The 110,244-nt window shown below is 43.7% G+C and overlaps 1 protein-coding gene across 1 annotated transcript; it reads right to left on the reverse strand.

Annotated features, from left to right (window-relative positions):
* Window positions 1-7,999: 7,999 nt before the first annotated feature.
* On the reverse strand, window positions 8,000-68,913 carry CMTM8 (CKLF like MARVEL transmembrane domain containing 8). Its single transcript, XM_036758701.1, has 4 exons — window positions 68,590-68,913; window positions 18,213-18,386; window positions 10,719-10,835; window positions 8,000-8,407 (listed from the first exon to the last, which is right to left on the reverse strand). Exons 1-4 carry the CDS (start codon window positions 68,734-68,736, stop codon window positions 8,324-8,326), a joined length of 522 nt encoding a protein of 173 aa, XP_036614596.1. The 5' UTR covers window positions 68,737-68,913; the 3' UTR covers window positions 8,000-8,323.
* Window positions 68,914-110,244: the final 41,331 nt, after the last annotated feature.

The raw sequence follows: 110,244 nt of genomic DNA on the forward strand, positions 1-110,244 counted from the left end.
TTCTGACATCAGTGTTCCACTGGGGGATGTTGGGTGACTGTGAGTCATGGGACGACTCAATCTCTAAAACATAAAAATTGAAGACAGGACTTGTCTTAAAGACCTTCCTAATCCACAGTACCTGCCATAATATGGTGTTCTCTTGCACATCTGACAACCTGTGAGTCCAGCAGTGCGTATGAGAACTGTCCTTGGTCAACTCTTGCTTATTTTAAGCTGCTGCAGACAAGCCTTGGGGTATGGAGCATGCTTTCTGTTTCACTTGAATTCTTGCTACCCACCCACCCACCCCCACAGCTAGCCAATACCATTCTCAGTACAGAATCAGCACTTGGTACTTTCTGGCTTCCTCATTTTGATATTTTTATTGAGCTGGCATTTGTGGTCTAACTCCCTACTAAAGTCCCGCTCCCATGCCTCATCACAGTGTGAAGGTGACCATGGTTCTCTGAGGGAATTACTAATGGAAAGCAAGCCCCAGCAGGTTCTATACAGCTGAGCAGGCTTCAGACTTGGGCCCTGGGATGGGTAACATGTCTCTTGTCTGAGGACTAGCCTAGCTTAATACAGGCTCATCACTAAAAAGGTTGGCCTGTAGGTGATGAATTTCTTTTCAGCTAGAGCAAACGGGGAAACAGATGAACTATCCAAGCTAGCCCTCTATCCTGCACAGTCCCCTATACTTCTGTGAATATGGCCATAGTCAACATGGTAATAAGCAGCAGTGGTCTAATTTGAACCCATGTATTTTGGTTTGAAATCAGAGGCAGGATTAAAATCTATGTCGGTGTTCATGACCCTGCCTCAGTTCTCCCAGATTTCTTTGTACCTTTGCTTAGAGGCGACCTTTCCTTAGAGGTGTGATCGAAAACTTGAATGAATGCTGAAATAAATAAAATCCCTTGAGCATATCTACTCTTTCCTCTTATGCTTTATTGTCAAGTGTTCATTGGCCGAATCATTCTTTTGCAGGGTGCAAACCAGAAATGCTCAATGCTGAGTAATTAATTGCCTAAAGGACTTTATTGATTTGCAATGAAAGGGTAAGCGTATCAAATTAAAACTACCCAGCTCCACCAACAAAAATAGAAAAGTTTGGGAAGGACCATGAGGTGGATACAGATGGCGGGTACAGATGGCAAACAGTTAAAGCATACAGTGCGTTATTAATAGAATCTGAGAATTGATTTTTTTTAAAGCAGGAAGGGATGGGAGCAATTATTTAGTCCAATATCTTCAATTCACAGATGAGGAAACTGAGACCCCCAGAGAGGAAGTCACTTGCCCAAGTTCATGGAGATGTTTAGTGGCATACTGATTCTGACTACTCAAGAAAACATTTTTTGCAAAAGTCTTCCAACTTCCCACTGCCTGCATAATCCCTGAGTCAGGAGTCTTCACATCTTAAATTGATTCTGCTGTGGGATAGTTTGGGGTTTTGTTCTGGGGGGTTTGTTGGTGTTGTTGCAAAGACAAAGTTTCCTTCCTCCCAAACTCAAACCAGAAGTAATTCACAGCCCACTTTGAATAATGGAAAAAGTTATTGGAGAATCATAAGACAAATGCTTTAGTCACCTAAACGCCCACACTGTTGAAAAGTATTCATGAACCATGCTTCTTAACACTCAAAAGAGGAAATTCTGATTTCCTTTCAGTTAAAAATAAGTACCTATTTTCCCCTGTGGCCTTTTGTGTAGTGCACAAAGCCAGAACACACAGAGACCCAAGACATTGCAAGGCATTAAAATCTGCCATCATTTTTCATCGGGGCAAAACCAAGCCTGTGGTCTTCTGGGGTATGGGTCGTAAAGAGTTGCCATTTCCAGAGAGATCTAGAAGCCTTAGGCTGTGGGGAGGACAGCCTGAGGGTTGGTGCAGGACACTTTCTCCCCTAGGGTTGTTACTCTGTTACTGGTCAATGTTTCAGCAACTGTCTTTCCAAGCATATGCATGTGAGAGACATCTACCCAGACATACCTGGACACATGCACACCCCAAACCAGAAAAGTGAAACCCAGCTTCTGTGTGCAGCACCACAAAAGCCCACAGGTCCAAGCCCAGGGTTTGGTTTGTGCACTAAATTTTGGTGCCCTTGGCCTTGCTGTCCCCAGATTCTTCTTGCCAACTCAACAAGTAAAAGGAGATCTTCCTGGAGCAGGGAGGAGGGAAAGAAACAGCTTTAGCAGTTACTGCTATCATAGAATCTTAGAGCCAGAAAGGCCCTTAGAGGAGACTCCATGAAAAGGGCAGTAATTTGGGGTCAGACATCTCCAGGATTTGCAACCAGATTTGTGTTTCTGTTTACTTTACCTCTCTATGCCTCAGTTTCCCTGTCTATAAAATATGGGGGTGGGACTAGATCTCCCCTGAGATCCCTTCCTACTCTAAAGCCATTATCCTCTGATCCAATAGGCCAATCCCCTGGTCATTTTATGCCCCAGGAAGCTGAGAAGGAAAGCATTTTGTCCAACATTGTGTAGATGGTCAGTGGCAGAGCCAGGCTGGATGCAGCTCTCCTGACTCCCAGGCCACTGTACCATTCCTATTCCAACACAGCTGTGCCCTAAGGTGCCCTTCAGTCAGTCATGCTGAACCCAGGCATTCAAAGGAGTGGGTGATCAGCATTTAGCAACCTTGTTTCTCAATATCCCTGGCTCCTATTCCTTCTTTGACTTGGCCCACAGGAAACTAACACTTTCTCATGGAGACCTGCAGGAGAACCCAGGAGTACATGTGCCAACTGGGTACAATTTGCCTCACAGAAGGAATAAATGGAACATGGGTAGGGTCTTGTAGAAACACATTAATTAGCAGAAAGGATCAACTTCGCTCAGAACCCTGATTTAAATTTTGTTGTTCTGTCAGAGAGAAGGATCTTCCTGTATTCTTAAAGAAATGGAAAAAATGAACACGTCAAGGCGGAGGGGCACGCCCCCAAGATACATTCGCCCCGAGGACAACCTGACTACCCAAAATCACTTCCCCCAAGTCAGTATGGGCAGTGGGGTTTTTTGCCTCCCTTCTCTTGACTTTATTAATAACAGTATCAAATCATAGGGCATTTAAGGCCCTCCATGACCTGGCTCCCACCTTCCTTCACAGGTTTAGTTTATATTCCTCTGTAGTATTCAGGTCACACTGACTTGCTAGCCATCTGCCATATAGGACATCCCATCTCCAGCAAATTTCTGCCCGCCCATGTCTGGAATGGGTTTTGTCTCCTTGTCACCACCTGAGAAAACTTCACCCTTTCTTCTACACACAGCTTAGCTGCTGTCTGCTCTATGAAGCCCTTGCTAATGAAGCCCATTATTAATGTTTTCTTCCTTTAGAAATGATGTTCTTTTATACTTTGTATTTACTTTGTCCCCACTGTCCCTCCAGCAGAATGTAAACTCAAGGTGTATTAGGAGGGCAGAGTTTATAATTTCAAAGAGGATCATATATATGTCTGAAAGGTTCGGAACTGCGAGATATAAGGAATCTTCAAAGTAGGAGGCAGAAGAATCAAAGCATATATTTAGGCTCCACAGTAACCAACCCACAAACCAGCATCCCCATTTTGATATTTTGATCAAAAGCTTCCAGGCCCAATAAGTCTGCCTCACTAGAGTAACCAGGAGGCCACAGAGAAGCATGATGATATAAAGCAAAATCATATACATGCTTCCCCTCTATGGTAAAAAGATTACCCACTGGCCTCAAGTCCTTGTTCAGCAATCCTCACGTAGGTCAGCTCTGCTACGGACAGCTCCTGCTTCAGCTTTGGCTGTGGCTGTAGCTATATAGCAGCCTCTGGCTCCAACGGAAGCTGTTTTTAACCATTTGGCTTCTGCGGGGGTGTAAGGTATGCCGGGGAAAGCATAGGTTCTTTCGATCTGCTTAATCAAGGGAAGCAAGGTGAAGGGGCCGACAAGCTTACTCCAATCCAACATACAAACAGCATTCAGTTCAGGGGAAAAAGCCAAACTAGTCAAGGGCACTTGTTGACTAAGTGCTAAGGAGCCCATTTTTGGTTACCAACACACAAGGGCAAAGAGTGCTTAGTGGAAGCAGCTGGGTGGTGCAGTGGACAGGGAGATGCACAAGGAGTCAGGAAGACCCAAGTTCAAATCCAGCCTCAGCCACTTATTAGCAGTGTGACCCTGGGCAAGTCACTTAAGCTCTGTTTGCTTTGGTTTCCACCACTGTAAAATGGTGATAATAAAATGCCTATCTTGCAGGGTGGTTGTAAGAATCAAATGAGATAACATCTGTAAAAAGCACTTAGTAGGAACTATATAAATGTTTATTCCCCTCACTCCTACTTTTTTCATCCTTGTATCCCTAGTGCCTTGCACATAGTAGGTGCTGAGTAAGTGTTGAATTGACATGAACTTCAGAGTGGTAAGGCACCTTGAGATTATCTAGGCAAGGGGCTGTGAACTTTTTCAATGTCTTGGGCCCCTTGGACCTTGGGCCTTGGACTGGTGAAGGCTCTGGACTCCTTCTTCAGGTGTTTGTAACTAAATGCTAAGGTTCAGTCGGAGGTTAGTAAAAATACCCAATTTTGTTCCCATCCAAGTTCACAGACTCCTATCTGCCCATGGTTAAATAGGTTAAAACACCGGATCTCAGATAATTCTCTCATTTTTTCAAGATGAGGGAACCGAGGCCCAGAAAAGCAGTGACTTGACAAGGTCAATGACTAGATTTATCCAGGTTCCTGGAAATACACCGCCTTTGCCCCCCAACTCCCTGGCCTCAGACACAGAGCATGATGACTCTTTACAGAAGGCTGAGCAGCCCAGGCCCTGGAGACAAAGTTCTCACCCCTCTTGGCTACTCATTCACTCTGGTTTGGTGGTTGTTACACTTGAAAAGACAGTCTCAGTTTGTGTGTGTGAATGTGTGTGGGTTTGGAGGGGTCAGTGGAGGCAGGTGGTGGTTTTTTTTACCCAAACCAAGAAGGGTCTTCGAGGAGAAGCCTTCACAAACAAGAGGACCATAGGCATGCCCAGCATATTTCATCAGGAGGAATACCCAAGGAATTTTTTAATTTTCGCATTCAATATTTATTGACTACTCAATCATGCAAGATATTATTTTATTCATTACTAAATAAAAATAACCTTAAACATAATACAACAAACCATACCTTAAAACTAAAAGGGGATAACATGCAATTAAGTTAAAAGACAAAGCTGTTTATTTTTGTTTGTTGGTTGGTTCTTAAAGACATTGGGGTAGGCCCGGCCCACTCCTGGTCTACCTGTCCCAACCTGTGTGTTCTTCTAGGAAGGGGACACAAATCCCTGCTTTCCCCAGTTTTTGTCTCCCTTTCTACTGATATAAAGTACTTTTAAAAAAGATTGCCTTTATTTGATCTTCACAACAACCCATAAGAGGTAGCCTGGGGCAGTGGTTAGAACACTGGACTTGATTTAGGAAGTTCAGATCCTCTCAGATACTTATTAGCTATGTGACAACCTTCAGGGCCTGTGTCCTCAACAGTAAAATAGGGATGATAAGAGCATTTACCTCCCAGGATGAAATGAGACTTTTGTAAGGTGCTTTGCAAATGTTAGCATTGGGTTGATGTAAGTTACATAATTAGGTAGTACCAGGATTATTATGTCCATTTTATGGATGAAGAAGTTGGGTTTAGAAAGACTAACCCAAGGTCACACCATAAGGGACCTGGTCAGGACTTGAACCCAAGTCTGATCTCCAAGGCCAGATCCAATGGGGATGCAGTAGAAGGGCTTCTTGGTCAGGCGTGGCTTGGATCACCTCAGCAGGCCCTCCTAACTCAGACTTCCTGTCACTGACCAGCGCCAATCACCCACTACTTACATAGACTGAGTTTTCCTCACTGTAGGTTTCCCTTGCTCTAGGTGCCTTTTTAAAAATCCCCATTGGTATACAGAAGGTGCTTAAAAAGTGCTGGCTGATGGACTGATTGAATCCTCACTTCAGATGGAAAGCTCTGAGGGCAGAGACTATTTCCTTTAAAACCTCCAGGACCATTGAGTCATGTTTTAAAGTGGGCTTTAAAAAATATGTTGTCAACAAGACTGATTAGATCTTGGGAACCTGTCCATAAGAATCTAGCTTTCCTTTGGACGATGAAAATCTTTCACTCCACAACCTGCCCACTTTATATATAGATTGAGTGAAAAGAAGTCCATCAGCACCTCACAGCTCTTATCAATTTATATAGGACAAGAGTGGAATGTAACTCAGCCAGTCCTGCTGAGCCAGTGAGCAGCAGGGGTCCTTACACAGGAGGGAAAGCAAGCTGGGGAAACGGGTTCTAGGATTGTTGTTTGTCCTTCATTCTCAAAGAGTACCAACGACATCACGAGGGTGATGTTTTGACTTTTGGGGAAACATATCACCACATGACCCTTTTTTCTATCCTTTTCTTCGATCTTTTGGCTTATCTTCTGATGCAATTTAGCAAAACAAAGGAAGCTAGGTGGCGTGACAGGTAGAGTGTTAGACCTGAGTTCAAATCCGGCCTTGGTTTCTTGCTAGCTGTGATTCTGGGAGTTACTTAACCTTTCAGGTTCAGTTTCCTCAAGTGTAAAATCAAGATAATATTAGCACCTACCTCCCAGGGTGGTTGTGAGCTTTAGATAACATGTAAAGTGCTTTGTAAACTTTAAAGTGCTACATCAACTAGCTATTATTAAGTCCTTTTTCCCCAGGCAGTGGCAGGAAGACCCAGACAGAAAGAAATATAGTGACCGATGGGGACACTGATACAGCCCTAAACACCAAAGGAATTTTACCAAGTTCATCCTCATCTAACTTATTCAGGTTTGGTCTATTCAGAGGGACCCCAAGTCTGCTTGTCCTAAATCAGCAGGTTTTGTAAGGGGCTAGTTACAAATTTGTAATTTACAAATTGTAATTTGTGATTGGAGATGGAGACCCTGGTGGCAACTAAGCAGATGAGCACAATTCCATTTGTATCGTGTGTGTGTGCGCACGCGCGCGCGTGTGTGCACGTGTGCACTTGCACCATGCTTTCTAGTCTGTTATAAACCTGATAACTCAAAGGGTTATGGCTTTTGAAAGCTTAGGTTGAGCTAGTGACTCTCCCTTCTGTGTGTTTGCTGTGAAACATTCAGTGACTGCTATCACCAATGGCAAAGAATGAGGGTGGAGTTTTTTTGGGGGGAAGGTCCCTTCTGTGTCTAAAGCAGAGTTATAATTAGTCGGTTTTGTGATGTGAGCAAGGGAGTGGAAGAGACAGCTCATCTGGCATTCTGCTGGGGAGAAGGACCCCTATCCTGGGACATATTCAGGTTCCTATAGCACTGAAGGTCTGACTCTTGCTAAGGAGGGAGGGCAGGTTGGGGGTGAGGCACTGATGCCAAGGAGAGGATGTATGCCGTGGGGCAGGCTATTCCTGCTACTGGGTGTGGAGCCTGTTAGTATTGGGTTCAGCTGTGGCACAGGAGGGAGAAGATAAATATCCCACCTTGGGGCCAAGCCTGGGTCCCCCAACTGTTGTTATGGTCCTGGTTCAAGGATGGTCCAAAAGCCATCTCTGGGGACCCTCTATTTTACTGTCACTTGGCTTGGTTACACCATTTAAAATTGTGTTCCATTCAATGAATTCACTTTAAAGACTTTCAGGGCAGTGATACTAAACTTAAATCATACGTAAACATCTCTGTGGAGCACACAGTGACTTAGAAAACCACATATTAACATTATCTATGTTTTATTGTATTTAGTATTTTATGAAGTATTTCTCAATTAACATTTTAACCTGGTTTGGCCAGTCCTCTCACACTTCTGCTGTAGAGCACAGTATCCCAGAGGCATTGACTTTACGTATGCAGGTGATGAGTTAATCTTCTGGTCTCCCTCTCATGATCTAGGTAGGTTTCTTCTAAATAATCTTGCATGTGCTCAGTGTCTCATGGAGCCATGCATTTTGGTTGTAGTGAAAGGCCTCATTTTCCTCAAATGCCCCCAAAACTCAGACACTTAAGTTCATGGGTGATTTTCAAACATTTAATCAAAAAAAGTCTGACATTTTAAAGATTAGATTTACAAACTGGATACATTAGCAACTCTGTTACTTATTATCTAGGAAAAATAGGATTTCTGAAGTTTGTAGCAATGTATTGAAAAGGTCTTGTCCTAAGGATTTACAGTGTTTTGTAAACAAGTATCCATTTTACTTGCAACTGAATATAGTGACCACAATGGAACTAAGTGTACAAAAACACGCCAAAAACACAGTTCTCTGGAAATGTACATCCTACCCACGGCGGCTTTTACAGCAACGTTCTTTCCACTAATATCATTGTCGAAATGGCGATCACTGTACAGTCCGGGATCTCCATGATAGAAAGCTGAAATACGTGTTCCCAGCGTAGCAGATTGTGACCACAAAGGCAAAGAACTGTGGGAAAGGAAGCAGGTCAGAGCGGAGTGTTATAGAACAGCCTAATTGATGAATTTAAGGATCTGTCCTCCCTTGACTCACACATTAGCACAACGATCTAGCCAGAAATGACTTTATTGATTCAAGTCTCTTATTTCACTGCCTGTTTTTGGCTGTTCCAATTTTGCTTTAGAAGAAGTTGAGACCATGTGTAGTTAATGCGTCAAATGGTCATAGAAGGTGGAGGCCATCTCTGGTCATCCTGATCTATATCTGGCCACTGGACAGGAGAGAGTAAGGCTGGTGACTTTGCACAGCCCTCCCTCGCTTAAGTCCGATTCACTTGTAAGTCATGACATCTCCTTCCTGATGTCATGGTCCTCTTCCAGAAGGAAGGATAAACACAACAACAACATAGAAGGCATAGAATAGGTGTAGAATATAAATAATATTTACATTCTTAAGGGTTCATAGAACTGGAAAGGACTTCAGACATCATCTTGTCTAACCCTAGTATTTTACAAATGAAGAAACTGAGACCCAGGGAAGTTAAATAATCTCTCCAATTATTATCCAGGTAGTAAGTGCCTGAGTCAGGATTTGAACTTGGGTTCTCCAGCTCCCCACTATCCTATACTGCCTCTTGACATTTTCACTTAGTCTTTATAATCCCAGGACAGTGCCTTGGGTGTTTTGGGGAGGAGAGAAGGGTGAATCAGAAGTTTAACTGTATAGGGAACTGTTGGGGTGGGGGGTGGGAATTCCCTTTATTACTCCAGCTCAATACCTTCTCTGTAGCTCACAGACTTACTGCTCCCTGGGGGTGCTGAGGACTGGCTCCGGATCCCACAGCCAGGAGGTCAGAGGTGTTCCTGACTCTGAGGCTAGCTCTCTATCTACTCTACCTCACTATCTCTCTCCTTATACACAGTAGTCATTTAATAAATGCTCATTGAATCGAATGCAGGGCCGATAATAATGAATAATGCTAAAATTCATGTGATGTTTTATAGTTCTTCAAACAGCAAGCACTTAGTTTTTCAATTAAAAAGAAATCTCCCTCCTACCTCCCCCTGCCCTTGAAAGAAAAAAGAAAAATAAAATCCTCCCAACAAATATGCCTCATCAAGCAAAACAAATTTTCCAATTGGCCACATCCAAAAATATATGCATCATTTTATAGTGCTTCACAGTTTACAAATAGTTCTAACATGTTATCTCAGATTCCTCACCTGTAAAATGGGGATGATAATAGCCCTTGCATCATAGAGTTGTCATGAGGTTTATAAAGCCTTTGCAAAGGCAAGATCGAGTATTCTGGGTATTTTTATCCTCATTTTCCAGGTGAGGAAACAGGGTTAAATGACTCATAGGCACTTAAGAAATGTTGATTGACTGACTGATTATCCAAGGTCACACAGTAAGGCGCTGAACCAGGATTTGAATCCAGGTCTTCTGTCTCTAAAGCCCACAGTGTTCTTTCCACTTCACTCCAGCTGCCTATAAAACATTTGTAATCCAACTGAGTTCTACACAATGTGACTCCTGTGGGGATCACAGATTTCCTGGAGAGGTCTTCCTCCAAGTGAGACAGAAAGTGCAATGAGAAGAAAGTCCCCACTTCTAGCCTTGCACTCAGTCTTCTCATATACTTCAGGAAGTCCTCTCTATGGACAGACTGTGTTCTTCTCTGTCTCTAATCTGTTGGCTGATTCTGGAAAATGTGCCTCCCATACACCTGCTGAGGATTCCCAGCCCATCCGTCTTTCGCAGAAGTCTGCTGGCAATGACCACAGCCATGGCTTAGACATAGAGAAGTCTGGAACAATCTCCCTCCTCATCTTGGCCTCCTGCCTTCTCTGGCTTCTTTCAAGTCCCAGCTAAAATCCCATCTTTTACAGGAAGCCTTTCCCAACCCCTCTTAATTCTAACACCTTCCTTCTCTTATGTCCTCTTTATCCTGCATATAATGTGTTTGTACATATTTGTTTGCATGCTGTCTCCCCATTACATTGTAAGCTCCTTGAGGGGAGGGCCTGTCATGTGCCTCTTTGTATCCCAAGTGTTTAGCACAGTGTCTGGCACAGTATTGTTCATTTGTTTAGTCGGACCTGACTGTGACCCCATGGACCATATCACACCAGGCCCTTTTATCCTGCACTGTCTCCCGAAGTCTGTCCAGGAACATAGTAGGTGCTTAGTAAATGTTTTTTCATTAATTGACAGCCGTCCTCACAAGCAAGACTTCAGGGAGTGAGGTGGGGAGGTGGACGGAGGCTCTGTGAATACTTATTGTGTTGAGTGTCAGAGTTGGAGAAAGCTTACTTACAGATGAGGCAGCCCAGCTGTTGTAATTGTGGCTGTCCCTCTCTTTGGTGACGGAGGAGGCGTCTACAATGGCGGCAATGAGGTATAAAACGAAGGCACTTCCATTAAAGCAGAGGCCCTGTGTGGAGGACAAAGGAGAGAAGCTCAGTATCTGTGTGCACCGAGAGTGTGGCCTTCAGGTAAACATGAGCAACATTTAATAAGTGCCAATAGAATGTAATCCCCCAGAGGGCAGGACCTGGCCCAACAACTTTATTTCATAGATGAATAGTGGAGACCCAGGGAATGGAAGTGAGCAGTGCCCACAGTCAAGAGCAAAGCTGGAATAGGAACCTAGTCCTTCTGGCTCTAGAGTCAATGTTCTTTTTTATTTTCATTTTTGCACTTAATAGTATTTTATTTTTTTTCCAATTACATGTAAAGCTAGTTTTCAATATTCATTTTTTGTAAGATTTTGAACTCTAAATTTTTCTCCCTTCCTCCCTTGCCTCACCCCTCCCCAAGATAGCATGCAATCTGATATAGGCTATATATGTACAATCATGTTAAACACATTTCCACATTAGTCATGTTGTGAAAGAAGAATCACAACAAAAGGGTAAAACCATGAGAGAGAAAAAACAGAAATAAGTGAAAATAGCATGCTTTGATCTGTATTCAGACTCCATAGTTCTTTCTCTGGATGTGGATAGTATTTTCCATCATGACTGTTTTGGAATTGTCTTAGATCATTGTATTGCTCAGAAGAGCTAAGACTATCATAGTTAATCATCACATAATGTTGCTGTTACTATGTATACTTTTCTCCTGGTTCTGCTCATTTTACTCTGCATCAGTTCATGTAAGTCTTCCCAGGTTTTTCTGAATAGATTCAATGTTCTTCCCCCTACACCACACTGCTTACCTTTCTTTATTCCTTCATCTATTATATTATATCTATAATTTCATCTATTAGGTCTTTCTTGAGAGCAGCAGTCAGAGCTGTAGAATCAGAACCTGAACCTGGGTCTTCTATCTCCAAGACTAGTGTGCTTACCACCTCAGCTCCTAGCATCTCTTTCTGTAAGCCTCTCTCAGTAATTAGCAGTGAAGACTTCCATTTCATCAAGGGCACCCAATTTTAAAAGGGTCCCTCAAAAAAAAAATCAGATGGGAAGACTGGTATGGGCTGATTGAGCAGGATAGGAGAAATAGGAGAGTGGTAGAGACAGTGCTAGGACACTGCCAAACTCACACAACTGGCAGTGACCAAACTTGGTCCCAGAGAGAAGAGGACCTATGTCTATTTCTCCTCAGCAGAGAAGTGAGGAATTATGGGTGGGAAATGCTGCATAGACTGTCAGACAGTTCTTTACTCACATTTTTGTTCTGAGGGATTATTAAAATTTTTTGGGGGGTTGGGGGAGTGGTAGGTTGGGAAATGAGTCTTTTGGAAAAAAGGCAAACCAGACAGCTGAGAACAAAGCCTATTAACTACCTCCTGACAGTGAAATCACAGACTAATATGCCAAATGAGACACACTTCTAGGACTTAGCCAATGTGGGACTTTGTTTTGCTTGACTTTGCTTATGTGTTACAAGGATTCTTCCTTCCTTCCCTTCTTTTCCTTCCTTCTTTTCTTCCTTTCTCCCTCCCTCCCTTTCTTCCTGTGGGAAGGAAGGAGAGGAGATGAGAGGGAGAAAAAACAAATGCCCAATAAATTAAAAAAAATTTACAAATGGCATAAGAAGTATTGATTAGAAAAAAAATAAGCAGAATCCTTTGCCATAATAGGAGTGTGGCAGAAACGTTAATAAGGGATGTGAAATAAAGGGGGAAAGTCAAAGCAATCACCAGCTTCCTGAGGTCTCACTGCTAATGTATCACACCAGACAGATGACTCCTGTTAAGTTGCCATCTGTTTCTGAAATCATGTTTTCTGCACTTACGAGCTTCAATCGGCTTTAGAGCTGAAAGGAAACTCTGGCTGAAGACAATCCACTTTGGAGTCACTCTTGGTCCCACAATTTTCTGGGCTGGGTTTTTGGAGAGCTTAGAAAAGAGCTGCCCACTTCACAGATAAGCAATGGATTGTGAACAAAAAAGAGAAAAGGCGGGGGCAGAGGGGGCAGAGGACCAGGTATCTTGGAAATGTAGCTAGCTTCCAGCTCCGTGCAGGAAGAAGCCGAGTCCCCAGAAGGGAAGCAATGGCTATAGAATGGTGCAGACAGAATTCACACGTGGGTTGCTTTTGCTGAACTAATCCCCCCTCTATTTCTTTATGGATATTTGTTTCAGGGGGAGGCTTACTCAGGAAGGAAAACAGAGGGATCTATGTGGAAATGAAGACAATATAAAAATTAAAAGCATCGGTAAAAAAGAAGATGAAAAGAAATGATGATTCCCCAGTCAACAGCCTATAGACTCTCCAGGTTTGGTTACAGGATTGTTGTTGTTAACATGCTGCTCTGCTGTGAGGGAGTTCTCCCTGCTTTAGGGAAGACTGTAGTCCAGAGCAGGAGAATTCACACTGGCTTTTCAATTCATCACCTATGAAATACTTCCTGCATACCAGGCACTGTCCTAGGTGCTGAGGACATAAGGACAAAAACGATTATATTTTGAGGGTCAAAGGGTAGAGGGGGGAGAGATATATAAGTACATAAGTAAAATTAGCATAAAGTAATTTTAAGGGTGGCTGGACCTTGAAGGAAATGGATTCCAAGAAGTAAAAGGATGGGGAGGGCATTCCTGCCCCTGCAAAAGCATTGAGACTGAGTTGGAATGTCATGTCTAGAAAGCAAAGCCAAGTCACTCAAATGGATTTATTTAATAGAATAGAATCGAGAATCCAATAATAGAATAGAATAGAATCACAACAGAAGGCTAGCTCCCCTGTTGTTGGTCAGCATACCTGGCACATGCTCCAGAATCAGTACTATGTTGTGGGAAGGCAGAGTTGATAGCCCTGGCCCACTCAGGCTGGCAGCTGGGATGGCAGACTCAGCAGGGTTTTATTCCAGGCAGCACCTGGATTCACAAGAGGCCAGGGCTGCTGACAACAAATGAGACTGGGGAAAAAGTCACAAGGACATTGGATTTGCCAAGCCAAGGGAGCTCATCAAGATGGTGGGTCTGCCAACAGAGCATGGGAAGAGCCTTGTTCAGTGGCCAGGAGGGTTGTCATCTCTTTGTCTACACAAGAGTGGCTAGAGAAAGTCTGTGTGGAAGTAGCTCATTTACCACAGAGCTGTTGGGAGTCATCATGAGAGCACGTGATGAGCATGTGCCACAGATGAAGTGTGGTAGAGGTGAGAAATGGCCAAGTTTCCTTTGCAAAGGGCAGCATGAGGGATGTCAGTTTCAGGGGGTCTTGTCCAGCATTCACGAAGTGTAGTCTGAGGTCCACCACTGACTCTGTAACCTTGGGCTGAGAACTGAGCTTTTGGGGCCTCACTTTCCTCATCTTTAAAATGGGATTACTGACTTATGTCATGGGGTTAGCATACCACTAATGGACAAGACTGACTCACGGACATGTGGGAAAACAGAAAGAGCTTTGGACTTGGGAGTCAGAGGACCCGGATTCCAATCCCAGCTCCAGCATTCACTACCCGTGTAATCATGGAAAAGTGACAACCTCTGAGACTCAGCTTCCTCATCTGTTAAATGGGGATAGCTCTACTTTTACCACCTGCCTTGAAGGTGGGATTATGAAGGCAGAGATTTCTAAAGCTCAAAGTGCTGTAGAAATGCATTATTATTGTCATTATTATCCTCCAGACCCATCAAAGAAGCTGTGAACTCACTCATGTGGGCATTCCCTCCAACAGGGCAGACTGCAACCCATCTGTGCCTGCCCACCTGTAAGACATTTGTCCGTAGCCTTCCGTCCAAGGCTGGGGGCATTCTTTGATTTTTCCTGACACCGTGAGGATCATAGATCTAGAGATGGAAAGACTTTTAGAAGTCCATCTGGTCCGGTCCCCTGATTTTAACAGATGAGGTCCAGAGAAATGAAATGTCTTGTCCAAGGTCACCCAGGTAGCGAGCAGCAGAGCTGGGGTTTGTATCCAGGTTCTCTAATCCCAAGTCTAGTCCATTTTCCTCCACACCACTCTGAATGCCAGAGGCACACATGGGCACATTTCCCTTTTCATTCATACATTTCACAGATGACCTCCTTGCTCCAGTTTGAAACATTTCTTGATCATAGTGGCCTCTGTGGCACACTGGGTGATCTTCAACTTCTGGAAGTCCTGGAGAGTTCTAGGACTTACTGCTGTACATGAACACTGGCGTGGAAAAGATGGGACTTTGTTTTAGCTACAAGATGGGGGTCAATAAAGGCAATCTAGTCACCCAGTTTAGTTCTGTAGTGTCAGCCTATTCATCTGTCATCTCTCTCCCTATCCATCCATCTAACTTTCCATCCATCTTCCTACTCACCTGTCTATTCATCCAGCTTTCTGTCTGTCTATCCTCTGTCTACCTAACTGGCCAGCTTTCTTTCTATCCATCTGTCTGTCCATCCAGCCTTCTATCCATCCATCCATCTAACTTTCTACTTAGCTTTCTATCCACCTATCTATCTAGTTTCTTTCTTTCTAGCCATCTATCTATCCATCCAGCTTTCTATCCCATTTATCATCTATCCATTTTTCTATCCATCCATCTTTCATCCTTTGAGCTTTTTTGTTTCTTTCTTTCCTTCTTTCTTTTCTCCTCCTTCCCATCTATCTTTTCTATCTGTCTATCTATCTATCTGTCTATCTATCCATCATCTACCTATCTATCATCTGTCTATCTGTCTATCTATCATCTATTTATCTATCTATCCATCATCTATCATCTGTCTATCTGTCTATCTATCATCTATTTATCTATCTATCCATCATCTATCTATCTATCACCTGTCTATCTATCCACCCACCCACCCATCTATCTATCTATCTATCTATCTATCTATCTATCTATCTGTCTGTCTGTCTATCTATCTATCTATCTATCTATCTATCTATCTATCTATCTATCTGTCTCTCTGTCTATCCATCCATCCAATGATGGACGAGTTCTATGGATTATCCAGCAAACTACATATCAAATTTGGAACAGCGGGCTTTCTTCATCCACTTGGGTTTTTCTAGAATTGCTTTTCTACAGTTGAGAAAGTAACAGTCCAATACAAACATGGGCCCTTTTAAAAGTTCAGCCATGACTTCATAACAAAAATCAAGGCATCGAGCAGCTTTGTTCAAAAAACAACGCCAACACCACCACCAACTACCAGTCCTCGAATGGTGTACAAGGGCCATCCCTCCGGAGGCTCAAAGGTGAAGGGGAAGTTGCCAAAAACCTGCTGCCTGTGACCTTGACCCTCTATCTCTTGTGTGAGTGCACTAAGGGAATAACTGAGAGTCATTTCGAATTAGCTCCCATGTTATGCGTGTGTTTCTTAACCTCCCCTTCAGACAGTGTTTTGTGTGTTGAGATTGCTACATATTTGAAGACAATGGGATGGCTGATTTTCCCAGCAGGCCATCTATGAGGTATACTCTCAGTTCAGTTCTTAGGGGACCAAACAGCTAACTCCAGGAGGTGCCTGGTGCTACCTCTGGGCTCTCAAATAAGTCCCTTATGATGACAGGGTCAAGTCTTAGGATCAGCATTGTACTAGGAGTGCAGCTGGCCTATTTCTGAATGCCCTTTTCATCATGGAGACTCAGACTTCTCAGAACACTTACTCCTCCTTTCCCTTCCCTCCCCAATGATGCCTGTGTCACAGGATCCCAGCCACCTGAAGGACAACCATGAAGACCCCCACACCCCCATCTTGGCCTCTTCTTTGATAGTTAGCACACACACTAAGGATGACAGCTTCCCCAGTAGGGGTATGGTTTGGGGAAACCAGACCAGTGGTGCCCTTCCCAAGCCACCTGGATTTGCCTGCAATGAACCCCTGATCTCCAAGAGACAAAAGTTGTCTGGCCAGTTCTCTTACCAGCAACCAGGTAACAGACCTCTCTCTCTCTCTCTTTCGGAAGCCCCCAGCGACTCAGGCTGCCACAGAGGCAAGATGATGCAGGCCCCACCTGGGCTGGTTCCGCTTCTTTCTTTGGCCTCAGCACTGATAATATCAGATGCTTACCGAGTCTTCTAATAATAATGTTATGTTGTCAAACCTGGTCAAAGTGATGACTGGTTTCATTTAACTACTTTGTCACGAGGGAGGGTTCTCTGGTGCTGAGGCCACTGAGAAGTTACAGCAACATCTCTAAAAAGCAACTATCTATCTATCTATCTTCTCTTTATCCAGACACCCATACGTGTGTGTGTGTGTGTGTGTGTGTGTGTGTGTGCGTGTGTGTGTGTTTAAGGTTCCAATTTAGGATGCCAGCATTATGGGCTACCTGGGGTAGGGCCAAGACTTTGCTGCGGAGGGAAGACTCTCAAATGTACTTGCAGTCTGCAGGAGGGCAGAGTCTTTGCTGGAAGTCTTTCCACACCAAGAAAATCCTTTTAGAACAGGGATTTCTGATTGTTTTATGTTACAGACTTCTTGGCAGTCTGGTGAAACTTTTCAGAATAATGTTTTTAAATGCACAAAATAGAATAAATAAGATTGCAAAGGAAACCAATTATGAAGAAATAAAGATAGCTTTTTTCCCTCCAAATTCACATACCCTCTGAAATCTCTCTCTTTGGTGTCTGTGGTGGTTCATGGATCTCAGAATAAAAACCTGATCGAGGGAAAAAGTGGCATGGAAGATGAAGGGAATCCAGTGAGTGGTCCAGGGGCAGGGCCTTCCAGTAAGAGTTAGCCAGTTGGGAAGTGCTGCCTGGTCATTGGACCCAGGCAGTCAGACACCGGGGCTTCACCCTCATGGTTGATTGGCAGGATTCATGTGCTTGGTATCTTATGACCTCCAGTTGTTCTCATGGACAGGTGCCACTCCCACCTGTTAATCCCCCACAGCTGTGATAGTGGTGAGGTCTAGAGGAGACATTTAGAAACACACACTCCTCTCCATACAGCCCTGGTGGTGGAACCTAATGATCTCTTTATGTCTTCAAATAAGGGGATTCCTGCAAAGACAGAGGCTTTAACGGCAGCAGGAACTGGCAGTGGGGAAGCATTTGGAGTATCTTAGAATGGGACACACACACACACACACACACACACACACACACTCCTTTTTGCTAGCCTAGTGTCAGAGAATCATGGAGGCAGACTTGGGATGGGAATTCGGGTCCTCATTCAGTAAGTCAACCAGCATTTACTGGCCATCTCCCATGTGCCAGGCACTGCACTAAGTGCTGAGGATACAAAGAAGGGCAAGAGACAGTTTCTGCCCTCAAAGAGCTCACAGTCTAAAGGGGTAGACAACATGTAAACAACTCTGAACAAACAAGATAAAGATGGAATAAATTGGAGATAGTTTCAGAGTGAAGGCATTAGCATTAAGAGGGATATGGGTGAGAACATAAAGCAAGACAAGGAACATGCTTTCTTACCACTGTGGTCCATGGCACCTGGGGAATCCTGGTGTAGGTCATTGTCATGTAGATGATTAAGAAGAAGACTGTGAGGACCCAGTAAAATACTGCAACGAACATCACCCAACCGAAGGCAGGGACCCGGAAATACTCTGTCCCAGCGATCAGTGTCCACACGAGCAGACCAAAAACCTGCAGATATTGGAGGAATGGAAAGGGGGATGGGCAAGAAAAAAAGGAGGAGAAGCAGGGAGGGCAGGAGATGGAGGGAAGGGAATGCAAGAAGGAGGGAAAGGGGGAAGGGAGTAAGGGAAAGAGATGGAGAGAGAGAGAAGTAGGTGGAGGGAAGAGGGAAGCAGATGGAGGAAGAAGGGAAAGAGGTTGGGGAAAGAGAGGAGAGAAAAGGAAAGAAAAGGAGAGAAAGGGAAGGAAAGAGAAAATAATTACTCTAAAGAGTTCCAAATGAGAAGTGAAAAAGCTCTTAAACTATAAATGAGCGTAGGAACAATAACATTAACCATAATGATGACGATGATGATGATGAAACGCCTCCCTAATGTCAGTGACATTAATTTGTGGTTGGTGTTAAATTGAGAGTAAATACTGACAGAAGAGCATGAACACCGATAATGATGATGAATTAGGGCAGCTATGGAAGCTTTGTTCCTCCCTGTTCTTGGCTACACCTGAGTGTCACAAATGCCACGTTATGGGGGCACACAGGAGGAACGATGAAGATGGGCGTTTCCTTTAGAAAGCACTAAGAGTGGATGGCAGATTCAGAGAGTCTAGTCCAATGCTTTTGGGCTAACTATCACAGCAAACTTAATCCCATCAAGCCAACATCCAGGCAATGCAGCTGTTGTAAAAACTGCTGCTGGGACTTGATATCTACATGTTCTTCTTTCTCGACCAACCTCATCCACGAGCCAGACAAGGTTATTGTCAACACTGGCCAGAGGAAGTCATCCCAAGCTGTCCTGTACCCAGGGCATCCAGAAATGAACAAAAATCAAGAGCAGAGAGGGCTCAAACATGAAAATGGCCAATGACCTTTCCCCTGCCACACGGGACAAGAGGAGGGCCTGAACCACCAGACTGGAGACAAAGGAAAGCTAAGATATTGCTAGTTCTCAGTCTACTTTGGACTTAATATCTGACTTGGTGAGTGATGAGGACTTCTATTCTACTGCTTTAATCTTCTTTGCTGTGGCAAAAAACCAAAGGGAAAACCAAACCTTGCCCCCCTCCCTTCTTCTCATGATGGTGATGCATGCCAGGAGAGCTGTATAAAAACAACCATTTTCTTTGACTCTGGACTAGGAATATACCCTAGGAAATTTACCAGAAAGAAAAAACAGAGCTGCCTCCCCCAACCTAAAAGGCTAATAGAACACTGTTTGAGACTGGAAAAGCCAGAAACAGCCAGAATATTCAGGAGTGGGGGAATGGCTGAAGAAAGGGAACACCATTACACAATCTAAGGGGAGAGGAAGGGGAAGGGGAAGGGAAGAAGCAGTTAATTAGTACCTACTGTGTACCAGGTGCCATGCTAAGTGCTTTATGAATATTATCTCACATGATCCTCACAACAACCTTGGGAAATGGATGTTGTGATTATCTCTATCTTACTGCTGAAGAAACTAAGGCAGACAGAGGTTAAATGACTTGCCCAGGGTCACACAGGTCATAAATGTCTGAGGTTGGGTTTGAACTCAGGACTTCCTTATTCCAGACCCAGTGCTCTATCCAATGCACCACCTAGCTGTCTAACTACAGTCACTAGTAGGAGGAACACCAAAAAATCCGGAAAGATTGATATGAAATCAAGTGACATAAAGAAAGCAGAAGCAGAAATCACATATACTCACAACACAATGATATAAAAGAGCAATTTTATTTGTCCAGACCTAGGATTTCATCAGTCAAGGGAACTTCCAGTGTGGAAATTCCCTCCACCAATGCAGATGAGCAAATCAACTGTAATTTATAGTTTTAAAGAGTTCCCTGGTGACCACTAAAAGGTTAAGTGACTTGTCCACAGTGATATATACAATGTATATCAGTGGCAAATCTTGAACCCAGGTCTTCCTACTTTTAAGACCACCCTCTATGCCACCTTGACCCTCATAAAATACACAATATAATATGCAAAATGCAGGAATGAATGGACAAAAATAAGAAGAGGCTCTAAAGGGAGGGATTAACTGATAAGATATCTGTTTATTGAAGGTCTTGAGTTTTGTCATTCAGTCTGACTCTCCCTGACCCCATTTGGGGTTTTCTTCGCAAAAATACTGGAGTAATTCGCCATTTCCTTCTCCAGCTTATTTTACAGATAAGAAAACTGAGGCAAACAGAGTTAAGTGACTTGCCTAGGATCACACAACTATTAAGTGTCTGAAGCTGGATTTGAACTCAGGAAGATGAGTCTTCCTGACTTCAGGCCCAGTACTTGGTTCCTTGAGTTAAACATATTTAATAATGGAAGAGGCTTTCTTGCTCCATAGTCTGTCTCTGTATCACATGAGAGCCCTTAACCGGTTTAGCCAGACACCAGTTCAGGAGGTAAACGCTGCTCCTTCCTGCAGTGTTGGTGGACAATGTAAACCCACCTTCTGGGCTGATCCACTAACAAGCTGTCCATTATGATTCCCTATGCAAGTCATTAAGTGAGAGTGCAGCTGACCTTTTCAAGTCTCACCAAGAAATCGGTGCCATTTTTTCACAGCGTGCCGTGCCCAATCCCATCAAGACCCAATCTCTCTGATCAAACTGAATGTCGAATGCACTTTTATAGATTGCCTGTCAGTTATGATGAATATGAGCAGAAAAAAAATCCCATTAGTGTAAATCTCGGAGTTTTCAGGAATTACATCGGGCTTGTGCATCTTAACACCAGATAAATTGCTTTGCCACTGCTGGAAACCAAGAAAATATATCTTCATTAAGCATCCCTTCTTTGGCGTTCTCACATACAGTGTAAACTAAATAAGCAGATAAACGCTTTAAGCTTCCCACTGCACAGAAGGAAAAGATGGCTAACTATCCTCACGGAGAATCTAATCCATGGGGCATCTAGTCTATTCCTCTGCCTCTGCGTCTCCTTTCCCGAAGCCTTTCCTAATGAAAATACCTAAGGATGAATGTTCAAAGGAATCAGATAAAGATATCTTCTGGGATTTCATACACCCTAAGAAGTTCCTGTCCATGTCTATTGCATGTCCTCTTGCTGCAATGGAAAACCCTTTAACATGTTAATAATAACATGGTAATAGCTGACATTTACACAACACCTTAAGATCTGCAAAGGGCTTTAAACATTTGGTGTTTTTATACTCATTATACAAATGAAAAAAGTCTGGGAGAAATTACATGACTTGCCCACAGTCACACACTCGGTCTGAAGCAGGATTTGAACCCAGGTTTCCTTGAGTTTGAGTCTAGTATTTCTCCACTGTGTTGTTTTGCCCCTAAATGTGTATAGAGGTGTGACATCCCCCAGACATCAACTCAGGACATAAAATACTCTCCAGCCATTCGATAAGCAATTGATTTGGATCTAGAGTGCAGTGGAAAGGTTAGGTAAAGTTGACTGCAATATAATTTAATTTTAAAAATTACTCTGCAGAATTTTTTTGATGCTTTTTTTTTTACATCAAATGTGTTTCTTTCCAGGAGCCACCTCCACCACCATAATGTCTGCTCTTCTAACAAATATATACAATCAAAACAAAGCAAAGAACAAACACCTTCTCTCCTCACCCCTTTGCAGAGATGGGAGACTATGGTTACCGAATACTGCATGCAATGTTAGGTTTTTTCAATATCTTGGTTGGTTTTGCCAAACTGTTTTCCTCTTTTTAATTCTTTGTTACAAGGGATATGACTCCCTAGAGGCAAGAATACATGAAGAAATGTTAGCGTAATAACAAAATATGGCAATAATTATTTATATTTTAATAATTATAAATTTTTAGAGAGGAGAAATGAGCAGTCTTCAGGCACAAAGACACTATCTCTGATGGCACCATCTTCATATGCAGAAATAAATGGGCCAATAATTGACTTGTACCTTCCACGATAGCCTCCTTTATCTGGCGTCACTGCAGAATGGCGAGTTTCTCTTAGGGGAATAATCAGACTCAAATGGATTTGTGATCTTAGTGATTTGTATATTGGACCTTTCAATAATGCAGGTCACAATCCATCTGTTCCTGGGGGTCCCTCGAAACTCTCATCCATGTCCTCTCATGGTCCATCATAGAGGATCCACCCAACTGGCTAGAGGGCATCTTCCCTTTCTTTTAACTTCTCTAATAGTGGGGTCAAATTCAAATAGAAATGGGGGCCACTAAACCTTACTTAAGGATCCCAGTCTGTGGTCACATTGATTTAGAAAACCACATAGCAACACTGCCTATGCCCTATTGTATTTGTAGTTATTTTGTCAAATATTTCCCAATGACATTTTAATCTGGTTCAGGGGCAGTTTTTTTCTGAGCATGATCAATTTATTAGTTAGGCTAGCAATAACCAATAAATTGGATCAATGGCCTCTTTCAATTATCAAACACCCAGACTGAGGGCTGACAGGGTCTTTTATTTTTTATTTTTAAAATATTTTATTTTTCCCAGTTACATGTAAAAAAAATTTAACATTCACTTAAAAAAATTTGAATTCCAAATTTTCTCTCTCCCTTCCCCACCCCCTCCCTCTCTGCAACAGTAAGCGATTTGTTATAGGTTATACATGTGCAATTATGCCAAACGTATTACCATATTAGTCATGTTGTGAAAGAAGACACAAATCCAAAGGGAAAAAACCATGAAAAAATTCAGAAAGTAAAAAATAGCATGCTTCATTCTGCATTTAGACTCCATCAGTTCTTTCTCTGGAGGTGGATAGCATTTTTTATCATGAATCCTTTGAAATTGTCTTGCATCATTGTTTTGCTGAAAATAGCTAAGTCATTCATAGCTGATCATCGTATAGTGTTGCTGTTACTGTGAACGATGTTCTCCTCACTTAACTGTGCATCAGTTCATCTAAGTCTTTCCAGGATTTTCTGAAATCAGCTTGCTCATCATTTCTTATACCCCAGTAATATTCCTTTGCATGCATATACCACAACTTGTTCGGCCATTCCACAGCCGATGGGCATCTCCTCAATTTCCAATTCTTTGCCACTACAAAAAAGTTGCTATAAATATTTCCATACAAATAGGTCTTCCCCTCACCCTTTTTAAATCTCTCCAGGATGTAGACCTAGCAGTGTAATTGCTGGGTTAAAGGGTATGCATAGTTTTATAGCCCTTTAGGCATAGTTCCAAACTGCTTTCCAGAATAGTTGGCTCAGTCCACAATTCCACCAACAGTGTATTAGTGTCCCAATTTTCCCACACCCTCCCCAATATTTATTATTTTTCAGAGGTATTTTTGACACCTCTGATCCAGAAGTTCCCACTGGACCATTCTTCCTACCCAACTCTTATCTTATCCTTCACTTGCTGTCCTCATGACCAGCCCATCTTCTCTTCCTATCATACATTTTCCCATGACATCTTTTCTTCCCAGTCTTTGAAATTCTTTGTTGGTTTCTTCACCACCACCACCACCAACACCACCATCACCATCACTACCATCACTACCATCGTTAAGATTTACTTTTTTTTAAGACATAAAACCTTTTTTTTTAATTAAATTAGGGAGTTCTGCTACTTACTACCTGTATGACCTTGGTTCAGGTGATCCTTAGGTCTCGTTTTTCTCATCTGTAAAATGAGGGCTTCAGATCACAGGCCTAGATCTATGTCTAGATGGTGGCAGCCAAAGCCCCTTCCGGCCCTTCCACAAGACTGAAGCCAAGCTTTGGGCCGAGTGGAGCATGGCCGCCTTGCCACTTTTAGCCACAAGGGGGTGCCCAAATATCACTCTATGAGCAGGAGACCCTTTAAACCCAGTTCCCTTCACTGAAAATGATTGGTTACTTTCCAACTGTCCCGATTATCTCAGGAGTTTATAAACACACATTCTGAAGAGGCTGCGAATCAGGACCAGACGCTGCCTCAGGAAAAGGCCAACCAGAGACAGAGCCCGTGCGTTGAGACAGAGGATTACTGAGCAGACAGGTGTGGTCCGAGGGAACACAATAAGCAAAGCTGTGGTTGCAGCGTTGGCCAGAGAGAGGCATCGTGGGATGGTGGAAAGAATGGTGAATTTGTCCAATTTACTCACAAGCAGATGGACTCAGTCTAATTACTTTGACACCACCTTCTACCCTCTCTGGGTCTCCATCTCCTCATCTTAAATGAGAAATTGGACTAGACAACCCAAGTTTCAGCTCTAAATAAGTGTTCACAGGAAGAAGAGAAAAAACAAAGCAAAACAGCAGGCCAGAGATCCTTCCCCCCTAGTACCTCCCTTGCTTGGTAACATGTCTCTAGGAGTAATTCAACGCAGTATATTGGACCAAGGATTTGGAGCTGGAAGGGCCCTGAGAGGTAATTTTGTCTAAACCCCCTCCCCTATTTTACTGAAGAAGCAGCTAAGGCCTAGAATTGTGAATTGATTGTGTGTGATGGTCATCTGCATAATAAATGGCAGAGGTAGGATTTGAACCCAGGTCCTAACTCCAAATACATTGATCTTTCCACTGGATTATGCTGCCTCTATGATATGATGCTTTAACAAAGCTATCAGGATAGAGGCGATGGGAAAATACAGGAGAGATGGAGTTATTGTAAAGGGGAGCAAACAGGACTTGATAACTGGAGGTGAGTGGGAAGGAGGAGATACTTCAGAGTCACAAATATGGGAGATTCAGGTGATGGTTGTGCAGTTAGGAGGAAGAGAAGGTTTAAGGGGAAAGAGCATGAGCTTTATTTTGGGCATGGTGGGATAGCCAGAGAGAAAGGCCTGACTGGAGATGTAGGTCTGGAGTTGACTGGGGTTAGATTTAGGTTTAAGGATCACCTGCAAAGACATTCTGGTTGGAGCTAAGGGAATAAAGGATGTTGCCTAAGATAAAGGTAAAGAAGGGCCAGGATCAGACACCCGATGAGGATCAACATTAAGGGGTGCAGCAGGACCCACTGAAGGAGACAGAGAAGGGATCTTTGGAGAGGTAGGAGGGGAACCAGGAGAGGATTGTGGTTCTGAAACCAAGGAAAGAGAGAAAAGAGAATTCAGTATTAAGGATGAATCAACAGGGCAAAAGCTGAAGATAATTCAAGGGGGATACAGAATGGAAAAAGGTCAGTTGCATTTGGTGATTAATGAGTTAGCGACACACTTTATAGAGAAGTTACAATAGAGAGGCATGGCAAGGTCCATTTAAGGGACTCAAGAGAAAGTAAATTGGAGGAAGTGGAGGCATAGAATAGATGTTTTTGCAATGAGTTAACAGTGAAGGGGAGGAGAGCATGGGATCTGCTGGATGGGATGACAGAACCAAGGGAAGACATTTTTTAAATTAGAGAGATATAAGCACAGTATACAATGTAGAAGATGGCTCGAGAGATTGAAAATACTAGCCAAAGCAGATGAAAGCTACAGGTAGCCATTGAAGAGACTGGAGGGAAAAGGTTCAAGGTAACTGGTAGGGGAGGATTAGCTTTAGTGAAGAGAAGGGATACCTCTTCTGTAAGCAGAGGGAAGGAGGAGAAAGCTTGTGATAGTGCTAACAAGATAGATCATGCAGCTAGGTGATGTAGCAAATGGACCACTGGACTTAGAGTCAGGAAGACTTGAGTTTGAATGCTGTCTCAGACACTTACTATCTGTGTGACCCTGGGCAAGTCACTTAACCTCAGTTTGCCTTAGTTTCCTCATATGTAAAATGGGTATAATAACCACACCTATGTCATAGAGCTATTGAGAAAATCAAAGGAGGGAATGTGGGTAAAGTGTTTGCAAACCTTTGTGGAGCCATATAAATATGAACTATTATTATTACGAATGATAAGACTATTTGAGGAATGGAGAGGGCAGGGCTGAGGATCAAGCCAGACAATTTCAATATTCTGTAGGTAACTAAATGTCCTACTTGAAGGATAAAGACTAGATAGGGATGGGAGAAGGGAGAGGAATAGGTTGGAAACATTTGCTGTGGAGAATGAGATTAGGAGTCAATCAACAAACATTTAGTAAGCACCTACTATGTGCCGGGCACTATGCAATAAGGGTAGAGTAGGTAGCAGAATTGTCAAATAGCAGGGAGATTATGAGCTGACGTTATGCAACCTGCTTTTGTAATGGGTGAAAGTAGCTTGATTTCTAGGTTTTTTCCCCAGGGCCATTTAGTGGCCCTAGAGCAAGAAAGGAGAAATTAAATGGTGAGGAATTACCCACTAATGAGAACTCCCTGGTTAGACATTGCTGATGGTTGGGGAACAAGGCATACACTGTAGGGAGGTGGCTAGTATGATGTGTAAATGGCTGACTATGGGCACAGAGGCTAGGGATGGAGGCAAGAGAAGACAGGGTAGTGGAGATAGTTTTGAAGAAGGAAAGGGTGACTCAAGATCACAATAATATGAGGCCTGAAGAGCTATTTCACTAGGATTTCAATAGGTTGAGAGTGGGGGCGGGGATTGAAAAATAGGAGGTTATGATCTAAGAGTGAAATTTCAAAAGATGTACCTTCAGGTGGTGAGGTTTGCTGTGTGATCATGTCATGATGCAACTGGGTGAAGTGGGGGTGGCAAAAGAGGTCACTAGAGATGAGGGGCAGCTAGGCGGTGCCATAGTGCATGAGCACTGGACCTGGAGTCAGGAAGACTTGAGTTCAAATTTACCCTCAGACACAAGCTTTGTGACCCTGGCCGGGTCACTTAACCCTGTTTGCCTCAATTCTTCAATTGTGTAATGAGCCAGTATCTCTCCCAAGAAAATCCCAAATGGGGTCACAGAGTCAGACACGACTGAAAAATGACTTAACAACAGCGATGAGGGAGGGGATAAGGAATTGAGAGGATGATACAGGGGCTAGAGTGCAGAAGGAGACCAGCCAGGAGCTGATATCATCAACAGTCAGAGGAATGAGCTGGAGCTCACTGGATGAGAGCATCAGGGATGGGAAAGAGGCTGATTTAGCCTCAAAAGGGGTTATCAAGGAAATGATCTGGGGTTCACAGTGTGGAGGAAGGAGTATCCCCCTAGCCCTATGAGGGGGCTGCAGCTTCTCTAGACAGGGGAAAAGGAATGACCTCCAGTAAGCAGGGCTGTAATGCGAGTGCCAGGTTTCCATTGTAAAGAGGAAGTAGAAGGAATGATGGTCGAAAAACAACAGGAGGAAGGAAAAGAATTTGTTAGCGATGGAGTGGAGATTTCCGGAGCACTGTGGGACAGGCTGGGTTGGAATGAGCCTAGGGAAGAGTAGAGCTGATTAGCATAGGGATGTGTATTTAGCTGGAGAGTGCCTGGAGAGAAGCAATCGGGATAGTGAAAGGCTTTGACTCTATGTCATAGTGAAGATCCACTGAAGGAACTAGGGACCATTTACCCACAGGATGGACAGTTACTTGATGAGTAGGTTCTAGTGACAATTTCTTTGGGGTGTGAGTTGGACTAGATGGCTGCTTAGGTCTTTTCCAACTCTCAGATTCAGTGACTTTACTGTAAATATGCAGGGAGAGGGAACGACATTAAATTAGCAAATAAAGGAGTACAAAAATTCTCAAAAATAGACTTTAAAAAAGAAATGGGCCAAAGAAGCTTTCACTGATTCCTTTAGAAAAACCCACCAGGAACTTCGTGTTGTTTGTCTTTGCATTGGCTTCCCCCCACCTCCCACCGTCCAGTGCCTAGCTTGGTGTTTTCCTTAATAAATATTCGTCAAATGAGGGAATCCTGGGTATACAAAAAGGCTACCTTGCCCTTGTGTTGACTGAACTGATCTTTTGCCAGCAGTAACAGGGAATGGGGTTGGAGAAAGGGCTAAAATTTAGGGATCCTCCACCTTCTGCCTTGAATTATAATTCTTCCTCGTCGAGTATCACCCACTGCCCCTCTGCCCTCTAAAACAGGGCCTCTTAACCTGGGAACCATGAATATTTTTTAAAAAATAATTCGATAACTTGGTCTCAATATAATTGGTTTTCTTTGTAATCCTCTATTTTGCTATATACATTTAAAAACCTTTTTCTGAGAAGGGGTTCATGCCTAGGCTTTAACAGACTGTCTCCAAAGGGGTCCAGGACACACACACACACACACACATGCTTCCAGCAGCAGCCAATGGAGCTGGTGTCTGCCCTGGTGACAGCTTTGATCACCTATCTTGTATTTCTCCTCCTGTGTCTGAATGGGGACCTGACGTCTGCAGGTACAGATCTAGTTCCACAGGACTCTCTACATAACCTTTTAATTAGCATGTCCATTTCTAGTTCTATTTCACCCCTGGGTTCTCATTCTTTTTTATTTGTTTCAAATACTAAATTAGAGTTGGAACCTCTGTAAATCATTACCTCTTGTCCAACCAACCAACACCTGGGATGCAGCCATGTACTCCAGGCATTGGGCCAACCTGACCTCTGGCCTTGGAACCAACAACTGTTATGTGTAGCCAGGTCAGAGCTTGCATGATCAGAAAATCAGTATTACACAGTCTGGGTCTCCAGGTCACAAGACTGAGAAATGGGGCTTTGAGGCTTACAACATGCTTTGCTAACAATAACCCTGTGAGATCAATAGGGCAAGTATTAATATCTCCATTTCATAAATGAGGAAACTGAGGAATTCTATTTCCTGCCTCTCTGAAATGCACTTTTTCCTCACCTCATGCTCTTAGAACCCCAGCTTCCTTCAAAGCTCAGCTCAAATGTTACCTCCTGTATGAGGTCTTTCCTGATCCCCTTAGCGGTAGTGCCTTCTCCATCCTCAAACTACCAAGTATATCATCATTTATGTGCATGTTTTATCTCCCTTCCCCCACCCCAGAACATAAGCCCTTGGGGGCTGGGCTGTTTTTTTTGTTTTGTCTTTGTATCCTTAGTGCATAGCTCAGTGTCCTACAGGAAGTAGGCATATAATAAATGCTTGTTTGAATGGAGAAAATGATTTGCTGTTAGCTAGCATCAGAGAACCCAAGTGTCTCCTGACTCCAAGTTCAGTACTGTTTCTGCTATACCACATTTCCCAATCCAGCTAGAACCTTCCTTCCTATGTCAATATATAGCCCTTCCTACAGCAAGATGTTCTCCTTGAAACCTGCCTCACTTTCTTATCTATCACTACATACCAAGTTAAGTGATTTATAATCAGGCATTAAAGTAGGTATAGCTGACAGATTTATTACTGTGTGTGAGGAAAGAAAAACCCCAAACAATAGTCTTCTTTTACTGTTCTCTAGCTTATACTTGTCAAGATAAATGCATGTTACCAGGGCTGGCCTCAGCGGCAAAGAACTGACCTCACCTCGTCCTCCAAACTCAGCTGAAACCTATCAGATTGGTCCATTTGGCCCATGAGAATGGGTTATGCCAGTATACTCTTTATTGTCATTGGCTTTTATTTCCATTCTCTGCAGTTGTGGGCATGAAAGAAAAGTGGCATGACTCTGAGGCATCATGGTGCAGAGGACAGGGGACTGGACTTACAGTCTGTAAGTTCAGTCCCACCTCGGATACATCCTATCTGTGTGAATGGGCTAGCCATTGAACTGTGCCTCAGTCTCCTCACCTGTAAAATGAGATTAGACTCAATAGCCTTTATGATTCCTTCCAGCTCTATAGCTGTGATCCTGTAAGGAGCCCAATAAAATTCAATGAACAATTATGGCTTACCTACTGATAAGCGCTAATCACAGGATCGGTGGGGCACTGTCCTGGGTGCTGATGGAGATGCAAAGCTATATGACAAATTCCCTACCTACAAAATACTTACAGTCTGATAGAGATGTAGTTGATGTTTACATATTGCTTTAACAGAAGGCAATTCACCAATAGGTACAACATGAAATAGACTCTGAGAAGTATAAAAGAAAGATATAAAATGCAAACATTTATCAAGGACCTAATATGTGTGAGGCACTGTGCTATGCAATGGATATATGCTCCCAAGGAGCTTACATTCTAATAAAGGAGACACAAAAGCTGCACAAATAAGTGTGATACAAAGTAGAGTGTGAAAAATGCAAGGAGAAGTTCCAAACAGCACTCTTAGAAATTTGAGGAGGGAAAAATCGCTTTTCAGCAATAGGGGAAAAACCAAGGGAGACATCATGAAGAAGGTAGCAGTTGAATTGGGCCTCAGGGGAAGACAAGGATTTTGACAGGGGACATTTCAGGTGTGGACAATGGCCTGTGCCAAGCAAAGGTGGAAGAAGGCAGGAAGAAATAGATAAGAATTCCAATTTGGCTGGAAATAGTGAATAATTCAAAGAAAGTCTATTGGGATCAGAAAGGGAAACCACTATATTTATGCACTGAGCCCAGAGAATATTAAAGAACGTTGGAGGATTGGGGAATGTTTTATGGCAGAGGTCATTTAAGCTGGGTTTTGAAAGAGAAATGGGAGTTCGATAGACACAGATTGTGGAGAAGGGAGTACAGGTAAAGGGAACAGCATAAGCAAAAGAATGGAGTGAGGTTGGATGATTTAGAACTGGAAGGTACCTTAGAGTTCATCTTGTCCAATTCACTTATTTTGTACATGGGGAAACTGAGTCCCGGGGAAGTTGCCCAAGGTCACACAAGTAGGAAGTGTCTGAGAAAGGATTCGAACTCAAGTTTTCCGGCCTCCCATCCAGCTCTCTATCCACTGTTTCACAAGTGAGGTATTCAAGGGATGACTAGCTCAGTTTGGCTGAGGCACTGAGAACATGGATGGAATTAGAAGTGCAACATACACTGGGAGGAGAGTTTGGAGTCAGATGGGAAGAGGCCTCAAATTCTGGGCTACAGAATTTGGACTTCAGTCAGTAGGCACAAAGTAGGAAGTGGAGGGAATGAGTAAGAGGATCCAAGCTCCAAATATTCTTCCTCTTTCCAAGCTGGTGTCAGGAGGTGGAGGTGGGGATAAGTGCCCATGGTGGGGTCATAGCAAGGACATTGAATGTCTATCCAGATTCCCACAACTTAGAATCTCCTTTGCCAATTATTCTAGAAAAGCTAAAACAACCCCTAGACAGGGGAAATCAATCTTACAAAGTACCTAAGAGCAACTCAGTGCCTGGCACATAGGGGGCACTTAATAACTGCTGATTGGATTGGATCGATTGGAAAAGCTAGTGGAGGTTATAGTGTTCCCCAAGCTAGCATTCCAGGCTCTTCCATCATAATCTCTCTACTCCCCCAATAAGCTCCCTGCCAGCTTTCATCTTTTTTTTTTTCAGAGGCACAGTGATGTCAGGGGAAGATCACTAGATTTGCAGCCAGAAATCCTGGATTCATATCATGGTTCTGACCCTACTTGGGTGACCACAGGCAAGTTGACAAACCTATCTGAGCCTTACCTTCTTCAACTGTAATATACACATATCCTATGTTACTCACAGCTGTAAGGAAAATGCTTTGTAAAATGAAAATAATACGTCTTATTATTATTATCAGCCTTCACCAGTCTTCCTCGCCATCCCCCCTCTCCAACTAGGTGTCTTTCCTTGTCGTCCCTTATTTATTCTCACTTCCCATAGCTTTGTCTATGCTGTTCCCAGTGTCTCCCCTTCACCCACCAGTTTCTATCTCCTCCATCCTTGAACACTTGGCTCCGATCCAACTCCCACAAGCTTCCCCTCACTTTGGAAGGCTGCCTCTTTGGGTTTGTTTTACTTCTAGAAGAGGATCCCCAAATGGCTCACCAGGAAGGCATCTTAAAAGGGCATCAATAGTCCAAAGTTCTCATTTTTACAGAGGGGGAACCAAGGCCCAGAAAATGAAAGTGACTTGACTACAGTCACACACCTAGGGAGTGAAAGTGAGTGGAAGAATGAAAGTGAGTGAAAGAAGAGTGAAAGAAGCAATCAATGAATCAACACGTATTAATTAAGCACCAATGGGGGTGTCAGGGTTGAAGCCCTGGGGCTACAAAGACAAGGCATGAGATAATCCCTCGTTGCCTAACCAGAACTTGAACTCAGGTCTTTTAACTCCTGGCTAGCACTCTATGAACTGTCCAGCCTCTTCTTCCCTTCTTTCCCTCACAGTGATCACCCCCAGAGCAGGGAAGGACCATTGGTATTGTGTTATCTGTAACCTCTTGACACCTCCGGTTGTTCGTTTTGTTTGTGCCGGTGAGAATGTAAGTTCCCTGAGGGAATCTCGAGAGTCTAATACGGCATCTGGCACATAGTAATTTGTCGTTGTTACTCAGTCGTGTCTGACTCTTTGTGGCCTTGTGGCTTTCCAGGCCCTCCTATCCTACACTATTTCTCAAAGTCTGTCCCACATTCATGCTCATTGTTTCTGTGTAGTAATCAATAACAAATTAATAATTGTTTTTTTTGGGGGGGTTTGGCAGGGCAATTGGGGTTAAGTGACTTGCCCAAGGTCACACAGCTAGTGCATGTGTCAAGTGTCTGAAGCCGCATTTGAACTCAGGTCCTCCTGACTCCAGGGCTGGTGCTCTATTCACTGCACCACCTGGCTGCCCCTAATAATTGTTTGTTGATTGGATCCTCAATTAAAAGGCAACACAGTACAGTGGAAAAAACTCTAGAATCTAAGGACCTCAGTTTAAATTCCATCTCTGACAGTTACTACCTGTGTGTCCTTGGGAACCTTACTTAAGTGGATCAATCTCAGGACTTAGAGTCAATAAGTCCCGAGTTCAAATCCTGCCTCAGACACTGTGTAACCTCGAATAAGTCACTTATAACGTCTCTATGCCTTAGTTTCCTCTTTTATGAAATGGGGATAGCAATAGCACCCACCTCAAAGGGTTATTCTAAGGACCAATTAAGTGAACACGTGTACTGTGCTCGGCAAGCCTTAAAACACTATAAAATTCGGTTTATTGTTAATGGTTATTATTAGATTGCATCTATAAAGTCAAGGAGACTCTAAAGTCCCGTCCGGATCTAGACCTACGCTCCTAGGAACCTAAAATGGCAATTTATTGAAATTAAAGATGATGCCAAATAATAGAAGATAAGAGGGAGGAAGAGGAGGATGTGACTGCAGGCAAGCAGTTTCACCACTCTGACCCTCAGTCTCATAATCTGCAAGATGGCGATAATAAAACCACCTACTGCACAGACTATTTGTAAGGAAAACATTCTATAGAAATGTGGCTGTTATTATTGTGTTTTGTGCTGTGGATATAATAGAAACAAATTTTGTGGAAAATGTGAATTAATTAGGTTCATGTGTGAAAGGAACTACATAAGGAGGGGTAGTAGGAAGACATTGATTAGGAAGTGTGATTGATGACAATAGAGGATCCTCATAAAAATTGCCATTATAACATAAAGGCAAGGAGGCTTTTTTTCTGAGGACATTGCTCGGGAACACAGAATGCCAGAGAGCTGGATTTATAATCAGAGGATCAAATCATGACTCTACATGGCCTGTGTAACTTGGGCAAGTCCTTAACATCTCTGGTCTCTGTGTCCTTCTTGGTAAAGTGAGGTTTTGGACTCAGGTGTCCCTGAGGTCCCTTCCCACTCTCATGAACCAGTCGGACCTGAAGCCATTGGATGAGCTAATCCTCTCTGAAGCCTCAGGGGTCGAAGTCCAGAATCCATCTCATTGACAGTCGTCCCTTGGCCAACTGTGACATGTTTCACCAAGTGCTTTTCCCAGACAGGGGTGTCATGTCTGCCTTGAGATGAGCTCTTGGAAACATGAGGGGAAGGACAGATTCCATCTTGGGCTGAGGACACAGCTTCAGCAAGGAGCCCAGATAGGAGATCCATTAGTGGGCGGCCATGCTATTGGCCGGATCTTCTGGGAGGGGGACAGTGCAGGGCTTGAGAGAACAGGCTCAGCCTCTGAAGGCTGAGGGCCCCACGAGGATTCTACTGAGAACCGTACAGAAGTCTGGGCCACAGAGCACCTCTCATACTCCTTGCCATCCCAACTAGCCCTGGAAGGCAGAGACACAAGTCAGTCTCACTCACTGGCTGTGAAAAAGTGAGCAGAACTACTGTGGGTTGAGCAGCAGCTCCAACAGCAGCTTTTGCTGGGAGAGTTGATGGCTAATGGAGCATCCCACCAGTTCAGCCTGCTTCTGGGTCCACACATGTGAATGTGCTCATTTGTCTCCAAGTTCCCCCAAATTAATTGGCACAAGGCTTCCTTGAGACAGCAGATAATGACTCAGCTCCAGAGCCTGTGTTTGATGACACTAAAAAAAATGGAAAAACTCTGATTTTTTTTGGATTCTGCTCCCTTCCAAGGCCAGTGCAGAGGCCTTCTCCTACATGGAGCCTTTCCTGCCGCCCCCATTTAATGGTGTTCTCTGCCTGGTGAATGACTTCGTACAACCAATGGATGAAATAATTCCTTGAGTGCTCATTATACACCAAGCACAGCACCATGACCAGCAGGGACACAAAGACGGATGGGAGCCGATCTCTGCTCTCAGGGGATTTACCTTCTAATGGGGGAAACCAAACACCCAGAGGAGAGTAGGGCTGAGGAAGGTGTTTTAGCCTAGGAAGTCACAGGGGAGTGGATTAAAAGCAACGGTAATATTGATTTAATTATGGTTCCCAGAGGAAGAGCAAGAGATGTAACAAAGGATGGAAGTTAGGGGAGCAGGAACAGGTACACACATGGTTGTAGGGTAGATGGCAAGAAGATGGCCTGGGTTGATGGATGGATGGATGGATGCAGTATGGATCCTAATAATAAAATACAAATTTATTCCTCTTCCTCCAACCTCTGTGCACAGGCTGACTCTCATGTTTAGAATGTTCTTCCTCTTTACCTTGGTCTCTTAGGGTTGCTAGTTTCTTTTTAAAGCTCAAACCAAGGTCTACTACCTATAAAAGATCTTCCTGAGTCCCCTCCCCCACTGCCAGTTGCTAGTACTGCCTGAAATGTTTTGTATTTTGTTGTTGTTGTTCAGTTGTTTCAGTGTGTCCAACTCTCTGTGACCACATTTGGGGTTTCCTTGGCAAAGATACTGGAGTGGTTTGCCATTTCCTTCTTCAGCTCATTTTACAGATGAGGAAACTGAGGCAAACAGGGTTAAGTGACTTGCCCAGGGTCACACAACTAGTAAGTATCTGAGACCAGATTTGAATATTTACTTTCTATGTATTTTGTATTGATTTATCTGTGCCCATGTTATTTCCGCCTAATAGAATGTAAATTCCTGGAGGGCCAGTGTCCTTCAAGGCAGGCGAACATTAATGAGCCAAGCTGAGGAAGCCAGAATGTCAGTGTTTGGGGAGCAAAAGGACTTGCAGATTTATTTGCCAGGAAGGGACGTGGTTCATATAGGGAATAGCAGGCAATGAATGGGGATGTAGATGAAGCCAGCCTAAGGAATTTGGACTTTATCTAGTCAGTACGAAAGTTCTTGAGAAGAGCCATGAAGTGTTTTTAGGAAGATGAATCTGGAAGCAGCATCTCTATGGTGGATACCTTCACTTCACAGATATGTCCTTCACTCTCCCAAGCCTCTATTTCTTCAGGTTGGATTAAATGTCCTTGAAGTTCTAAAAAATAATCCACTATCCTGCGTCTGGAGCCAAAGTGGGATCATGGACAGAACTTGAGATGGGTAGACAGGGAATGTGAGTCCCCGTAATGTCCCCATCACTAACCATCTGTGTGATGGTGGGTAAGTCATTCAACTTCTCTGGACAGTTCCTTTATCTGTAAAGTGTAGGGTGTTCTCTAAGGTCCTTCCAAACTCTATAGCTCTATGATGTATGGAAAGTTTGATAACTTACCCTGAAGCGGTCATACAGACAATTGACTTTCACTTTACACGGCCCAGGAGGAGGGCAGGTTGACAGCTCTCTGGTGTGTGTGTGTGTGTGTGTGTGTGTGTGCGCGCGCGCGTGCGCACACACCCATGGGAGGACATGAACACGTGCACCCATCTGCTAAGCTAGTCTTGAATTCTGATCGCTCTTTCTTTGACTATTTGGGAAAGAAGAGCTTTCACTTTCTTCAGAGATGATTGTTCATAATAATAGTGATTGTTAATATAATAATAGTGATAATAATATAATAGTATGATAATAATAGTAATAGTTAGTGCTTGTACAGCTGAGTCCTGATTAGTGCATATTACGAGTCCCATGAAATAGTCACATTATTTAAATTCACATGGCATATTTCCTTTGGGCTGGAACCAATGACCCCATTTTACACAATTATAACTTCAAATAGTGCGAACTTGAATACAGCCGCTTGACTGGACTCATTATTCGAGGTATTTGGGACCTGGCTGTAAATCGCTTTAAGGTTTGTGTAGCAAATGTGTATTAAAATATACTGTCTCATTTGATCCTCACCACTGTGAAGTAGACAGCACAGGAATAATCATCTCCCCTGTTTTCAGATGAAGAAACCGAGGCTCCGAGAGTTAAACAACTTGTTCAAGGTCCCACAAGTAATTCGTGTCAGAAATAGGATCTGAACCCGGATCCTCTGATTTCAGAGTCAACATTCTTTCCATTGTAGCTGACTGTGCTAGCGTCCTTTCTCTTTAATAATATTTATCCTCGTTAATTTAATAGTCGCTACAGGGGGAATTGTACCTCTTCTCTTTGTGGGTATAAATGTACAGGATGGCCTTCTAAAAATATTCTGGTCTCTGGCTTCTTGGCATTTCTTCTGGTGTGATCAGCCAACAATGAGACTCACTTCTTGGGTGCAGTGAAAGGAAATCTGTCACAGGTCTTCAGCCCCACTATTTCTTTTTCACTAAGCTCTTAAAAATACCAATGATATGCTTCTCTTCCAATGCTAAGAAATGCAAAGAAATACAACGGGAAAGGGAGCATGTGACCCCCATTTTGAAGTACCGACTTCATTATTATAATAAATACTAATGGTGTCAACCCACCTGATTTTGTTTCAATTTTCTGAAGTGTTCTGCCTCAAAATCATCTTCAGATCATCCCTGACTTGAGTAGACAAGTATTGATCTGCCCTTGGGGAAGACTCATAAATGCATGCATTAATTAAAACTTGAATGAGGTGCTGCTGTTAGCTATGTTTAAATTCCACCCATACATCAAAGTCTGTCTAGAGCAAGACAAGACTGGTTTCCATGAACATTACCCTTCATTAGGTCAGCTTAATGCACCAATCATTCAAAGAGGGGCTGCAATAAGAGTCGGTTATCAAGTAAGCAGTATTTATTGGGCATCCACCGTGTGGTAAGCATGGGACAGTAGGAGAGGGCACCAGGGAGAAGGAGGCTCTCTGAACACGAGGAATTTCTGGTGTAATGGTAGAAAGAGGACAAACATACAAAGGAAAATAGATATTTCAATGGCTCTGCGATCTCACTGATGTAGCCCTTCTTTCCAATGCTGAGCCCCCTACTAGATATATCCACTTTTCCCACCGTGCTGTGTGTTTTTGTGAGAAAGCATGCCCTAGGTTTATGAGAAATATCTTCTACTGTTATTTTTCTTTCTATTCTATTTCATTAAATGCCTTTTCTTTGAACTAATTGTGGCCCTCCCTCCCTCAATACATTTGATCTTTTCAACACATTTGTACCTTCTGACATATTTAGTTAAACACATTGATGGGGGCTCAGAGCTATATGGTCTTGAGTGGATTTGCTCAGAGTAGACTACTCTGAGAGTACCTTGAACTAGACTGTAGCTTAGAAGAAATCTGGAGGGTGCTCCAGGTGCTACAAATACAATTGAAGATAAAGTGAAATAATTTAAAGTACTTTAAATTAAAGATGTGTTAACAAAACCCTATTAAGTACAATTCAACTTATTTCACAAAAATTCTATGTATCAGGATTAACCACAAAGGACAGAATTTTACCAAAGGCAAGTGGAATAAACTTATCTGCAGTTTAGTTATTATTTAGATGTTCAGACATATTGCCGCCCTTACCATTCAGTTAGAATAGAACTTCATAGTTATGATTCAGGTATAGTTGTGATCGCCTCCTCCAGAGCCCTACTCTGTTCCCTCTCAGTAGGGGTAGAGGTGACCTCTGGCTTTCAAAAGCCATGCCCGCTGAGAGAAGGCACTCTAACAGGTCCCATTTATAAAGCCAGAAAGGATTAGGTTACAGGCTTGGTGACGGAATGTCATTTGATGCCCAGCCAAGTTAATTCACACCTACTGTGTGCTTGGCACTGGAGCTACAAAGACAAAAATAGAGCACAGTTCCTGCTTTCAAGCAGCTTATGTTCTTAGAGAAGGGCTGACCCATTAAAGGGAGCTTCAACTATCTGCTGGGTACAGAAAACAGAGCTAGGAATGATCAGTTAGAGAGAACCAGATTTTTTGCTCCCTATAAGGAAAAGCTTTCTAGTCATCAGAGCTATCCCAAAGTGGAATAGGCTGCCTCAGGATGTCCAGGGTATCCAATCTTTGGAGGTCTTCTAGCAGATACTGGACAACCAATTGACACCTAGGTGGTACAGTGGGCTGAGTGTTGAGTCTGGAGTCAGGAGGACTCGAGTTCAAATCTGACCTCAGATACTAGTTGTATGATCCTAGGCAAGTCACTTAACTTCTGTCCACCTCAGTTTCCTCAACTTTAAAATGGGGGTAATAACACCTACTTCTTAGAGTTGCTGTGAAAATCAAATGAGATAATAGTTTTAAAAGTGCTTAATACAGTGCCTGCCACATATTTTGTTGTTCAGTTGTTTCAGTAGTGTCTGACTCTTTGTGGGGGTTCTCTTGGCAGGGATACTGGAGTAGTTTGCTATTTCCTTCTCCAGCTCATTTTACAGGTGAGGAAATTGAGGCAAACAGGGTTAAGTGACTTGTCCAGAGTCACACAGCTGGTAAGTGTCTCAGGCCAGATTCGAAGCCAGAAAGATAAATCACGTACTCATCTGAAAGCTTGTGGAGTCCTCAGCATAAAATAAAATACATGAGAGTAAAACAGAAATCAGTTATTTTGAAACACAGTGATCAAAAAAAAAATGTTAAGTTCATCAACATAAGTTAGGAACCCCTGCTCTAAGACTGTATATTGTGTGAACCTACTGACCTCCAGGGTTCTTAGTTTTCTCTTCTGACCTCCTGGTTTCCTTCAAGTCATAATTAAAATCTCACCTTCTACCAGAAGTCTTTACTGGTCCTTCCTAATGTTAGCAATTTCCCTCTGTTTATTAACCCCAATTTACCCTGCTTTTAGAATGGGAGCTTCTCTGAGGCAAGCATGGCCTTTGCCTTTCTTCAGTCTTTCTGGTGCTTAGTGCTTGGCATGAAGTAAGTGCTTAATAAATACTTGACTTAGAGAGGACAGCTCTATACCTATGACACAAAGGTTCAGATGAATGGATGATCTGCCTTGGTGGAGGGAATTTCCATACAGGGTTTTCCCCATGCCATCGGGATCACAGATCAGAATCATAGAAAAGAGAGAGGGAAGCTCTGGATTGCAAAGGGGCTTCCCCATCCAAATAGTCACTTCCCTTTCTTGTTGTGAAGGGTCATCGAGAATGTATCCAGCCAGGAAAATGGGCTTCTCTTTCCGTTTCCTTTTTCTTCCCTGGCAACAGATACCAAGGAGCTCCCCTTCCTCCTGCCTTGTTCACTCCATCTTTCTAAACACACCCACATCTCTCAACTCCAACATCTGCCACAGATTCCCTCTGTTGTCACCAAGGTTTCCCATCCTCAGCAGCTGGTGGGTGTATGTCGAGAGAGAGAGAGAGAGAGAGAGAGAGAGAGAGAGAGAGAGAGAGAGAGGGAGAGAGAGAGAGAGAGAGTTTATCTACATTTTACAAGAGTGTGCTCCACAACAGATGTTTGACTTATGACCTGAGCTTTCTTTAGGGCCCCGTCTTTGTTTAAACAGAGCCCTAGTTTCCCTGGGAAACAATGCTGGTACCACTGTTTTACCAGTGGGAAAACACAGTCCTTACTTGGCTAGTTATTTTTAGATTTCCACCTTCCTGTGGCGTTACATAAATAAAGAAAGGCTACATTTAGCCGATATCAGCATTGTTTTTCCAGAGACCAAAGCAATTTCAAATATAGGAAAATCCCAGAAAGAAAGTTAACCCACTCCATCACCCAGGTTACTAAGAGATGACAGCCTCGATCCGAGGGAACAGAAAGGAACACAAAAGCGGGTATTTGTCAAGGGAATGACGAGGACATACCATGATTCAACATACAAAGAAATTATAACAGCGGTAAGGATTTTTTTAACCCAACCTGTAATTTCATCAATATAGAAAGCCCCCAGTGAGGAACTTTCTCTTCTGATGCAGAAGCATCTCCTTGGAACTGATTCTGCTAACTAAGTCATTCTCTGCCTACAACAATAATAAGTGATGCTCATGTGGTATTTTAAAGTTTGCAAAAGTCTTGCCATCTCAATGAGTGGGGGCAGGGTGGAGAGAGGGAAAGAATTTTCTTTCCCTCTGAACTGAAACAAAAAATAAAAAAACAAAGTTTGCAAAGTATTTTACGTATGCCATCATTTTAGTTTCACGACAGTCACCAGGGTACTGACAATGGTTTATAATGGAGGAAACGGAGGCAGGAATTGATGTCAGATCTTTTTGTCTCCATGGCCAGCATACTATCTCTTGACCACCTAGTTGTTCCTCCAGGAGCCTATGAGACATTAGAGGCTCCCAAGCGATGGGATCATTCGCCCACTGTGGCTCACTTCTCTCCCACCACTTTGGAAATGCATTTCTCCTGCACTCCCAACCTCCTCACTCACTCATTTCTGCCTCAGTTTCTTCACCTGCAAAATTAGAAGGCTGGAGGAGAAGATATACAAGGTCTGGTCTTTTGACCTTGGTTCAAATCCTGGCTCTGATGCCTATGACCTGTTGTAACGTTAAGCTAAGTCTCGGTTTCTCCATCTGCAGAATGAGGGGGCTGGACTGGGCGGCCTCTGAGGTCCCTGTCCTCTCTTGACCCAGGATCCTGGGTGTCAGCTGCTTTTGTTACTGCCTCCGAGTTTGTTGGGAGGCTCAAGGGAAGCAGTGAAGGACTTATTACTACCCAGAGATTGGACTAAGTGGCAGTTCTGATAATTACTATCATTACTCACTGGGCCTATCCTTCTCGGGAAGGATATGACAGGTGGGTTAGCTCTCACCCAACAGCATCGCACATGCCCTCCGGTATTATGACTACCCACAATGGGCTCCCGCCCACAGGAATGAACAAGCTCCTGCCTGTGCCCTCAGAAATGACTCCTTCTAGGAGGACTGCACTTAGGGATGAGAGGCATCAAAGCGCAATAGACAGAATCAGTCATTCAACAATTTTTTAAAAATTAAGCACCTACTACGCACCAGGCATTGTGCTAAGGGCTAGACAGCAGATCGGGCTGTGTTTCCCAAGGCAGATCACTTGGTCTCTGAATCTGTGAAATGGGGGTGAGAAGTGCTTGCTGTTGGAAATGGGATGAGAAAAGATACGTAAAGTGTTCTGCAACCTTTGGAAGGCTATATTCTTATCAGAATAGTGAGGGGGTCTACTTTGGCAATGTTTGGAGGGCTATATTCCTTTCATAATAGTGAAATGTTCTACTTGCTGCTTCTGGGGAATGGATGATGAGGTCACATACTAGAGACATTTGACACTGTTCCTCTTTCAACCAGCACCATGACTAAGTAAGTCAGGACAGCCTTAAAAGTGAATAGGCCCTCAGAGCTCCCTCCCCCCTCCCTGGACCAGGGTCACTTCATTTTGGAGCATTGAGGAACACCATGAGAAGTAAGGAGAGAGGGAGTGAGGGCCAGGGAGGGGGCACTGACTGCTCTCCAGTTATGTGTAAGCTGCCATAAAGACAATCAGACAACGCTGAGTTTGTTGCTTTGACTTAAGATGGAACTCGTACCCTCTTGACTCGCTGAAAACCGAGTTGAAAGGGCTTTGGGTTCTAAAAGGGTTCTGACCTAAAGGAGCACAGGGGAGTGAGACAGGAGAGCATAAGAGAGGAGAGGTGTGTGTGTGTCTCATATCACCTCCCTTGCCCTCACCTCCACCCCACCCCCAACCTACTTATTCTCCCAACATCCCAATTTCTCTTGAGGACACCACCCTGCTTCTAGTCAGTCACGCAGCTTTGTAAGCTCAGGGATATCCTTGACTCTTCATTGGCAGCTAGGTGGTTCAGTGGATATAGCCCTGAGTCCAGAGTCAGGAAGACCTGAGTTCATATCCAGCCTCTGACACTTGCTGGCTGTGTGGCCCCGGGAAAGTCACTAGCCTCTGTTTGCCTCAGTTTTTGTTGTGAGGATAAAACGAGATAATATTTGTAAAGCACTTAGTTTAGTGCATGGCACATAGTAGGTGCTTAAAAAAATGCTTGTTCCTTTCCCTCTTCCCTCCTTCCCTATCCCTCAGCCTCAATAGCCAATTGCTTGCCAAGTCTGATAGATTTCCGGATCCCTTTCACTCACTCATGGGGTCATCTCCTCAGTCAGACTACTAGCACCTTGAACCAGGCCTACGGCAGTAGCCTCCTCATTGGTATCCCTGCCCCCAGCCTCTGATAAGTGAGTTTTGCCTTCAATTGCTGGGAGCCAGGCCTTCATGCCACTTCCCAGGGGTGGCAGCACAAGGCTGCTCTGTGTTTGCGGCCCCATCGCCTTTGAACTTGCCAGCACTGTGGCCGTCTCTCATTGGAATGCAGGCTTCCTGAGGGCAGGACTGCTTTGCTGGCTTGTATTATTTCTAGCCCCAGTGCTTAGCCGGGTTCCTGCCACATACTAAGAGCCTAACACATCCAAGCTCTATCTCTCTGTGGATCCAGCCATCCTCTCCCCCTCTCCAGCCCCTCCCAGCTGCCCACGTGCTCTTGCTAATGCACTGTTAGGATCCCATTGCTTTTCTATTACTCTTAAAATCCTTCACTGGCCTTCTTTGCCTTCAGAGTAAAGAACAATTTTCCTATTTTGGCCTTCAAGGCTTACCATAGCCTAGCCCAGGCTCCCTCAGCAGCCTTGCTGAATGCACTAACCCTTCTTACATTCTCTACATACTCATCCTCATGGCAATGCTGGCCAGCATGGTAACATGGTAACACAGGAGTGAGCTCAGGAGTGGGGTGAGGAGCACAGGTTGGGGAGTCACTCAAACAGAGACAATAAGTGAATCCCTGGGAACCAACGAGAGAGAAGGTTTAGACAAAGAGGGCCAAGGTCAGAGCCTTGAGGAACATTTGTGTATAAAGGGGCAGACTGAGGCAGGCAGGAAGAGAATCAGGAGCCTGCTGTGTCAGGAGCCAAGAAGAGGAAACATCAAAGAGGGGAGGCCAGCAATCGCCAATGGGAGGGGCTGGGCTTTGCATGAGTTTGGTACCTTTAAAAGCTGATGCTGCTGTTCAGTCATTTCAGTTGTGTCTGACTCTCTGTGACCCCATTTAGGGTTTTCTTGGCAGAGATACCAGAGGGTTTTACCTTTTCCTTCTCCAGTTCATTTTACAGATGAGGAAACTGAGGCAAACAGGGTGAAGTGACTTGCCCAGGGTCACACAGCTAGTAAGTATTTGAGGCTGGATTTGAACTCAGGAAGAGTCTTCCTGACTCCAGGCCTAACACTCTATGCACTAATGGTGTCGCCTAGCTGCCCTTAAGAGCAGATAGCTACTCTCAAAGAGCTTCCACTCCAAAGGGGATGGAGAAAGAATAGTCTGTACTGAGAGAAGTAAATACAAAGTGATTTTCACTTTGTGGGCAGAGCTCTAGTAAGTGGTTCGGGAGCTCAGCCTTGAAGAAAACCGGGGATAACTAACAGGCGAATGGGAGAAGAAAGAGCATTCCAGGCATGAGCACAGCCTGGGCAAAAGTTAGTAAGTAGGAAACAGTCATCTAGCCATTCTCTCCCCCTCTCCAGTCCATCCCTCCCAGCAGCCCATGTATGTGTATGTGGGGATTCCAGCTTGGCAAGAATATAGGAGGAATATGTAAGGAGGAATAACATGGAATATTCCTGGAAGGTAGGTCAGAGCTGGATTGTGAAAGCCTTTAAATGCCCCCAAAAGAAGAGTTTGTATTTTACGCTCAAGGTAATAAGGAACCATTGAAGATTCTTGGGCAGGGAAGCCAAACGGTCAGATCTGTGCTTTAGGAATATGAATTTGGCAGCTGTGTGGAGCTTATAAATGAAGGGTCGCTCACACTTATGTATACTGCAGACAAACGTAAATCATTGCTTTTTCCCAGCAGTCTCATGGAGGAAGTAAAATATCAAATTGGTGCCAAGTAGAGTTAAGCTAACCACTGGGAGATCAGTGGGCCTTGAGATCAAAAACCAAGAAATAGTTTATCTTGCACAGATTCAGAGGTTTTCTTACCACCCTCAATGCAAGAGTTAGGAGATCTGAGAAACAGAGAACCCTTTCAAAATTTCAGGCTCCACTGAACCAAATCCTATACAACCAACATAACTAAAAATAGTTTTACTTTTAGGGTGTAGCCATGGTTCCAGGATGAATGTGTCCCTTTCATTCCCCTATAAATAATGACAAAGATTTATGGCTTATAAAGTGCCTCTATGTATTATCTGCTTTGACTCTCAAATTTAACCCAGAGAGGTTGCTAGTACAAATGTTGCCCCTGTCTTAGAGAGTAAGAAACCTAATCTCAGAGTAACTTGCCCAAGATCTTGGAATAAGTAATGGAATTCAAACTCAGTTCTTGGATTCCAAAACCATTGTCCTTTTTAGGGATGACACAGTGCAATGTCCACCAACCAGTCGGCTAACATTTATTAAGCACCTATTATGTGCCAGGCACTGTGCTAAATACTTTATGAATATCTCATTTTGATGAGCAGGATGCTCTCAGAAAACTTGGAAAGACTTGCATGGGTTGATGCAAAGTGAAATGATCTATGTACAAAAGAGCAGCAATATTGCGAGACCATTAGCTGTGAAGGACTTGGCTGTTCTCAGCAATACAATGATCCAAGACAACTCCGAAGGACTTAGGATGAAAAATGCTATCTGTTCCCAGAGAAAGAACTGATGGTGTCTGAATACAGATTGAAGCATTCTTTTTTTAAAACTTTCTTCATTTTTCTTGAGTTTTTTTTTTTTGGTCGTTTGTCTATGTTTTCTTTCACAACATGACTATTACAGAAACGTATAACCTATATCGAATTGCTTGCCTTCTCAATGGGGAGTGGAGGAGGGGTAGGGGGTGGGGAGGGAGGAGTAGAGGGAATTTGGAACTCAAAGCTTTAAAAATGAATGTTAAAAGTTGTTTTCATATGTAACTGGGAAAATAAAAATAAAAATAGTTATGTAATGGGGAAAACCGCTAAATATCTTATTTGATCCTTTGAGCTGTTGGAAAAAAGTGAGGATAGCCTTCAGTATGTTGGGCAGATTCCTTGTGGTGAATTTGTGGGAGACCATGGAGGATGATGGGCAGGTGTGGATGGATTGTGATCTGTCTTGTGGCAGGGTACCCCCAAATCTCTGAGATTACAGATCCTTTTTATGTATTGGGGCATGTTTCTCTCCTTTCCATTTCTCCAGCATAATTCTTTATTTCTGCAGTCCACTCACACTTACAAAAATGTCTTTAATTACATTGGCAAGGTGGTCTACTTTAACAATGGTATCATGGGGGCAGCTAGGTGTGCAGTGAGAACACTGGCCCTGGAGTCAGAGGGACCTGAGTTCAAATCCGACCTCAGACACTTGACACACTTACTAGCTGTGTGACCTTGGGCAAGTCACTTAACCCCAATTGCCCTGCCTTCTCCTCTGCAAAAACATAAAAATAAATTATTTAAAAAAATGGTATCATGGAGAGGTACCCAGGCCACTAGTTTTTTCTTCCCTCTACATTTAATTTACCTGGTTCTCAACCAATGACATAAACCCAAGGTTTCCAATTCATTCTACCACAAGAAGATGGCTCAAATGGGGAGAGACCCTGGAGTTCTAAAATCTAAGCAGAAATATTTCTGCTCATCGGTTTTGTCAGACCTTTTATTTACAAGTCTGAGTTTCTCTCCCAAAGTCAACGGAACCCAAGATTTTCTCCAGGCTGCTTTTCAGAGGTTATTTGTCTAGCTGGCTGGCACTGCTGAGGGCCCTGGTGCTGGAGATCAGGAACTATGGCCTTGTCACCAAGCGTGAAGAATTCTGCTTCATTTGCCTCTTGTGTGTTCTCATTGATGTTTTAACCAAGCCAACACCAGGCACTTTCTAACAATTCCAGGACGGACGTTTAGGCATCATATGCTGCTGACATGAGATAAATATTGGCTGGGGAGGTGGGAGTGAACAAAGCTCCTTTTGTACAGGGGATGTGTGCACCCAGGAGAGTGCATAGATACCTGGGTATTGCGGGGGAACAGTCAAAGGGCTTCCCTAACATGTAGTAATTAATCAAGAGAATATTCATTCAGCTGGATATGAAAAGTTCCAAGCTGGACTACAGAAAGAGAGAGAGGGAGAGAGAGAGGGAGAGGGAGAGGGAGAGGGGGAGGGGGAGAGAGACAGAGAGAGAGACAGAGAGAGAGACAGAGAGAGAGAGAGAGAGAGAGAGAGAGAGAGAGAGACAGAGAGACAGAGAGACAGAGAGACAGAGAGACAGAGAGAGAGACAGAGAGAGAGAGAGACAGACAGACAGACAGAGAGAGAGAGAGAGAGAGACAGAGAGAGAAACACATCCACCCAAGCAGGGGTTATTGGTCTCCTGCTACCAATGCCTGACTAGAGAATAAGGGGCCCTGCACATCCTTACATAGCACAACAGGGGAGGGAAATGCTTTTTGCAGCCAAGACTCTGCCTCAGCTCTAAATCCAAAGGCCCATTTTGGGTTCTCCCAAGCTGATACGGAGAGAATAATCTTCTTTTCAGTTCTACCGCCACATCAAGGAAACCAGGCAGTGGGCACCATTGGCTCTGGGGAGCCCTGGAAATTCCTTCCACAGGCTCCCAGCATGCGTAAATCCTCAGGCCCATAACACCGACGGCCAGGCTGCACAGTAAAGCGACCTTTGTGCCTTCATGAGCATGGCTGCTTTCACTAGGATTTAGAGAAGAATTCTGAGAGAGGCTTCAAACAGAAAGCCAGCCTCCTGAATGCTCACCAGCCCACCCAGATGTGAGCAGCCCCTTTTCTCCCACTTACTATGGATGCTCACACACTAACACACCAGGTGGGAGCTGCGAATGTGGCCAATGATTCTGAGAGACTATGTGGCGCCTTGTAATCATTAGCGCTGACACAGCACTTTAGGGTTTTTGAAGTCCTTCACATCTTGTCTGAGCCCAGTTTCACAACATCCCTATGAAGCAGGTTCTACAAATGTCATCGCACCCATTGTATAGATGGGGAAATTGAGGGTGACATTCTTCCGAACTCTCAGTTATGATGCAGCTTAAGGAGACAAACATGATTGGCTTTCATTATCTCAGCTACATAAATAGGCTTTTTAAAATGTTTACACCCTCCCCCCTTTTCTGGGGGCAAGGACTTGTTACTTTGTCAGGATAGGGAAGATATGTCCGGGAAACTGCACTCCATCCTCTACTTTCTCAAAGCAATATCTGTTGTTGAGCCATTTCGTTCATATCTGACTCTTCGTGACTCCATCTGGGGTTTTCTTGGCAGGGATACCGGAGCGGTTTGCCATTTCCTTCTCCAGCTCATTTTACAGCTGAGGAAACTGAGGCAAACAAGGTGAAGTGACTTGCCCAGGGTCACATAGTTCGTAAGTGTCTGAGGCCACATTTGAACTCAGGTCTTCTGGACTCTAGGACCCCCTTGCTCTATCCACTGTACTACCTAGCTGCCCCAAAGCAACATTGACTCCAACCCCAAGAAAGTAACTGAAGTTAAATTTTTCATTCACTGGAGCCAATACCTCTTTTAAAAGGGGAAAGAAGGAAGAAGGGGGATCAAGAAACCATAGGAACATATGCTTCTGACCCTGACCCTTCTTTTTTTTTAAATCCTTTTTTTATACTGAAAGCTGATGCTTTTTAATGAGCAGGAAACACAGATTGTAAATGTTTATAAAACTCACATTTGAAACCTGTGAACCTTTAAAAGCAACAGCTAGGTGGCACAGCAGATAGAGTGCCTGGCCTGAAGTCAGAAAGACTCATCTTTATAAGTTAAAATCTGGCCTCAGATGCTTATTAGCTATATGACCCTGGGCAAGTCACTTAACCCCTGTTCACTTCAGTTTCCTCATCTGTAAAGTAAGCTGGAGAAGGAAATGGTAAGCCATTTAATATCTTTGCTGAGAAAACCCCAAGTGGGGTTCCAGAGAGTCAGACACGACTGAAAACGACTCAATAACAAAACATTTAAAAATGAAGACATTCTCCAGTAGGAGACCTGGGGATTTTGCTGTGGTTCTAAACACAGTGACCACAAGTGCCAGACAAATGTGGTCCTCCGTGAGAGGTCTGAAGTCTATCACCTTGTTCCTATCTTCCCAGATAGGAGCACTCCTCTGAACTCCATCTATTTTGCAAATGAATGACAAGAAAGAGAGGTACCCTTCCCTGGGTACTGAAGGAGTCTGCCATCCAGCTTCTCATTCCAGCTAAACCACATGCCAGAAGGCTTCCCACACACCTCCCGATTTAGGGACTCCAGGGAACTGCCAGTTTTTCTAAGATTTCGAACATCCTTCCCTTAAACGTCAGTAAGCTCGTAATTAAGTCTTCTCCCAGATAAGGAGAAAGAACAATAGAGAAAATTGTTATCTTGAACCATCAGAGCTTGGAACCCAAGTCTTTGTGATACAGTATTAAGATCGTGTAATGCTGGATGACAGATTCCCCCAATACCCAGGGGCAGGCACTTCCTGCCTGCCAAGGATCCTGATTTTTAAGTCTTGCTAGTGATGCCTTTATGAAGACAGAACCCAAACCTTTGTGTACATACTCTTGAGATGTGGCTGAAAAAACTCCTCACCTAGAACCCAACCTTCTGGAGACCAACCTCTCTGAACCAGATTAGGCTGCCATGCTGACTCCCCCTCCATCCATCTTATCTCCATCTCCTAGCTTCCTTTATAGCTCAGCTGATGTCTGACCTTCATCAAGAAGCCTTCGGCAGTCCTTCATCTTAGTGCCCTCTCTCGGAGACTCTCCCCAGTCTAGTCTGTATATGTCTTGTTTGCATGCGGTCTCCCTCATGAGATGAGGAGCTCCTTGAGGGCAGGGACTGGTTTTTAATTTGCCTTTCTTTGTATCCCCAGTGCTAAGCACTCTGTCTGGCACATAGTAGGCACTGAATAAAGGCTGGTTGACTGAGTCAGCTTGACTTTTCCTTCTGGAGGCCACACTGTATAGTGGATCGAATGCTGGATTGGGGGTCAAGAAAACCTGGGTTCAAATCCCATCTCTGACACTCATTGTGTGACCCCAGGAAAGCCACTTTAACTTCTCTGTCCCTCAGTTTCCTCATGTGTAAAAAGGGATCATAATAGCCTCTCTCTCCCTGGATTGTTGTGACGAGTAAATGAAATAAAGTCTTGAAGTGACACATATGTGCCGGTAATTATTATTAACCCAAATACACAGTAACAAGGGCTTATGTGACACTTTTAAAAGTTCTGCAAGGGGCTTAACATGTACTACCTCATTTGATCCTTGCAATGACCCTGGGAGGTAGGTGCTGCTTTATTTACATTTTACAGATGAGGAAACTGAGGCTGGGAAAGGTTACATGCTCAGGGGCACACAGCTAGGAGGTGTTAGAAAGGGGATTTGGACTCCAGTCTTCCTGACTTCAACTTCACTTTATCCTGCCACACCGCTTCCATCTAAGATACATTTAATAAGGGTCTACTTGGCATTAAGGTGGCTCAGTGGATAGAACACCAGATCTGGAATTACAAAGACTCAAGTTCAAATCCTCCTTCAGATATTTCACTAGTTGTGTGACTCTGGACAAGTCACTTAAACCACCCTATGTGCCTCAGTTTCCTCAAATGAAGGGGTTGGACTGGAAGGCTTCTGAGATTCCTCCTTGCTCTAAATTCATGATCCCATGAACCTCCTAGGTATGCCAGGTGCTGAGGTGAGAGAAAGCCAAGAGGAGATACGGCCATTCCCACATGGAACTAGTCTAGAAGGGGGATAATGTGCAAAGTCAAGTCAACAGACATTTATTAAGTATCTACCATTTGCCAGACACTGTGCTAAGCCAAGGAATACATAGATGACTATTCTGCAATACACAATATTATCCTACAAGTGCTAAATTAAGTGCTGTAGCCAGTCCTGGGGGGGGAAGGATGTCCCCAGGACACAACAGCTCAGTCACCTAATGCCTCTGGTATTCACCTGGAAGGGGGCATTACACTCAAAAGCAAAAATAGTGAGAAATAATTGCACCTAATTCTTGGGATCTCAGAGAAGCAGCCACTTCATCCTTTGCCGGGAGCAAAGGGAAGCTTTTGACTATAAGCAATAATATACAAAGAATTCTGATGGTTGGCTCAAGCCCACAACGTGGCAATGTCATCACGAGGTGGAGAGAGCCAGACATCACATTTGAGAATCACAGGAAGACTGGCTGGTGACTCCCAAAGACCTGACCTACTAGCTAACTCTGAATGGGAAAACTTAGCCCATTGGTTCAGTGTGGGAACCATATATTTCTGGGAAATCCAAGCCGCCTTTGGTGGGTTAGTACATAAGGGAGGACCCTGAAAGGACTTTTTCCCCAGCGGCTACCAGGACTCAGGGCAGAGTGGACAATGGCTGGGTGGCTCCTGCCCTCTGCTGGCTAGACTCAAGGTCCATTCCACAAGCCTTGGTTCTCTGCAGTTTCCTGAAGACAGATCATGGAACCATAGATTTAGAGCTGGGAGAACCTGGTTCGAAATGAGAAGTTCTCTAGTCCAATTCTCTTGTTTTACAGATGGAGAAAGGCCCAGAGAAGCTGAGAAATTTGTCCAGGGTCCCAGAGGTAGTAAGTGACATAGAAGGAATTTGAACCTAGTTATTCTGTCTCCAAAACCAACACTTTTTCTTTCCATTGCAATGGAAACATCTCGAGAGCTCCATGGCAGACATCTCTTAGTTCTAGCCTGCGGTGCCCCATGTATTGGGATGAACAGGACAGAACTTACAGCCACTTTTTATATTATGACTAGTTTCTAACACTGCATGTATTCATTCATTCACTGACTCTCAGAGTTGGAAGGGATCTCAGTGGCCATTAGTCCAACCAATACCAGAACAAGAATCACATCCACAACCAATGATCAGCCAGCCTTTGCCCAAAGACCTCCAGTGAGGGGAAGCCCACTGCCTCCAAGGCAGTAACTCTGTTAGGAAGCTTGTCCTTATACCAAGCCTCAGTTCATCTCTTTGTAATTTCCCCCAGGACTCCTGGTTCTGCCCTTCTGGATCACTTGCTCTACAAATGTAATCTTTCTCTTCCAGACCTTCAGATCATTGGAAACATATATAGAGTCCGGCCTCTCCCCTACATATTTGTTAAGGAACTAGGTGGCGCCACAGTGCACAAAGCGCTGGGCCTTGAGTCAAGAAGACCCAAGTTCAAATCCAGCCTCAGACCCTCACTTAACCTCTGCCTCAGTTTCCTCATCTGTAAAATGAGCTTTCTTTGCCAAGAAAACCCCAAATGGGGTCACAAAGAGTCAGGCATGACTGAAAAGCAATAATGATGAAGACATATCATGGAGATGCTTATGTATGTAACAGTTGTCTTCTTTAAGCTCATGGGTAAAAAGGCTCATAGACCTGTTATGGAAAGGATCTAAGAGCTGATCTGGCGCAATCCTGTCATCTTACAGGTGAAGGCTCATGGAACTGGAGCCTGGCTAAAGGTCAATAGTCAACAACAATAGGTAACATTTGAATTGTGCTTTAAGATTTGCAAAGTGCTTAAAATATTACCTCATGTTTTAGCACTCCTAACAGCCTAAGCACCAGAGGCAGCATTTGAACTTGGAGCCTTTGACACCAGAGCGAATGTTTTCCCCTGCACCACACCAGCCTTCCCCATTTTAAGATCCCTGTTCTAGGATGTTGCTTTTGTTATTCTTTAAGTTCTAGTCACACATTGAAACCACCTTTTAGGGGATAAAGCCCCAAAGATCATAAAACCTGAACTTCAACCAGTGACATATACAACGTCAAAGTCTCTCATTGTGTTAGCTTGAAAAAAAGAAATGAATTCAAAATGAGGCTTAAGGAAACCATTTCGGCTGTCTGGCTCCCCATGTCTAGTCCAACTAGTCTTAAGTCCTCACTTCCTGTCAAGTAAGTTGGCCTATCCCAATACACACTCACCATGCTACCGTCCAGGCGTGCCTCAGAAATTGGATTTCTACGGTCAAATATTCTGCTTCTATTCACTCATTCACTTCCCTATCAGCATGCCTTGTTTTATGCCAGAAAGCAGACCATAGCCTTACTTTAGTTAGAAGAGCCATACGAGGGGCTCACCTGCTGCCCAAATTAGGTTTATTGGTGGGGAGGGATCATAGACTGAGTGCTAGAAGGAGACCTAGGGGCCACTGAGTTCACCCTGAGGGTACGTTTCACTGTGTGGCCATGGCTAATAACAATTATAATAACAAAAGCATTTGTTAGCGCTCTAAGGTTTGCAAAGCACTTTACAAATATCTCCCTTAATCCTCACAACAAACCTGGGAGGTTGCGTACTGTGTGTGGTTTGTCCTCTGTTCTTAAAGAGGACTGTGGCATCAGGAAGATGATGCCATTCACATATGAGTGAATTGGATTTAAGTGAAGGAGAGCTGTGCAAAGCGACCAGCCTCACTTTCTCCTCTGGAGCCATTCAGGTTCAGTGGCTAGATATCGATCAGAATACCTGAAGATGGCCCAGAACAACTGGAGATGCAGCAGGTAGGTGTTATCATTATTCCTACTGTATGGATAGGAAATGTGGCAGTGAGAAAAAGTGACTAGACCAAGAAATGTCTGAGGCAGGTTTTGAACTCAGGTCTTCTTCATTCCTGGTCCAGCACTCTACCACATCACCTAGTAGAAATTTTATCTTTAAATATTAAATTTCCTTAAATGACAAATGCTGGAGGGGCTATGGAAAAGCAGGCATACCAGTGCCCTGTTGGTAGAGTTGTGAATTGGTCCAACCCTTCTAGGGAGCAATATGGAACCATGCCCAGAAAATGACTAACTATGCAACCGATTCGATGTAGCTGTATTAATACTGGGTCTATACTGGAAGGAGATTAAAAGAAGAAAAGGACCCGTGTGTACAAAAATATTGGTAGCAACTCTTTTCCTAGTAGCCCCAAATTGTAACGAAGGGGGTTTCCTCCTATTGGGGAACAGTTAAACAATTTATGGTATAAGAATATAATGAAATTTTATTGTGTTATATTAAATGATGAATTGGAGTCTCAGGGCACACTTGCATCCATGAATTCTATGATGCAAAGATAGGTGACCCAGGCTAGAAGAACAATTTAAACAATGGTCACAACATAACAAAGAAAAACAACATTGAAGGACTTGTAAACTCTGGTCAATGTGATGCCCTGCCACGGACCCAAAGGCCTGAAGATGTAAGATCTACCCTCTGCTAGAAAGATAAAGGGCCCTAAAGTGCAGAGTGAGACATACATTTCGGGACATGGCCAATGAGAGAATTTAACTGACTATGAATATTTGTAAGAGGGCTTTGTTTCTAGTTTTTTTAATTGTTCAATGGGGGAGGGCGTGGGAGAGAAGAATAGTGAGTGCTTGCAAAAATAAATAAATTTTTAAAAGACTTCCTTGACATTTGGTACACTATAATCAAGTCTTTAAATTTCCTCAAAAAACGCAGCCACCTAAAACACCATAGAAACAGAGAGCAGGTGCTCTGATGAGCTTCTGGAGCTTCAAACTCCAAAACTGCTGGAGAAATAGCTAATGTTTTCATTTTACTCTGAAGAGACACCACCTTGCTATTCCTAGCTTGTACTGAGTCAAAGCCAAGGGATGACAGGTGGACAGTTGGTGTGTTCCCCTGGCCCCATTGCAATGTTAAGAGAAGCACAGGAAGGCTTCCTGACCTTTGGGTAGACTCTCTGTGGCAAAGCTAATGGAAGTGCAGGATGGGCAGCCCGGGATGGGTTGAGATCTGCTTTGTTGAAGAAAACATCCCCAAAGGTGAGCTCAGAGAGCATTGGAGTGTTTGAGTAGGAAAGGCAGGGCGGCATAATGGAATGGCCACGGGATTTGGACTCAAATCCCAGCTCTGCCGCAGACTGTGTGACCTTAGGGAAATCAATTAATCTCTGTTTGCCTCAGTTTCCTCAACTGTAAAGTGGAGGCAGCAACAGTATCTCCCTTGAATGGCTGAGGATCAAATGAGGTAACTGTAAAAAACCCTTAGTGCAGGTAGAAGACACTATGTAAATGTTTATTCTTTCCCCTCCCTGGGTCTCATTTTCTTCATCTCTAAAATGAGGGGATTGGACTCAAAGACCTCTAGGCTTCCTTCTAACTCTAAATTTACGAGTCTATTAAGTACTGATGTAGGCCAGTCACCTGACACCTCTGGGTCTCAGTTTCCTCATTTGTAAAATGGGAAGGGGGAAGGAACACTGGAAGCAAGGAGACCAATTAGCCCTGAAACCTAGGCTCTTAGCACTAACAACCTCGCAGGGCAGAAATCTGCTTGGACGCTAGTAAAAGTGTTTGCCAAATAAACTGAGAGCCCAGAGCTCTAAGTTGAGGTTGGTCAATTATTTTTAAGCACCTTGGCATTTAAACAGTGAATATAATAGTTAATCCTCTCTTCCTTAAGGCATTTACAAGATTCTCGAAGAAACAGTGGGGCTTCCCTTTCCCTTTTCAGCAGGAGCCATAGAATGCTTTAAAATAACAACAGTAGGCTTTGTGAATGATGCAGACATCCCGCTAGCTCCCCACTCCACCAGAATGTGTTGAATGATAGAAATGACTAACTTTGTGAGTAATGTATTAATCACCTTTGAGATCTTGGAAGATTCTCCATGCTTTTTGCCTCAGAAGACGATTTCATTCAAGCTTCCTTATTCAAGGTCCAATTCAGCGCCCATCTCTCCTAGGGAGCCTTAATGGAAGGCTCTGGCTCTGTCAAAACCACACACGACATATCGTTCGACCCTCTAAATCGTCTCCTGAACCCGATGAAATGATAGTCTCCTGGAAGGCAGGGACCATGGTTCACTATGAAGCTCCATGAGCTCTGTGGTCCTGGGCAAGCCTCATTCCACCTTTGAGACCCACCTTAATAGGAAGGTCAGGAAGAAAATACTTTGTAAACCTTAATGAACTATAGAAAGTTGCTACAAATCATTGCTATGATTTGCGCTGGTTCCTGGGACCCCACACAGAGCAGCAGGAGGGATGGTGAAGTAGGCCCCCCTTCCTCATACATAAAATTCAAACTTCTATTCAGTATTTCATGTTGTTCACAATCTGGCTCCAGCTTCTCCTTCTGGACTGATTTCACATTACCCTCCCTCACATATTCTCACCTCCACTCAAACTAGCTGTTACCTGGACATTTCTGGAATGTTCTATAACCCATCTAGTCCCACCCTCTCCTTTGAAAGATAGGGAAATTCAGGCCCAGTTTAAGCGACTTGCCCAAGGTCACTGAAAGCAGAAGCAAGTGTTGTCATCTTACTTTGAGATGTGGAACACAACAGTCAGAAGTATTGAAGGTGGTGACCACAGTCATGAGCTATGAAGGGATACATGGCAGGACAGCTCAGGCTGTAACATCTGACCTATGAGGAACATCAAGGAGAACTGGAGCAAAGGATGCTATCAGAGAAATGTGTGAAAGGAAGAGGAGATAGACTGGTCATGTGGCAAGGCTGAGGGAAGGTGGGCAGACCAAGAGATCCACTGGTATCCTTGTGACAACAGGAGAAACTGAGGAAGGCCTCTACCATGGTGGCAGGAGCTCATGGGAGGCAGAGAGGAGAGCTGCCTGGGATGGGCAAGTAACCACTTGCATCACTGGAAGGCACATTCACGTGGAGGGGATCATGGGTCCATTTGAGCATCTGAGTTGGGCTCAAAACTCATTCTATCAGGATTTGGGGTAATTATCCCTGCTTGGGACTGGGAGTTCGAGACAATGACAGGCTCTGTGGGAGGCAAAGGCACACCCTTCTTGACTGCAGACAATCAGAGGCCAAGGCATGTTGAAATTCAATTCAAACTGGCAAACATTTATTAAGCATCAATTCTGAAACAACCAGAGCACTTCTGATGTGGTTTGAGGAAGTCACAAGATCCTGAACGACTCTATGGGGTGCTGGGACTGAGAAGTTTGGAGAGAAATAGACAGTGGGTCTTCTACCCTGGCCAGGGAGAAGCGTACCCAGAACAGACGATAGGGACCCCACAGATGACATGGGCAGACTTGGTAAGGAAAGGGCCCCAGGCAAGAAGAGGCCAACCACTCAAAACTGAACCTCCCAGCAGCCAAATTCCCAGCTTTTCTTTCCTAAATGATGCTCTCTCTAGATCTGCTCAGATAGTAGACTGCTTTGTTTTCTACTGTGACTGGCCTCAGGTCTGGAGATTAGAGAGAGGTGATAGACAAATGGACAGGCAGGTATGGGCAAGAAAAGCTACTGTCCCCTCAGTGGAGCATGAGCTTAATGTGGAATGAAGAAAAGGACCACAGAGCCTGGACTGGCTGCTCATTCCTAGACTGGGGCTGTTCCTTTACAGGTTTATCCCTTAATTAGTATCTTCCTTGCTCTGACTGCACACATTCCAATGTTCTTCTCACCTCCCTTTGATTTCCCAAGTAGGAAAGTATCCTGGGGTGGGACTGGCAGACAACACACACTCATGTGTGCCAATATTATTCAGCTGTTTTTGTCACCGGGTCACAGATCAAGAGGCATTGGAGAGACCTGTAGGTTATCTTGTCAGCTTCCTCATTTTCAAGCTGAGGAAGTTTGGCCTAAAGTGAGGAAGGGGCTGGGCCCAAGGTCACATGAGCACTAAGTGGCCAGGAGGAGATTTAAAGCTGGGTTTTTTGACTCCAAATCTCTCACTTGTTACCCTGTGTTATTTCATTGTTTTTCCAGCTGCCATGATAATGCCATCTTAGGTTTGATTGGCACTTGGCTATTGTCCAGCCACCTCAATGTCCATGTTGACCCTTGTATCAAGCCTGTGAGGTAAGCAGAGCCCATGTGGTTATTCCCATTCTGCAGACTCAGGATTAGAATTTCTTTTGACAACTCATCTAGTGACCACTTTAACATGATGTTCTTTGGACGAGGCGAGGAGGCGATTGTCCTAAGGTCTGATCCATGCTAGAAAGAATGCTGGATCTGGAGTCAAAGGACCCTGGGTTCAAACCTCAGCTTGGCTATTATTACCTGTGGACTTGTTACCTTGGACAAGCTACTTATGCTGTCTGTGCCTCATAAAATGAGGTGTATGGACTAGATGAGCTCCAAGGTCCCTCCAGCTCTAATGCTATGATTCTATGACCAGGATGCCTCATCATGGCTTAGCGTTGAGGTTCCAGAGCTGCAGAACTGAGATCCCAAACCCAGAATACCCTGGAGGTCTCACCCCCACGATCAACTGATCCCCCATCACCAAAGGCCACATTTCCTGCTCAAAGCAGCCACTCCTAGGTGTATTTTACTGGGAGGGAAGAGAACACATTCTCTGAGCTTGGACTTTTCCTAAAAGAGGATGCAAACGTTACACATTTATGCAAATGAGGTGCTACCTGAACTCATGGAAAGAGTCCAGGAGGCTTCCTTACCGAACGAGTTTACCCAGGCAGGCAGCAACTCTTGGGTAAGAGAGGGGGCAGGGACATGTAGGAAGAGCCAGTGGAGAGAGAGAGGGAGATGGGAGAGAGAGAGAGAGACAGAGACAGAGAGACAGAGAGAGAGACACAGAGAGAGAGAGAGAGAGAGAGACACAGAGAGAGAGAGAGAGAGAGAGAGAGAGAGACAGAGACAGAGAGAGACAGAGAAAGCGAGACAAAGAGGAGAGAGACAGAGAGAGACTGGGAGAGAGAGAGACAGGGAGACAGAGATACAGAGACAGATACAGAGAAGAGAAACTATGTATGTGACAGAGTATGTGTGTGAAAGAGAAGAGAGAGAATGTATGTGGTATATGTGTATGAGAGAGTGTGTATAAGAGAGCATGTATGAGGGAGAGTATGTGTGTGTGAGTGAGTGAGAGAGGAGAGCTTGTGTGTGTATATATCTGTGAAGGAGTGTGTATGTGAGAAAGTGTATGTATGTGTGTGTGTAAGAGAGAGAAGAGTGTGGGGATGAGAGAAGGGAGTGTGTGTATGTGAGAGAGAGAAAGAGTGTATGAAAGTGTGTGTGTATGTGTGTGTGATAGAGGAGAGAATGTGTGTGTGTGTATGTGTGAGAGAAAAGTAGAATGTGTGTATAAGAAACTGTATGTGTGTGAGGGAATGTGTGAAAGAAAAAGAAAAGAGAGAGTATATGTGTGAGAGTGTGTACGTAAGTGTGTGTGGACTATGTAGGAGAAAGTGTGTATGTATGTGTGGGGAGTGTGAGAGAGAGAGAGAGAGAGAGAGAGAGAGAGATGAAAAGTAAAAACTACAATCATTATTACTATTTTTCTCTTAAAATTTAGCATTAAGATATTGATACTGTTAATAAACTATTGAATATTAACAGCATTAAGATATTGATACTGTTAATAAAATATTGAACATTAACAAAATAGTTTTCATTGTTGATGTTCAGTTGTGTCTGACTCTTCGTGACTCCGTTGGGGTTTTCTTGGTGAAGATACTGGAGTGGTTTGCCATTTTACAAATGAGGAAGCTGAGGCAAACAGGGGTAAGTGACTTGCCCAGGATCACACAGATAGTAGGTGCCTGAGGCCAGACTTGAACTCAAGAGGATTAGTCTTCCTGACTCCAGGTCCGGGATTCTAATCACCGTGCCACCTTTCTCCCTTGTTTATAAATCACAGGACCATAGATTAAGACTGAAGAGGACCAAAGAAACCATCCAGTTCAAACCCCTTATTTTATAAGTGAGGAAACTGAGACCCAGAAAGGGAACATGACAAACCAATCGATCATCAACAAGCATTTATTAAGCAGCTACGATGAGCCATCTGTAAAATGGGAATATTTGAAGCCCAGTCCTCAGTTATCTCATCTGTAAAATGAGGAGTTGATCGAGGTGGCTTCTAAGGCTCTCTCAATTCTAGATCAAGGGTCCTGGAAGTCACGTAACCACCCTGGGCCTCAATGTCTTCATCTCTAAAAGGAAGAGCCTGTGTCCTAGACGGCCTCAAAGGTGTCTTCCAGCTCTAGACTCCAAATCCAGAACCGTCCCACTGCCTCTATGATGACAAGCTTGTAAAATAGGAAATATGCGTTCATCAACTCTGCTGGGAGAAACCTTCTCTGAAAGTATTTACCAGTCAAATCGAGACGCTCCTTCTAAAAACCAGGTTGTTGCTGGCCAAACCAATAGGGGAACACAGTCTATTCTACTAGAATTATGACTAGAATGATCCTAGTTAGAATTGTGAATTGATGCAATCCTTCTCCACCTTAATCTGGCCACAGTGCAGTAAATTATGAAACCGACCAGCCTTTGCCCCAGAGATCCAACTGCTAGGAAGCAACTAAAAGGGAAGAAAGACCTAGCTATGCGAGAAGACTCACAAATCATTCGTTGTAATAGTGGAAAGCCAGAAGCAAACTTAATGCTTAGCGGGGATAGAATGGCTAAACAAGGTGTGGCTTATGAATGTAACAACTCTAGGAAACAATATATAAGAAGAAAATGCAGACATATGGAGGTGTGGGGAACAAAGAACATGGAACTAAATGCACAATTCATTCACTGACAGCTGTGGAAGTGCTGTGGAGGGACTGGTGAAGGAGGCTCCTGAGAGCAGGCGTAATATACCCTGCCTGGTGTTGACCCATGTGGAGGCTTCCAGAATATAGGATAGAGGAGCCTCCCCTTCCACCTCAGAGCAGGCGAATGCGCCCTCTCGTTCCTGTCCTTTTACTGCATGGTGATGATTTTAATTGGCTGAGGAATCAGACCTGAGTGTGCCTCTAAAAGGAGGAGAGGACAATCTCTCCTCTTTCCTGGCTTGGAAGAATTGCTGTGGACCTCTGTGTGGGAGAGGTATCAGCCCTCTCTCTTTTCTACCTTGACGCCATGTGGCCATGAATGCATGACACCTCTGTTTCTTTTGTCTCTTGTGTTTATTCGTTCCTGATAATAGGTGCCCTCATATTTACCATGTCATACATGACCTTAGAGCTTGGAAGAGATCAAAGAAGTCACCAGAGATGTGGCAACTAGAGCCTACAGATGAATCTTCTGGTGACTACGGCAAGCAGTTAGAACAGCAGCTGAGAAATCTGCTGACCTTGCCTATTAAGAAGCCAGTTCAGCTCCTCAAGGGTGGTGGTGGGGGCGGGGGGGTTGTGACTTTACCACACTCAAGAAAGAACTTGGTGGAGACACAGAAAAGGGACTTCCAGGAAAACTGGAAAACAGTTGGTCAAAACAGAGATTTAGGCTGGCTTCTTTTATTGTATAACACAATAAATTCCAAATAAGTAAGCAAACTTATTCCCCAAACTTGTACTCCAGCTCTCACCCTGGACTTCTGATTGGTGAAAATTTGCCATATCTAGCCTAACCCAGACCTACCACATATACCTCATCCGACACAGAATAAGCACTAAATAAATGCGTCTTCATTCATTCAATTACTCATTCATTAAATATAAAAAGTAAGCCCATCCTCCCAAAATGGAAGAGAATGGGGGTTTATATCTTTTAAAACCCTAGAGGAAAAATTAATAAGCACACATGAGATAAGAGGTTATAAAAGTCAAAATAGATGCTACAATATGAAATTTAACTTTTTGCATGAACAAAATCATGTATATAGAATAAAAAAAGTCATGGATTGAGAGGGGGAATCTTTGTATCAAATACTCAGTGGTATTAATATCTTAACATAGTTTGTCCCCAAAGAAATGAGAAAATGCCACTCAGTCTTTTTTGCAGAGGTGGAAGACTGTCAGATTCAGCTAATGTGTTGGTTAGTTTGCCACAATGCTCTTTTTTCCCCTCTTTCTTTTTTATTCTTTATTAAAAGAGATAGCTTTCCGGACAGGGGAGAAAGGAAGAATGTAGTTGGCAACAAATGTGATAAAAAACCAAAAGATATCAATACAAATTTAAAAAACAAAAAAAATAGAGCATACATCCTTGCTTTCTATTAGCAAATGGTAAACGACAAATCTGTAAGTTAACTTGTGCTATCAGTCCTATTTCCGGTGGCTTTGCTTAACTGTTTTTTAATAGGAGGGTATTATTATGAAGAGGTTGTTTGTTGGGAAGTTATTGATTTGTCATTTTTAGATTCCAGAGTTCCTAGATGTTGGTGGAGAATTTGTGGAGCATGGCTGCAGAAGACTTTTCTATCAGGCTAGTTGGCATTGTGAGCACCATCATTGGATGCCTGTATTTCTTGCTAGGGTGGTTCTGGGGTTCCAGAATAATTTCCTTCTCCTAGAAAGGAATAATGGAAACCACTCTCAGCCAGAAAACAGCAACAAACCTTGACGGAGACAGGAGAGGTCAAGGTTGTTGTTGCTTTATCCTTCATTTTCGAAGAGGACCAATGACATCATGGGGTGATGTCTTGACTCCCGCATGAAACTCTGTTTTACTTAAATCCAAATCCAACAGGTAAGGCAAAAGAAGGAGAAACTTCTCAGAGGAAGAGGCTGCAACTGGAGAAGCCAAGCCACCAAGGTGACCTTAATAACAGGCATCCTTAACATTGTCTCTTAAAAAGAACCCAGGGCAGATTGCACGCCCATCTTGGGGAGGGAGGAGGGAAGGAAAATTGAACACTCAAAAGCTTATGGAAGTGAATGTTGAAAACTAAAAATAAATAAATTAATTTTGAAAAAAGGACCCAGAGGTCCCACCAGAGATGCAAACCAAGATGCCATGCCTATTGCATGCTCAAGTACTTTTCACCCATAATCTACAAGCAATGCATCCCAAGAGACATTTGTACAGAGTTTTAAATTCTTCAAAGCGTTTTACATAGGTGATCTCATTTAATTCTCACAATAGCTCTGCCAGGTAAGCGCTACAGATATTAATATCCCCATTTTACTGAGGAGGGGACTTTGGCTAAGAAAGTTTACTTGCCCTGTTCAGGGTCACCTAGATCTGAGGTAGAGTTTGATTCCAAGGGAGGCATTTTGTTCACGATGACATGCTGACAAATACAATCAGATCTTATGCTTCTGCCCAACTCAGTCCACTGTGTGACTGTGACAACGTGGTCTACTCAAGGACTGAGAACGAGCTGGGTGCCCATCAGTCAATCAGTCAGTTGGCAAACTATGTGCCAGGCACTGTGCTAAGTGCTGGGGATACAGAAAAAGGCAAAAAAAGCAATCCTTGCTCTTCTTCACATTACACAGAAGGTATGAGCCACAAATCAGATGGAAAGGTCCCTCAGTTCTTAGGGAGCAGCAGCAAAGCAAATGGTAAACACAGTTTCTTTACTGCCATTTCCACTAATGAAAACATATCAGTTTCTGAGGTTGAGGCATTTGAGGTAGTTTCCTTGGCTGGGAAATGGGAACGATACCTGAACCATTTACCTCGTGGGTTATTGTAAAGAAAGTGCTCCCAGCCTAGAAGCTATCATTGGTATACTTTGCTCTCTCTCCTTCAAAGACAGATAGCAGCTACTAAAGGCCATGCTTGCTTTCATCACAGGGGAGGTGGTAAGTAAGCAGCATGAGACGGGTGGAGCCTTGCATTCCTGGGGCGAGCCCTGCAAACCTAATCCCTCATTTGTAATCCCTGGGATCCACTAAGAAAATGCTGACATAGGCAGGACTCAGGATTCAGGGCTCATGGCCATCCTGGTAGGATGGAGAAGCAAGAGCAAGTCAATCTTGTGACTTTCCCACTGACATCTACATATAGGTGAAATCACATGTAAATAAAGAGCAAAGGCAACCCTGACCATCGAAGGGGGACCTAATCAGAGGGTCACAGATTTAGAGCTGGATAGGACCTAGTCCAATAGGGTGGCAAGGAGGCACTATGTCTAGAGTTAGGAAGACCCAAGTTCAAATCTGGCCTCAGACACTTACTGTGTGACCCTGAGCAAGTCACGTAACTGTTTGCCTCAGTTTCCTCATCTGTCAAACGAGTTGGAGAAGGAAATGGCAAACCACTCCAGTACCTCTGCCAAGAAAACCCCAAATGGGGTTACAAAGAGTCAGACATGACTAAACAACAACAAATGACTTAGTCCATTAGAGGAAGAAACCAAGATCCAGAGAAATGATAAGACTCAGAATCATAGATCTAGAGGCCATCCAGTCCAGAGGTGTCAAGCATGGAACCAGATTAAAAAGTCACTGGGAAATATTTAACAAAATTAGTGAAAACACATGTAGATGTAGATGTAGATGACGATGACATTACATTTTTAAACTATGTTGCTCTGCAGCTGCAGGGACACTTACTATGGATTAATGGCTCTGTTTCTATTTAAGCTTGACACCATGGAGTTCACCTCCTTAATTTTACAGAATGAGAAACTGAGGGCCAGAGAGATCATAACATCACAGATTTCTAGTTGGAAGGAACCTGGAGGTCGCCTAGTCCAAAACCTTCATTTTGCAGAGTGAAAAACAAGGTTCAGAAAGCCCAATTGCCTTGCCCAGGGTCACATACCTACTAAGCAGCAGATCTGGGTTTGACCAGGGAAGCTGAAGAGAGCACAGGAACAAGGGAGGGCAAGGGAGGCAGGGCTACTTCTCATCCAATGACAAGGCACAGTGAAGCCCCAAGCTGTTATTGTGTATACAGAGGCTGCAGGAGCCTCCTTCTAGAATTACAGGATTTCAGAGACCATCCTGTGCCCTCCCACACCAGCCCAGAGAACAGGCTGGCCAGCCTCTTGCTGGCAGGAGTCTTAAGCATTTTTTTCCAATGAGCCACAACAATTGACGTTTGGATCACACGTTAAGGCTCACAAAACACTTTACTCACATCATCTTGTTTGGGTCTCAAAACAACCCTCAGAGGTGGGTGCCCTGAGTAGTCAGCATCCTCATAAGGGGACACTAGGTAATACGATAAGGAAATGGAGTCTCAGAGAAGTTAAGTGATTCGGCCGGGGTCACACAGCTAGTAAGTGTCAGGAGTGAAATTCGAACCCAGGTCTTAGGCCTCTCTTCACTATATCACACTGCTTTCTCAAGACCTATCAAGCTTCCTGGGCTCCAGAACTATGATCTGACATCTCCTGTTACTTTACTCAGCGTCAGCTTTCTCCTCTTAAAAATGAGGGGACATTGGGAGAGCAAGGAATAGTTTACCTGTCAGATTTATGGGAAAGGAAAGAATTCACGACCCAACGAGAGATAGAGAACATTACAAAATGCAAAATGGATAATTTTGATGATGTTAAATTGAAAAGTTTTTGTATAAACAAAGCCAATGCTACAAAGATTAGGAGAAAAGCAGAAAACTGGGAGAAAATCTTCACAACCAGTGTCTCTAATACAAAGGCCTCATATCTAAAATACACAGGGAACTGAGTCAAATTTATAGGAATGCAAGTCATTCCTCAATTGAGAATATGAACAGGCAGCTTTCAGAGGAAGAAATTAAAGATATTTATAGGCATATCAAAAATGCTCTAAATCACTATTGATTAGAGAAATGCAAATCAAAACAACTCTTAGGTACCACATCTCTCCTGTCAGACTGGCAAACATGACAAAACAGGAAAATGATAAATGCTAGAGAGTATGTGGACAAATGGGAACACTGTTACATTGATGGTGGAGTTGTGAATGGATACGGCCATTCTGGAGAGCAATTTGGAACTATGCCCAAAGGGCTATAAAAATGTGCATACCCTTTGACCCAGCAATACCACTTCTAGGGCTGTATTCCAAAGAGATCACAGAAGCAGGAAAGGGGCCCATATGTACAAAAATATTTATAGCAGTTCTTTTTGTGGTAGCAAAGAATTGGAAATCAAGGGGATGTCCATCAATTGGGGAATGGCTGAACAAGTTGTGGTATATGAATGTAATGGAATACTATCGTGCTATAAGAAATGGTGAAGATATGGACTTCACAATAACATGGAAAGACCTACATAATCCGATGCTCAGTGAGGGGAGTAGAACCAGGAGAACACTGTACACAACCACAGTCATATTGCTTCTGGGGTGACTAACTTTGATAGACTTGGCTCTCAACAACACAAGGTTCAAAGACAGCTCCAAAGGACTCATGATGGAAAGAGCTATCTATATCCAGAGAAAGAACTACAGAGTCTGAATGCAGATTGAGGCAAACTATTTGCTCTCTCTTTTTTTTCTTTTTTCTCTTTTTTTGGGGGTTTTGCTTCTTCTTTCTCATGATTCATTCCATTGGTCATAATTCTTCTTTACAACTTGACTATTACGTAAATAAGTTTAATGCCAAAGTATATGTAGAACATATATCAGATTCCATACGGTCTTGGATGGAGGGGGGAGGGGAAGGAGGGAAAGAAAATTTGGAACTCAAAAACTTGTGGAATTGAGTGCTGTAAAGTAAAAATAATAAATCTAATTAAAATACCAAAAATAAAAAAGAGGGGATAGACTAGACAGTAGCCTTTTGAAATTCCTTCCCTGGAGTCAGGAAGACCTGAGTTCAAATTTGCATTCAGACACTTACTAGCTGAATGACCTTGGGTAAGCCACTTAAACTCTGTCTGCCCTCAGTTTCCTTAACTATAAAAAGGGGATAATAATAGCACCTACCTCACAAGGTTGTGAAGATAATATTTGTAAAGTGTTTAGTGCCTGGCATGCAGTAGGTGCTGCATAAATGTTTATTCCATTCCCCTTTCCCCTTTTAGTTCTAGATCTAGGATCCTAAGTCTCATCACCCCCTGGGTCTCAGTCTCCTGCTCTGTAAAGTGAGAAAGTTGGATGTCATCTGCCAGGTCCCATCCAGTCTACATCTGATGCCACATAGAGATGGGGTTTGCACCAGTCAAGCGTATGCTCTTGCAGGTTCTATCCCACTGGCAAAGTTGTTAGTATGTGTCCAGTGACCGAGCAGTGACAGCTGCCTGTCGTCCAAGGGCCAAGGAGAAGCTCCTGACCAGGGGCTACAAGGGATAAACTTTTCTGCCTCTGGCGAGTCTCCCTAAGTTGGAGAAGGGTTGTTATCAGTGTGAGTGAGGGGAGTGGCTACCTACTCATGAAATCCCAGACCCTGACAACACTGCTGTCCGTGCCCGTGAGGAGCCCTCCCTTTTCAGGCTCCCACCCCAAGAGAAGCCCACCCCAGGGCCACCAGCTGCACTCTTCAAAACACTTTACTATTACTCGCTTTCCTCTGCACAAGCCGTAGCTCTCCAGTGGAGTCTAAGTTCTCTGAGGGCTGCGGCCACTTGGAGTCTGCCTTTCTATCCCCAGCACTAAGCACAGTCAGTGCTTGGTATACAGATGGAGCATAATGTTTGTTGAACATTGAGCAAATTGGTTGAATTGAACCACCCCGGGAAGTTGGCAAAGCAGTTAGTTCCATTGCTAGTTTGCAGACAAGAAAAAGTGCCTTGTTAAAAGTCATCCTGGGCACTGGGGAAGAGATAAAGATAGGGAAGACCCTGTCTTCACAGTGCTTAATAAAGGCTTGTTGACTGACTAGAGGACCTTATAATCCAGCAGTATGAGTCTATAAGAGAACTGGGAGAGAAAGTTTTATTTTTACTGTTAATAACCCCCATCATCCACAAAGTAGCAGAGAGTCTAGGGGCCAATCTAGCCAGCCATTCACTTATTCTATATTTGCTAATGACTCACTATATACAAGAAAGTGGCCAAGAGGAAACTTTACATTTCCTTATCTTTCTAACTTATGCTTATAATGAAACAAGACGGCCTCCTCCAGAAAGTCATTCCTGATTAACCCTCCCCTGCTCTGGCCACTTTCATATACTATACAGCACATACACTGGGAGCCATTTGTACTTGCTGACATTACTATGTATGAATTAAGTCACTGTGGTTTTGCTCCTGTTTATTTTTCTGCCCCTCCCTGAAAGCACTGACGAGCTCTTCGATTTATTTGGCATCTGCCATTCCTCACAATCCTCCACACAAAGCAGACGCCTAAGAAGTTTTGACTACCAGGCAACGCTTTTAACACCTGCCTAAAAAAAAAAAATCTGGATTCCCAGACTCTCAACCCCTCAATACCATAATGTCGGTTAAGTAAACAAAGCAAAACTCAAGTTGAAATAGTGGATGGCGATCTGGAAGGGCCGTTGGAAATCATCTAGGAGGATCATCAAATTTTTTCAGATGAGGAAACCGAGGCCCAGAGACTAAGTGACTTATCCAAGGTCCCAAAGTAGCAGTGCTGGAATGGAAGACGAAGCCTACTCACCCCAGACCTGCTGCTTTTTCCACGACCCCACACAGCCAAGCAAACGGGACTTTCTCCTCTCCTTGGTGACACTTCCACGATTCTGAACCATGGCGTGCTAATCACAAGGTACCGAATTAGCCCTTTTATTACCCCCAAATCACCACATCTTCCCTAGAGAACCGGGAGTCCTTCCTGTCCAGGTGAATTCTTGTCTAAGTTTGGTTCTTGTCAGTATCCTGGGCAAAGAAGGAACCCAACAGCCAGATTCGTGAAAGGAGTCACAAGTTCTAGCCTCTGGGGTAGTGCTCAAGGATTTGAGAGCCTCTCTGTCTCCTTCCCTCCGGGCCCCCCCTCCCCTCCGCCCCAGGCCAGGAGCTGCTGGGGGCCACCGATCATACTGTATGTCTGATAGGTAACATTTATGTACCCAGTGAGTTAAGGTCTACAAAGCGCTTTACATGTATTATCTGAGCTGGTTCAATCCCACCTCCACAAAGAGGGAAGTGGGGCTCAGAGAGGGGAGGGGACTTGAGCAGGGTCACACAGGTGCTAAGCCAAGTTCTCTGAACCCAAATCCAGGGCTCTCCCTTGATCTTAGCCCACCCCGAACGGTCGCCAAAGTTAGAGAGGTGAGCTTGAGTTCAGCTTTCCCTTTCACACCTCCTTAAGTCACTCCTCTTTCAGAGAGGGAGGATAGAGAGAAAGAGAGAGAGAATTTAAGTAGGGTCCCGGAAAGCCCTCCCCCCTCACACCCCAAGGCGCGCGCGCTCACACACACACACACACACACACACAGTCCTTTCTTCAGCCCCTGGGGGGGCTGGCCTCTACTCTCCCCCGAGCCCACCCCCGCGGCCGTCCCACACTCACGATCTCGGCCACGATGAGGATTCCGGGCAGGGTGCGCAGGAACTCCTTGTCGTAAGCGAAGCTGCTGCTGCTGGTGGAGAAGTTTTCAGTGAAGGAGCTGGCGGTGGTGGTGACCGTGTGCGAGCGGGAGCGCTGCGGTTCCTCCATCTTCAGCGTGTCCGGCGCCCCCAGCTCCGGCTTTGGCCACCCCCCTCGCTCTGCGCACCGGGAGAGCGGGAGGCCGGCCCAGCGTCCCAGGGACCGGCACCGCGGGCCTGGAGGGAGGCTTCGGCCGGGGAGGAAGATCAGCAGCAGCAGGAGGAGCAGCAGGAGAAGAAGGAGAAAGAGAAGTGGGAGGAGGAGGAGGAGGAGGAGAAGGAGAAGGAGGAGGAGGAGGAGGAGGAAGGGAGGGAGGGCGGGAGGAGGAAGGGATCTGAGCCCCACGGGGAGGTGGGGACCCAGGAGTGTCCGCCGGGTCGCGCCAGCCAGCCAGCCCCCAGCTCGAGGGGCGGGAAGGGGGCGGGAAGGGGGAGGGGGCCAGCCCAGGCCCGCCCCGCGGGGGAGCCGGCAGGCAGCCTGGCCTGGCGGCCGCCCGGTCACCTGTTACTGGGGAGAGCGCCCAGGTGCGGGGGAGGAGCTGCGCTAACCTGCAGCGGCTGGCCGCCCCGACTGATAGACCGACGGACTGACTGCTGGACGCTGCACGCAGCTGCTGAGGGGGTGGGGGCTGCGCTCGCCTTCCTTCCCGCCCCCCAGCTCCAAGGAGCTCCCTTACCAAACTTTTCTCGGGAGGGCTCCACTGGTGGCTTTATAAGGCTCGTTCCCCGCGCTTATTTCCACCCGAAGCAGGGAGAATCGGAGGATCAGAGGTTTAGACTCGACTTTATAGGTCAGCTCCCCGCTGACCAGCACCCCGCTCCCCCCCCCCCCCCCATTTTACAGACCAGGAAGGTGAGGCCCGGAAGTGACTTGCCTAAGATCACATAGGCAGTCACCAACAGAAGTCCCATCTGAATCCAGGTCCTCTGACCTTAGAGATGCTTTCTATTGAACCAGTATAGTAAGAGCTGCGAGGTCCCTCGAGAGCGAGTTTTACATCTGGGGAAACTGAGGCCCAGGGACAATAGACAAAAAGTCTATAGCAGAGCTAAAACTCAGATCCTGGAATTTAGAGGGTTCTGGCACCTTAGCAACCCATTTTACCTACGAGGAAACTGAGTCTCAGCGAGAGAAAGAAATGATTTAGGATTGTAAGACCCAAAGCAGGAAGGGAGCCCTGGCACTGGGAGAAATCTGGAGGCCCAGATGCCAGCTCTGGAGCTGTCCCTTAGTGAGCCTCAGTAGACACAGTGCCCCCTGTGCTCCCCACCTCCCAACATAGTCATGAGGATCAAATGAGGTTTCAGTCCCTGAAGAGCTTTGCAGACGTTAAAGTGGTATTTCAGCATCAGCTGTTTAATTATTTGGTCCTTAGATCTGGGATTCGAACTCTGGTCCTCTGATGGGTATCATGGGTGACAAAGTCAAAGAATCGTAGATTTGAAGTTGGAAGGGACTTTAGAGGCTATCTGGTTTAGTCTCCCCTTTAATGAAATGACTTGTCTAAGGTCACACAGGTAGGAAGCAACAGGGTTCATTGTAGATAAGGAGGCACAAAGTGTGTGCAAGTTACACAGGGGAGGGGGACATCGGATCCCTGCCTGGTAGATGGCCCCTGGAGCAGTGACTCCCAGAGCTCCAATGGAGGAAGAGGGGCTAGGGCAGGGGTGGGGAACCTAGGGCCTCGAGGCCCTCTGGGGACCCTCTAGGTCCTCAAGTGTGGATTCAGTCAAAGGACCGCACTTGAGGACCTAGGGCGCCTCGAGGCAGCAGGTTCCCCACCCCTGGGCTGGAGAGAGGACCCCCAAACCAATCCCCAGACTCTTCGGAATAGCTCCTCGCACCTCGTTAGTTAGCTGTCTTCCCTGTTCTGGCCTGAGAGGCAGGTGTGCGGTTGGGGAGAGCGATCACCCAGCCTCTCACTGGCAGCCCCACCCCCACCCCCATTGGTCAGTCCAATCATTTCCTGCCCCTCCCATCAGAAACAATATAAGGAACTTATTTAATCTCTTTCCTCTTGCAGCAATGGACTTCCAAGGGATGTCTTTGTAGCCCTCCCGGTCATTCTACTAAACCCTGTCACAACAGCCTACTATTATTAGCCTTAGAGTTTACAAAGCTTAGATAGATGATAGCCTTTGAAACTGACAGCAGCCCTGTGGATCTGGTCACATATTATTCGCATTCTTCAGATGAGGAAATGAAGGCTCAAGATTGAGAAAAGTGCCTTGTAAATGTCAGTTTTGGTTTGTTTAACAGCGATAATAATAACGTTATTTTCCTAAGGTCACATTAGCAAGTCCGTGTCAGAGCCAAAATTCTAAGTCGAATCTTCCACCGATTTGGAGTGCAGCACTACTTTTACTTATCTGGGCCAGAACACTCAGAAACACCAAGAATGATTTGATGAAAGTGATGGGGAAATTCAGAAGCTGCTATATGAAAAACAAGAACTTCACAGGGTTTACCAGCGGAGTAGTTCATCTCTCTCGAGGAAGGTGGCTTTTAACTCCTGTTAAAAGTAAAATGCAAGTGAAACTTAGAGAGATGCAGGATTCTTGGCTCAGCAAGAAGGCAAAGGAAATTCAGTTTTACACTAATAAGTAATGCTTTTATGGGCACTTTTATGATTCCCTGAAGGCTATTTATAGGCCAAAGAACTATCGTGCATCTCAATTACTCAGTGCTGTTGGAGACACAGTGATTAGTGATCAGCGCATGATCCTAGAGAGATGGGCTGAACACTTCCATGGTGTTCTCAACAGACTGTCATCAATTAATGCCGAAGCCATTGACGATTTACCTCAGGTTGAAGTCAATCACTCTCTAACTGACCTTCCAGCTGAAGAAGAGGTTTTGAATGCCGTTAGGCTCCTCTCATGTGGCCAAGCACCTGAGAAGTTCTTTAATATTGTACACCACTTCCATGAAGGCATGCTTGCGGGGGTTCTGGATAATGGATGATGCTCTCGAGCTTTCCTAGTCACCAGTGGAGTGAAGCAGGGCTGTGTATTTGCTCTCGTGCTTTTTAGCATGATATTTTTAGTGTTGTTGTCAGACACCTTCAACAAGGGTGAAAACAGCATCGAGGTCAGCTACCACACTGGTGGTAAACTATTTAACTTGAAAAGGGTACAAGCCAAGGCTGAAGTGGAGGGAGAGTTGGTGCTTGGCTTTTTGTTCTCAGATTATGCACTTGATGCAGCCTCTGAGGTTGAGCTTCAAGAGTATGGATGGATAATCTCCTGTTTGTGCTCATTTTAACCTAACAATGAACACCAAGAAAACATAGGTTCTCCGCTAACGAGCCCCCGCCGTCCACAAATGGAACCATCACTTACAGCACATGGAGAGATTTTGAATCCCGTGGATAAGTTAACTTACCTTGGCAGTACACTTTCCGGGGATGTACACAGACATGATGAGGCTGACATACGCATTGCTAGAACTAGCTCAGGGTTCGAGAGGTTCTGAGGGAAGAGGTGCTAGGTTGCCTGATCAAGCTGAACATCTACAGAGCCCTTGTGCTGACCTCATTGTTGTATCCCTGTGAAATCTGCACAGTTTGCCAGCGCCGTGCCAGGAAACGGAATCACTTCCATCTGAATTGTCTTAGGAAGATGCTGAAGATCACCTGGCAGGAGAAGGTACCAGACACTGAGGTCCTTTCTCAAGCCAAACTGCCAAACATCCAGATTCTACTGCAGAGAGCCCAACTCCAATGGACTGGCTGAGTTGTTTGAATGCCAAACATAGGTTTGCCTAAAAGACTATTTTGTGGAGAACTCACTCAAGGCAAGAGCTCACATGGAGGTCAGAAGAAGTGATACAAGAACATTCTCCAGGCCTTTCTGAAGAACTTTGGGATCGATTGTAAGACATCGGAGATACTGGCACAGGACTGCCCAGCATGGTGTACCCTCATCAAAGAAGGCAGTCTGTGAACAAAGCAGAATGAGATATGCAAACTTAGAGATGTCTCCACCCCAAATGTTCATGTGGACTCTTTGTGCCTGACCTGTGGTAAAGCCTTCAGACTCATATTTGTCTAATCAGCCACAGCTGGACACTGTAACTTGGCTCCAGCATCATGGTGTCACTTTGATCCTCTTTCAGAATGAAGGACAACAACCAGCCAGTTATTAACACCCTCCCCAAATTACTTGCTGTTTACTTATTCTTTACTGTAAATTTACTATGTATTAATCTATGTCCTTTTTTGTTTTCTCCTAATAGAACAGGAGCTCCCTGAGGGAGGGTATTCTTTTGTGGTTTTTGCCTTTCTATTATCAGTACCTAGCACAATATTGGGTATTGAATAAATGAATGAGGATGTCCTCCTCAGATCCATGACCCTTTCAATCTTGCCAATTTATTGAATGAAATTTTTCTTCATCTTTTTTCCAGTGGAGGATCTAAAAAAAACTTTCCAAGTTTCACTAATTCAGAATGTCAGTTCTTTTTTCCCCTTCTTTCTCCACTTTGTTTATTGGGATAATAAAAGGGATGTGTGGACTTAGTGCCACTGGGCTTGGGCTCCATTTGCCCACACTTAGGCTCTGCATCTAGGTGCCCTTGAGCAAAGGCAGAGTGTAAAGTAGCTGGGCCAGCCCAAAGGACCCTAGGAATTTCTTTTCAGGCATAAGCCACACAGAGGCAGGTTTAAGGATGACAAAAGGGGAAGTGCCTGCCTAACCCTTACCACTATCCCCAGGTGGGATGAGTGACTTTCCTTCCTAGAGGTCTTTTTTTTTTTGAGCGGGGCAATTGGGTTAAGTGACTTGCCCAAGGTCACACAGCTAGTACATGTGTCAAGTGTCTGAGGCCAGATCTGAACTCAGGTCCTCCTGACTCCAGGGCCAGTGCTCTACTCACTGCGCCACCAAGCTGCCCCACCTAGAGGTCTTTAATAAGCACGGGCTGGGCAATCACTTATTGGGGGCATTGTGGAGAGGATTCTCTTCCAGGTTTGGTTGGGACTTGATGGTCTTCTGGGGTTCCTTCCAGCTTGGAGAATTTGTGATTCTGTGAACCCATACCTAAATAGAAAACAGGATGAGAGGCAGGATTGTGCAGGGATGAAAACTCTGGATTTGGAGCCAAAGAATCAGAATTGTTGTCACTTATTGCTTGTGGGAGCTTGGGCAAGTCTCTTTCTCAGTCTCAGTTTCTTCATCTGTAAAGTGAGAGGATAGCCCAAGGTCCTTTCCAGCTTGGAATCTAGGATCTCCTGTGATTTTTTTGGTGTAACACACCTGACAACCAGACCCCTTCCTTCCTTTCCAGCCCTCCCCTCCACCTAGCCTTCAGATCCAGCTACACAGACTGACTCGCTGTTCCTGAATATGACGCTCTGTCTCCCATCTCCAAGACTTTGCATTGGCTGTCTCCCATGCCTGGAATGCCCTCCCTGGCTTCCTTCAAGACTCAGCGAAATCCCACTGTTTGTAGGAAGCACTTTCCAGTCTCCTCTCCTCAACTTCCACCCGCTAAGTGCCTGCCCTCTGAGGTAACTTCCACTCTTCCACCCTCTATCTTGTATGTACATAGTTGTATGTTGTTTGTTGTCTCTCCCAATGTGGGTTTCCTGAGGACAGGGGCTGTTTTTGCCTTTCCTTGTATCCTTGGTGATTAGCAACAAACGCCTGTTGACTGACTGTCAAGTAGTCATATAGTTTTTGCTTGGGAACTTCTAGGGAGGTAAAAGTTTTCCCTCCACTGGAGGGCTTCAAATAAAAGCTGGATGACTCAGCTTGCCTGCTCTGTCTTAGAGGGGATTCTTGGTCAGATAGAGATTGAAGCAGATGACTTGTGATCTGTGATTATCTGTTCCCAAATGGCCCCTCCCTGCCTCTCCTGCCAGCTCCTCACCATTATCTCTGTGGACATGTCAGCACCTTTGGCTTCCATACATCTTCCCCTAACCACCTGAAACTCTAGCCACTACAATTAGCTGCTAGAAGAATGTTTCCAGCTCAATGGACTCCTCTGAAGATGAGAAGCTTTCCATGCCTTTGAAAACATCCCAGTTCTTCATTTTAACCCAATGCTCTCAACTGCATGCCTGCAGACAGACGGGAGAGTTTCTGGCTGACGCAAACAAAACTGCTGTGGCCAGAAGCTTGCTCTTCAATTGGCCAAATGTTCAAGGCCAGGAGAGAGCAAGAAAACCAAATTATTCTGAACCCAATTTTAATAATGCCTCCTTGAGATTTATGTGGCCACCCTAATGCTTCAGAGAGGTGCTAACTTGGAACTCCTCCTCTTTCCCTTTTTTTTAAAAGGAAAATTTAGAGAGAAGTAATACCTGCTGCAAGGTCTTTAATACCTCACCAAGGGAATAGAACCTAGGTCTCACTGCTATTGATTAAAGAAATAGCATGGACTCTGGGAGTTTATTCAGAAACTCCTCGATCAGGCTGGCCAAGCTTTGGGTTGCCAAATAAGAGAAGAATTTAATAAATACATAGAAGAAAATAAAAACGAATTTAAAAGGGGATGTAAACAAGGCAATGTTGTTACTACCTTCTTAAGTTTAACATACTACTTAAAAATCCTAATGTATATGTAACAAGTTCATTCACAATCCTCTTTTTTTGGTCTTTTCTTTCATGTTTTTTTGGGGGGGAGGGACGGGGGTGGGTGCGGAGAGAATCTGGGTTAAGTGACTTGTCCAGGGTCACACAACTAGTGTCTAAGGACACATTTGAACTTAGGTCCTTCTGACTCCAGGACTGGTTCTCTATGCGCCATGGCGCCACCTAGCAGCCTCTTTTTTTGTCTTTTCAAATGTTTCTGTTTATTGGTGATTGGATCATAGGGTTGATAATGAGAGTGGGGGAGAGTTGACAGCCTGGCAGCATGAGTCCTTACCCCATTTTATGTCATGGCTTCCTCCCAGAGTCTGTAGAAGCCCACGGACCACTTTTCAGAAGGATGTTTTTAAATGCATAAAATAAAATACAGAGGATTATAAAGTAAACCAATTAGAGTGAAAGATAGTGATTGAGATGTTTAAAAAAAAGTTTGTGAACTTGAGGTTAAGACCCCCGGTGTAATGGAAAAAGCATTGGTTCTGGAGTCCAAAGAAGGGTTCAATCTAATATTACTTGTAGGATTTCAGGCAAGTCAAGCCCACTGTGCCTCAGTTTCCTCATCCATAAAATGAGGGGGTTGAACTTTGGCCTCTAAGGTCACTTCTTGCTCTAATCTATGAGCCTATAATCATATATATATACACAGAGGTAGAGATAAAGACGAAAAGAGAAACAGAGACAAGCAGAGATAGAGGCACAGAAAGTTGGTGATAAGAAGGAAAATTAAAAATAAGAGGAGAAAATTCCCCTGCTCTCGGGCTGGCTTTGGGACACTTTCTCAACGGAATCAAAGGGCTACCCAATCTGGCAAGTGACCTGGAAGGTACCTAAGCCTATTTTCCCCTTCCTCAGAGAGAAGACTGGAGAGTATCCAAGGACATCCGAGGACACAAGGCAAGGATGTCAGAGAACAGAGACATTGAAGGAAATGCTGCTGGAGTGGCCGGAAAGAAACTGAGTAAACATGGTGAGGCATCTCCCCTGCAGCTGGAGCAGACAGAAGGGGAGTTGGGAGATGCGTTCAGAGGCCCAGCTCAGGCAGGGAGTCAGTTAAAAGGGCATCTTGATGAATTCAAGTCATGGAGCTCCAGATGAGCTGCTTTCCAGGGTACTGAAAGAATCAACTGAGCCATTGTCAAAAGTCCTTGAAAGATCCTGGAGAATGGGAGAAATGCCACGGGATTTGGGGAAGGGTGAATGTTGGACTGATTTCTAAGAAGAGATAGGGGAGCTTGGAACTATCCAGGCCAATGACCCTGACTTCCCTTTGGGACCAGATTCTAGAACTTGTCCATAAAGAGACACATCTAGCGGGGAAATGGTTATTACCACAAGTCTTTGCTGATGAAAATAGATCCCACCAGATTAGGAAGTTACTTGAGACACAGACAGCTCAAGTCACACCCCTACTCAGTATCCAAGGCAGAATTTTCATGATCTCCCTATTTTCAAGGTCTCCCTAATTCCAAACCCAACACTCTAACCACCAGGTACCACTGCTTATCTTTTTTTTTAGACTACTTCTAAACTGAAAGCCTCAGGTAGTAGATAATGTACCAGTTATGCTCCAAAAAGTCACAGAATTATGCATACCTTTTGACTCACAAATGCAAGGATCAAAAAAAGAGGAAGAGGACCCATGGGTACAAAAATATTTCTAGCAGTATCTCAAAACTGGAAACTAAGGGGGTGCCCACTTATTGGGGAATGGCTTAACAAACTGTGGTAATATGAATGTGAGGGAATGTTATTGTTCCATAAAAGTTGTGATGAAATGGACCATTTCAGAGGAAGCTGGGAAGATTTGTATGAACTGATACAGAGTAAAGGGGCAGAACCAGGGAGACCATTCCTACAATGAAAACGTTATAAAGAAAAACAATTTTGAAGACTTTAGAACTCTGATCAATGCTATGATAAACCATGAATCCAGAAGACTGAAGATGAAACATGTCACCACCTCCAGTAAGAGAGGAAAAAGCAGAATGAACCACACATTTTTGGACAAGACTAATGTGGAATATTATTCTGCTGGTCAATGTGTATTTGTTATGAGGATTTTCTTTTGTTTTTGTTTTTTTTTTTTTGGAGGGGGGAGAGGCAGGGCAATTGGGATTAAGTGACTTGCCCAAGGTCACACAGCTAGTAAGTATGTCAAGTGTCTGAGGCCGGGTTTGAACTCAAGTCCTCCTGAACCAGGGCCGGTGCTCTACTCACTGAAGATTTTCTTTTTATTGTTCCATTGGGGATCAGAGGTTAGTGGGAGGAACAGATAATAAATACTTGTAGAAAATCTTTAATGAATTTTTAAAAGAGAAGCTTTTGGACTGGGAGTCAGGAGACCCAAACTCTGGTCCTTGGGTCAGCCACTAAACTTATTATGTGACCTTAAGCAAATCTCTTCCCTTTTCTGGACCTCACCTTCTTTTTCTGAAACAAAAAAAGTGGCTGGCCATCACGGAGGCCAAGTGAGTTGATTAAAAGCAAACACTGGAGACTCATTTAGCCAGTCTGGATTGTACCTGCTCTGTTGACTCATCTCATTAAGTATACTTGAGAAATAAAGGATTGTTCACTCAGGAGAACTCCACTTGAACTCTCACATTCCCTCTCCTCCTACCTTCTCCATAGGTCTGAGCCCCCAGTGGAGGGTGGGTGCCTGGCCCTCATCTCTTCAGTAAATATCTCACCTCTGAGCTTGCTGCTGCCAATGCTTTTCCATGCATCTACATGAAGCTCTGCCTCATCACTTCCCCACCCCCAGTTACTACTGTCTTCCTTACAAGATTATCTCTACACATTTGTATTTACTTTTCAGTGAGTGTGTTGCTTCTCTCCAGTATAATGGAAGACAGTTTCTAGCTGTGTGACCCTGGGCAAATCATTTAACTTCTTTTGGCCTCAGTTTCCCTATCTGTAAAGTGGAGGTAACAGTAATATCTGCCTCCTGGAGTTGTGGGGCTCAGATGAGATATTTGGAAAGCACTTTGCAAGCCTGAAAGTGCTGTATAAATATTTGATGATGATTCTCCAAAGGACAAGTCAATGACCACAAGCATTTATTAATCACCTACTATGTGCCAGCCACTGTGGTAAGTTATGGGAATAAAAAGAAAGGCAAAGAAAGTTCCTGCTCTCAAAGGAGGCTCATGATCCAATGAACAGGGACAATTTCATTTTTGCTTCCGTATACCTAGCATTGAGCACAGTGCCTGAAGCCTAGCTCCTTGAATACTGGTTGATTGATCCTTCCTTATTCCTCCCTTCTCTCTCTTTTGGTCTTGTACCTCTTGTCCAGGACTGCCTCTAGCCTTCCAGAGTAACAATAAGGTAGTGATGCCTTAGTTTTCCCCAATGAGCCTCTCTTAGGCTATTTTTCTCCAACTCCTTGGCTATTTCCTCCAGTCCCAATGGGTTTTATTAGAAGCACTATATGGGGGAATTCCCAAGTCTATAACTCCAGGCTTAAATCTTTCTCCTAAACGGGAAGCCACATATTATCAAATGTCCACTGAACATTGCCCCCTGGATGTCTTAACATCTGAAACTCAACACATTCAGAACAAAATTCATTTTCTTGTTCCCAAACCAATTCTGCCTCCAACAAAGTAGAAGCTAAGAAAGCTATCTCTTCCAAGATGCTAGATTTGGAATCAGAGGATCTGGGTTTGAATTCCAGTACCACTTACTATTTATGTGACCTTGGGTAAGTCATTTCAACTCTGTGGGCTGTCATTTCCATATCTGTAAAATCAAGGGATTGGACTAGGTAACCTCTAAGCTTCCTTCTCTCTGTAAACTTATGATTCTCCCTTTACTGTGTAAGAAGGGGGTGCCTGGATGAGATTCATCTAAAGTTGGAAGTCTGGAGAGAACACAAGAAGAGACATAGAAAACGGAGGAGAAAGCCTTCAGATGCAAAGTAGACATCCAGAAAGAGGTGGAGCTGCTTGTGCAAAACCTGTGTCAAAGTTCTTGCCTTCTCAAAGAGCAGGGAGGGGAGGGAGAGACTTTGGAACCCAAAAATTATTTTAAAATGTTGGAAATTGTTTTTACATGTAATCGAGCAAAAAAGAAGGAAGGAAGGAAGAGAAAGAAAAGAAAGAAAAAGAAAGACAGAAAGATAGAAAAAAGAAAGAAAGGAAGGAAGTGTTTTGGGGATCAAGATGGGCTCCTAGCACTTATTCAACCAAGTGCCCTTGAAGAGTGTGGCCTTTGTTTCCTTTGATTAATTCAGTGTCTTCGATTGAGTCTTATTAGGGGCTAAGCCCTAGGCCTAAACCCCTATCTATTAGGTGCTAAGCCTATGTGTGTGTGAATTGGTAACTAAGGTGGGGCTCCAGGTGGGGCCCATGAAGGGAGGTCTGATTATATCTTCGATCCCAGGTAGGCCCAAAACCCCTTGCTGTTAGGAGCTAAACGATGTGGGCATGAAACCCTCAAGGTCCTAGGGGGATGTGCTAACTTCAGAGCCAATAGAAAGAGCTTAAGTTCTGGTCACTCAGATGATGTTTGATGATGGCTAAAGAGTGCATAAAAAGAGAAGAAAGAGCTATTTGCTTGGGGCTCTCACTCTTGGCGGGCTGCGCTCATGTGGAGACTCCAAGCAGCTGTAGTTAAGAGCCCTCCAGCTTGCCCGGATGTTTGAACTTGGTTAAACTCTGGTAACTATGAATTGGGATTTGAATCAGACAAAGTCTGTCTGTTGATGTGTGTAATTTGTTTGTATTTGCTCTGAAGTTCAGGGTGCTGGCTTTTCCCCCTGAACTAAGTGAATGATATTCGTACGCTGGATTAAAGTAAGCTTGTTAACCCCTTAACCATTGCTTTCCTTACTAAAGCAGATCAAAAGAACCTGGGCTTGCAGCATTCTGTGAGCTGGTTGCTGTTGGTTTTCCACCCCCACAGCAGCTGCTAACTAGATTGTTGAAACAGGAAGGAAGGAAGGAAGGAAGGAAGGAAGGAAGGAAGGAAGTAAAGAAAGAAAGAAAGAAAGAAAGAAAGAAAGGAAGAAAAAGGCTTAGGTTTGAATAGTTCAATTGTATATGAAGAGTCCAGAAAGAAAATGAACTTGTCTCCAGGGCACAAGCTGCTTCTTATTTCCTCCCCAGCAGCTTCCCTACACAATATGTTAGAGGAGTATGAGAAATGATTGAACTGGGATTATCCACCCAAAGGACAGGTGGAATGCCTCACTGAGGGCAGGTACTTCTGAGCCAGGAAAATGTCAGAAATTCAGAGTTTGGAAGGGACCTTAGAGGTCATCTTATCTGACCCTTTGTTGCAACAATTCAGCTAGCAGCTGCAGTGGGGGTGAAATACCAACACAAGCCTAACAACAAGAACGCTTCCAGTACAGGTTCTTTTGATCTGCTTTACTAAGGAAAGTAATGTTAGGGGGTTAACAATCTTGCTTTAATCCAACATATACATATAAACTCACTTAGTTCAGGGGAAAAAGCCAGCATCCTCAACTTCAGAGCAAATACAAACAAATTACAAACACACATTATAAACAAATCAAATGCAATTCATAGTTACCAAGAAAACATCTGGGTTCAGGAGCCAGGGAGCTCATAACAACAGCTGGCCCAGAGTCATGCGCCACTCCTCCTGTGGCTCAAAGCCCCAGCAAATAGCTCTGTTCTCTCTTTTTATGCACTCTTTAGCTGTCATCAAACGTCATCCCATCGACCAGAACTTAAGCTCCTACTATTTGCTCTGGTCTTAGCAGCTCCCCTTAGGACCCTGAGGGCTTCATGCCCACATAGGCTTAGCACCTAGTAGATAGGGGTTTGGGCCTTGGGCTTTGCACCTAGGAAGGCTCAATCAAAGACACTTAACTTATCATTCTAAAACAGTAAAAAAAAAAGTCCCAACTTAATTGATATTACACCCTTTCATTTTACAGAAGAGGAAACTGAGGCCCTGGTGATGACTTGTCCAAGGTCACCCAAGTGGTAGTCCCACTTTAAGGTATCAGCCCCATGAGAAAGGAGGTGTAAATATCACTTCCATATTTTACAGAGGAGGACGCTGAGGCTTAAGCGAATTGTGCATGATCACATGGCTCTGCCATGTTGCCTCTCCCCTCAAAGGTTGCCAACCTATGGATCAGTTGGTCTCTAAGGTCCCTTCCAGCTCTCTCTCCCTCCTTTCTCCTCTCCCTGTCCCTGTCTCTCTGGCTCTCTCTCTCTCTCTCTCTGTCTCCATCTCTCTCTGGCTCTCTCTCTCTCTCTCTCTCTCTCTCTCTCTCTCTGTCTCCATCTCTCTCTGTCTCCATCTCACTCTGGCTCTCTCTCTCTCTCTCTCTCTCTCTCTCTCTCTCTCTCTCTCTCTTTCTGTTTCTCTCTCTCTCTCCCTCTCCCGCTCTCTCCCTTTCTCTCCCCGCCCCCATGTTCCTTTTGACTGTGAGCTCTTCGAAGGCAGGGACTGTCTTTTTTTAATCCCCAGCACCTAGTGTGGTTCCTGCACACAATGTGTGCTTAAGAAATGTTTATTGACTGACTGAGGAGGTTAGGCTACAAATTCACTTGTTGCTCAGGGCCCTGCCCTAATGGGACTAGTTCGCCTCTATACCTAAAATAATCCTCATCTCCCATCCAGCTATTCATACTTTTCCCTCTCAGTGACCTATGACAAACTGATGTATTTTTAATGTTTTCCTGAAAAATATTTTGGAAGACTAATAAGTTATGTTCAGACATGGAAATAAACAACATAAATCATGATATTGGAGGGAAGGAAAAAACAAAACAAAACTGATGAATTGTGTCTTTGGAATTTGGCTCCAGTCCAGAAGAATGTAATTTTGATGACAAGATCAGTGAAGTCAGCCCAGAATCACCCCGTGATGATGACAGGAAGCCCACAATGGCTGTGATGGCTTATTGGACCCTTGATGGAGACCAAAGATCATGGTGGACTTGGGGGGGCGGTTCCTACAAAAAGGAAAAACTGGGCTTAGGAGCCCTGTTGTTTTTAGGACTCAGGGAAATTCCACAAACCAGACTGTAACAGCTTGAGAGCCAGATGAAGCTTCAAGGGACAGGTGATAAGAAGGCATTTTTACTTAGCCTTAATTAAGTGAGAATCCCTTAGCCTAGTCTGGGTGCTACATGGAACCTCTTCTCACAAGGCAGAGAGAATTCTGGGACAAGAGGCCATCGGTTTCCTGCAGAAATATTGTCAAATCTTGTCGATTACACAGCATCTCTTGCTTCCCTTTCTCTCTCTCGTCTTAATTCAGGCCCTCATCACTTCCAGCTTTGATGGAGATAATAGTCTTCTAATTGGCCCTTCCTATTTCCCATCTCTTCCCTCTCCACACATCCTCCCCACAGCTGAAAAATAAATTTTTTTCTCCTGTGGTATAAGTATGAATGTGCTTAAAATTCTTCAGCGGCTTCCCATTTCCTGAAGGCCTAGACACAAACTCAGCCTGGCATTGCAGGCTCTTGAAAATTTTACTCTCATCTACCTTTTCCAGTCTCATTTCATACTATTCTCCTTCATACTCTGGTCCTGCCAGACCGGACTGCTAGCCATTTACAATGGATAGAGAGCTGGACTGTGAGAGAAATTATTATTTCTCTCTTGTATTTAATAACTAATTATTGAATTAGGACTGAGTTTTTTTCCCTTTTTCTCCTTCCTCATCCAGAAATCAACCAATGTGGGAAATCCTGGGCAAAGACTTACCCAACCAGGCCAAGAGAACTGGTGAATTCCTCTTCATTGTGTTTGTCAGACAGATGTGATATGTACATTGTTAAGTCTTTTTGACCAACACTTGGGCGATCCAAGCGCTCCCAAGACCCTTGTTAGAATGAGCCCACATCTCATTATAATATTCATTCTCTCGTTAGTTTTTAACCAATCAGAGTGGATTGCGACCCTCAGAACACCTGCTCTTCCAAGGGCATATAAACTGTGAGCTCACCATCGTGAGGGGTTGTTGGCATTTGACAGGGCCACTGACCTCTTTTTATTAATACACATGCTAGCCTTATTAGTAAAATGATTAAATTACCCAGAAACAATGTCTCTTGAACTTTTTCATTGTCACAACAGGAAGACCTGGGTTTAAATTCAGCTTCAGGCACTTACTTAGCTGTGTGATCCTAGTCAAATCAGTTTACTTTTCTCAGTCTTCATTTCTTCATCTGTAAATTGGGGCCAATAACAGCACCTTGTCATAAGGCTGTTGTGGGAATCAAATGACATAATATATGTAAACCGCTTTGTAAACCTGGAAGTTCTATGTAAATATTGGTTATCTCCAGCCTCACCCCAGGCACCACCTTCTGTGTGAAGCTTTCCTGATTGTCAGTTCTCTCTTCCTCTCAATTTTCCTTAAAATACATTTATTAGAGCATGTGTTATATTCTGCCCCACCCCCACCCAGTAGAGTGTAAACTCCTTGAAGGCAGGGAATGTTTCATTTGGGGCTTTGTGGCCTTAGAGCCTAGGACAGTGCCTGACATATAGTAGGTGCTTAATAAATGTTTATGGTCTGGAATGGAAGTGAAAAAGACCATCTTGCTTGTTGAGAATGTCATAATGGGACACTTTGTTTTATATAATGGGTTGAACTACATGTCCACTAAAGTCTCTACCGACTTTCAAACTGTTTCTGTAAGGAATTATCATACATCAGAACCCTGGCTCTGGATTCAGAGGATGATCATTAGCTCATATCTTGCCCCTGATATCTGTTACATGGATGATGTTAGGATGTCACCTATGATCTCTGGGACTCGGTTTCCTAATTTGTAAAATGAGAGGTTTGGATTAGGTGAGCTAAGAGGTCCTTTTGAGCTCTAAATCTCATGGTCTATCATGGTATTGTGTGAGGAGCAAAGTCTCTGCAGTCAGAGGATCTGGGTTCAGATCTTGCTTCTTAAGCTACTGACTGTGTGAGCTTGGACAAGTCACAATCTCCTTGGGCCTCAGTTTATGTTTCTGTAAAATGACCAGGTTAGACTTTATGGCCTCAGAGGTCCTTTCCAGCTGTAGTTCAAGTAAAAATTGAGGAAGGAGAGAGAACTTTAATAACTGGGATGATTAGGGAAAGCTTCAAACAGGAGGTGGTGCCTGAGCCTTCCTTAAAGGAAGCCATGGCTTTCTGAGAGATGGAGATGAGAAGGAAGTGTGTTAAGGGAGCAACCTGTACAAATTCAAGGATGTAGGAGACCTAGTATCAAGATCAAGGAATGCCCCAGGCTGGCTGGATCAGAGGCTTGTGAAGAGGAGGAGCAGAAATTAGCATAACACAGATCAGAAGTTTAAAAAAAATTGTTGTTTTTTTTCTGTTGTGTTAGACTCTCTGTGATCCCATTTAGAGTTTTCTTGGCATAGATACTGGAGTGGTTTGCCATTTCCTTCTCCAGCTCATTTTACAGACAAGGAAAGTAGGCAAATGGGATAAGTGACTTGTCCAGGGTCACACAGCTAGTAAGTGTCTCAGGGCAGATTTGAACTCAGGAAGATGAGGCTTCCTGACTCCAGGCCCAGCGCTCTGTGCACTATGCCCCACCTCCCCCCCTCCCCCCCCATTAGAAGGGCTTCTATTCAGGTTAATCTGTTATTCCTGTAGATAATAATCCATTCTAGCCTCCTTATGCTGTGGGATTCTTCTCCAAGCATTCCTGGGAATCCTTCCTAGAGGGTCTACCCAGGATGATGCTGGAGATCTTACTCGAGGCCTTCCAATCTTTCATGGGCATCTGCCCAGCACTGAAAGTGCCTCCCAGTTCTCCACCCCTCTTGCTACATCATCAGCCTGCCACCTAATAATAATAATAATGACTCATAGTTCTAGGACGTTAGGGTTCACAAAGTACTTTTCTCCCAACTATTCTGTGAGGTAGAAAGGGGATATATTATTATATTCATTTTACAGACAAGAAAGCTGAAGCAGAGAGAATAAGTCCCTCGCCCATGGTTGGGTAAATAGGAAGTCAAGAGCCTGCAGGAGCGATTATCAGATGACAAGAGAATGCCATGCTTTTGGAAAGAATTCACCAAAAGGTTCTTCTCAGTGCCTGGAGTCATAACACACTACAGTGTTAGCTTAGAACTTATCTCTGAGTGACAAAGAAAACCTCCTTATAAAGGAAAGAGACTTTGTGAGTAAAGTCTTGGCCAATGGAAGATGAATCAGAAACAAAGATAAAACAGAAGAGAAGTTATAAAAAATGGAGCTTTTAGGCGATAGATGTATTTTGAAAAAGTTGCTAAGAAATTGAGTTTTTGTAAATAGAATCATTTGAAATACATAGTGGTTAGAGGTCCAGTCTCAGAGTCAGGATGATCTGGGTTCAAGTATCTATGTGATATTGGGGAAATCACTTCACTTTTCTGGGTCTCAGTTTTCTCATCTGCAAAATGGGAGTGGGTGGGTTGGACTACATGAACTCTAAGGTCCCTCCCAGATCCGTGGCTATGATCCTTTGATCCTTACTGGTCTTATGACCAAGGGCAAGCTGCTTAGTGTCCTAGGGAAATTCTTCAAGGCTATAAGCTACAGAGGAGTTACCATCTATTTGGGTGATTGGAATTTCCATGTTGGGAGTTCCCCCACTCCAAAGAAATCCAACATCTGGACCTCTGGCACTCCTTTTAAAAAGTACATAGGAAATGTAATTTAAAAGTAATTTGAAGGATATCTTCAGAGAGTCTTATAATGAGAAAAAAAGATGGGCCAGTCACCTAGCGAGAGGGAGGCATAGTGATGGACAATCTGTATTCTCCATTGGGATCCTGTAGGCCTCCTGAGATGCCTTGAAGAGAGTTTATGGGAGGACACAGATTAGTCACACAGGATGGGCAAAGGCCTGTACTGCTGCAGACAGTACCCACCCTGGTCAGATCACAGATCCATTAAAGTATGTGGTCCCTACATTAGGACTATGAGGGCAAACCATGTTAAAATGGAAAGAACCATCCTCTGAATTATCTGCAGTGGAAATACAGATCCCTACTTTTCAGGCATGCTGAAAGCAAGGTGTGTTGTCTATGATATCTCTGGGGAGGCCATGTAGGTCCTGGCTCACCTCAGGAGTTCACAGGGTCTTAGATTGAGAGATAAAAGGGAATTCAGAATCCATCTAGTTTAGTCCCCTCCCACCAAGGAAGAAATTGAGATGCAGAGGGGTTAGGTAAACTTGTCCAAGATCACACAAGAAAAAAGGGATTTGAACCCAGGGCCCTTTGATTCCAAATCCAGTCCTTTTTGCATTGGACCACCCTGCCTCTCCAGTGTATTTTTGGGAGAGATGCTAGGGATTGGGAGTAGAGCCTCATCTCCATATGCTGAAGTCATATTAGGAGTGGATTTGTTATTTATTGTATGGTACACTCTATTCCCATTCCTCCCATTCCATGACCTTCCTGTGGCAAAATCTCCAAACCAGCCAAGCCAGTTCTTTCACCCTATAGAATGTCCCTGGGAGAGAAAACATGGGAAGACTCCACAAGTTGGAAGACAGAGCCTTCACATTTCAGAGGCTGCTGTATTGCCTCTCTCCATTTTCAAGTACTCCAATGGTGCTGGGGAAGCCTATAGTGTCCCCGCTTCTATTCATGATCCAGGTGGGAGGCTGAAGGAGACAAGGGCTCTCCGTAGAGCTACACCAATGGAGGAAAATTCAAGGTCATCCAGGACATTCCCACCTCTACCCTGATCCCAAAGAGATGGAAAAAGTCTAGGATTTGGAATCAGGGGGCCCAGGTTCAGATCCCCACCTTGGCATTTATTAGCTCTGTGACTTCAGCTAATACTCAGAAAATTGGGATCCCCCAGAGGGTAGTGGATAGACCTGTGGTGGGCAGGCAGACACTCTAACATATTGCAAACAGGGCAGGAGAAACAGAGTAAAATATATTGTCAAAGCAATGCATTGATGGAGGAAAAAAGATGGGCCAATCACACGGCAATTAAAACAAAAATACTAATAGTATTAAGACTTTACACGCTTTCATTTGGTCTTCACAACAAGCCTTGGAGGTAAGTGCTAGTGTGTCTCTACTTTATAGACAAGGCAACAGAAGCCTAGAGCAGTTAACTGCCTTTCCCAGGGTCACACAGCTACAAGGAGCATCTGTGGATGGTGAAGCCAGAGTTATCGAGGACAGAGAAAAGACAGCTCTTGCCACCAAAATCCTGGGCATGGCCAAATGGGCTGATACTGAAAACTGATGCAATTTGCTCAGTAGGAATGACAATAAGGAGGAGGCATCATTACCTCTGCCCTCTAAACATCCTGGTAGTCAGCTGGAATGCTCTTTATGGGTTGTCTTCCCCCTTGGAATGTACATTCCTTGAGAGCAAGGCTATCTTCCCCTTCTTTTGGTATCCCCAGCACTTTGTACATAGTAAGTGCTTAATAAATGCTTATTCATGCATTCATTCATTCATTCAAGTGCTGAGATGGGATTCGATCCCAAGTCTTGCTGAGTCAAGGTCCAGTTCTCTAAGCGCTACACCACACTCTCTCTTGTACCTGTACCATGTGCTCCACCTGTATCTTCATGATGTCAAGACAGTAGGGGAGGAGACTTCTAGCTGGCTCAGTGGATAGAGCACCAGACCTGGAGGCAAGAGGACCTGAGTTCAAATCCATCTTCAGACACTTGACACTTATTAGCTGTGTGACCTTGGACAAGTCACTTAACTCTGATTACCTCAACAAAAAAGAAAGAAAGAAGGAAGGAAGGAAGGAAGGAAGGAATGTGAGAAAGGCCTCCAGCACATTAGGTGAATAACTGTATTGGATTTCTAAGGGCAGGCAAGGATGGGTCAGTATTTCTGTCACTGGAAGGAATACCCGTATTGATGAGGATGAGATCACAGAGCCTCAAGAGTTTTGGAAGGTCATCTCAGGGAAGTTACTTCATCTGTCTGATCTTGGTTTTCTCATTTGTAAAATGAGTCTAATAATTCTTACCCTTCCTAGCACGTTGGGGGGAAAATTCTTTGCAAATCTTACAGAACTCTAGAAAGTCAACTGATGAGGAGAAGAAGGAGAGACACGGTCCTGCTTTTAATTGTCCATCAAAAACATCAACAGCATCTATTCAGGAAACTCGTTATATATTTATTTCATAACTTTGATTTTAAAGCTGGGAGAGGGGGAAAGGGAGGGCAAGGAAATGATCCTGTTCCCTGGACACTTTCAGTAGAACCTGTCTCTAATCCCTAAGTTCTTTTATTTGTTATTTCATGGAGTCAGCCAATGAGTACTTCTGCTGTATGGAGCCGCAACATAGGTAAGCAGATATAACCCTCTATTTACAGCCAGGAAGACCTGGGTTCAAATCCTGCCTCAAGTCTTTAGCAACTATGTGACTGGGACAAACCAATTTGTTCTGAGCTCTCAGGGTCCTCATCTGTAAAATGGGGATGATACCTCCAGTGCCAACCTTACGAGGTTGTTGTGGGGATCAGTCAAGAGAACAGAAGTAAATCCTTTTGCAAACCTTAAAGTGCGATGGTCATCGTCATCCACACACACACCGGGAGAATAAGTAATAGGTCTGGATTCCATAGTGGAGCTGGATTTCAATCTCAGTCTCAGAGTTTAAAGTCTGTTATTATTTTGCCTAGAGATAGCAAATGGAAGTCGGAAGCAGATTTAAACACACAAGCCCTTGTTCAGGGAATCGCAGAATTCCAGAGCTGGAAAGGGCCTCATCGGCCACTGCTCCAACTCGTGCCAGAGAAGGAATCCCCAAGTGATCCAGCCCCAGTCTGAAGACCCAGCGTTTCTCCACCTTGTTCCCTACATCCGGAACTGGATTTTAGTGTATTTACAAAGAGGAGAGAGGGGGGAATGTTAAGCTCCATTACTCAGGACAAGAGAGAGCCATGATGACCGGTAGCCTTTCCCCCCTGGAAGGGTTGGCCGCCTGAGCCTTGTTGGGCACATACAACCAGCACAGTGCAGAAAACAGACTCACGAAGTCCTGCAGGCTTAATTCTTGGCTCTTTTCCAGAAGCGAAACGTCTTTCAAGAGGTCTGGTTAAAGAAAGATTTGTGTCCCCATCCGCAGCATGAGGCAGCTTGTCATTCACTTGTTTTTCAGCTGTGTCTGATTCTTTTGTGACCCCATTGGGGTTATCTTGGCAAAGATACTGGAGTGGTTTGATATTTCCTTCTCCAGTCCATTTTGCAGATGAGGAAACTGAGGCAAACAGAGCAAAGTGACTTGCCCAGGTTCACACAGCTATGAGTGTCTGAGGATAGATTTGAACTCAGGAAGACGAGTCTTCCCGACTCCAGTCCTAGCGCTCTATGCACTGTGGCGCCCCTTAGCTGCCCCATGAGGCTAGCAGAGGAAGAATCACATCCTGAGTGAGGAGCAGAGTTGTAACCATGTTTTCTGGGGCTTGGAGCAACTGCCCACTCAGCGCAAGCAGCAAGGAAAGTCCTCAAGGCAACTTTGTAATTCATCATTTAAAACTAATATAAGAAGCCATCAGGACAAATTCAGTTTGAGCAGGAGGCAGAATTCTATACGGTGGTTGCTTACGGAATCAAAATACAGGATCATCATTTTGAGCTGGAAGATACTGGAGGGCGTCGCTGTTTCCTTCTCCAGCTTATTTTGCAGGTGAGGAAACTGCAGCTTAGCGATTTGCTCAAGGTAGTAAGCAGTAGGGGCAGTATTTGAATTGCAGCTAACTTCAGAACTAGTGGTCTTCGCTGTACATTTATATAGAATATAACGTATGTTATATATAAAACATATACATACACATATGTATATATATATGTGTATATATATATATATATATATACAGAGAGAGAGAGAGAGAGAGAGAGAGAGAGAGAGAGAGAGAGAGAGAGAGAACATAATGTAGACTATAAGCTCTACGAGGGAAAGTACTATTCCACATTGGTCTCTGTAGCCCCAGGGCCTGACCCTGTGTTGGACACAGAGTAGATGCTTGTTGATTACAATTGATTGGAGCTCCTCTCCAATTGATTGGAAACTCTCTCCCCACATGTCAGTATGGAGCTCTTTCGCAGATCCACTCAGTTAATCGACGAGCATTTATTAAGCACCTACTGTATACCAGACACTGTGTTAAGTGCATTGTTGAAATCCTTTTGCAGCCCGGGAAGGTTAGGGACACACATGGGTCACAGACTATGGGAACTTCAGTGCCCTCTGCCCATGTTGCAGGACGTCTCTTGTTTTTAATTGGTCTGCCCTCTTAGCCGTCAGATATTTCCTGCCTTGCTGGAGGGCTCAGCCTTGCTAATCTTTTACTTCATTCTCTGCCTGTTCTGTTCAGCAGCACCCCAGAGAGCGTCCACCTGGCTGATGTTTTCCTTCTTTCCAGCAGATACCATCAGAGGAGGATAATTGAAATCTGCCTCTGGAACAATGGCCCTTTTATTGCAGACAGCCAGCTGAGGGGAAAGGCATCCCTTTTCTTTCTTTAATCATCTTTGAATTTAACCTCTCCAGAAGGATGTCAATCATCACTTCTGTTCTAGGCTTGGCAGTGCCAGCCCAGACTCCCCCAAACACACATGAACACACACACACACACAGACACACACACATACACATACACACTCCATCCTCGCTACCCCCACCCCACCACCTTCTCTTTCATTCCTTGGGAAAGAATAGGTTTTCATGAAATAGGTGGACAGATGTTGAAAGCAGTGATCAGGGAATTTAATTCTGGGGGAAAAGAGTAGGGCACAGAGCACTTCCAGGAACCAGGAACTGTTGAAACGAAGCTCAGGCAGAGACAAAAGACATTAGGGAAATCAATCAAGGACTGCCCCCTGTCTTGGGATCTCACTGGAGTGACCTGAGAGGGGACCTCACACAAACTCCGAAAATATTTCACCTTCTTCCCTCCCTGGCCTCACTGCTTTTTTATGCCCAGGGACTTAGAAGTCTATAAAGACACTGAGAAATCTGAGAGGATGCCAAAAGCCAATGGATAGCAAAGAATTTCCCATGGTCCTTAACCCAAAGTTCAATATAAAAGATTCTTCAATTTTCCTAGGGCTGATGAGAACATCAGCCAAAGAAACTAATCTTTAGCTCCATGAATTATAACTTATTTTGTTACCTTGAGGATAGAAATATTTGCTAACATTTATGTAGTATTTTAATGTAAGCAAGGCACCTTAATCTCATTTGCTTCACCGCATTCTTACAGAAGAGGACACTGAAGGTCAGAAAGGTTATATAACTTGTCTAGACTGAGCATCTAAGGCAAGGATTGAAACTCAGGTCCTCCTGACTAGGCACCGAATATTCTATGCACCCCCTCCCCCGGCCATATTGCCACTGTAAGTAAAGAGTGACAGGAGCTTTGTCCCAGTTGGTCCACTAAAAATTATAGAAAGTTCTGAATAAAAAATTTCTATAGCACTCTGAGGATTGCAAAGCACTTTACAAATACATCTCATTTTATCCTGAAAAGAACCCTGGAAGGTTCCTGGAAGGAACCCTGCCTTTATTATCCCCATATTACAGATGAAGTAGACAGAGGCTTCCCAGAGTCACAAGCTAGCAAGTATCAGAGGTAGGATTTGAATTGGGGTATCCCTTGACTCCCCATAAGGGTCAGACACAACTGAAAACGACTCAACAACAACATAAATTCCTGACTCCAGGTCCAGGTCCACCCACTGCAATATCCAGCTACCTAGCAGTTCTAAAGCAGCACAGAAATAATTTAGTTTAGTGCCTAATTAGCAGCCACCTTCCCCTTTCCTGGGTATCATCAGAAATGTGTTTTGTGTTACTTACCCTGGGTACAAAAGGTTCTGGTTACTGTTGTAGGAGCGGGTCCTTCCTCCATGGAGATCACAACCATTCTCAATACCTTAGTTCAGTTCAGTTGTATTTCAGTCCTATCTGACTCTTCATGACTCCATTTGGAGTTTTCTTAGTAAAGGTGCTGGAGTGGTTTGCCATTTCCTTCTCCAGCTCATTTTACAGATGAGAAAAATGAGGCAGACAGTGACTTGCCCAGGGTCACACAGCTAGTGAATGTCTGAGACCAGAGTTGAACTCAGGAAGATGAGTCTTCCTGACTCCAGCACTCTATCCACTGCACTATCTAGCTGCCCCTCCATAATTTATGAAGAAGGTCTTTGTGAGTTGCGACAAAAAATTCATCCTGTACTGGCCAGCCTGTTGGTGAAGTTGTCTGAATATCGCTAGGTTGGTCCCATGAAAAGAGAAAGCCCCAGGCTGGTCCTCCAAACCCTTCTAGCTTGGTAAAACCTCAGGGAGATGGTACTTTGTTGGCATAATCTCCAAGACTTCCTGGTCACCTCTATGCCATGATGCCCCTGGAGGAGGACTTTGGGGGAAGAAGTCACATGTTCCAGTTCTCAATTCCCTGCTCCCCGACTAATGTGAGTTATACTCTGCAGCTAAATTTCAAACATAGGGTCTGTACCCTCCCGCCCACAACAATCTGTCGTGCGGCCAGAACCAGATTAAAATGTAATTGGAAAATATTTAATGAAAATTTAAAAATATGTAATAGAACCTAGGTGATATTAATATGTGGTTTTCTAAGTTAATATGAAGTGAGCAGGGATCCTTATAGGTGGCTGAGTGACCCTGGTTTCTGTTTGAGGTTGTCACCACTGGTCAAAGGTCCTTCTCCACCATTTTCTTTTTCAGTTTTCTGTAAAAATGTATTTTATGAATGCCCTTTGCTTGTACAACAGTCACTTCTGGAAAAATCCCTTCCCCCTTTAGCCTGAACCTTTCTTGTGACAAAGGAACACAGTTAAAATATTTGGTTCAGTGACCACATCTCACTGTGTATACATTTTGCCCTAGTAGTTGCCTATCTTTCTGGCATGAGTTGTGATTTTTTAAAACAAAGTCTTCTTTTAAAAATATACTTTTTTCTAATGAACAAAAACTTGTTTTCTTTCTTCTCCCTTCTCCCCCACCCCATTGGGAAAAAACAAGAAAAAGAGAAAACTCTTGTAACAAATATGCATAGTCAAGCAAAACCAATTCCCACATTGGTCATGACCAAAAAACAATGTCTCCCTCATTCTGCACCCTGAGCCCATTGCCTCTCTGTTAGGAGGTGGGGAGCATCCTTCACCATCTCTGCCCTGGGATTGGGGTTGGTCATTTTGTTCATTGGAGTTCTTAAGTCTTTAAAAGCTGAACAAGCGTTGTGTCTTACAGATTATAGCTGTAGTCTTGGCCCGAGTTTGTGGCTATCAGCACAGGCAGCCTTGTTTGGGGTGGAAAAGCACATTTTTATGACCCACAAGGAAACATTGGAAAGGGGGCCAAACCCATCTTTTGAATTATCCCTTTCACCAACACTTTCCCCAATCCTAAAAGCTCCTCATTTCAATCCACCGATCTTTCCTCTCCTTCCTAGCAGGGCCCTCTTCTTAGCTGCTTACTAATTAATGCTTAGGAAGTGTTGACAGATTATCACATCCTGACTTTGCTAAAGGCCTCAAGAGTTTGCCTTTTAAAAGGTGCTCTTGAAGCAATACACAAGCTACCAGTTTGGCTCCAGGGTATCTTTCTGGTCTGGTCATACATTATTCTTTTACACTCCACATTCCAGTCCAACTGAAATAAAAAATGCTTGTTACTTACTTTGGGGAGAGTCTAAAGTCATAAAAGAATATACATTTAATGGTGGAAATTTCAAGGACCAGATACTTAAGGGGAGTAGGGTCTACTCGGATCCTCAGATCATACTATACTGGTGGCCTCCTATTCTGGTTACTTCTTAATGATGTTCAAGACCCATATTTCTTCATTCAGAAAGACCACATATGTATTAAGTGATTGTTATTACAAGGTATAGACACAGGAGAAGGTACAAAAATAAGTAGGACAGTATCCTTGACTTCAAAGAACTTGCAAGAGAAATGGCATGTACACAAAAAGATTCCCGTAACACACAATCTAGGTATGAACATGCCACTTGATGGTTCTGAGGAGAGAAAGATTCCTTTAGGCTGAGGGCTCTGGCAGCTTCACAGAGGTGGTGTTATTTGGTCTTGAGCCTTGAGGGATGTTGGGAAGAAGGATGGTGCGTAACCTTTCTCTATGGCCTCTTATGATCAGCTAAAGTATATGGTGGTAAATCTTGGCCCTAGAGAGGAGATGGGGAAGGTATCTCCATCTTTTCCCTTGGAAGTTTAAGGATGATGGGAGCAGAATGTTGCATTCCATGTCAGACATGTGTGACAGTTGTCTTTGTTTTCCTTTGTTAGGAGGGAAGGCACCAAAGAGGGACTGGGATATTTGGGATTGACCATAACGTAGAAGAAAAGGAACCAATGCAACTTTTAAAATGAATTAGCCAAGTTTGTGAGGGTTGTAGAGGGTACACTTTATATCTTGTTGGGAGATTACAGATCTGACTTTAATGTTGGAAGGGGCCTCAGGGCATCTAACCCAGACCTGGATTAGAGTATCCTCACCCTTCTTTATTTTTAACCCACCAGGGAGTCAGCCTGCTTTTGCTTGAAGACCCTTACTGATTCCAGTGAGCGGAAACTTTCTTCTCAAGGGAGACCAGTCTATTTTGAGACAGCTTTCATAACAAAGAAGTTTCTACTTCTCTCCAGGATGATTTTCCTCTTTGCCATTTGCACCAAACAACTGTGTATTTATCTCTCTAACATAGCACCTTACCTGTCTGGGCTTCATCTTCTCAGTCTATCAGTCTATGTACAAAGTCCTCCATCTCTGGATTGGGCATTTTCCCATCTCTCCCCCTCTCATCTCCCTCTCCTTCCTCCTCTGCACCTCCTGGCTTCAAGTTCCGGCTAAAATCCCAGCCTCTACAGGAAGCTTTCCCTTCTCCCCTTTATTGCAGTGCCTGGCATGTAGTAGGAGTTTAATAAGTGCTTGTTGACTTGGCTTGGTCAAAAGGGGTCTGAGGATGTTATAGACATCCCGTATGATGTCAGAACTAGAAAGGATCGTGGAGACCACCTTGTCCTATCTCTTCATCAGACAGTGAGAGAAATGATTATTTCTCTCTTGTATTCGATAATTAATTATTGGATTGGTCTTTTCTACTTCCTTAAACAGAAATCAACCAGCATGGGAAATCTTGCTCAAAGACTTACCCAGCCTAAGATCTAATCAAGGACAGTAAAAGAAATTCTAAGTTTGGGCTAATGAGAGGAATCCCGCTCATCGTGTTTACTCAGACAAGTCTAGGAAAATGTTGATTCTTCCATTTGTCAGACAGGTGATACGGAAATTGATAAATCTCTTTGACCAAGATTTGGGTGATCCAAGTCACATAACCACAAGACCCTCATTGAAATACAGCCTATCCCCTCATTGTAATATTCATTCTCTCATTAATCGTACCAATCAGAATTGATTACCACCCTCAGGAATACCTACTCTTCCAAGGGCATATGAACTGTGAGCCCACTGCCATGAGGGGTCTTTGGCATTCAAGAGGGCCATTGACCTCTTTTAAATTAATAAACATGCTAGCCTTATTAGTAGAATGATTAAATTACCCAGAACCTACGTCTCAAACTTTTTGAATGTCACAACAGCTGAGAAAACTGAGTCTCAGGAAGGGAAGGGACACAGAGCATATTAGCAGCAGATATTCATGTCTAGAACCTGAAGTCTTGCACCACTACCCTCCCCCTCTTCCCCCAAGTGCTTTAAGAGAGAGAGGAATGTGGATGGGCAGCTCTCCATTGAGAGGGTCATTGACCAGAGAGCTGATGACTTCATAATCATGCCGAGGTTCTCAGTGAGTATCCTTTCTGTTTCTATTCTTGCTTTCCCTCTCACCAGAATGGTTGAGAGAGTTAATGAGGCAGAACCTGGAATACACCTAATGGCTCCTTCCTGAGTCTCTAATGAATAATTTGCTAGGTGAATCTCTCTCACTGAGCTAGGGGATTTTTCTGATCGCTAAAATGAGGGATTGTAGTCATTAGATATAATGACTGGCATCACCTTGGTTTTATTTGTGAGAATGGACTATGGACTCACAGTCGATTCTGGATATTGGGCAAAAGGCTGGACTTGGAGACAGAAAGAATTTGATTTTGAATATTGCCTCTAACACCTACCAGCTGAGTGACCTCTGTGAGCCTCAGGAGATCATTAGAGCTCCAGTTGGCTCTTCATGGGATGGCTCTGGGGTTCAACTGAACTAATATATGAAAAATGCTTTTCAAACTTTAAAAGAACCATGTATGCTGTTAGGCAGCTAGGGGTGCCATAGTGCAGAGAGTGCTGACCCTGGAGTCAGGAAGACCTGAGTTCAAATACAGACCCTTACCAGCTGTGTGATCCTGAGGAAGTCATTTAATCTCTCAGTTTCTTCATCTGGAAAACAGGGATAATTATAGAACCTACCTCCAAGAGCTGTTGTAAAGATAAACTGAGGTAATATTTGTAAGACATTTTGCAAACCTTAAAATACTATACTGCAATACTATAAATGCTAGCTATTGTCATCATCGTCATCAATAAATCAACTAACAAGCATTTATGCTCAACACTGAGAATTTGTCTGGGAATAGAAAGAAAAATGAAATAGTTCTTGATCTCATGGAGCTTACATTTTAATGGGAGAGACATCTGTCTATCCGTCCATCCATCCATCCATCTATTAATCTATGAACCTATCTACTTATCATCCATCTACATATTTACCTGCAATCTATCTACCTGTCTGTCTATCTATATCTATAGTCATCCATCAGTCTATCGGTCTATCTCCCTATCTGTCTGTCTATCGTCTACCTACTTGTCTATCTGTCTGTCTGTCTGTCTCTCTCTCTCTCTCTCACTACATACAGACTAATCACAAAGCAAATACAAGGTAGGTTACAGAGGAAGGCATAAGCAGATGGGGGGATCAGGAGAAGCTTCAAGCTTTAATATCCAACGAGGTCATAAATGTAAAGTACTTTGTTAACCTTGAGTGTTGTTGATGGTGGTTTTGATGATGCAGAAAGTAGAGCTTCAGCTGAGCCTTAGAGGATATAAGTGATTCTACAAGGACCACTATCATTGGGTCCAACTGCTACAATCTGCACATAAGGAAAACGAGGCTCTCGAGGAGGGGAAATGACTTGTCTAAGGTTGCACAACTAATTGGTGACCACCCTGAGTCAAGAACCCAGGGTTCTGGACTCCTAGTTCAATGCACTTTCCATTATGGTAAAAATACCAAGCAATGCATAGGACCCTGACCCTAGGAACTAATGGTCTAGAATAGCAGTTTTCCCATTGGTCTGGGATCTCTAGGGGTCCCCTTTTAGGGAGTGCTTGAGGTCAATAATACTAAGGAGTTTAAATTTCTAATATGGTAAGTATCAATAGATAGAACACACACAAGCAAAAGCTCTCGCACGGGGTGGGGGGTCCCCAATGATTTTTTATAACCGTAAAGGGGTCCTGAGACCAAAAAGTTTGAGAACCACTGTCCTGGAACATACCATTATGACTATAGGAGAACTAGCACACTTCCCAGGGATATTTTCTAATGTTACTTTTTACAAATATTTTCAATCTCAGAAAATTCTGTAATGTCAAGTCCCAATGGTTGCAGTGAAGTATTGTGTTCAGCTCACTTTGGGAAGGCCGGTGATAAACTGGACAGGTTGGAGAGGGACCTTGAGACCATGCCGTATGGAAGTCTACTGAAGGAACTGGGGATATTTTGTAGAATGTAAATAAAATGTAAGCCCCTTGAGGGCAGGGACTCTTCTATTTTAGTATTTTTATTCCAAAGTGCCTAGCACTGTGCCAGGAACACAGTAAGGTGCTTGGTAAATGCTTGTTCACTGGTGGATAGATGTCTAACCTGAAGAGAAGACTCAGGAGGGACATGGTGAATGTCTCAGAGTATTTGGAGCCTTGTCATATGGAAGACTCATTCTGCTTGGTCTCAAGAACTAGGAGCAATATGGAAGCTGCAAGAGTCAAACTGAGGTTTAGTGTAAGGAATAACTTCCTAAGGATTAGAGCTATCCCATAGTGGAAGGAGACACCTTGGGAGGTGGTCATTCTCTCCTTGCTGAATATCTTCAAGCAAAACCTGGATGACTACTGAAGGAGTATGTATTGGAAGAAGTTGCTGTTCAGCTACAGATTGGACAGGCTGGCCTTTGAGGGCCCATCCAATTTCGAACTTTTATGATTCAGGGGAGCTTCCAGAAGATGGTTATGCTCTGAATCCTAGGAGCCAAAATATGGAAGGGAGCTTGAGGTCATCTAAACCAATCTAGATCTGAAGCTCAAATCCCCTCTGTGACCTCCCCAGCAAGTGGACTCCAGCCCTCACTTGAGGAAGCACTATCACTGTGTCCAACTGCTACAATCTGTAGATAAGGAAAATGAGGCTCTCAGAGGGGGGAAATGACTTGTCTAAGGTCACACAACTAATTGGTGATCACCCTGAGGCAAGAACCCAGGGCTCTGGACTCCCAGTTCAATGCTGGACACAAAACTTTAAATAAGAGAAGGGTGCAATTGTACTTAAATACTACTGTTACTGCCCCCTCAGATAAAATTATTTTGTCTTCCCCATTATGCTGCTAACTGATGGTGAACTTACAGTTCACTAAAATTCCAAGGTCTTTTTGCTGCTCTCTATTCATATTTCCTTCACCCAGTACTAGCACGGTTGACTTTTTGAACCCAAGCATGGGACTTTACATTTATCTCTATTAAATTTCAACTTATATTGTATAGACTTTGTTATAGACAGGTGAGTAGTTTTCAACTCCAGATTCTTGCATTCACTATGTTCTGCTGCCATCTTGATTTCATCAACCACTGATAAGTCCTCAGTCAAATCATAGATAAAAACATATGATCAAAGGGAGCCAAGGACAAGGCCTTGAAGGGTCCCATTGCCAATATACCTTTAGATTTACATGGATTGTCACTGGGTCCACATGGTTGTGCTATAATCTAGTACCCATCTCCTCTTGTGACCAAGGGCACCATGAAAGACTTGGTCAAAGGCCTTGTTCATCTTCTGAGCTGTGAACAAATAGCCCCTAAACATGGAAGTATTATTACTTTAAATAATGGGTATGTCCAGATGTGTTAGGAGGTAAAGTAGTTTAAGCACTTTTAAAATAAGTTTTTATTGATATCTTCTATTTCTTACCTCACCATAGTTATCCCATGTATCTTGGCCTCCCAGACAGCAATCTCATAAACAAATAGTATTTTATAGAGAGGAAAAAACAGGAAAACTGACAAATACATTTAAAAAGTCCAAAAATGTGTGCGATATGTAACACCTATACACATACCATGAAGGGGTAGGGAGGGAACACCTTCCCGTATCTCTTCATTTGAATCTTGCCTTGATCTTTATAATTTTGCTACTTTAATTTTTTATTTTCTTATTATTTAGTTCTTTTCCATTTACATTGTCCTAGTTACTGTATATTGATTTCTTGGCTCTGTTGACTTCACTCTACAGCAGTCATAGAGATCTTTCCTAGCTTCTCTGTTTTCATCACACCCATAATTTCTTATAGCATAGTTATATTCAATTACATTCATGTATCACAGTCATTTAGTATTTTCCCAAGTGATGAATATCTGTTTTGTCTCCAATTCTTGGCTGTCACAAAAAGTGCTTCTATAAATATTTTGGAGTATATGGGGATTTTTTCTTATTGATGGCTTCCTTGGGATATAAGTTCAGTAATGGAGTCTCTGGTTCAAAGGGGACAGATATTTGAGTCATTTTATTCATGTAATTCTAAATTGCCTTCCAAAATGGTTGTACCATTGCCAAGTTCCCCTCCCACTGACTATTGTCATTTTGGGTCATTTTTGTCAATTGGCAGGGTGTGAAGTGAAACCTCAGGGTTGTTTTGATTTGAGTTTTTCTTCTTATTAGTGATTTGGAGCACTCTCTCACGTGGTTGTGAATACTTTACAATTCTTTTGAGAACTGTTTGTTCACATCCTTTGAGTAATCTATTGGAGAATGGCTATTAGTCATACACACATTTATTTATTTATCGTTTATGTAACTTGGATACCAAACCCTTATCAAAATTATTTGACACAAAGATGTTTTCCCCATTTGTCCCACCTTCTTATCCTCCATGCATTAATGCTGTCTGTGCAGAAGCTTTTCCGTTTCAGGTAATCAAAGTAATCTATTTTATCTTTTGTAATTCCCTCTATCTCTTGGTTGGTTAGAGATCTCCTACTCATAGCTGTGAAAAGTTAATCAGCATTTATTAAGGGTCTACTGTATGTCAGGCACTGTCCTAAGTGCTGGGGCCACAGGAAAAGACAAAAGCTAGTCCCTGCTCTCAAGGAACTCACTGTTTAATGGGGGTCACAACGTGCAAACAGTGATGTACATGTAAGATATGTACAGGACAAATTCGAGGTAATGAATAGAGGGAAAGCACTAGCATTAAGGGGAGTCAAAGGCTCCTCATAGAATTTTGATTGGAATGAGAATGCTAGTAGCTATCCAATCTCTTTGGCTATAGCTTTGGAAAAAGTTCATTCTCCCTTTGCCTTGGTCACTCTAACACCTTGTTTAGGTTAAATAGTGACCAGAAAGATCATAGGATCATAGGAAAGTAACCTAGAGATCTAGTCCAATGCCCTCATCTTACAGATGGGGAAACTGAGCCCCAGAGAATTTAAATGACTTTTCCAAAGTCATAGTCCCTAAAATAGCAGAGTTGAAATTCCAGCCCAATGCCTTTGATTGAAAATCCAGATGGGCAGCTCCACCATTTAGGAATCTTTTGTATGGAGAAATTGTAAGTTTTTTTTCTAAATGATATCATGCCTTTTAGACATAGTAACTATAAGGGGGCACTTAAAAAGCAGTCGGGCACACTGGATGGATGGATCCATCAAGCCTGAACTAAACTAGACAGAACACATTTGCACAATTGAGTTCAATTTCCAACTCTAACCACCTGAGTGATCTTGGGTAAGTCCTTTCCCTCTAGGGGCTAGTCTTGGATGAACTCTGAGGTCTTTTTCAGTTTCAGAGCTATGATCCTGTGAATCTATGACCCACCTGGCCTCAGTTTCCTCATTTGTAAAGTAAGGGGGTTGGACTAACTGACCCCTAACACGAGCTCTAAATCAATGACTTTATGGCTGGATAACGTCTCTTCTAAGTCTGTGATTCTGTGATCTTGGATTGGAAGCATAAATAGAGATGTTTTTAGGTACTGGGAACTAGATATGTCTGACCTTCACAGTAAGGACAGGGCAGTAATTTTTATTATATAGGAGGTTGGCAAGTCTTTGAGTAGGACTAACCTTGGTGCTGTCAAAACCAAGGTTGGTTTTTTTTTTAATGGAATGAGATTGTTTGGTTTTTGTTCATTTTTACAAAAGCTTGATTTATTTGCTTCCTATTTTAAATCATGCTTGTGTCAAACAGCTCAATTTGGAAAAGAAGTTGAGAGCCCAAGTTGGGGCTGGAGTCCCAAGGGGTGATGGGATGGGCCCTCATGGGTCACAATGACCTCTGTGACTCAAGCGCAGTCTGCCATGCAAATGACTGAATCTGAGGACAATCTCCCTGTTTATCTGAACTTGGAGCCAACTCTGCCTCTTAACAAACAGAAATAAGAGCTAGTCTTTCCTTTCTTTGCTGATAATGCAACCGATCTTGTAACAACCTATAATAATAAGAATTGATTTTTTAACATAAAATTTTACTAAATTTATCCTCATGATAAGCCTGTAAGGTGGGATGTATGTGTGGTGGTGGTGGGGGGTGTGGTGAGGACCCAGAGATTTCATCAGAATAGGATCCTCCCAGCATGGAAACTTCCTTTACTGCTGCAGAGCAATTCCATAGAATGACATTTAGCAAATGCCAAGAGGGCACAAGGTCATACGGATCCCAGTTTTCTGCACAGTGCTCTCCTTCTTGCTATGTTCCTCTGTACTTCTTGCTACTAATGACTGGACTGGATAAAGATCATGGTGTTGAAGGGCTTCACCCATATTGGTCCACTTGCAGGGATAGAGTACCTCAACATTTTATGGATCCAGAGTTGAAAGAAACTAGTTCATCTAGTCCAATACCCTCATTTTACAGATAGGTAAACTGAGGCCATGAGGAGGGAAGGGGCTTGTCAAAGTCACATGGTGGTGAAACTGGTAACTGATGTGAGGTTAGATCCTCTGATTCCTTGTGCAGTTTTTTTTTTTTGAAGGCAGCTGACTTGTGAAGTGTAGAGAGCGTTGAGTTCAAATCCAATCTTAGACACTTTCTAGCTGGGTGACCCTGGGCAAGTCACTTAACAATGTTTGCCTTGGTTCCCTCATTCGTAAAATGGGGATAATAATAACATCTACCCTCTAGGGTTGTTGTGAGGATCAGATGAGATAATCGTCATAAAGCGCGCAGCACAGTGCCCGGCACATAGTAGGTCCTCACTAAATGCCTGTTGTTGATTGCTTGCCAGAACGAGGGGATTTCTGAATCAGGTAGGGGTTGATCTAGATGCCTTCTGAGGCCCTGGTGATATGCAGATTTATTTTAAAAAAGTAAGTAGCAGACCCACAATGAATCTTCCTGATGAGTATTAGAAAAGGCAGAAGGGCAGGAGACCTGAATGCTCATCTTGGTTCTACCTCCAGCTGGCTATGTAACCATGGCTTAATTTCTCTGAGCCTCAGTTCAATTCCCTGTAAAGTAAAAGGTCTCTCCCTGCTCCCGTGTGTATAACTATGTGTATGCACATTCATACATGTGCACGAATAACAAGGGTATGCTGGTAAATGTTTTGTAACCAGCTCCCCCACTCCCCCCAAACACTCCTGTCTACAAGACACACTTTAAAAACTATTAAAACACTATTAATCTTTCTCTGTGATTAATTATTAATATTTCTCTATATTATTAATATTTCACTATCACTTTCTTAGCTCTAAACAATCAACAAAACAGTAAATCAAACCCTGATTTGGAGTTTGTCCATTTCTGAGATGCAAATGCTCATGCTGACAATTTAACAAGCCCATACTCACATACACATATATGGGTCTCTATATACTTACACATACCACATGCACATTTACATATGTGTATATACAAGCACATACATATTTATGTGTGTTACTTATAGGACTGGGCTTAGGATTTCATTGCTATTGGGACCTCCCAAAGAGAAAACTCTCTTTACCAGTGCAGATCAGGACCAGCTCTGTGGTTTATGTCTGGGAGTGGTTCTGGGGGCACTGAAAAGCAGAGGAGTGTGCCCAGGGTCCCACGGCCAGAGTGTTACCAGGTGAGAGGAGACCCTACCTTTTCTTGACTCTACAATCCATGTCATATATTGGGTCTCACGTGACATTCATCAAGGAGAAGAAGACTTCTAGCTATGAACCAGCATCCTCATGGCCATGTTTGCTCAAAGATATGTCTTCTGACTCATCGAGTCACAGCCAATCTTTGGGATCATCTCGTTTGAATTCTGCCTTTTACTGATGAGGAAATAGGATCTTTCCAATTCCAAGACCTGATAATTCCATGATTCCATGATTCTGCCATTCCAAGGTCGGCCAGAGAAATCCTGAGCCAATGTACTTCTTGTTGCTAGGGTTGGCGGAGTATTTCTATAGTAAACAAGACCTTGGTCCCAAGAGATTGCCCCTGAATGCCTCTGTATACAAAACCTGACCCCATTCAGTTTGCCTGCAAACCATGGGTGTTAAAGCCCTAACAATGAATTCTTTATAGGCAGGTGTATCATTCCCAGACCAAGCAGCCCATCTCTCTGCCTCAGAAAACAACTTGCGTTTAGTTTGGAAATGGCCTGCTGCCTTCGTTCCACCAATCCTGGATCTCAGGATGTGGCCACTCCCTCCACTGGGGCCAGGCAGTCCAACGCTGCCTTCCTATTCTGGGTAATCCCCTTCCATCGGCTGGGGTAGAAGATCTAGCCATTGTCTGGGAGATCTTTGTCTGGATCATTTAAAATATTCTATGGGTACTAATGTAGCACTCAAACTACTCATCTAATTTCTCCTGCTTTTGGGACATGGTCAGCCCACTTCCTTATCCAGTCATCTGTAGCCTTGATGGTGCTTTTGATACCCTATGTGGTGCACAAATCATCCTTGGTAATAGGCTTCTCACCCCCACCTCTAGTATCTCTAGCCCAAAAGATCACCTGCAGTTTTGATTTTTCTAACAGGCAAATCAAGTCGATAATCATTTATTAAGCACCTACTACACATCAGGTACTGTGCTAAGCACTGGACGTATAATAGTAGATAGGTGGCAAATGAATATAGTGCCAGACGTGGAGTCGAAGGATCTAAGTTAAAATCTGGTCTCAGATACTAGTTGTGTGGTCCAGGGCAAGTTACTACATCGCTGCCAGTTTCCTTATCGACAAAATGGGGATAATAATAAGCACTTTCCCGGGTTGTTGTGAAGATCAAATGAGATCATTTGTAATGTGTTTTGCAAGTTTTAAAATACTATATGAATGCTAGCTGTTATTATGTCATGTTATATAATAATTACAGATGTGTTAGATATATGATTATCCTAATACTTATTCAATTACAAAAAAAACACCAATTATTTTATCCACTAGGGCAACAGTCTCCAGAGCATTATATGTATGTATGTATATTTATGTATTATGTATATATAAATATATACACATGCATACATCAAACATTAATGCCAGAATAGCAACTGGACCATTGGACCAGTCCAAATGGTCCTTGGATCACTTCTATCTGAACTCCACTAAAAATATGAGAAGAATATTCATGGAGAATCAGTCATTAAGTCAACAAGCACTTAATAAGTATTTACTACATGCCAGGCAATCTGTTGGAAAAGACAGAGGGAGTTGGGATATAGGCGCATGTTGGCCTTGGTAAGAAGGACCACCCCTGCATGTGATACAGGAATGAAGGATAAGATAGTGGGAAGATACTTGACTGATGAGAGTTGAGAAGGAGGGGAGAAGGAGTTCTCAGCAAGTGGCTGCCACTTTTTTCCCAGAAGACTTCCACAAGCAAAACGGGTGAATGAGAACAACGTGTTCCAATGGCCATGAAGGCAGCTGAAGCAGAAACTGTAGAACACTTCGAGTTTGGTCAAACCTCGAAGATACCAAGGTCATCCACTGCATCCCGAACTGACTTTCATCTTGCCACTGCATTTCAATGACTTTGGAAGAGACAGTGAGGCTGACTTTTGTGTAACTCTGCCTCACTTAAATCCAGTTCACGCACAAGTCAAGACGTCACCTGTGATGTCATTGGTCCTCTTCAGAAACAAGGGATGAATAACAACAGTGAGGTCCTCTTTAGCAGAGACATTGGGAGGAATCTTGAGGAAAGATAAGAAGATTTGGAGAAGGCACTGTGGTGAACGGAGAGTAAGACAATTAAGGGGGAGTAGAACGATCTTTCATCTAGGTTTTCGTGATGTTGCTTTCTCCTGGTTCTTCTGACTGTTCCTTTGAACTCTCCTTTGCTGGGTTTTCCTCCATGCCATGCCCACCAATCAAAGGCGTTCCCGAAGGCTCTGTCTTGGGCTCTTTTGTCCTTTTTCTATTTTAGGTATTCTTAACTTTGGTCCCATGGACCACCTTGGGTCCTTGGATAGATTTCAGGGGGTCTTAGAAAGTGGATGGGAAAACTACATATTTAATTCAACAACATTCATTTTTTTCATTTAATAACATTATTCTGAGAAGGGTTCTATAGGCAGTGAACACATCCATGCAGATCCATGATTCCCAGATTCATATATCTAGCCTTAGTATCTCTGTTGAACGGGTCACATTATCATCTGCCTTTTGGATGTCTCCAACTGGATGACTCATAGGTATGTTAAACTCAACATGTCCAAAATGGAACTCATCATCTTCCCCCTCAAACCCTCCCTTGTTCTTAACTTCTCTATTACCCTTGAGGGCACCACTATCCTCCTATATACCCAGATTCACAACCTCCATGTCATCCATGACTCTAATGGGCTGCCCAAGTGAATTTTCTGAAGCATAAGTCTGACCATGTCACCCTCCTACCCCATCTCTTCAGTAAGTTCCAGGGACTCCCTAGTGCCTCCAAGAGCTCTTCACAACTTGGTCCCTTCTTACCTTTCCTGAACTCTTCTTACCTGTTACTCCCCTCCACATATCCTACAATTCAGCTAGACTCTGTGCCTTCATACTGGTTGTTGCTCATGCCTGGAATGCTCTCCCTGATCACCTCTTCCACTTAGTTTCCCTGGCTTCCTTCAAGCCTCAGTTCAGGAGCCCTTTTCCAGCATCCCCACCTGCCTCTCCCAACTCCCTTTCCCACTGTCTCTTATCTACTCTGTATGTATCTTGTATGTATCTTGGTATTTACAATAATGGGAAGAAATCCAGTAGATTGTAAGCTCCTTGAGGGCATGAATTGCCTTATGCCTTTCTTTGTATCAAAGATGGCCTCTGGGGTCCCTTCCAGCTCTTAATCTAGAATCCTGTGGTCATTTAAGGAATGACTCAAGAAGAGATGTGTACTCCCTCCTCTCACCCCCCAAATATGGCCATGTGCCACCTCCAATGGGAAAACTTTCTCCATCTCTCTAGTCATTCTTTACCTCAAATTAATTTGTGTTTGCTCATCTGTTTCCGTGTCATATCCACTGTGTTGTTCTATGAGTGAAAGGATGGTTTTTTCATTTTGTCTTTGTGTCTCTAGCCCTAGCACTGTGACCTGGAATGTTGTATGTTAGATGTGGTCATTTGGTCATCAGTTTTGCTTCACTGTCTTTGTTACAGTGGAGAGTGTATGTGGGGATGGAGAGATGGAAATCAATCAACAAGCATTTTTAAGCACCTACTATGTGCCGAAGACTGTGCTAGACCCCATGGACACAAAGACAAAAATGAAACAGATCCTACCCTAAAAGAGCTTACATTCTATCAAGGGAGACAACTTAAGTACGAAAGTAGACCCAGAATAAACACAAGGTTGTTTGAATGGGAAGGCTCTTCCAGCTGGTGGGGGAATCAGGAAAGGCCTCAAGAAGGAGCTCGAGCCAAGATGTGAAGGAAACTGAGGATTCATCCTAAAGGCAAAGGGAAGGTGGGAGAGCATTCCTCTGGGAAATGAATGCAGCATAAAAACCAGAAATCAATGAAATTTAACAAAATGAACTCAAAATCTTTTTTACATGAAATCCAGGGCTGAGGAAAAGTAGTTTATAAAAACAACTGCCCCCAGAGTCAGAAATTGTTAAGGTCCTTTCATATTTATGGTGACACTATGTGTTGAACAGACCGAATTATTTAAAGAGGATGACTTCCCTGTGGTTGCGGAGTGATGCGTTTGATGTTAAAAGCATGAAAATTACACCATGGGATAATAACCTCTCTCTGATCAGTGATGAAGAGGCCTGGGCCCCCTTGGGTAATCTATGTGGAATATTCAGACCTAACATCACAGAGCTCATTTTTAACTAAGCCTGCTTGTTTTTTTAAAAACTGCAGTTTTGATAGATTAATTTATTCCCACAAGTGAAAACATTTCAAACGGAAACATCAAAGTCATGGAAAATAGGGCAAACCTGCTTCCTAATATTTAAGGCTATTCAGGGATGCTTTCAAAGGGGAAATCATGAGTTTGGTAACCATTTAAGGGAAACTTTACTGTCACTAGTTGAAAAACTAATCTTTTCTTCCTTCTCTCCTTTCCTTCCTTCCTTCCTTTCTTTCCTTCCTTCCATCCTTCCTTCCTCCCTCCCTCCCTCTCCTCCTCCTCCTAATTCTTCTCCTTCTCCTCCTCCTCCTCCTCCTCCTCCTCCTCCTCCTCCTCCTCCTCCTCCTCCTCCTCCTCCTCCTCCTTCTTCTTCTTCTTCTTCTTCTTCTTCTTCTTCTTCTTCTTCTTCTTCTTCTTCTTCTTCTTCTTCTTCTCCTTCTCCTTCTTCTCTTTCTCCTCCTCCTCCATCTCCTTCTCCTCCTCCTCCTTCTCCTTCTCCTCTTCCTCCTCCTCCTCCTTCTTCTCCTTTTCCTTCTTCTTCTCCTTTCCTTTTCCTTCTTCTCCTCCTCCTCCTCCTCCTTCTTCATCATCTTCTTCTTCATCTTCTCTTTTTCCTTCTTCTTCATAATCATCATCATCATCATCTTCTTCTTTTTCTTCTCCTCCTCCTCCTCCTTTTCCTTCTTCTTCTCTATTTTCTTCTTCTTCTTCTCTTTCTCCTTCTTCTGCTCCTCTTCCTTTTCCTTCTCCTCCTTCTCTTTTTTCTATTTGGTGCATTTTTATAAGCCAAAGAGCGCCAAATTCAGGGAAACTTCAGAGAGATGGACAGACATAACCAGGACAAGATGAATGGGTCTCTGCCTCAGGGTGCTGACATAGGAAGGTGTATGGACAACCAGCCCTTGCCTGGCCTTGAACTGTCGTTCCTTCTAGTTGTCTCTGTGATTGTTTTGTCCCCTCCTCCTCTGTAAAGACAATACTTTGTCTCTTTAGTTGTGTTAACTTAACCTATTTTAAGGAAACCCTATTCCTAAGGGCTCTCTTCCCCTCACCCTCAAGCTTGTTACTCCTTTCCCCAGTTTTTGGATCCTGCTTGACTTACAAACTCCTTTTCCTTTTTCCTCTTATCTCGTTATGTAATCACTTCCCTCTTTTTCTTTTAGTTAAGAGTTGTCTTTGTTGTTCAGTCCTTTCAGGTTTTAGTTGTATTCAACTCTTTGTGATCCCATTTGAGGTTTCCTTGGCAAAGATACTCAAGTGGTTTGCCATTTTTTTCTCTAGATCATTTTACAGATGAGGAAACTGAGGTAAAACAGGGTTAAATGACTTGCCTAGGGTCTGAGGTTGGATTTGAACTTAGGTCTTCCTGATTTCAGGCCTGGACCTCTATCCACTGCACCACCCAGCTGCCCTCTTGGTTAAGTAAAGTAAAATTTCCGTCTTCTTCCTTCAACTTGGTTTGTTCACTGCTTTTAAATTTTTGTGCCTTTTTCTTAAAAAAAAAAAAAGGATTTCCTTCCCTCGTTCTTGTCATTTTTTTCTTCTTTTTTCTTTCTGTTCTAAAATTTTCATTCCTAGATTCATGACCATTATACTTATTTATTCCTTTTTTCATCTCTGCATTCCTCATGGTGCTAAGGCCAATCAGTAAGTCAGCTACAAAGAATGTATTAATTGCTTACTACATGCCAGGCACTGTCCTAAGTCCTGGAGATACAAAGAAAGGCTATATATGTATGCATGTAAGTATGTGTGTGTGTGTGTGTGTGTGTGTGTGTGTATAAGTATGAGTTCTCAGTCAATGGGGGAGATAACATGAAATGACTATGCACAAACAAGATACATATACATACATACATACATACATACATGCATACATATATACCTACGTATGGTTGGCTGTTGTCCTTTGTTCTCGAAGAGGACCAAAATGACATCACTATGTTAGAGTCAAGTTCCGGTGCGTGGCTGTGGCTGATCAGACCAATACGAGCTCAGAATACTCTACCAAACGCCAGGTACAAATAGTCTGTGTGAACATTTGGCGTGCATTCTCTAACTCTGTGCACCGTGCATTTCTTTTGAGTTAACATATGTACATACATACACACACACGCATACTTACATATTAGAAATTGAAGATAATACCTCAGAGAACAGGCACTAAGACCAGGAAAGACTTCATGCAAAAGGTGAGATGTTACCTAAGACTTGGAGGAAGCCAGGGAAGAGAGGAGGTAGACAGGAGGAGGGAGAGCATTCTAGATATGGACCACCACCAGTGAAAAATCCCTGGCATCAGGAGGCATGAGGAACAGCGTGCTGGCCCCTGTCATTGGATCTCAGAGCGTGTGGAATGGAGGAAGTCTGGGCCAGCTTACGAAGGGCTTTAAAAGCCAAATATTCTATTTGATCCTGGGTGGAATTGGGAGCCACTGGAAGTTCTTGAGGGGGGTAGGGTTGAGGTGACACAGTCAGA

Source organism: Trichosurus vulpecula, chromosome 5 (assembly GCF_011100635.1).
Source record: "Trichosurus vulpecula isolate mTriVul1 chromosome 5, mTriVul1.pri, whole genome shotgun sequence".
NCBI lineage: Eukaryota > Metazoa > Chordata > Mammalia > Diprotodontia > Phalangeridae > Trichosurus > Trichosurus vulpecula.

Excerpts from the sequence above, each read along its gene's own strand:
- CMTM8 (XM_036758701.1), bottom strand. The coding sequence starts at position 68,736 with ATGGAGGAACCGCAGCGCTCCCGCTCGCACACGGTCACCACCACCGCC. Across the intron at positions 10,836-18,212 it reads AGGTGCCATGGACCACAGTG|GGCCTCTGCTTTAATGGAAG; the intron begins GTAAGAAAGCAT and ends TCCTCCACACAG. Across the intron at positions 8,408-10,718 it reads ACAGCTGGGCTGCCTCATCT|TTCTTTGCCTTTGTGGTCAC; the intron begins GTAAGTAAGCTT and ends CCTTTCCCACAG.